The 144,179-nt window shown below is 40.2% G+C and overlaps 1 protein-coding gene, 1 long non-coding RNA gene and 2 pseudogenes across 2 annotated transcripts; 1 reads left to right on the top strand and 3 right to left on the bottom strand.

Annotated features, from left to right (window-relative positions):
- Positions 1 to 38,488: 38,488 nt before the first annotated feature.
- On the bottom strand, positions 38,489 to 86,291 carry LOC108416627 (annotated as a pseudogene).
- Positions 86,292 to 90,735: 4,444 nt separating this feature from the next.
- On the top strand, positions 90,736 to 133,460 carry LOC119261604 (annotated as a pseudogene).
- Positions 96,872 to 105,169, bottom strand: LOC108415763. Its single transcript, XR_001857067.2, has 3 exons — positions 100,062 to 105,169; positions 97,879 to 97,938; positions 96,872 to 97,275 (listed from the first exon to the last, which is right to left on the bottom strand). It is a non-coding gene; the product is annotated as an uncharacterized LOC108415763 (long non-coding RNA).
- Positions 133,461 to 139,636: 6,176 nt separating the features above from the next.
- Positions 139,637 to 143,686, bottom strand: LOC108415328 (polymeric immunoglobulin receptor-like). Its single transcript, XM_037531236.1, has 3 exons — positions 143,662 to 143,686; positions 141,501 to 141,821; positions 139,637 to 139,996 (listed from the first exon to the last, which is right to left on the bottom strand). The coding sequence occupies exons 1-3, from the start codon at positions 143,684 to 143,686 to the stop codon at positions 139,647 to 139,649; spliced, it is 696 nt and encodes a 231-aa protein (XP_037387133.1). The 3' UTR covers positions 139,637 to 139,646.
- Positions 143,687 to 144,179: the final 493 nt, after the last annotated feature.

The following is a 144,179-nucleotide window of genomic DNA, read 5'->3' as shown; positions in this document are numbered from 1 at the left end:
CAGCGATTACGAGCAGGACAAGTACGCACTTTGTGTCCTTTTATCTGTGATATGAACTGATACAAAGCAGCGAGTTCAGCCTTAGAGCCCAACTTAATTAACAACCATGAAAATCACATCGCTTTTTTCATGTAATACACACCATGTAATACACACCAGACAGCCACTGAAATAGCTGTCTGTGTTTACCTCTGTGCTGCACACAGATGCTGCAGTAGTTTGTTAGGAGTGTGCACAGCACAAAAAAGGGGAGCCTATTCTCCCACGTTTGTGCTCATCGGCTTCTGTGTCCAGACAAGGACCCTCCCACACCCACGCCGGCGAGTGTGTTCTAATGCTTGGTGTTTAGTGTGCGTGCACAGAATACGTGTTCAGAAGTTTTGAAACTAAATAAAACGACGGTTTTTGTATTCTATGTGCTTTATATCCATGCATGGACTGTCTTTTCATGGGGGGGCTCTGAATATTTTTTTTGATAACGACTGAAATAAAACATGCATAGTGACTAAGTTTTAACTCATGAATGTAATTTATTTTCCTAATTTACGTTTCAGCTTGTTAAACTGATCAAGAAAAGAGTGGTAAGTTAATATTTAATATTAGAAATGAATGCCCTATAATTTTTCAAAATTTATTATGAGAATATTACTAATTGTGCTTTTTTTTTATAAATGTTGTGTGGTTTAGAAAAGGATAAAGGTATTAGTGTATGGAATGGCGCTGTAAACTCTGCGCATTTGGAACATCAAACAAGGGACTTCTTAAGCATTATCAGCTTAAACATAGACATTTTGGTCATGAACATTTTCTTCTCTGCATTTATTTGAACTGTTCATGTTCTTTTAAAACATGGGGTGGCTTGCGTACACACCTATGCAGAGCTCATAAATCAGAGCAATCTGAAAATAAAGGAGCTGTGACAGTTTTCAAATGTAAAATTTGTAACACATGCTTTCCAAACACAAAAGATTACTTCCAACACATTAATTCTCATCTCAAAAGACTGGAAACCATTGTTTGTGTGTTTGATGGTTGTGATTTCAAGACAAACATATATGCTACTTATGCTACTCACAAAAGTCGAAAGCACCAGTTTTACTCATGTGATGATTTTAAAGCTGATGTGATTGTAAAACATCCTACTGCTACCAGTTTTCAACATATTCAAAGCCATTCTTCATCACTGGAATCAAATGATGATGTTGAGTTTGATACTGTAGATTTGGATTGTGAGGGCAATGTAAGTGCATTTTTGGAAGTAATTGGTTCCCTCTTGTTGAAGTTGGAAAGTATTTATAATGTCACTGGTAAATGTTTAGATGACTTGGTGGAACAGCTCCAGTTTATTTGCACATTATCATCTCAACACATTCCAAATTTGGTGAGAAGTATTTTGACACAGAATAACTGCACTGTTGATGAAAATGTGATCTGTGAGTTAGTTGAAAAATTACAGCATTGCAATCCTTTAAGTAAAGCTTTTGGTCCTGAAAGTCCTTTTCATTCGAAATATAAGAGGGGGAAATACTTCAAAGAAAACTTCAATTTCATTGAGCCAGTTGAATATATATTGGATCCACTGTACAGTAGTTCCTTTCAATATGTACCCATCCTACAGTCCTTAAAGCAACAGTTAAAAGATAAAGACATAGTGAGTACGATACTGACAAGACATGCAAGCAATGCATCACAGCTGTCCTCCTTTCGGGATGGCAAATATTTTAGGTTAAATGAGTTTAACACAGATGGGGATCTCAGAATTTCACTCATATTTTATGTGGATGATTTTGAAATTTGCAATCCACTTGGAACCTCACGGAAAAAACAAAGTGACAGCCGTGTATTGGGTACTTGCAGATGTGCCGTCAGAATTAAGATCCCACTTAACATCAATTAATCTGGCATTTCTTTGCAAAGCAAATGACGTTAAGAAATTTGGATATGAAGCTGTCCTGGAGCCTCTGTTGAAAGACCTTATTGCATTGGAGGAAGAGGGCATTTTTTTCCCTGCCATTGGCAAACCTATCAGAGGTTCAGTCTTTTGTGTTTCAGCAGATAATCTTGGTGCTCATTCTTTGAGTGGCTTGGTGGAAAGTTTTACTGGGCATTATATATGTAGATTTTGTATTGGTAATCATTCTGACTACCAGCAAAAAGAGGTGCATTCTGGGTCTTTTCCATCAAGGACAAAGGAAAATTATGCTTTACATGTTCAGTCTGTAAAGGAAAACCCTGATCTTTTACATTGTTATGGTGTGAAGAAGGTTTGTCCCTTAACAGAAAAATTGAAGCATTTCCATTTTGTGACAGGGTACCCACCAGATGTGCTCCACGACCTCTTGGAAGGAATAATACCATTAGAGTTGGCACTGTGTTTTAACGTGTTTGTGAAAAAGCAATATTTTACTGTTTTACAACTGAATCAGTTAATTACCGAGTTCCCGTATAATTGGACAGATAAAACTAACTGCCCTCAACCCATCCCACTAAATCTTTTTTCTCGAAGATCTATTGGTGGAAACGCACATGAGAATTGGACACTACTGTTGTTATTACCATTTATAATTGGTGCAAAGGTACCAGTCAGTGAGCCCACATGGCAAGTTCTTATGACATTAAAAGACATTCCTGAACTTATGGTTTCCCCTGTTCATTCCAAGGACAGCATTAGTTACCTTGATACATTGATATCTGAACATCGCCACAGACTTTTAGAAGTTTTCCCTGACTTTAAGTTAACACCTAAGCACCATTTGCTGGAACATTATCCAGAACTGATAAAATGCTTTGGACCTTTGGTTTGTGTCTGGACTATGCGCTTTGAGGCAAAGCATAATTTTTTCAAGCGTGCTGTTAGACATGCAAGCAGTTTCAAGAACATTTTACTCTCCCTCACCACAAAGCACCAAATGATGATGGCATATCATTTTCATGCTGATGCTTTGAAACCTGCATTATGTGTAAGTAAAGTGACTAGTATTCCATTGGCATTGCTGCATGAAGAAATACAGGAAACTTTAAAAAAAATATATCCAACACAGACCACAGTGGAGCTTACAAGTGCACTGTCATATCATGGAACCAGATATGTAGTTGGGATGATTTTGCCTCATGGATCTACTGGTGGCCTACCTGATTTTGTTGAGATTTCACAGATTGTTATTGTAGACGGTGATCTTAATTTCATTGTTAAGTTGCTTAACAGCTGGTATTATGTACACTATACGGGGTTTGCTTTGGAGCACTCTGGGAAGGTTACTCTGCTCAACATACAGCAACTTAGTGATACATACCCTTTGACACCGTACTGTGTGGGAGGAAAATGCATGGTCAGTTTAAAACGGCACATTATTGTCCAACATTAGATGGAAAAAACTGAACTCACTAACTGCAGCACTCGTCTCTGATTTTAAGTTGGGATTTGTTTTTATACAGATGGACCCTGTTGTTGTGAAGGTAATTATAGATCATCGTAGTGAGAAGCTCACATTGTCATCAGGGATGCCAGAGACAGTAGAGCAGTTACATAAGACTGTGAAGGACACTTTCCAGATTCATGAGGAATTCATACTTCATTACTTCGACAAAGACTTTGGGGATTTCTTCACAATTCATTCAACTAGTGATGTCAAACACAAAGGGTCAATCAAGGTGGTCATTATTCCATCTGTAGTGCTAACATTAGCAATACCAGAGACTGACAGTGTGACAGATGAAGATAATGTGAGGGACACCCCTAGTGTGACTTCACAAATGTCTTCAGAGCCATCTACTTCTGAAGACTCCTGGCCAGATGGAACATCATCAGCGTCATCACAAGACACCATCTTATTAAGCCCACAAAAGGAATTGTGGCCTAAAGAAATCAAAATCCCACTTTTTACAGTTGCAACAGAAGCTGTGCTGAGAAGTGCGAATGAACAGTTCTTGAAAGATGGAACTATCCTCAACAACACCAGGGTCAGGTCTGAAATAGTGGAAAAGCTGGCAGATTACATATACAGTTACACTGCCTATCCCACTGGCCTTCAGGTTGGTGAGGTTGCAGAAGCCTTAGTTAAAAAACATCCATGTCTAACAGAACCTGGAAGTCGCAACGGATGGATAGGATGGATGTACAGTTTGAAATACAAAATGGGGAATTACAGGTCCAAGCTAAGAAATCTTGGATTTCCTGAAGTTGCATGCAATTCTCTCAACAACAAGCGACCTGGTGAGAGGAAACCAGCCCAAAATGTTAAAAAAAGCAAGAAAAGGGGAAGTGAAGTATCTCCCACATTATCCTTCAGGGGAAAACGGAGAACACCAAGAGCAACAGCGGCTCAAAATTCTGTCTGAAATAAAGAAGAGAGAGAGGACGACCATCAATCAACTGATGTCTAAGACATTTGCTCATAGAAGACAGGATGTTGTCACTCTTCAACTCAGCGTCAAAGAAATCAAGGATAGGTGGCCTGCCTTGCTTGATGTGTCACAGGTGAGGAAAACTATTTTTCTGCAGCACAGCCTAAAGCCAATAACACCACACATGTGAAACTCAAGGCAGTGTGGCCAAATCTAACCTGCCTTTAATTTATACGTGGCTCTCTAGACTCTAGAGGGCCATGTAAATAGAACTTGCAAGATAATAGTTGTGTTCTTAAATATCAAATGAATCAAAGCAGTTTGTATTTGTACACTGTCAAATTACATCAATATGAAAAGATGTTCAATAGCATTTAATTTCAAGAAGTACTCATCAAATGCAGACAGCTATTTATTAATATCAAGTTTGTTAATGTGTAGCAATACACCATTGGCACAAGGGAAACTGCCCCCGCCCCCAGTTTGTAAATTAAACCCTATCCCTTTTTTTTCTTGCTCTTTTTCATCCAGGTCAATGCTGAATTTCATTGGATAACCACTGTAAATCTTGAGTCAAAATTCATGTTCATGCTGTACCACTACACACCTAAACTGCTTGCCATGTTCCAAGAAAAGAAAGCTGCTGTTGGAGAGAGACATCGCACAGAAATGAACATTTTACTCCAGGTATTTCAGCTTTTTTCCCTCTCTTTTTAGATCCTCTCACTTGACTTCTCATCACTCTTATCTAAGCCTATTTACCTTCTCTTATAACTGACTCCTCTGTACTCTTGCATTCACCACAAGATCATATACCTTATACAGCCATTTTTATTCCACCAGTGTTTCTCAATCTTCTTTAATATTTATTTATACTTTAATGTATCATACACTTTCTACATTCCTTCCTTTACCAGTCTTCCCAGCATAATCTTTTCTTTCATTGCTTTTTCCACTGATTCAGTGTTGGGTATATTCTTAGTGGACCTCTAAAAATATGGAATCGCAAATATGACTTCAAGATTGTTGTAATCAATGAAGAAAAGTGCAGAACTATGTAAAGACTTTAAATATAAATAGCATTGTTTTACCGATTCTCAAATTTTGGTTTCTGTATAACCAAAACTATTATATTAATTAAATTTAAAAGGCTAAAATGCACTGAGTGACTGCTATAGCTTGTCAGTTGTTACAAAACCTTTACTTTATTTAACAGAGTGGAACTACTGAAAAAACCAGAGAAGTTGTCATCTGATGTCTCATTGATCACCTGGGTGAAGATGTAGGTGCCTTAATCAAGGAGTTTGAAGTGAGTGCAAAGAAACTTGTATTAATGGTCTACTTTTTGCTCTAAGTCCCACCTAGTGGTCAAACACAAAGCTACAGTATGGTTCAAACACATATAGCTAAGGACAGCTGCAGTGTTCGTGAAAACTTCTGAGCTACACTTGTAGACAAGAATTTTATGCATACAATAAATTTCAGCTGCTTTTGTTATGGTTAGTTTCTAAAGCGGACAGTGATATGCCTGACAGTAATGATGGTGATGATGATTGTGAGAAGTTTGATAAACAGGACTTTGAGACCACCTGTGGGAAATGTATTTGAATGTTGGAGGAGAAGCAGGCTGGTCAGCATGTCAGAAGATTTCAAGTTTTTTGTGAGGCTATATACAGTACGTCGGTAATGCCGACGTGTTTTCACAAACACTGCAGTTGACTTCATTATCATACAATGTCTGTATGGAAATAAGCGTGTACATTGTCCTTAGATGTCAAGTTATTATTACAATTGTCATAGTTAAAACTAAATTTAAAACTAATTTATGGTTAGTTGGATAATTGTCTTTCGATGATACCCTACCTACTAATGTTTTCTTTTACAGAATTTTGAAGATACAAACCATCGAGCCATCAATGTGGAAGAAGAGCTGGCAGCAGAGACAATGGCTGTGTTCCTTGTGCGTGATGAAAGTGGACAAGTCGGGAATGTGGGAATTGTCATTGAGGGCTCCATTTTACTCGACCACCTCGGGGATCTCAGCAGGGGCTGCTGCTACTTGCTTGGACTAACTTATGCATTGGACCTGAAATACCCCAAAACTCTAAAATACATATTTGAGGTATTTCAAAAGATACTTCTTGAAGTGGATCCTGGAAAGCTGTCAACAAAGGTCCTAAGACTGAAAAACAATTTAATGACTAAGTTGACTCTTATCTGCACTTATGTGCACTTATGAGCACTCTCACCCTGTCATCAGTGAGGCTCTTCTGCAAGTAACCACAATCTATGGTTTCATTTTTGCCAGTTCATCCCAAACTGTTTGACTGATTGTGTGACCTCATGTTGTTCTGGCTGCACATTTATATTTTGCATTGCTATGCATTTTGTTCTTTGTTTGATCATTCCAGTGAGGTATGATGCATCCCGTTTTGAAGTTAAACTTTTAAGACAGTTCACACAGTTACTTAACTGTTCAACTTTCCAAGGACAAAGTTTTCATTGTAATATGTCATTGTTAGAAATTCCAATGTTTTGATTGGAGATTGTTCTCTAATAACTACATGTTAAAGATGCAGTAGGCAACTTTTTAAAGAAATCACAATGTCGTGAACGTATAATATTAGACAGATAATCTGTGGAAAAAACTGAGGGTAATTGCCAGTGCTAAGACCTTCCTCCTGGCTGTTATTGGTTGGTGTATTTCTGCAGATGGCAGTAGGACCACAGGGAGAAGACAGGAGCTCATTTTTTTTCACAGATTAACTGTCTCATGTTATACTGTCACAACACAGTGACAGTTTTATTAAATATGTAAAAAACATATTAGTTACCTGTTGCAGCTTTAAGCCATATATGCTGTATTGCTTTTTGCCCTTTAACTACTTCAAATGTGCTGCTGTAACTTAGTGAACGTAGGCTAAGTGTTTTTTTTTTTGGGGGGGGGCACCTTTTGGTTATGTGCAATATGTACCAGAAAGATACTGCTGGTAGTTCAAGATAAGTGACAAAGTATTGTAATTGTAAAATGTAACAAATTTTTAAACAAATGTTTTCATGCTCTGTGAGATATTACTCATTAATTTTTAAAATAATTTTAAATTTAGTAAATTAAGTAATAAATCAGTAGTTACAACACATTTAATTTAAGTAAATTATAGGTACATTAGTGGTTATGTCCTACAGTTGTTTTGAATAATATTTACTTATTTCCTGTAATACCTTCTACTCAGATTTTCAATGTAGTTCACATTGTATTTTTTAGTTACATTTACTCAATTTGTTTAGTTTATTTTTTTATTTAGTTCATTCAGATGTAATTGAAAATATCACTTATATTTACTTATTATTCCTACGTTGTTATGACCAATTTGATAGCATTCAAATAAACTCATTATTTTTAAGTGTAAAAATGTTACATTAAATAAATTAAGTAATATGCTGAATTATTTTTACCAGTGTACTGTTTCCTGACTGAATCAGACTCAAATAGGGGAGTAAGGGTTACTTTTAAAGGAATATATTGGACAAAACACTCTTTTCCAGATTCATTTAAGCCTAAATATAATGGCGTTGGTTCCACATTGTTGATGCTGTTTTTGAACATTGTCTTCTGGCGCTGATCTGTTTGTAAAAGCCTACTTCCAGTCTTAAGAAGATCTTCTTTTTCAAGTTCCTTGATTACATTTTTGATGGTAATGTCATCACTTCCAAGTAATTCAATTTCTCAGTTAATTTTGCAAATACATGAGATTTTCCAAGGTCATGGATTTCTTGAAATCCTTCAATAACTGCCTGAATTACTGACGCAGGTAACAACGACGTTCCTTGAAGTTTCAAATAAAATAGAGTCAAGTTCTTAAGGAAGAGCGCTTCATCCACATTAAGCACACCAGGGAAAACATTTGACTCAAAGTGCTCAGGTTCATCATCACTCAGATATGGATCAAGACTGAGTAGGCCTAATAGTTTCACTTGGGTTTACCAGCACGTTTTCCTGAAGATGTTCAACTGAGCTGTTTTTGTGTGCTCTAGATATATGAGAGGCAAACATGGATTTTACTTTAAATGTTTCCACACATCCTCTGAAAGGACAACCAATTTGTCTGCCCTGTTGTAAATGGCCCTTCAAGTGAGAAATGAAATCTTTCAAATACCCACATTCAAACTGACAACCTTCTGTATAACAAATTCATTTTGAATCTGTTAACCGAAACCGGGAATGTCTACTAAATCTTTGATATTCCTTGTGATCCCTACACAAATGAGATTTAAAAGCAGTGAATTTCCTAAATGAACATGAACAATCTGATATACCACAAGTAAATGTCTGGTTTGGTGCATTTCTATGCAACTTCATGTGCTGGGTGAAGGCTAGAAGAGTACTACACTCACTGTTGCACAACTTGCAAATGTACATTATTTACTTTAAGCTCAAACCTAAAATGAATATTCAAACCTCAACAAATCAAGTTAGCGCATCACAGTGATGCCAGATACGTAAACTGCAGAAAAGAACACAACCTGAGAAATTGCATAAATTGCAAAAATGCAGGAAAAATACGATCTGTGGTGTTAGTTAAAAGCTAGTTATCACCAAATGGATGACTTACGGCAGTGGTTCCAAACGGTATCAAACTAATAACCTGTTTTACTGTCTAAACTAATGCTAGCCTGAAATTGAAAGAGGAATTCTTAGTTGCTAGGTATCTTAGCTATATTTTCTCAATCTCAAACACAACGTTACCCTCAATGGTCGCTTTCTGAGTTTAACAAAAAAAATAAATTGACGAAAAAGATCTTTTGTTTCTCTCATCTGAAAACCTTACAACGTGGAAGCAACGGTTAGGGTCGACACCAGCTAGTAGCTAGTTACCACTTTCGTTAGCTAGCTAGCCATTTAGCTACCTGTAGGGCACACAGTCAAACCAACCAAGGAATAAAAACAGCCAACAGGATATTTTATAACATCGTTTTCAACAATCGTTCCTATTTAGGACTGATCAAAGTCAGATGTTTATATGACATTGATGGTCTCACTAAGACTGAATTTAGCTAACTAGATAGCGAGCTAAGTGGCGAACACAGGCAGTTATACTACAACACCAAGTAGCGTTAGCTAACGCTAGCGTCCTGAACCGATAACAATAACAGACGCTAACAGACGTGACACCATGAGACACACCAACATTTTAAGTGCATTAGAATCCGTTTTTACATCACCATTTTCGTATGAAGGTTTCTGCCACAAGCGCATCCCAGTTTGACGGTCTAAATGAACACAGCCAAGCCAGGGTGGGCAGCTTTATAGAAAGCACTAATGTTAACATGACATGTTTAGCATTTAGTCTCACATTCCATGCATTTCGAAAAGAAAGGTTTTTACTCACAAAGACTGCTTGTTTCGTTTGCTTGAATTCCCAAGATTCTTCTTTTTTTTGCTAATTTTTTACTGCTAAATATACAGTTGACAGTTGTATTCATGTGGCGTCCCACGATGCATGACGTTCTACAGTATTACAACGCAAAATAGTAAAACAGTTGGTTTGCTGTAAGATCTTGTGTAAGATCATATGTGGCTCTTCTTGCACTTTTAATTGGTAGGACCATGTGGGACGGACCCCGTCTAAAGGTGGTGAGAAACTCATCAAAACCTGGAGAGCACAAACCTCTGGACGCCGCTGCTGAACCTGTTCCTCTCTGATTCAGAGTGAAGGTGAAGCTATTGTGGCAGAGCGGAGGGGTAAATTAAGTAGCACGACTACGCCACCTAGGGGAATTTCACCCCTAGGAAATATACCTGGGACATAAGCCCAAGGCAGAAGGACACGCTGGTTCGACACACTTGGACAGAGACGTAATGCCAATGTTCTTTCAAAGTTTATTAAAGATTATTTAAAATCTCCCTCCCAAGACAGGTCAGGACACAAGCCCCCTACTGGACCCTGGCACAATAAAAAGACACAAATACAATTAAATTTAATATCCTATGGATCCATATACAATTTCATAAAATTCTGGTGGCAAACGGAACAGGGCTACGGGGCTCACCACAGCAGAAGAAAGTATGAGAGTAGAGGGGGGGGGGGCACCTACACTACACACCACAGGTGATCACACTACACGCCTCAATGCCACACAAAGTGCTCTATACTACAGGGAAGGTGAAAAAGGGACTCCGCCACCCAAATCAGTCTGCCTCCCGCTTTGGCCCACTGCTCCTGTCCAACCAGAAGAAAAAAAACAAAAAATAGTTACACCAGGGTTTGAGGAGGAAGGCTAACAGCATTGGCTAATAAGTGCCACTGTCCTTACCCCCTCATACAACACCGTCCAATAACCCTCATAAAACACACACACACCAAAATCAACACTACAGCCCAAGAGCCAAATTAGAACAAAGTAAAAATCACAAAAAAAAACAAATAAACAGACAGAGAAACAAATTAGAAAAGGACAATATTACTAAACAAACATAAAATAAACCAAAATTAAAGAAACAAAAAAACAGTCCTAAGCCAACCCATGGCAATACAGCAGGAATCTGAATCCCAAACGTAAATTCCAGACAAAACAGCAGCACCACAGAGAGCTGGAGACACCAGCAAACAGTTCTGGCCAGAAGACCTGCAAAACACACAACAGCAGCTAAAATGGTCAACGCAAAATACTGTCCAGCTTACAAATTAACAGGGCGTATACCTACCAGCATACAGCACAACAGTCTCCCCCGCAGGAAGGATAGGAACACAGGCCCCCCCAGCCACAGCAAGTAGTAGCCACAGCGGCGCAGCACAGCCCTTATTCTTACTTAACTGCAAGTGAAACTGTGCCGGCAAAGCCGCAGAGCACCAACACCGGCAAGAACACTGCAAGCCAACGGCACTATAACAAACCGCGGAAGCGGATTAATGATTAAAACCCGCATTGGAAGCCTTCCATACAAAAACCCAAAAATACGGGTACCTTATACTCGTTGAAGAGTGAGCCAGAAAGGAGAATCAAATGCGTCCACGCCAAACACCGCCACGCCGGATGCCGTAGACCCGGAAGTAAAGTGCCCCGAAAGGGAGAGGGGGGGGAACAACAGGTAGCGCACCTACAGGCAGCGTTCTCCTGCCCAGATATAGTGTGCCAAGGACCCGCCCAACAATTTAAAGTGGGTGTTTGTTAAACAGGAGGTGTAACAATTTAACCGCCTCCTGCTACACTATGCAGTAACTCAGGAGTGAGTTTGTGTGACTGTACAAAACACATTATGACACCAGTGTTTTAATCACTGCTAGTGTGTGAACACAAACACATTCATTTACTGAGAAGATCCTTTTATATTTTAGTAGAAAAAGTCATGGAGCTTTTTTCATTTTATATTTTCAGGAAAAAGAAAACATGCAATCATTTTCATTTCAGCAAAAATGTCATATAATCTATTTTATTTTAAAAACATATAAATAATTTTTGTTTAAAACCTTGTAGCATTTTCCATTTTATAGAGCAGAATGTTTCTACACGCATGTCTGAGGATAATTGACCTTTCACTTACGGTTTGTCATCACTAGATTAAACACTAACAACCAAAATAAAAGAAAAGAAAAGAAAAGAAAAGATGAAATAAAAAAGGAATAAAAACCAAAAAAACCTTTGAAGTCGTCTTCATTTTTATCACTTTCTTTCCTCCACATTTATTTCAGATGAGTGTTTTTTTAACTAATCATCACTTTATATATTTACACCCCAGAAACTTTAACCGTAAAACCTTTCAAACCATGGCCATTTGAGCGGTCATCGTGGCTCAGAGAACACTGGAACAGCTCTTTCATAAACCAACATGAATTCTTATTCAGCTCCTTAAAGTTATTTGGTTTTGGTGATCATTCTCTCTCTGTCAAATGATGATCTATAATGGGATAAATAGCTATATTATTATTAATAAGCACTTCTAACTCATTTAAAGTTAGTCGTGGTCAGTCTTAGACAAGGAGGCCCATTTCATGTTTTCTCTTCATTTTAACTGTCCAGTTACTTTCTATTAATATTCACACACCCTGTATTGAAAGGCGTCTCCTTAATGTGTCCTGCTATGGAAACAATGAGAGTCTGGCTGCTGGACAATGACTAGAAAAATGACCGCATCGTCAGGTCAGCAGATGTGAACTTTACTGCTCCAGAGCTTTAAAGCTGTGTTTAATATTAATATTAAGAATTTAAGAAATTCATTATCTCTACAGGATGCAGAAAAGCAAGTTCATGCATTTATCACTTCAAGGCTAGATTATTGTAATGCCCTGCTGTCTGGATGTCACAGCAAAAGCCTTAACAAGCTTCAGCTAGTCCAGAACGCTGCAGCCAGAGTCCTCACAAGAACTAGGAAGTTTGACCATATTAGTCCAGTTTTATCAGCCCTGCACTGGTTACCAGTTAAATTTCGCATTGATTATAAAATTCTATTACTGACTTATAAAGCTCTAAACGGGCTCGCCCCTCAGTACCTGAGTGAGCTCCTCTCCTACTATGAACCATCACGCCTACTTAGATCACAAGGTGCTGGCCTACTACTGGTACCTAGAATAAATAAAGCTACATCAGGGGGGAGAGCTTTCTCATACAAAGCCCCCCAGCTCTGGAATAATCTTCCTGCCAATGTTCGAGAATCAGACACAGCCCCAATCTTTAAGTCTAGGCTAAAAACTTATTTGTACAGTCAAGCATTTGGTGATTAGTCTTCCCTGTCAGGTCTAGACCTGCTGGAGTCTACACTCTACGCTCTGTTTTACTGTAATCTGTGGTCAGCCACTCTTTACAGTATTAACTCTGTTTTTTTTTTCTTCTCCTTTCTCTGCCGAGCTGATCAGCTGCCCATCCTGTGCGCCTGATGCTGTTGCCTCTACTGCCTTGATTGGTGCCGCTGCTCACCAGCCTTCTGGACCGGTTTTGACCACCACTGAGCTTCTTGCTGTACAGCGCTGTGCAGTCCTCACCCTCAGATCTCTCTCTTTCTTTTCCCACTTTACTATAATACTTCTTACTAATAATGTTTGCTATCCGGTGTCGACTATAAGAGGATGGGTTCCCCTTCTGAGTCTTGGTTCCTCTCAAGGTTTCTTCCTCTTTTAGGGAGTTTTTCCTTGCCACCGTCGCCGCTGGCTTGCTCATGGGGGCTCGGACCCGGAGTTTCTCTCTTCTTTTCTCTTCTCTCTGTAATGCTGATTGTTCTGTAAAGCTGCTTTGTGACAACACCTGTTGTAAAAAGCGCTATATAAATAAATTTTGCTTGCTTGCTTGCTTGCTAATATGTCGTCATACTCAGGGCCGGTCCTTCCATTAGGCGATACAGGCAAATGCTATGGCGCCGTCTGTCCAGGGGGGCGCTCGCGTGCATGTTTTTTTTTTTTTTTTTTTTTTTACAAACGAACAATTAATAAATATGAAAACAAGCCAAGTCCACATAATCATAACTTCATTGTTTAATATTATTAATCAAAGTAATAATTATTATAATAACAACACACAACACCTATTTGCTGTGAAGGGAAATTGAAGATAAAGCTTTATTTACACACAGAAATAACCAGAAATCCGTCGCGTTCACATGTTTACGCGAAGCGCGTGCACGCGAGGGAGAGTCGGACTCTGCCGGGCAGTCGGAATTCGGCACAACACCTGACCATCAATGTTTACTCTGTAACGATCACAATTTTGACGGCATCGATTCAAACCTGTATCTAGATCAGATCGATTGGTTTGATCATTGTGCTCACTCTGATTAAACAGGGGTCTGTGTCTCTCCTTCACCACACAACCGTTACCGCTTGTTTAGGGGGCGTCTGAAAAATGGCTGATCAAATTTCACACTACAACTGCTAAAGCAGCTCGACTCCCACATTTGATGAAGCTGGCTGTGTTTTATTGCCAGTCGTATGATGTCAGTTCACAGCAGTGAGACACATAAACTATGGAGGAAGAGTGCTCGTCTATTCATGGAACAGCTCCAGTAATCCCTCCGTTATTTGAAATGATGCTGTTTACTATAATGGAGTGATGCTTTATCAACATTCTGAATGACTGTTTCATGAAACTTGTTTAATGAAGTTGAGATGATTACAACTGTTTGAAGTGAATTCCAAGACATTTACATTATGCAACTCAAATACAATTTAGTTTCATGCAAGTTTTACTGTGTACAGCATGTATCTGCACTTGTTGCCCAACGTTATCAGGTCCACTTACCATATAGGTGCACTGTGTAGTGCTACAATAAAGGGGTTTTGTTCCAAAATACAGAATCAAAATCTTTCAAGATTTTAAAAAAGATTTACATTGTTAGTGAGCTTTACACGTAAAAGGAACATCAGTGCTGTGTTGTGATTAATACCATCTTTATTAGAGAAATATCAACTTGTATCTTTCATTATATACCATCTTTTATTCTTTTCAAAAAATCATTACATTCAACACTGTTACAAAAGATAGTAATACTATTAGCGTTTTTGTCCTTGTTATGAAGAAAACGACCATAATACATTGAAATGTCATTAAATGTATATAATACAATGGTTATCATAATTTTTAATGGAGAAAATCCATATATTTATGGGTTTCTTTGGTGACTTGTGAAGCCATCTTGCTGGTTTTTCTTATTTTTTCATAACGCTTGGTTTGGAGTGTGCCTCTGAAAAACCCTCCATTTGATACAGAGGGGTAGAACATTTCACCCGTCTATCTCAACAAAAACTGAGACACCCTAACCCTAGACGTGAAACGGAGGCCTAAGGGCTAAGTGGTAGGGGCAAGGGGTAAAATGGGATTGGGCCTAAGTGTGCAAATTTAAAGGAATGGATTGCTCAAAAATCTAATTAACACATTTGTCCACCTCAGATGTCGTCGACAAGAGAGGTTGTTGTCTAAATGTTGCTTCTTTAGTTTAGCTCGGGAGCTACAAGGTTAATATTGCTAACAAACACTAAAAGTCAATAGTCACCCAAATCTTTTCCATAAATACAGCCTTAAAATGTCTCTCAACCCCTTCAAACCACATCTAGGTCTTCAATAAAGTTGTAAAGACTTGACAGTGATGTTTCGGACACAGAATGACTGTAGCTGAATGCTGTAGACCTCCACTTTAAAGGTGTTGTGCTGAATTCTGAGTAACCTACAAAGTCCAGCTCCTCTTTGCATGCATGCACACCACACTGGACGCTACGTTAGTCATTCTGTTTCAATTTTTAAACATAGTCTTCAGGTCAAAAACTCAAGATTGACATCATTTATGAAAATTGACTGTTGACTTCTAGTGTTTGTTAGCAATGTTAGCTACATAGATCCAGTGCTAAACTAAAGAAGCAAAATTTGGGCACCAAACATGTCTTGGCTCATTTAAGTGCATCTGTGGCATCTGATGGAACATTTGCTGTCATAAGTGTTTTGTTGAGATATTTGTGGTGACCTTAGATATTTGGAGTGAATATATGATTAACAACTTCCTTTAAAATCCTCAGTAGCCTATAAAGCATTTAAAAAGCTGGTGTTGTGTGTAAAATGTTTCTTATTGATTAAAATACAGCAGTTTATTTTACATGTAAAAAATAAATATGAAGATTGAGTAATTATAATTTTACTTCATTGTGCAGATTTTTAATCCTAGTCTATAAAGTCTACAAGGCATTTTTTACACTTAATACAATTTCACATTTATTTCTTTGTGTATAGCAGTTTTCTTGTTTACACTGAACATCAGATGTGAATCAAAATGATGTGCAATTTCTAAATGTGGATTAAATGTTAAAATGTTAAATATTTGAAATCCTCAAGAATCTAAATACTTATTTTATTACTCGCTACTACTGTAGATTTTTTATGTTGACTGAGGAAACATTTTTACAGTGTGTGAGCTCAAACGTCACCAGTCCTTCTGTCACTTATACTGAAGTAGCTGATAATCAATGAAAGTTTTTGCATCTCGTGATGCTTTTTGTGGTGAATTCACTTTTCCACCACTAGGGGGTTCTGCATATGCATTATAGTTCTGCATGTAAGTTGTAAATCATGCGCATAAGAAACCGTGTGTATGTAAGTTTTTACATATAAAACTGTGAGCACACACATGAGAAATGAGCCTCCTGAAACTCACGCTAATCGTTATTATAGCTCCACATTAGTGCATCACTTCCATTTTACATACAAAACTTCAGGAACATTTCTGAAGAAATTCTGTCTGATTTTATATAAATACAGTTTGAATGAACTTTACAGTTTTTCAACAAGAATGATGAATAAATGTGAGGATCATAGTTCTGCATTTGGCTTCATGTCACTTAAGAGCAGTGGATATGTGCGTCACTTGAAAGGTGATGCAACACAGTGACAAACAACAACATACAAAATACAGATTGTTGGGTTTATGTGAGACTCTCTTGTCTGGGTTTTGAGTGTGTAGTCTAGGTTGGAGTGTTTTTTTTTTAGTTTATTGGTCACAGAGACCAATAAAAACAGAAACAGTAGTCAAAACAGGAGCTCATGAAGCAAGAAGCACCTGAAAGGCTTATGCAGCAACTGAAAAAATGTCCAGAGGCTTGTTGTTTACAAGGTATATTCCACAGCTTGACCAAGCAACAAAGTTTCCATTGCATTTCTTCATAACTGCTGGTAAACACCTGTGTGGTACCCTTGGTGCTGCCCTATGCTTTTATGGTACCACCATATATGCAACTGTGCTCGCCCCCACCACCCAGTGGACACTGCATTTAATCATGTGTCAGAAAGAAACGTACACTCACTGGCCACTTTATTAGGTACACCTTGCTAGTAAAAGGCTGGATCCCCTTTTGCCTTCAGAGCTGCCTTAATTCTTCATGGCATACTTTCTACAAGGTGTTGGAAACATTCCTCAGAGATTTTGGTTGGTTATTTGAGTTGCTGTTGCCTTTCTATCATCTCAGACCAGTCTGCCTATTCTTCTCTGACCTCTCACATCAACAAGGCATTTTCGTCCACACAACTGCTGCTCACTGGATATTTTCTCTTCTTCGGACCGTTCTCTGTAAACCCTAGAGACAGTTGTGTGTGAAAATTCCAGTAGATCAGCAGTTTCTAAAATACTCAGACCAGCCCGTCTGGCACCAACAACCACGCAACGTTCAAAGTCACTTAAATCACCTTTCTTCCCCATTCTGATGCTCGGGCTGCACTTCAGCAAGTTGTCTTGACCACCTCTATATGCCTAAATGCATTGAGTTGCAGCCATGTGATTGGCTGATTAGCTATTTGTGATAACAAGCACCTAATAAAGTGGCCAGTAAGTGTATAGTAACAATAGCAAAAAAAACCTTGCTAGCCAACATTGCTGTCTGTGACACTTAAATAAAATCAAATGAAGCGTGAAAACTAGCTCAGAGTTATTTTTGCTGCTCCTGTTTGTGGTCACTGTTAACTCTAGATTCACATCAGAAATGATGTAACTGTAGAAGTTTAGAGAACATCGCCTATTTTCACATTTTTATAAAGCAACAGGAAACAGACACAGACCCTCAACCAGGCTACATAGTTCTGAGTTTGGAATAGGAAATCTGCTGGACTGTCTCCAGTTGAATCTGCAGCACCATACAGTGTGGATTTTTCATTAGGGATGTGAAAAAAAGTGTCATCCCTGTTTTTAATCCTAATAATCTGTAAAATGCTGTAATAATCATTATTTTATGCAGCGCTTGTAGAATGTGATTTAGATTAATATGCAGTGTGCAGTTGTGTGTGCAGTGTATGGTCTAAGCAGCGTGCAGTTGGGTGTGCAGTGTGTGGTCTAAGCAGTGTGTAGTTGTGTGTGCAGTGTATGGTCTAAGCAGTGTGCAGTTGTGTGTGCAGTGTATGGTCTAAGCAGTGTGTAGTTGTGTGTGCAGTGTATGGTCTAAGCAGTGTGTAGTTGTGTGTGCAGTGTATGGTCTAAGCAGTGTGCAGTTGTGTGTGCAGTGTATGGTCTAAGCAGTGTGCAGTTGTGTGTGCAGTGTATGGTCTAAGCAGTGTGTAGTTGTGTGTGCAGTGTGTGTTCTGAGCAGTGTGTGGTCTAAGCAGCGTGCAGTTGTGTGTGCAGTGTGTGGTCTAAGCAGTGTGCAGTTGTGTGTGCAGTGTATGGTCTAAGCAGTGTGCAGTTGTGTGTGCAGTGTATGGTCTAAGCAGTGTGTAGTTGTGTGTGCAGTGTATGGTCTAAGCAGTGTGCAGTTGTGTATCATAATTGTGCTTCTACTATAGGATGCAGTCGTAGTTTATTCACAATACACACACATACACACACACACACACACACACACACACACACACACACCTTCTAATCCGCTTCTCATTCTGGGTCATGGGTGTAATGATTTCACAGAACATAGACGCTTGTGGATAAAGGAAAACAAGCAGGCTTTAATGTTGAAGCCGGAATCCAAACCATTGTCAAAAACAGGCAGAAGGTCAAAGCACAAAAAAACTGAGATCCAGGGCAAACAATCCAAAGGACAAATCAAAAACCAGACTCAGGAAACGGGGGGAAAAGTCATACATGGGAATACAATCAAAGGAAAGCTCAGTAGTTCGCAGTAGAAACACCTGATTTTCTTATTTTAAGAAAGTGGTATAACTGATGAAAATGCAACAATGTACTTTATTTTGATGTTAACATATTCACATGTTAAAATTAATTACCTGTGTAAAAGAGGCAGGGGCAGTGGGCGCAGATCACTGACCACAGCAGACCACACCACCTTGGGACAATAATGGGAAAATAATAATATTAATAATAAATAATAATCATTAAAAAAAAGAAAAATGTATGATGTTAATGAATTAATTAAATTAATATCTTGAAAAAAAGGCTGCGGTAAAAGGTTTTTAGCTGCTTTTTAAGATTGAGGATGATTCACACATTTTGTGGGAGGAGGTTTGACAGCTTTAGAGCATAAACACTAAACGTGTCACGATTGGCCCATCGCAGTCTTCCATCTGCTTGTGTTTACCTTTTGGTTTTGTCTATGTGCTTCCTTGTTTTGATTCTTCCCTGTCCTGTCCCCTTGTTTCCAGACTCTGCCCTTGATGGTTCTCACATGTGTCTTATTAACCCTCTTGTTGACCACCTGTGTCTTGTTAACCTGTTCCTGTACTTAAGCCCTGTGTTTTTCCCTAGTTGTTTGTTGGTCTTTGTGTTGTATTGTTTGGTGTTGTATCTTCTAGCCTCCATTATATTTCCTAGTCTCTGTTTTTGTGTTTAGCCTGTATTCCTTTTTGTTATGTCTGTCCCTTGTTCTCTACGTGTTGGCTCTTTGACCCTGGACTATTTAGACCCTTATGGATTTGCCCCTAATAAATTTTGCTTCTCTCAGTGCATGCATGCGCTTCATCATCACTCCTCAGCGTTACAAAAAGGAGCATTAGGTCTTTTTGTATTTTGTTCTTCAGACAGAAAGTAAACATTAGTTTGACAATCATTATTGAAGAGCAGATTTGATCATTTTTAAATTGTATTCTTGTAATGAGGCAGAATAACTTGGACACTCGTACATAAAAAGAGAAAGTGAGTGTTGTTTATTCAAATAGCGATGATGTGAAGGAATCTCCACTGACTCCGTCTTGCTTGCATATAAAAAAGTTTATTACAAAGGAAGAAATGGCTCTGAGTCCAGGCTTTATAGCCCGGTTGTTTACATTAAACTAAGACACACCTGTTGAATTGATTAAATGACCTCATCTGTCTGGAACAGAGAGAGAGGAAGAGAAAGGGACCCATCTCCCATTAATTTAAACATTCCATATGAAATTTCAGACTCACACAGCCGGATACATATGAAGTCCCAAACTCATAACATCGGATTTCATATGAAAGCTCAGATTCCTCATGAGGCTTTAATGTTGGAATCATGATCCAAAAACGTGGTCAGAGAAGGTTGAATCCAGAAAGTTGAGTCCAAGGGGCAAAGGGAAAAAGGGCAAAAGCACAAATACCAAAAACAGAATTAGATTTTTCCAGTCAGAACCGGAAAAATCACAATACACAGATGAATAGTAGATGATGAATAACACACAGATGATTTCTCAATTATTTCTACTCCACCCTCCTTAGGAGAAAAAAATAGATTAACATCAGCTTTTCATTGTGAGAATTTCTAGTGATGAATGAGATAAGAAAACTTCTCCTTTTGCACCAATAGATGACGATGAGATCTCACACTTTTCTTATGGAAATGTTACTCAGCTGAGACTGGGCTCAAGGAATCAAGATGAGATCTCATTTAGAATATTTCTTTCCTATGAGAAAATAAAGAAACAAAAATACAGTCAGTCTTCTCTAACTCCCTGACTATACCAAAATCAGGAGAAAATGATAGATTCAAAAGAAATGGCACCCACTCCTTCAGCCTGGTCGGCACAAGAGTGGAAGATGCAGAGAAGGATCATGAGCTTATTGCTAAACAGAAGTAACTGGGCAGAGAACAATGGGTAGAGCTAAACTAATACATTCAAGGCAAGGACAGAGACAGTACACTAGCCATGAAACAAACATCTAGCTGAGCTGCAGTTCTGATCTTAAAAGCCCCGAGCTGCCATGAAGGACAGCCTTGAGGATGTCAGACATAGCTGTTGAAGAAATATCCCATGTAATTGCAACCAGCCAATCAGATGCACCAGTGGGCAGGTTCCTAATAAGTGAAAGTAAGAGAGAGAGAGAGAGAGAGAGCAAGAGGGAGAGAGAGAGAAAGACAGAGAACCAACCACCTAGGCCTGCAGACTGCTTCTACAAACATTTGTGAAAGAATGTGTTGCTCTCAGTGAATTCCACTGTGGTACCATAATAGGACGCCACCTGTGAAACAAGTCCAGTCGTGAAATTTCCTCACTACTAAATATTCTACAGTAAACTGTCAGTGGTATTATAACAAAGTGGAAGTGATTGGGAACGACAGCAACTCAGCCACGAAGTGCTAGGCAACATGAAATGACAGAGCGGGGTCAGCAGATGCTGAGGGGCATAGTGTGCAGAGGTCACCAACTTTCTGCACAGTCAATCGCTACAGAACTTAATGTTTCAGCAGACCAATAGATTTTGGACAATTTCATGCTCCCAAATTTGTGGGAACAGTTTGGGGACGGCAGCTTCCTGTTCCAACATGACAGTGCACCTGTGCACAAAGCAAGGTCTATAAAGACATGGATGAGCGAGTTTAGTGTGGAAGAATTTGACTGGCCTATACAAAGTCCTACCCTCAACCCAATAGAATGTCTTTAGATGAATTAGAGCGGAGACTGTGGGCCAGGCCTTCTCATCCAACATCAGCGTTTGACTTCACAAACACGCTTCTGGAAGAATGGTCAAACACTCTTGTTGAAAGCCTTCCCAGAACAGTTGAAGATGTTGTAGCTGCAAAGGGTGGGCCAACATCATTTTAAACCCCATGGATTAAGAATGGGATCTCACTCAATTTCCTATGTGTGTGAAGGCAGACGAGCGAATACTTTTGCCAATATATTTAAAATGTGGCAGAGACATCATTTCTGTGCAAAACCAAACAGAAATCAATGGTACTTTTCTAACTGTTGTTCAAATGGCAGCTTTAAGTTGTTTCACAACAGAAATAAAATACAGTTTCTGCAGTTTTCAAGCAAATCATTCAGTTGACCTGTGTAGCGAGTCGTCAGTGTCCTGGTTAATATGACAAAAGAGTTATTTGGAAAAATATTTAGTTGATTATATTAATTACTAATACCAATTTCCATTCCACCAACACAATGGGCACTAACAGGCCTAAAGAGAAAGGCTGAAATTATTCTCTAGCCAGCCATGTCGTCTCTCCCAAATCACAAACAGCACAAGTCTAATGATACCAACACACACTGAAGTGATACTCAGGCCTCTTTTACACACATACTTCTGTGTGATAAGTGTGAAGCAGCACTGTGACGGCCACAGCATACATACATTAACCATATGTACACACAGTGGAGTGGTACAGCAGGCCTGTACTGGAAATTCTCACCACTTATTAACAAGTTCTACAAACTATTCTTGCTTAGTAAAAAGATTCTTTGTTAGAGAGCAGGCTGCATTTGTTTACTCTAGGCGGTTTTCTGATTTGTGATCATACGAAAATTTCAAACCTACAGGTCCTTACAGAAAATGAGTATATAGCATGAAATGTTTATCTAGTACTCTATTTCATAATGGCAAAGCTTTTAAAAATGTTTTTAGTGTTTTTATTGCTTTTCTTAGTTTAGTTACATGTATTTTGTATCATCCTGGATGCTTGCATCCTTAACATGGATGCATTCTTTCCATGCAGAGGTAATAAGTTTTATGCTGGCATTATATGATGAAACTTTTTAATACAAGTAACTGCATGTTGAGTTGCATGCAACATAATTCCAATGCAGCTGTTGCTATTCGCTTGCTAGTTAAGCTGGTTACAGAAAGGTTAACTTTGAGCAACTCATGCTTGATGCCAGAATGAAAATCTAGTAAACTTACAGAAAGTTGATCAGGATCTCATTTCAATCATCCAATAAAGTTTCTTCAGTATCATTTTCTTGTTCATGAAACAAGTATCATCAATGATTTGAAATGATGTTGTTTACTAGAATTGAGTGATGCTTTCTGAATGACTTTTTCATGAAACTTGTTCAGTGAAGTTGGGATGTGTGCAACTGTTGCGCTTACATTATGCAACTCAAATACCATTTAGTTTCTTGTAGGTTTCAGTCAACTGTAGTTGCATTCAAGTATTACTTTGTGAAGCCAGACTTAGAGCTAACTAGTTCACACATAGTTACTTAACACTACTGTAAATGATTGGTTATTAATATGGAAAGAGGCAAAATATAATGACATAATTCATTAATTAGATTATTAATTAAGCATGAGGGTCTAAAGTTCACTGGAAAATCTTTGAGTTTGCTGGGCTCTGCACTTTACTGGTGTTTTTGCTTTACACATTAGACAGAGTGAGAACTAGCAAAGGAGAACCAAAACAAAACAGGAAGAGCTCTGAAGTGGAGCTGCTTCACTCAGAGGAAGGAAGAGTCTTTGTCTCTGGTGTCTCTCATAGAAACATGCACTTTTACTCACTCCTGAGTTCTTTAATTCTCTTTGTGTTACTCCTCTGTGTCTCAGGTAAGATCAATGCTGCATCATTCAGTTGCACTGAGTTTGTGTTCTTGTTGAGTTTCTGACACTGGTGTGAAGTTGTTCTTTGGTTCACCCTTAGCAAGAACGGCTCTATGTAGTGTTTCTGTAGAATTATTTAAAAAATTTTTAATAACTGACCATTAGAAATAATATTGTAAAATGTTTGTTCAAGTTTCTATATGCTCTCACTTGATACCTTGTATCTACACTTGAGGTCCAACAGTATCAGGTCCACCTACAATATAGGTGCACTTTGTAGTTCTACAATTGAAGGGCTTTTGCTCCAAAACACATGATCGACAACTTTCAAGATTTTTTAAATAATTTACACTGACTTGACACATAAAAGAAACATCGGTGCTCTATTATGATTTAATGCTTACTTTGTTAGAGAAGTGTAAATGTGTTTTTCATTATGGAAAATTTTTGCCAACACTTTGTCAACTGTTATTCTTTAGGAAAACTACATCATATCCAACACTGTTACAAATGAATATACAGTATTTTGGAATTAAACCTTTTGCAGTTAGTGATTGTTATCGATTTCTCTGCATAATTTGTTGGCCCCTCTAAACCCTGATCATTATTGATCAGGAACTCATCATGCCACCACAGAAGCATTATTTGGGTGGTGGGTCATTCTCAGCCCAGCAATAACACTGACATACCCTTGCTTCTGTGTGTGATCCACTACACACACCCTGACATATTACTCCTATGTGAGTGCCGCTGCAGTGCTAAAAAGTGATCCACCATCAAAATTATACCTGCTAAGTGGTGCTCCTGAATATTGATGGACATAAGGGGGTTAAAAATTATGCAGATAAACAGATAAATGAGTCTATTTTTTGTGAAATGACCCTATATGGTAAATGGACCTGATAAATAGACATTAAGTACAGATACAAGATAGTTGTACCTAATTAAGTGAAAAGTGTATTTTAATTTCTTATACTAAAGAACCCTTGTAGAACCCTTTCAAGAGTGTAGGACTGAGGCTGTGGTATAATTTGCCTTCTGTTCTGCAGATTCTGAGAGCCTGAAGACACTGAAGAATTTAGCTGTAAAACATGGAGGATCTCTCACTATTCCATGTGTTTATGATGAGAAATACAAATCAAACCGTAAATACTGGTGTAAAGGAGGGGAATGGCTCCTCTGTAATATAGTAGCCTATACAAACACAAGTGGAAGAACATCAGTCACTGATCATCCAACCCAGAATATGTTTACTGTTGAACTGAAGAGCCTCCAAGACTCTGACTCTGGATATTATTGGTGTGCTGTGGAAATTGGTGGGACAGAAATCCTTGATGAGAAGGATTATTTATACCTGACAGTCAGTGCAGGTAAGAAGTCTCTCTGTGTGAGGCTGAATGTTCACTGTAACCAGGGTTGGGATAGCTACTGAAAAATGAGTAGTTAGCTATTTTGTAGCTAGCTACAATTTAGCTACTTTTCCAGAAAGAGTAGTGGCTACTTTTTAGCTACTTTCAAAGTGTAATTGTCAGAACGTTTGTGAATCTCCACCTGACACACCAAAAAATTCCAACTGACAGTGTGAACAAGACACTGCATTTAATCCTGAGCCAGAAAGAAACACACAACTGAAAAGCTGCAAATATACAAGAAGATCACCAAAAACTGTAACCAACAATCAAACTTACACACCCAAAGGTGCGATATCCAACAAAAATTTAGATTAAATGCAAAGTCAATCATTCCAGGTTTTTCCTAACAAAAATCAACAAAAATAACTGAATATAGACCCGAGATTTTTGTGCAAAACACTGTCAACTGTTGAAACTGCTCCAATGTAAACATTTCAGCAAGATGCACCGATCAGACATAAAATTATGACCACCCCCTTGTTTCTACGCTCATTGTCCATTTGTTCAGCTCCACTTACTATATAGGTGCACTTTGTAGTTCTACAGTTACAGACTGTAGTTTATCGGTTTCTCTGCAGACTTTGTTAGCCCTTTTTCCCTGTTCTTCAGTGGTCAGGACCCCCATGGAGAACAGTTACTATTTGGGTGGTGGATCATTCTCAGCACTGCAGTAACACTGTGGTGGTGGTGTGTGAGTGTGTGTCGCACTGGTCTGAATTTACTGTCACTGACACGTTTAATCAGCAGAAACTCGCAAAACTTAAGTCAGCTTCTCTTTTGCTTCTCGTTCGAATGAGAAGCTGGAGCATGAGAAGTGACTTCAACCTCATGAAAAGTCAAACATTGAGAGATATTTTACAAGAAATTTGCAGAGAAGTTGCCCGAGATGCAAGAAAAGCGGCTACAGCTGAACTGAAAATAAAGCAGAGCAAAGTAAGTCTGAGTTTATATTTTCAGCCTGTACTACAACATCAGCACATATTGAGATATCGTTACAGCCAAAACGGACAGATAATGTCGTGCCTCCCAAGGTGGTTTGATTTTTGTTGAAAGGACAAAACGGCTCTTCTTAACATTTAAGTTTCGACCCCTGAGCTAAGCCTACTACTAAGGGGTGATCAGCTTGATCATGCTTGAGCTGTCCGGCTCAGTTAGGATTGCACAGTCGCCACCAGCCCAGTGAACATCCACGTTTCGTTGGTCTTTTTTCCCGGACTATCTGAAGCTAAATTACAGGGAAAAATTTCGCTATAGCTACACAAAAATTTGTAAGCGCTACAGCTACTAGCTACGTTTCATAAAATTGTAGCAGCTACAGCTACTAGCTATTAATATTTGTAGTTAGCTACAAAAAGTAGCACACTACTTAGCTACTCCCCCATCCCTGATTACAACTTAAAGCTTATAAAGTGTCATTTATGATGAAGAATGTATTTACACCACTGATTCTCTGCCTCTTTATTCAGATCCTGCTGTGTCAGTGATAAAGAGCAGAGTGGGTGGTCAGGAAGGGGGCAGTGTCAGTGTCCAGTGTCTCTACAGTGCTGGATATAAGAATAAACAGAAGAAGTGGTGCAGATTTAAAGACTGGACATGCTTCACAGTGGGGAGGACTACCACATCCCAGAATTCAGCAGGGCTGGTCAGTGATGATAGAAAAGGATCTGTCAGTGTGGAGATGAGTGGTCTGCAGAAGAGTGATGCTGGCTGGTACTGGTTCAGTGCAGGAGATGTGGGGGTTACTGTTCACCTCACTGTCACTGAAAGACCTTCAAGTAAGATCACATGTATCAGAAATACTGTTCATACCTGCTGATCATCAAGCTGTAATGTTTTGTCACTTACATCAATTCTTATATCCTTTATAACAGCAACAACAGCTGTGACTACAGTTTCTGCCACTGAGAAAACCAGCATCAGTGAAACCACTTCAGGTCTGATCACAAATAGAGCCACAAATTCATCACATCAAGAAAGAGAAAGAATGAATTTGTTTATTTTTTTTCCTTCTAGGTTCTACAACTGTAACTAAAAATACAGAGACAACAACAGCAGAGCTGTAAGTAGTGATGTTCTACTTTCTGTAAGTGTACATTCACACCTCAATATAACATGGTTTTGCTCTGCTTTTTGATGAACAACTGACCCCCTTGCAGTAACAGCTTCTGATAATGAACATGGCACAAGCAAGAGTAGCAAAAATCAAGATAAGTATGTGAAATTCAGATGAGCAGACACTTAGATATGGTGTCTGTATGTTGCTGCAAGTCCCCCTGTAAAAGCTAAAATAATAATCTGAAAATCAGAGGCGTCAGGCTGGATTTGGCAGGAGTTTTTCTAGCCACAACTTATGTCTTTATTTATTAACGTCACACACAAAGGCTCAAGGAGAAGATCCAGCTCAATGTTTAGGTCTCACAGACAAAATCAACATTATACTGATGAAGATATGATGACAGTAGCAGATAATTCACTTAACTTATCCTCAGAAACATCCTTCACCAAGTTTTGACAGGGGTTTTTTGAATAGGTTTTCAATCATCACATTCATCAGCTCATGGGAAGGGTCTGAAGCACAACTACAACAAAACAGTTTAAATTTCTTCTGTATTGAACTGTTTTAAAGAGGAAGCTTAAACTGTGTTTCACCTCTTTAAAGTTACCGCTTTTCCTCTGAATATGGTCCTGTAAAATGTGAGTGTGCTAGTTTTCTGCCACTTGCTACAAGTGACAAGTCTTAAAAGTTATTACAAAACATTGAATATAATTTTAAAAATTGTGCAGCAAGCCTGGATTAGTATGTACAGCAAAAGTAGCACTGCTAACTCACCCAGTGTTTGTTCTGGAATTAAGTTTATTAGGTAACACTTAACTGTAGTGCACTGTTCATAAGGCTACATGACAACCTGTATTAGCCTTTCATGACACCTGACTTAAACCTATATAAACTGACTTTAAGCAACAGTTGTCATAAATGCTGCTTTTGTCAACTTCACTTTTAACTTCCCATAGCACTTAGGGCAAGTGACAGGTTTTTGCTGATATATAGGTGTCATAACACTTTCTTGGGTGAAATGATTGCACAATATCACAGCTCAGTTTGTATCTCAGTGTAATTTTTGTATGTTAAAGACATAATAGTAATTATGCTACATAATATAACGTTCACATGTGGTGATGTCATAGCGTGGACTTTGTGACAAATACAATTTAAACACCTTCCCTGCTGACCTGGGGCCATGTATCATTCTGCAATATTAGGATGACCCTAACTTGACAAGTGAGGCTGGTTGCAAATATTTAAAATGGAACTCTGAGTTTTATACTTAAATGGTTTAATTACATTAAATTCTTGACATGTAAAGTCCTTCAGTGTGGTTTGATGTAAAATGCTACGGTCTTGAGAAACATTTTACATCAAACCACCCAAGTCAGAATTGTTCACAGTGATGGTGAAAGGAAAGAGATGTCTGAAGAGAGAATTCCTTGTTAAGTAGCATAGGTTTCATTATTTATTTCATTATATAGTAAAAGGAGCAGTTTGTGCTGTTGTTTTTCACTCGAGAGTCTGTCAATCAAAAGACTTGCTTCATGGAGTCACATCTTACCTAACATTTCAGGGCTGACTTGTAGCAATGTGTGGTAGCCTCTATTGCAGTGGTCTCCATCTCAGGTTCTGGAGAGCTACATTCCTACAGTGTCTAGTTCCAACCACAATCAGCCTCAGCTGCTCCAGCTAATTACCTTCTTCAGACATTCCTGATTGGCTGGATCAGGTGCATTAGTGTTGTGTTAGGGGAAAGGCGGTGTGTTACATGCAGGGTGGAATGAAACTCTGCAGGAAAGTAGTTCTTCAGGACCAGGGTGACGACTGCTCTACTGTCTCAACTCAAAATAAATGACAATTAATATCCATGTCAAATTCTTTGAATATTATTCATGGTCTGTCATGGTCTGAAATTTCACCTCCGCATTTTGACCCATCTGTGCAGTGAAACACCACATACGCGCTAGTGAACATACACACTAGGGGTCAGTGAGCACACTTGCCCGGAGTGGTGGGTAGCCCCATCCACGGCACCTGGGGAGCAGGTGGGGGTTAGGTGCCCTGCTCAAGGGTACTTCGGTCATGTACTGTCGGCTCAGGGGATCGAAGCAATGACCTTCCAGTCACAAGGCTCGTTCCCTAACCTTCAGCCCAGAAATAAGAATTTTAGGTATGCTTCCCAAAAGTTCAGTGACAGAGTGTGTGTGAAACGAAATAGCAAGACAGCAGATGATTCATGTCTTTAGTACTACTTAACAAAAATGCTCTCAAACACTTCTCTCTCTTGGTGGTGGTGCTAAAAGGAACTGCTTTCCCGTACACAAGATCCAGTTCACATTGACAAACTACCTATAATAATGTAGAAATGAAGATTTTGCCCCAGAATTTGTTATGATAGCACTTCATGTCATCAAAACCCTACGTGAGTTGACACTTGTCATTTCAGGTGTTACATCAACTTGACATCTTTACGACAACTACTGTTTTTTTTTTTTTTTTGGAATAAGCCTTTATAAATGTTTATGTAATGAAAGCATTATGTAATTGTCATGTAGCCTTATGAATACTGCCCAACTTTAATACTAGTGGGTGTTAATAGGGAGTTTGTCCCCCTTTGCTACTCTTCTGGGATTTCTTGACATTAGATGTTTGAACATTTCTGTGAGAACCTGATTGCATTTAATGAAAAGAGCATTAGTGAGGTCAGGTACTGATGTTGGATGATTAGTGCTGGATCACAAAAACACTCCATGTTATCCCAAAGGTGTTGGATGGAGCTCCATCACTATAGAGAACACAGTTCTACTGCTCCACTGCGCAGTGTTAGGGGGGATTATTGCCCTCTAGTCGAGCTCTGGCATTGGGCATGATGACCTTAAGGTCATGTATGGCTGACCCAGAGCATCAATTCTATTAACAGTGCTTTTCTAAGGACATTATACATTATTTGGAACCGTGTATGCTCTAATAATCATAGACTAAAAACACATTACTGAAAGATAATTCAAACTACATGCCAGGATGTGTCTTTCTTTACTTTAGTGAGTACAGCACATGTTAACCAAGCTAACACATACACTATATGTCCAAACATTTCTTCTGAAATTAAGGGTATTAGTAGTGAGTTTGTCTCCCTTTGCTGCAGTAGCAACCTCTACTCTTCTGGGAAGACTGTACACTAGATGTTGGAACATTGTTCTGAGGATTTGATTGCATTCCACCACATGAGCATTAGTGAGGTCAGGTATTGATGTTGGATAATTTGTTCTGGATCACCACTCCAACTTAATCCCGGGCTATTGGATGGAGCTCCATAACTCCAGGGAACCCAGTCCCACTGCTCCACAGTCCACAGCCCATAGCCCTGTAGTTGATGCTGTACATTTTTCATGGTGACCTTAGGCTCTGCGTGTAGATGTAAAGATGTGTGTGTAGTTGAACACCAGTGTCATCATTAGATGTTTCTTACACTGAACTATGGATTATGAGCTGGATTCATTGGATAGGGTGTCTGCATACTTTTGGACGTAGTTAACCCTTGAAGTTCAAGTTCAAGTTCACATTCAAAGTGTTGAAACAGGTTTCTTTATATACAATGAACAGCTTACTTCACTCCTCGCTAAGAATGCCACATATAACATTAAAAATACAAAAGAGTATATATACAAGCATATATATTAATCAAGAAATAACGTTCTAACTAGGCTACTAATAGAGGTTTTTAAATTTACAACATGGGAAGGCCACAAAATCACATTTTTGGGGGACCATTAAAAGCTCAAAAAAAGCACAGCTGTGCACCGCAATGTTGAGGCACATGCTGGCACATGTGAGGTTATGTTGAAGATTGCTGTATTATGGTATTGCTTTATATAGACCTCTGCCAAACACCATGGGTTGAAAAAACAGTGTTGGGGTCTGCATGTGCCACAGACACTGGCCCTCATGTGTGATTTTTAATACTGTGTATAGTGGTGTGGTTTTTCACGCTTCAGTACAGCATGTTACTATTTTTTTTATTTGTTTTTTTAAGTTGTTTCCTCTTCTGCAGTAACAACGTAAAAGAAAGTTAGTGACTCAAGTGAGAGAAAGCAACACAAGAAATTCACATGAGTGAAATGTTGATGAATTGAACTTTTATTCATTCTGTGCTTTACATAAACATTTTATTTGGCAGCATGTGTATTTTAAAAATGTTAGGTTTAATGTAAGGTTATCTGTGAAAGATATTATTCATTGCAGGAGTCAAAAAACCGGGCTTATCTGGGTTCTACTGCCTGTCGGCCTGGGGCTGCTGCTGCTTCTGACCATCATTATAACCTGCATGTTGAGAAAAAAGTGCAGTAAGTACTCACTATGTCCTGTTTTATTACAGGCCTTTTCAATATGCTTTTAAAATTTTGCTACTAAAAAAGACAGGATTAAAAACTAACAGCAAATATTAATGTTGTGCTATCTTGTACGTTGTGAATGAACTGTTTTTACATAACTACACGTAGAAAACTAATTCATCAACAATGACTAGTGTTTAGAATGATCTAATTCATTCATCTCACTCTAACAGATGGAAATCAAACAGAGACCAGAGGGAGGGTCAGTAACACTGCAGTTCACACAGTCAGTATTGTGGTTATGGTTCTAATTTGCTCTTGTTGGCTAAAGCCACGGTGCAGTAGTTAGTGTTGTGCCTCTCATTCATTAGACTTGTAATGCTGAAAGCTCATTTGTTTTTAGAAAAAAATAATATAATACCTTTTTGGTCATCTGATTTTGAGTTTGTGTAAAATCACATTTGTTTGTGTGTAGCAGGCACCTACAACTGAGAGTGCAGTGATATACAGCACTGTGATTCATAAAAATAAAAAGGTAAGACTTTATTTATTTTTCACACAAAACTGTATATCAGGGGTGTAGAGACAGGTAGAAATATATTGATCACCAGCTTTCCACTTAAATGCTGAAATGATATTTATGAAGTTGTATTTTTAAGGATAATGAAATTGGATTTTTTTTTCTACCCATTTTCAAATTTTGTTTATTATCACAAAAATTGCAATGGCCTTTGTCATCAAAGGTAGGACATAAATAGTCCATAAACATCTTCTTGCCTGTTAACGAAGTATTTAGCATAAGTTGATTAGGTTTAGGTTGTTGTTCCTCCTCTTTGTACATGTCATATGTCAAATTTTACTCCAGTTATATTATCTTCAGCGGGTAAAAATAATCTTTGTGGTGAGTGGATGCATGCCTTATAGTGAAGGTGTTGCAGTGTTGGCTGTGTTCAGGTGAATCAGGCATGATTGTATCTACCAAGTTGGCCGACCCACTTTTTTACTGCTCTACCCAAAAAATTCTCTCTGCCTACACTAAGAGATTAAGTTACTAAATTAATTATATCCACAGCGTTCACCTGCATTGGATCTTGAAAATGATGTGATCTACAACAATTTAACCAAGGAAACTGTAAGTACAAAATACACCCATTATTATCAGTAACAGTTCACTGATTTGACCACTTGATAGTTTGAGTTGAGTGGGCATTAGCTGGTTGGAAGCTATAATAGTTCATGAGAAAAAATATAGATATAGTAATATATCATGTGTTTGGTTTATCTGGTGAAAGTGCTCAGGGTGGTAGGAATGCTCCAATATTTCAGATGCTCCAATATTTCTAAACCTTTCCTACTTTCCAGCTCTTTCAGGCAGTTGGAGATGATGGGGTGATCTACAATTCTGTGGTTTTGAAGTAAGAGGTGAGAGAGTCTCAGAGTGAAGGTCAAAATATAACTGGTGTGATGGCCCATAATCAATTGTTATTCAAATGAATGAAAAATATTACCCCAAATGTTGGTGATTGATCAAGCTATGTTTGATGTCCCAAAATCTATTTGAGCAACAGAGACAAGTTCATTTATATAAACACATTTCATATGCAAAGGCAATTCAGCATGCTTTACATAAATGTGTAAAAATAAAAAAAATAAACTAGCACAATAAATTTGAAGAGAAAACAAAATTCATCTCATTAAGACTAAAGTACCATAAAAATAGACAACATGTTTTAGAGCTAATCATAATCACATGAAAAGAGGCATGTTTTTAATATGGCTATAAAAATCATTACATTTGAGACACATTCAAGATCTTGCAGTTTGTTCTAGTTGTACGCAGCATAATGTAACTTCTGTTAACTCACAGCTCGAGTGCAAAAACCCAGGACATATTTGCCGTTCCAGCACTTTAGGGCCATTTGAAAATTGTGTGAAATTGATTGGTCTGTTTTCCTTCTTCTGATTTCAGGTGTAAGCGAAGGTGTTTCTGGTCAGATCTCTTACAAAGAAGCCACTGCAGTGCAAGTCATTTGACAGTGGAGTTTGTTCTATGGCATTTATGATGAAAATGGTTTCATTCCAAGAATTTAACTTTAAGTTTTTGCTTCCTGCTGATTCACATTGTTTCTACCTACAAATAGTCTTTCAGAAGTACCTGCAGGTGCACTGAATATGAATATACAAACTTAAAGGAAGGGATTGGTGAAAAATCTAATTACGCCAATTTGTCACTTACCTCAGATGTTGTCCATGAACCAAGACAAGTTTTATGCCCAAATGTGGCTTCTTTAATTTAGCGCTGGAGCCACAAGGTTAATATTGCTAACAACCACTAGAAGTCAATAGTCACACAAAACACATAAATACACATAAATACATCCTCTACCTAGGTCTTCATTAAAGTTGTGAATGTCTTACACAGAATGACTTGGGCCCAATCCCATTTCTTATTTTTACCCCTACCCCTTGTTTTCGAATGTAACCTTCCACCTTGAGTTACAAGGGGTAGTGGTTGAAATTCCCCGATGAATTAGGACAACCCTTCAAGTACCTGATACGTCATCAGTTGTCATCAGCGACTTTTATGTGAACAGATGAGACGAGGTTTTCCGGCCATTTCCAATATGTCGCCTCCAGCTGTGGTGATGTCACTTGTGTGGGCTCTAGGCATGTTTTTGTGATTGTCAGATGGTTGTATGCAGTGAAGCAGCTTTAAAACAAATGACTCAGTCCCAAAGTGGTTGCAGTGCAGTGGTTGTGAAGCACAGTCAGTCAATGTAGTTGTTGATATTAAAAAAAGTAAGGGGGGGTTGGGGGGGTGGTTGGGGGCTGGGGGCTGGGGTTTATAAGAGAAATCGGTAAACAGTCTCACAAGAGCATGTTCAGAAAAGTGGTGTGCTCTGCACTCTTCCGTTGTTCACAGAATACCGTGTGATTTATTTGCTTCAGAATGCCTGTGCAGAGAGTAATGGGAGGTGCTGAGCGACCTGTTGTCCCTATTAAAGAGCATTTCTGTCTGTTTTGCAGGTGAGCTGTTGTTTATTTGTGAGCTTTTTACTCAGTTTATGTTGTTTGAAAAGTATAGTGTCGAATTTCAGTGTATATTTGTTATATTGCTGGAGTTTAGAGCTCTTGCTAAGCTGTACTGACTGGGGAAATTCATAGTTAGCTTTGTTGAGTCACCATTTCAGAAGTTTTGAGTGATATTGTGTTACTGGAAGATTGTATCTTTAGTTCCATGTACTTTGTAAACAACCTTTAAACTAAGTGTGTGAGTTAATTGCTTCAGGATCTGCAGAGAGTAATGCGAGGTGCTGAGCGAGCCATTCTCCCTACTGAAGAGCATGTCTGTATGTTTTGCAGATCTCCTCCTGTCTCCTCATTAAAGCGTCAGTATTTGATCATTGGCTGTGTTTACATGCAAAGATTTTTGCCAATCCGATTGAATACAATCAGATTACAGATTCAGACTGAGGGGTTTATATGCACACTTTATTCAAAAATATGATAAATCTTCGTTTACATGTTCGCTACAAGTAATCCGATGCAAAATGACGCGCACGCGTGGAGTAGCGCTTAAAGTGAACGTTACCATGACAGCGAACATCACGTGATGTCCAGTCGGCATGAGATCAGTTTCCAGTTGGCTCGTTTGTGTTTTAATGGCTTTAAACTGATGTCAGGTGTTGTTTATTCTCAGTTGTGTAGGTGTTGAGACAAAAGCTCTGTAGACACTATCTGGATTTAAACATGAACAACTTTATTTCAAATTAATAAGATAGTGTTAAAGCCCTGTGAGAGTCCCGAAGGCCGAATGTGGGATCTCCCTCGTCCAAGCTGCCTCTGCTCTTATATGCTGAATGGACGCACATACATAACATGGTTAGAGACACACACACATCCATACATTCCCATATCTGGAAAAGTTTACTCTAACACAAACAGATACCCATAAGGAACTACTGCTCTCGTCCCATTGGCATGCTGTTCTGTACATTAGCTCCCTCTCTTGAAGGAGGGGGCGAGAGAGACCCTCAACAGAACACACACGCGTTAACAGAGGAAAAGAGAGCTTAACAGTACGTAAATTAATGTTATGTAACAGTACGTAACATTAATATAACAATATAACAAATACAAGATGAGTGTAAAGACAAACACAGGCTCAGAAAAACGCCCTTCACATGTACTTATAAAGGAGGCGGAGAGGAAGACGTTGTGTTCTGAGGCACATAAGCTGGACGTCCATCCCACCGCCGTGTTTTAAAGCTCAGAGTATAAACCTCGTCTCCTCTGCAGACCAGTTTCAGCTCCGCTATAAACCTTTTGCTATGACGCGCCGCACATGCACAGAACCTACTTACACGTTCCATTCGGATTGGAGTGAAATCGGATTCAGCGTTTACATGACTATTATTCTTCTATCTAACAGATTATTTAGAGGTTTACCCACCTCGTTCAATCGGACAGAAATTGACTTCCGAATGGCCTCAATCAGATTAGCCTATTCTGATTTACATTAACGTATTCTATTCTGATTGAGCTATTATATTCCATATTATAATCCATATTATTAATGGATTATCAGGCTGCATGTAAATGTGGCTATTGTAAGGCCGCAACAGTTGCAGCACTTTTTGCAGCAATTTTAGATTTTAGAAAACGCTGCTCATTCTCTGCCCGGAACCGGATGAGCTGTCTGGTTTCCTGTGGAGAACCTTTAAAGACAGAACATAGGTATGTCATTGTAACAGTGTTAAGATCTCAAACAGAGGTGGACAAAGTACACAAATCATGTACTTGAGTTAAAGTAGAGATACCCAAGGTAAAATATTAGAGTAGAAGTCCTTACTCTAGACCTCAACTTGAGTAAAAGTATAAAAGTATTTGGCTTCAAATGTTCTTAAGTACTTAAGTATGTACTGTTATCATTTTTACAACAAGACTCGCTTCATGAACTCATTTTAGGTGAAAATCCTCCAGTGTCTCTCTTGGTAATTCAGTCTTTTAATAGAATGTTATTAATTAGTGACACTGACGTCTATTAAAATTATCATAAGCACAAAACACTGAAGGTAAACAGTTCCAATCAGGGAGAACCGAGTGGCTCTGAAATCACTTTTTAAACACAAGTTTCAGTTTAAGATTTATTTGTAAATTAGTTACAAGTTGAATAAAAACTGTCTTTAAACTCAGGATCACAAATTAGTTTTCCTTTGCTATATTGATCTGTAGGCCTCTGCTCATAAACATGAACTAACCCAAACTAATTTACTATAAAATGAAAGTGTTTGTATTGATTCAGAAAAAAAGAAACATGCCAGTCACGACTGCATATGTGTACATATTTCTGTACTGTGGTCTATTTACAGGTAAGGTTAGTTCCATCATTGGTGCTCTTGCTTTGCACTTCTTTTGTTTTGACATGTTACATTTTTATACACAGAAAAAACAAAAGGAACGACAGATTTCTGTAGTGGAGTAAAAAGTGAGATATTTGACTTTGAAATGTAGTGGAGTGAAAGTAAAAAGTCACCCAAAATGGAAATACTTAAGTAAAGTACAGATACAGAAAAAAAACTACTTAAGTATAGTAACTAATTACATTCACTCCTTTACTGTCCACCACTGATCTCAAATAAACCAAGACGCTTCACCCTGCCCCTCCATCTCAAAACAATCAGGACAACCGTACCCCTAGATGTGAACGTGTAAAAAAATAAATAAAAAGGGGTAGGGATAAGTGTTAGGGGCAAGGGGTGAAATGGGATTGGGCCTTACTGTGAGTTCCAAAAATGCAAAAATCTCCTTCTGTAGCTAAATGCTGTAGGCATGCACTTTACAGGTGTGCTGAATTTTGAATACCCTACAAAATCCAGCTCCTCTTTGCATGCATGCACACCACACACTACATTTGTGATTCTGTTTCAGTTGTTTAACATAATCTTCAGGTCAAAACCTCAAGATTGACACTCGTGAATAAAAACTGACTGTTGACTTTGTGTTTGTTAGCAATGTTAGACTCCAGAAACTAAAGAAGCAAAATTTAGGCACCAAACATGTCTTGACTCATTTACTGGTGTCAGTGGAACATTTGCTGTCACAAATGTTTTGTTGAGATATTTGTTGTGACATTACATGTTTATAGTGTATATATGATTGGGCATTTGTGGGCTGGAGGTTAGGGAACTCGCCCTGTGGCCGGAAGGTTGCCGGTTCATTCCCCAGCGCCAACAGTACATGACTGAGTTTAAGTTATTATTCCTGGGCTGAAGGTTAGGGATCCAGCCTTGTGACTGGAAGGTGGGTTCGATCCCCTGAGCCGACAGTATGTGATCGAAGTGCCGTTGAGCAAGGCACCTGACCCCCAGCTGCTCCTTGGGTGCCGTGGATGGGGCTGCCCAACGCTCAGGGCAAGTGTGCTCACTGACCCCTAGTGTGTGTGTGCTAACTAGTGTGTGTGTGGTGTTTCAATTCCCCTGTTATGGGACTAATAATTATTACTTAACTTTAACTTAACTTCCTCAGTGGCCTAAGAAGCATTGAAAAAGCTATTCTTATTGATTAAAATATAACTTGTAGATTAATTATCCTTATTATAAATTATAACTAATGTAGATTAAAAGTCAAAACAACTGAAAAACGATTTTTCATGTTGACTGAGGAAACATTTTTACAGGGAATGAGCTCAATAGTCACCAGTCCTTCTGTCACTTATACTGAAGTAGTTGATAATCAGTTTGTGCATCTCATGATGGTTTTACTAGGGAATATGCATTTCTAACCACAAGGGGTTTCCACATACACATGGTCAGCTGTAGTTCTACATCTTATCTATAAATTTTACCTATTTAAACACACACACACACACACACACACACACACACACACACACACACAAACATTCTTACACACAAAACTGCACACTTGAGGAATGAGTCCCCTGTAACAGACTAATCTTTATTATAGCTTCACATTAGTAAATCACTTCCATTTTACATACAAACATTTTTTTTTTGAAAACAAGATTTGCTTACAGTTTTATAAATACAGTGCTAATGAAGTTTACAGTTTTCCAAAAAGAATCATGAAAAAGTGTGAGGATCATAGTTCTGCATTTGGCTTCATGGCACTAATGCAGTAGGTCACTGGAAAGGTGATGTAACACAGTGACAAATATGCTCCTGTTCAAACTTCAAATTTGTAAAAATGATATAAACACAAAAAAGCCATGAATTTCACAATGTAAAACATCAAATACTGTGTTTTTGTGTTCTGTTCATTTAATGCAGTACAACAGAATTTACTAATCACTGCTTTATGCTTATACTGGCATTTCACACACCGTCTCAACTTGTTCTGGGATTGGGCTCCAGGATCTCAGCGTTTGTGGAATCATTCAGTTGTGTGAAAGACAGAACTGCTGTGACTCTCTGAAACAAAACAAAGCAGGAATAAATCACCACCTGTATAAATTCACAAACTGAGGTATCAGACTGTCAGTTTATGTCTTGTGGTGATGATGACAGATTCTATAATGTGTTATCACTGCGTCACTGGGGGGCTCAGACAGCAAGAGGGGTTACACTCCTAAGACATGGAGTGAGAAAATGGTGGGAAAAGCCAAAAAAGCAGACGCTAAAATAGCCTGCTGTCTGCTAGTGGCCAGCGACACAGACTGAACCCTCTCAAATAGTTAATATATCAGTGACACTTCAATTACTGTATCATAATGTGTGTAAATGATTATAAGATTCAGTCTACCTGCAGGGAGTAAACAGGGCCCGTCAGCAACAGCAATAAATTAAGGGGTTTGCTCCAAACAGCATAGATCACTTTCAAGAATTTTTTTTTCTCATGGTATGTTGTGCCTCACCTTGTATTTTGTGGTAATCAATGTACCTTTTTCAAAATACAGTATTGTGATAATTTTAGTGAACCATAATAAAGATTAGGTAAATATTGTGATTACATTTTTATGACAGCACAAGTCTGCTTTGTCCGGATGTGCAATTTTCTGGCTCTATGAGCTGACAAGGACGTCCAAATGCACCACAAGTACTCACCAATACTGACCTCTTTCATTCTCTTCAGTATTTTTACTGTGATTTTCTACTCACTTGGGTTTCTCAGTGGCAGAACATGTAATTTCCTCTGTAGAGAAAAGAATCAAGAATTTAAAACTAACAGTTTTAACACAGTCAGAATGTAACTGAACAATCTCTCTATATATATCATTGCTTGATACTTAGTTTAAGGATATTCGTCTCAGTAAACTCATCACATAAAGGATATAACTGTAAATGTTGGGTGTGTTTTTCCTGCTTTATTTAAAGTAACAAATGTTGACATTTTTATTCTGAAAGCTATCAGTCACATAATGTTTATTATTATCATTATTATTATTATTATTACACACACACACACACACACACACACACACACACACACACACACACACACACACACACACACACACACACACAGCTGGCAGGAAACATCCAGGAATAATGAAAATTTCTTTCTGAAGTTGATTGTACCTGAAGCATCATCACTGATGGTTTTCTCTCTGCCAGAAGCTGCAGTCACAGCTGTTACCAACATAACAAACACAAAAACAAATGAAATGTTAGTATATAAACTATATATATATAGTTTTTATAATACAAAAATTGCGTGATAATTAAAAGAAAATAAACTATTCAAAAACTAAACATATTTATCCACCATTTCTGCTCTTACCTCTACATCTCTCCTAAAAATGAAATGTCTGTCAGTGAATTAGGATGTAACATTAAACTCTGCCCCCCAAATATTTAATGTAAGTTGACAGGTGGTATGAGGACAGCGTCCAAGCCCCAATGAGACGCGCGCGAGTGACTGTACCTGGAGTGTTTACACTTTCCTGGGTTTCCTGACTGGTTAAACTTGTAGTCACAACTGTTGGTAACATAAGAGAAGAAGGAACAATTTGGTGTGAGTGGAACAACATTACAGCTTGATGATCAGCAGGTATGAACAATATTTCTGATACATGTGATCTTACTTGAAGGTCTTTCAGTGACAGTGAGGTGAACAGTAACCCCCACATCTCCTGCACTGAACCAGTACCAGCCAGCATCACTCTTCTGCAGACCCCTCATCTCCACACTGACAGATCCTTTTCCATAGTCAGTGACCAGCACTGCTGAATTCTGGGATGTGGTAGTCCTCCCCACTGTGAAGCAGCTCCAGTCTTTAAATCTGCACCACTTCTTCTGTTCATTCTGATATTCAGCACTGATGAGACACTGGACACTGACACTGCCCCCTTCCTGACCACTCACTCTGCTGTTCATCACTGACACAGCAGGATCTGAATAAAGAGGCAGAGAATGAGTCGTATAAATACATCCTCCATCATAAATAACACGTCTAAGTTACAGTGAACAGATTCTACTTCACACAGAGAGACGTCTTACCTGAACTGACTGTCAGGTACACATAATCACCGTCATCTGATCCGTCACTAATTTCCACAGCACACCAATAATATCCAGAGTCAAAGTGTTGGAGGCTGTTTAGTTCCATAGTAAACATATTCTGGGTTGGATGATCAGTGACTGATGTTCTTCCACTTGTGTTTGTAGAGGCTACTATTTTACAGAAGGACCAGTAATACCCCCTACACCAGTATTTACGGTTTGATTTGTATTTCTCATCATAAAAACATGGAATAGTGAGAGATTCTTCATGTTATACAGCTAAATTCTTCAGTGTCTTCAGGCTCTCAGAATCTGCAGAACAGAAGCCAAAATAATTCAACATTACTATAGAACTAATTTAGAGGAAAGAAAAGAGGGAAAAGAAAAAGGTTTATGTGACACAACTACAGATGGGAGGAGCCACACTGCACACTGAATTGGGCTGAGAGTTTTTTCCATTGCATACATGACAAAATGGACTGGATTGGGCTTCTAGCTGATTATATTGCAAAATAATAATAATTATTATAATTTATAGTTTTATTATTTATATAGTTTTATTATAATATTATTTCTTATTATATAATTAAGCATATATTATATTTTTATTGTAATAAAATTACATAATAGTAGTTTATTACTGTATTATTATTATTATTATTATTATTATTATAAGTTATACCAGTAATATATTTTTATATATGAATTGTTATATTTATATATCTGTGTATAATAATAATGATGATAATAATAACAATGATAATAATAATAATCATCATCATCATCAGAAAAGGCTTTTCAAGACCCCAATGATGCTTAATACATGGAATATCAAACAAAAAAGAAAAAAAAAACAAACAAACACTGCACTATGTAGGTTGTGAGGATTTTGGTGAGCTCTCTGGTGGAAATGTGAAACTGTACACAACATGAATAAAACTTGCTTCTTCTAGGCAACAGGCTTATAACAGGCAATTTCCTATAACAATACAAGTGATATGATAATAAATGCTTAAAATTGAACTCTAACAGGTGAGAAGTTTGAGTGACTGAACAATTATTTTTAAAACTAACTTCCTGAATTCAACTGCTGCAGAATTGTATCATCCACAAATTGCACCACACCAGAAAGAGGTTTTAAATCAAATACAATCTTTTTACTGATTTATTTAAACATCTTTCTGTTAATTAAGGTTTTATAATCTTTGTAATTAAATATGCATGTCATTGCAAAAGGACTGAAACAAGTTCATTACACTGAATCAACTTCATGTAATGCAAGGTTAATAAAAGTATATTTACAGCAGTGAAAGTGTGAAGAACAAATAAAGGAATGATGCAGCATTGATCTTACCTGAGATACAGAGGAGTAACACAAAGAGAATTAAAGAACTCAGGAGTGAGTAAAAGTGCATGTTTCTATAAGAGACTCCAGAGACAAATACGCTTCCTGCCTCTGAGTGAAGCAGCTCCACTTCAGAGGTCTTCCTGTTTTGTTTGGTTTTGTTCTTTTCTATTTTTTCCCCTCTGACTCTTACTGTTATTGACTGTGTAATAATGCAGATAGATAGATATCTACATACATACATACATATTGTAGGGTAGGGTTAGGGTTAGCCTATATATATATATATATTTATATATATATACACTGCTCCAAAAAATAAAGGGAACACTTAAACAACACAATATAACTCCAAGTAAAACAAACATCTGTGAAATCAAACTGTCCACTTAGGAAGCAACACTGATAGACAATCAATTTCACTGCTGTTGTGCAAATGGAACAGACAACAGGTGGAAATTATTGGCAATTAACAAGACACACTCAATAAAGGAGTGGTTCTGCAGGTGGGGACCACAGACCACTTCTCAGTACCTTTCTGCTTTCTAGCTGATATTTTGTTCACTTTTGAATGTTGGTGCTGCTTTCACACTTGTGGTAGCATGAGACGGACTTTACAACCCACACAAGTGGCTCAGGTAGTGCAGCTCATCCAGGATGGCACATCAATGTGAGCTGTGGCAAGATGGTTTGCTGTGTCTGTCAGTGTTGCGTCCAGAGGCTGGAGGCGCTACCAGGAGACAGGCCAGTACACCAGGAGACGTGGAGGAGGCCGTAGGAGGGCAACAACCCAGCAGCAGGACTGCTACCTCCGCCTTTGTGCAAGGAGGAACAGGAGGAGCACTGCCAGAGCCCTGCAAAATGACCTCCAGCAGGCCACAAATGTGCATGTGTCTGCACAAACGGTTAGAAACCGACTCCATGAGGATGATATGAGGGCCTGATGTCCACAGATGGGGGTTGTGCTCACAGCCCAACACCGTGCAGGACGCTTGGCACTCGCTCCATCCACCAACACCACGTGGCACCACAGACTGTCCAGGAGTGGGCGGATGCTTTAGTCCAGGTCTGGGAGGAGATCCCTCAGGAGACCATCCACCACCTCATCAGGAGCATGCCCAGGCGTTGTAGAGAGGTCATACAGGCACGTGGAGGCCACACACAATACTGAGCCTCATTTTAACTTGTTTTAAGGACATTACATCAAAGTTGGATCAGTCTGTAGTGTGTTTTTCCACTTTAATTTTGTGTGTGATTCCAAATCCAGGCCTCCATTGGTTAATAAATTTGATTTCCATTGATGATTTTTGTGTGATTTTGTTGTCAGCACATTCAACTTTGTACATAACAAAGTATTCAATTCAGTATTTCATTCATTCAGATCTACGATGTGTTATTTGAGTGTTTCCTTTATTTTTTTGAGCAGTGTATATATAATTGCCCAAAGTATTCATTCATCCGACACTTCACACACATATGAACTTGAGTGAGATCCCATTCTTAATCCATAGGGTTTAATATGATGTCGGTCCACCTTTTGCAGCTAGAACAGCTTCAACTCTTCTGAGAAGGCTTTCCACAAGGTTTAGGAGAGTGCTTATGGGAATTTTTGACCATTCTTCCAGAAGAGCATTTGTGAGGTCAGACGCTGATGTTGGATGAGAAGGCCTGGCTTGCAGTCTCTGCTCTAATTCCTCCCAAAGGTGTTCTATCGGGTTGAGGTCAGGACTCTTAGCAGGCCATTCAAGTTCTTCCACACCAAACTCTGTCACCAACGTCTTCATGGACCTTGAACATCCGTTGACCCTGCTCTGTCATTTTACGTGGCCTACCACTTTGTGGCTGAGTTCCTGTCATTCCCAATTGCTTCCACTTTGTTATAATACCACTGACAGTTGACTGTGGAATATTTAGTAGCAAGGAAATTTCATGACTGGACTTGTTGCACAGGTGGCTTCCAATCATGGTACCATGCTGGAATTCACAGAGCTCCTGAGAGTGACCCATTCTTTCATGAATGTTTGTAGAAGCAGTCTGCATGCCTAGGTGCTTGGATTTATACACCTGTGGCCATGGAAGTGACTGGAACACCTGAATTCAGTGATTTGGATGGGCGAGTGAATACTTTTGACAATACAGTGTAGCCCAGTGCATTGCTAAACATGGTAAACACTTCACAGACAGAGGATACATTAAAGAAGCATTTTGTGCAGTGGGTGATTTGTTTGATGGTTTACCGGACAAGGATAATTTCATAGCTGGGATTAAAGAAATGCCCGTTTAGGCGTGAACTGTTCAGCGCTGTATCACTGGTACATGAGGGAACAGCAAGTGGCTGGACTGAAAGACTGTGCTGTATTTAGTGTCACAATTGATGAAAGTGTGGACATCAACTCTTTGTCCTGTTTGGCAGCTATGGCAAGATATTGTGATTCTTCTGGAGTATGATAGGAACCGTGCTGTTTGAAACCCATCTACGGCACCGCAACAGGTGAACACTAGGCTAAAACCTTTTAAAACATTTTGAAAACAGTCTGATTTAAAAAAAAAGGATTTGTCAAAATAATTTTGGACAAAAATGGACACCAACTGCATAACACACCAGGAAAATCTCTGTGCTGAGATGTCAATTTCTGATCTTAACACTGTGATGGCAATGACTGCTCTGCCTTGACTCACAGGCAAGAGGAAATGGAATGTGCCTAGAGAGACATCCCAGTTCACTCCAGTGTCAACTGGCTGAAAATGTGCTTCAGAGTTTTGTGGACTGCTTTGAAGCAATTCAACTCTGTCTTGTTGAGAAGGACCAGCATTACCCACAGCTTGATGACATCCGGTCGTCTGAACTTGTGGCTTTGACACACATTACATCACACCTGAATGAACTCAGTGTCTACATACAGGGAGCTGGACAAACGGTCATGAGTCTGTTTGAGACGTAGAAAGCATTCACCTGCAAACTTACAGTTTATGCGGAAGATGTAGAAAATCGTTATTTCAAACCCTTAAGATAGAGGCAACTGATTGACTTCCAGAGCTTGTGGACAATAAGGTTTTGTGAGCTATGCAGATCACTTGAAACATCCAAAGAATCTTCACAGCACTCTCTGATCATTCTGACACCAAACTAATAATAGGAGGAGATTTCAACCTGGTGCTTCATCCAAAAATCGACAGGCTCAGTACAGCAGTGAGTCAAAGGAACTGGCAGTCTGCAGACACTCTAAAACAATATATGAACGACTTTGGGCTCTCCGATGCGTGGCGTTCACATCACCCCACTCTCCGGGATTACACCTTCTTCTCAGCAGTACACCATTCACATTCTCGTTTAGACAACTTCTTAGTTAGCAACTCTATTATGATGGATGTCACAGACACTCAGATTCACCCTATCACTATCAGTGACCATGCACCGGTATCTCTCTCTCTGGCACAGAAAAGAACCACACCAACAAATAGGAACTGGAGATTAAATACATCATTACTTAAAGAACAAGATTTCATTAATTATTTCAAAAAGGAATGGACAACATATTTAGAAAATAACGACCTGCCAGGAACATCACCGTGTGTTCTTTGGGAAGCAGGAAAGGCAGTAATGCGGGGGAAGATAATATCCTACTGCACACATAAGAAAAAAAAAGAAAAAATACAGGTATTAGAATTGGAAGAAAAAATAAAATCCTTAGAAGCTGCCCATGCGGCTTCACCACAAGAACACACAATGAGCAAGCTGAGAAAACTCAAACTAGAATTAAATGAAATAATAGACAAAAAGACACAATTTTTACTGCAAAGGTTGCGTTGGCAGAACTTTGAACATAGCAATAAATCCGGAAAATTCCTTGCTAACGAGTTAAAGCTAAATAAAGAAAAAACAACTATCTCTTCTATTAAAGTCTCAACTGGAAACATTACTCATGATCCACAACAAATAAATAAAGCTTTTAAAGAGTTTTACAAAGCCTTATATTCATCACAGATTAATCCTTCTAACGCAGCTGTTGAAGAATTTCTTAATAATATAAATCTCCCCAAGCTGAAAAATGAACAAGTTGTTGCACTGGATTCACCACTTGCTTTATCCGAATTACATGAAGCCCTGCAGCATCTACCAAATAACAAAGCCCCAGGCCCAGATGGATTTCCAGTAGAGTTCTACAAAGAATTCTGGTCTGTGCTAGAACCAACCTTTTTCAGAATGGTAACTCAAATTCAAAATGAGAACGTACTGTCCCCAGACATGAATTCTGCTAACATTAGCCTACTTCTTAAACCAGGCAAAGACCCTACACTGCCTTCTAGCTATCGCCCAATTTCACTCATAAACGTAGATCTTAAAATTATTTGCAAAGTCCTTGCCAGAAGATTAGAGGAAATCACTCCACTTATAGTACATCCTGACCAGACAGGTTTTATCAAGGGTAGACAATCAGCCAATAACACACGCAGACTAGTAAACATAATAGATTACTGCACAATTAACAAATTAGAAACAACCATTGTATCTTTAGACGCAGAAAAGGCATTTGATCGGGTAAACTGGAAATATTTATTAGCAGTCCTACACAAATTTGGATTTGGTTCAACCTTCACAAACTGGATCAAAACCTTACATAGCTCTCCTAGTGCACGTGTTAGGACAAACGATATCACTTCACAAAGCTTCACTCTGCAGAGGGTCACCAGGCAGGGCTGCCCACTATCACCCTCACTTTTCGTTATCTTCATTGAGCCATTAGCAGCAGCAATTCGACAAAATACAAATATTAAAGGAATTAACACAGAAACTACAAACCACAAGATAAGTCTTTATGCAGATGATGTATTACTTTTCCTGGAAAACTCCCAAGCTTCTCTCCCGAATACAATTAGACTAATATATAGCTTCTCTTCTATATCAGATTATTCCATCAACTGGGGAAAATCAACAGTTTTGCCTATAAACTGTAGTTTCCAGAACACAACCGCCATTCCACTACAATCAGGTAATATTAGATATTTAGGCATACATGTCTCTGCTAGGCTATCAGACTTAGTGCAGTTAAATCATATCCCTTTACTGAAAACAATAGAAGATGATCTCAAACGTTGGAACGCCTTACCTATATCACTCATGGGGAGAGTCGCTACCATTAAAATGATGGTTTTACCAAAAATCAACTATTTATTCTCACTAATCCCAAATAAACCCCCTGCTGCTTGGTTTAAGTCCTTAGATTCAAACATCTCACAATTCTTATGGAAAAATAAGCCATCAAGAATAAGTCTGAAAACTCTACAAAAGCCGAAAAACAATGGTGGTTTAGAACTACCAAATTTTTATAATTATTTCTTAGCCAATAGATTACAATACATTTCAAAATGGATCAAACCTGACTTACTAGACAGTCCATGGTTGGACCTAGAACATGCATTCTGTAGAAAAACAAAACTCTCAGACTTACCTTACATTAGCTCTAATATTAAGCGCCACGACGCTTTTAAAAGCCTCAGTATAAATAGCTCACTGACAGCCTGGTGGGAATTTCTAAAACTAACTCAGTCTCCACTTATTCCATGCAAACTAACACCCATTTGGAACAATCCAGACATTTGTCAGAATAAGAAAGTACTAAATTTCACATCGTGGCGTGAAAAGGGAATAAAAAATTTAGAACATGTTATTAAAGAGGGAAACTTTATCACATTCCAGGAACTCATATCAGAATATGGAATAAACAACAGTAAATTTCTTGAATATCAACAATTGAAATCCATCATTCAAGAGAGATTTAATCCCAACCAACTAAATCTGGAAATATCAACATGGGTAACTGAATTTTTAAATTTATGTACCCCTAAATTATTATCAAAACTGTACAAATTATTATTAAAATTTGATGACTCAATCTCCCTCCCGATAGCCAAATGGGAACGTGATCTCTCTATCAATCAAGATCAAAGCTTTTGGATAGAAATATGTTCAAATATCTTCAAAATAAGTAAAAGCCCCAACTTACAACTTATACAATACAAAGTCCTTCATAGAGTACATTATACAGGACAAAGGATGTTCCAAATGGGCCTAGCACAATCAAACATATGCACCCACTGTACAGCCAATGTAACCGATAACTATCTGCATGCTATATGGGATTGTAGGCCTGTTCAGATGTTCTGGCACAGGATATGTACAGACTTGTCCACGTGGCTTAAATGTTGCATCCCAACCTCACCCAGACTGTGCATCTTAGGAGACGTCAGTGAATTGGTTATGGATGCAAATACATCACACATAGTTCTCACTGCCCTATGCATCGCCAAGAAAACCATCCTCATTAACTGGAAGCAAAAAAAAGATCTACATATTACTCTTTACAAAAATTTATTATTTGATCACATTAGTCTGGAAAGAATGTCTGCTTCCTCTAAAAACCAGTTGGAGGAATTTAACTCTCTTTGGCTCCCACTGATCAACTCCACTAGTTAGTCGGGGTGGTTGGCTGTGGTTTCATCTCCCGGGTGGCCTAGTTGGTGGCTGGGAATTGACTCTGGGATGACTGCTTGTGTCGGTAACTTCCTGAGTAAGCTGGGGGGCCTCGGCGGCTGACCTGGGGTGTCTGTGTGCTTGCCCTGGTTGGTGGTGGATGGGTGGGGGCTCGGGGGGCGCCGCCGTTTTGCCTCGGGTGCAGGTCCGGGGATGCGTGGAGGGCGGGTGCACGCCCTGGGTGGGGTAGCTAGCCTCCCCTCCGGGGCTAGTGGCGGGACCCGGGGCCCGATGCCTTAGAGCCGCCCGACCCCATGCTGGGTCCCTGCCCGTGCGGGGATGGCTTGCGCCGCTGCGGGCGCACCACCGGGTGGGGCGGGTTGACCTTGCATCGGGGCGTCGGGTCTATGCCTTGGGGTTCTGGGGTGCCTGAGTGGCGGGGGTGGGGCGGTGTCCAGTGGGGGGGGTGTGGGGTGGATTGGGGGCAATGGGTTCCTGACTCAGGCCAGCTTGTCTTCTGTCTCGTTGATGTCTGTTGTTGTTTGACTGGAATGGTTCGGTACAGGTGTATATAGATGTGGGGGTCTATGTGTAGGTGTATATATGAGAGCAGGTGGATGTGTGGGTGTATATAGAGGATGAATGTGTCTAGGTGTACATATATGTCTAAGTGAATGTGTGGGTACACATGAGGGTAGATGTATATGTGGGACGGGTGTGTGTATGCGGGGGGGGGGGCTGTGTGTGGGTCCGGGGGTGTGTGCGGTGGGGGGGGGGGTGTGGATGTGCGGACGCCCGCGTTCGCATGGGCATGTGGTGCTGTGTGGTTGGTGTTGCTGGGCGGGCTGCTCTCTGCGGTGGGGGAGGTGGGGGCTTGGGCGGGGTGGCGGCATAGGGTGTCTCCGTGACCTCCCCGGGCCGACCTCATCCTGCCTCGAGCGGGGGGACAGTGAAACGCGGAGCCTCATGAGCCAGCTAGTCAGCTGGCTCTCCTCTTCCAGAGGATCATTGCCTCTGGACCTACATACCCCCCTCCATCCACCCCCAGACACACACACACACACACACACACACACACACACATACATACATTATTCCCCCACCCAAGCAAACACACACAAACACACACAGTACTCATACATTTAGGATCCTGGGGGCAGGCATGTTGCCGGGGGTCAAAGAGGTCGACCCGCTGTCATAGCCTCACTCGTCTCCTGACGACTGTCTGTCCCTCAGTTTTTACTGCACTTTAGACATTCAGGGCTTTTGAGGGGATGGTGTAGATGGACACTGCAGACTAGTGGCCCGGTGCTTAGCCCATGTTTGCCTACACACCTGTCCCCCCAATTTTAACTACACCATAGTATCACACCCTACCCCACATTCATATACACCAACTCCTGCACTCAACACTTCACTGGAGGTGGAAGGGTGGGAAGGTCATCCCTCACCCGTTTCCTGCTCCCTACCGGGGCGGGGTGTTGAACGCCGGAACAGGGGCTGGGCCGGGGGCATTCCTGGCGTTCTGGGGTTGCTGCCCGGGCCCCCGCCGCCCCCGCCGCGGAGGGTGGCCGGTATGGCGGTGCCAGCCATGTGGCATTGTATGGTTGGGTGGGTGTGGGCGTCTGTGCGCCCGCGCGCATTCTTCCCTGGCGTGCGCCCTCGGACTCGTGTGCAGTCGTGCATGTTCCTCCCGTGTGTGCGCCCCCCCGCACGTGTGCACGTTCGTCCCATGTATGCATCCATATACAAACTGTTACTGGCTGGCCTTTCCATTCGCCCCCACCTCATCTAGGGGGACGGGGGGGTGTATATATGGGTGGGTGTTTGTACATATTGGGGTGATGTGTATGTATATATGTGGGTGTATGTATGTATGTAGGAATGTATATAGGTGTGGAGGTATGTGTGCGTAGGTGTATATATAGGGGTGGAGGAATATAAGGGAGTGAAGGTATGTAGATGTATATATGAGGTTGAGTGTATGTGAGGACAGCTGGTTCTGGGTCGGGGGATTGTTGTCCCCGGTCCTCTCCCGGCTGCTCCCCTGTGGTTGCTACTTCCCCCCCAGATGGGGGGCGCCTTGGGGCTTCAGGGCCTGGCCTGGTACTCCGGCGTGACGGTTGGCCCGCTCCCCTGGGTGGTTGGGCTCCGGGGCGGCTCAAGGCCCCTCGGCGGGGATGGGGCCCTGCTGGGTGGTGGTTGGCTCTCGGGTGTATGAGGCGCTGGGTCTTTGCTGCTGCCTCGTGATGGGGAGGGGCATCCTGCGGGCGGCTCTGGTTCCTCTGGTTCCCCTGGACCTGCGCTCCATTGCTGGGGGGGGTGCTGTCCGGAGTCCCCCTCTCCCTTCCGCTGGGGTGGGCATGCAGGGGTCACTGGGAGATACGGCCCAGGGTCTCCACTGCTCCTGGGGGGGCCGCGGCGGGCGGGATTCCCTGGTCTTTCTCTGCCTTCCTCTGGCCTCTGGGGGGATGTTGTCGCAGCTTTCTGCCCTCGATATTGAGTGCATCTTGTGACAAATTTATACTGTACTGCACTCACAAACACACACACTCACATACACATACATCACAGTCATTTGTGTAGTATCTCCAAGTGCTGTACGTCTCAGGTACACTTTCTTCTCTTTTCTCAGGAGCAGCAGTTGGTGAACCATCGCCGTGGCATTTGCGCTGTGTTTTTCTTTTTTTTCTGCCCTTATGTTATTTCCCTTTTTTACCCTCCCCCCCCACCCCACCCCCCCCCCCGCTTATCTCTCCTCTCCCTTCTTTACAGATTCCCCTGGCCTGTCAAGTCTGGCATGATGCTAACACATTTTCATTAAAATATCAAATGTATAAACAAAATGAAATCAAATAATTAAAAAATAAATAAAGAAAAAGAAACACTGACAAGATGAGCCTATAATCTATAGTGCTCATTTTGGAAAAGTAAATCTGTTTGGCACAGTAACGCAGTCTGACCATAATTCTGATTGCAAATCTGCCAGACAAGACAGGCAAAAAAAAAAAAAAAAAAAAAAAAAAAAAAAAAAAAAAAAAGAAACATCCAAAGAAAATGCATGATCCCTTTTCATGTATTGGACATTACTTTTGAATTTGTCTGTTTTAGGACGACTGCATTGGCAATGCTGACAGTCTTGGGTCACCATATTTATGTGAGCACATCGTCTCACACATGAAGTCCATCCTCAGTCCTTCATGAAGCAGGCTTACTGCAGACCACTCTGAGGCCTGTGTTCAGGTCAAAGCCATTTCATATGCACCTGTATCAGCTGCGCAGCTAACAGGCACTGACAATGGTTGCGAGAGAGGGCAGAAAGGCGGTGCCTGCAGAATTGGAACATCAGCCGCACGAGAAGGCAAGAGAGCTCGTTGCTCCACAGCCCCAAACTCCACAGCTCAGCCATCAGGATTGAACATAAGGTAAAGTAAAATGGCCTTGCTGCTGGACAGGAGGTGGTGCTCAGGAGGCGGGGCTTGGGACTCATGCATCGTCCACCACTCCTTCATGGTTCTCCTTCTCTTCCCACTATTCTGATTTAACACTATACACTGTCCATCAGTGTAATAAACCATTAAAAGGCCTCTATTCCAGCATATAACGAGGTAAAATGTGGGGTGGGGTGCCATTTTCAGAAATTGCTCCTACTGCACCCTGTGGTAAACAAAGATGGCCCAATATTTTTGTCCTGCATACATTTTTCCTTTCATTGTCATTGGATCAGCTGACAGCATGTTAAGTAGCTGAAATATGAATATTGCTACATTTATGCTACAAGCAATCTATTGCTTGTGCATGCTGAAATGATGTCACATGAAAGTCTAATATTGTACATCATCTCTAAAACCACACCGGCTCCTCGAACTTCAGGCTATAACTGCTAAAGCAGCTTTACTCCCACATTTGACAAACCTTGCTGGTTTTTGTTGCCAGTCTTATGATGTTGGTTCACTGCACAGCAGTGTTAGCTTGCATGTAGCAATAAGCACAAAGAGTAACATAAAATATGGAGGAGATTTTAATGGAATATCTCGAGAAACACTTTAGTAACCTGTTGATCTTCACTAGCACTGAAATATCATCTCTTATCCAACAGAAGAAAAAGTAAGACCTAGAGGCCTTTTGGTCGCTTCCCTCTGCAAACATTGATTTAAAAAGTTAGATGCTATCATTTCCTGGGAGGGACCAAAGAGAGATATTTAAAATGAGACAGTGACATAACTTCAGTACAAAATAAACCACAAACCAAAAGTGATTTCCAACTGTTGTTCAAGTGGCAGCTTTAAGTCCTTTCATAAAAGCCGTAAAGATTTCTGCATGTTTTGGAGCAGATCTCTTAGTATTAATTTCAAACACCAGAGTTGATTTAAAAATCCATTCCACCAGCACATTGGTCACTAAAGGGTTTAAAAAGAAAAAGGCTCCACTCATTTTCAAGTATTCAAGTATTATCAAGTATTGCTGCACAGCTGTGTTATCTGTGCCAAATCACAAACAGAGAAGACCAATGCACACTGAAGTGATAGTTAGGCCTCTTTTACACACAGACTTCTGTGTGACGAGTGTGAAGCAGCAATGTGGCGACTGCAGCTTACACACATTAGCCATTCACACATACAGTGGAGTGGTACAGCAGGCCTGTACTGGAAAGTCTCACCACTTGCAACCTGCACTTGTAAGTTCTACAGATGTTCTTTTTCTGACTTTACTTGAGTAATAAAAATCTTCTTTGTTACAGAGCATGCTGCATTTGTTTACCCTCAGCAGTTTTTTATGTGTGATGACGCAAACATTTCAAGCCTGTAGATCTAGACAGAAAATGAGGATGTGGCAAGAAATGTCTGTCTCTTACAGTGTTTGATAATGACCATGAGTTTTTTTCATGCATTGTGTATTATACTAGAAATTTGCATTGTTCACACCATGCAGAGGCAGTATGTGTGAAATATTAAGCTGGCTTTATATGATGAAACAGTTTCATTCAGTTGCTCTGTTAGTTAGCCAAATAAGCAGCTTGTATTTTTTGGTACAGTGTATCATTCTTGCTATATAAAGTCGTCCAGATGGTGTTATTTACATGTTTCAAGCATTTTGTAACCTTTGTTACAACCAAATTTGAGCCATTTCTAGAATTAGCTGGTATAAAGAGAGGAGAAAATGAGTTATCTAACATAGATAACTGCAGAGTAAGAAAAAAGGAACAGTAGCACAAGCAGCTGAATTTGAAAGGCTGTTTCATGAAACCTCTTCCAAGAACTTGAGAAACTTGCAACTGTTGCGACTGAGTTTCAGTTTCAAATTGCAAGATACTTTATGGAATTTGTGTGCAATTTAGTTTCATTAAGGTTTCAAGTGAATAAAGTTGCAAGGAAGTTTCACTGTAAAGCTGACCTTAGAGCTAAGTGGTTCACATGTCATGACGTGGAGCCGCTTTACTCAGAGGCAGGAAGCGTATTTGTCTCTGGAGTCTCTTGTAGAAACATGCACTTTTACTCACTCCTGAGTTCTTTAATTCTCTTTGTGTTACTCCTCTGTATCTCAGGTAAGATCAATGCTGCATCATTCCTTTGCACTGAATTTGTGTTCTTTACACTTTCACTGCTTTAAATGCTTTTACTCTTCCACGTCAGGGTGGGAACTGACATCTTTGATGTGACCTGATTTTTAATGTTTTGTCTCTAGTTTACTATGTTTCATAAAAAGTGTCTTTACTTAGTAGTGAACATTTTTAAGGACACCAATAGTTGTGAAGTTGGTTCTGGGTTCACGCTTAGCAAGAAAGGTTCTAATCATTTTTAAAACATTTTAATAAGTGACCATCGTTGTGAGAGCAACTGTTTAGTAAGTGGCGTAGACACATTTAAGTATTCACATTGTTCTTTAAATTGTCTTGGTTCTATATCCTTCACTGGCCTCTTTATTAGGTATATATCTACACTCGTTGTTCAACCTTACAGGTCCACTTACCATATAGGTTGCACTTTGTAGTCCTAGAGCTGATGTCCTACAATTGATTCCAACTACTATGCAGTGCAACGAATGATGCACCACCCAAATATTACCTGCTTTGTGAGAGTCCTGACTGTTGAAGAACAGGCTGAAAGCGATTTAACAAATTATACAGAGAAACAGATGGACTACAGTCTATAATTGTGTAAGTGGACCTAAAAAACTGGGAAGCAAGTGTATAACTACTATTACTTTTAAAGAACCCTTGCAGAACCTTTGTTAAGAGTGTAGGACTGAGGCTGTGGTATATTTTGGCTTCTGTTCTGCAGATTCTGAGAGCAAGGAGACACTGAAGAATTTAGCTGTAAAACATGGAGGATCTCTTACTATTCCATGTTTTTATGATGATAAATACAAATCAAACCGTAAATACTGGTGTAAAGGGAGGGACTGGATCAACTGTAAAATAGTAGCCTATACAAACACAAGTGGAAGAACATCAGTCACTGACCATCCAACCCAGAATATGTTTACTGTGGAACTAAACAGCCTCCAAGACTCTGACTCTGGATATTATTGGTGTGCTGTGGAAATTAGTGGCGGATCAGATGACGGTGATTATGTGTACCTGACGGTCAGTTCAGGTAAGACGTCTCTCTGTGTGAAGTAGAATCTGTTCACTGTAACTTAGACGTGTTATTTATGATGGAGGTTGTATTTATACGACTCATTCTCTGCCTCTTTATTCAGATCCTGCTATGTCAGTGATGAACAGCAGAGATAGTGGTCAGGAAGGGGGCAGCGTCAGTGTCCAGTGTCTCATCAGTGCTGAATATCAGAATGAACAGAAGAAGTGGTGCAGATTTAAAGACAAGAGGTGTTTCATAGGGGGGAGGACTAACACATCCCAGAATTCAGCAGTGCTGGTTAGTGATGATGAAAAAGGATCTGTCAGTGTGGGTCTGCAGAAGAGTGATGCTGGCTGGTACTGGTTCAGTGCAGGAGATGTGGGGTTTACTGTTCACCTCACTGTCACTGAAAGACCTTCAAGTAAGATCACATGTATCAGAAATACTGTTCATACCTGCTGATCATCAAGCTGTAATGTTGTTCCACTCACACCACTTTATATCTTATTTTCAACAGCAACAACAGCTGTGACTACAGTTTGTGCCACTGAGAAAACCAGCATCAATGAAACCACTTCAGGTCTGATCACAAACAGAGCCTTACAATTAATCAAATCAAGAAACAAGAAGAATAAATATGTTTATTTTGTCCTGCTAGGTTCTGAAACTATGACCAAAAATCCAGAGACAACAACAGCAGAGTTGTAAGTAGTGACGCTTTACTTTGTGTATGTGTTAAATATGTGTTAGATCTGGTGTCCGATCACTGCTGCAAGTCACCCTGTAAAACAATAATTCAAAAGTCAGAGGAGTCCGGCTGAATTTGCCATGAGTTTTTCAAACCACAACTCTATTTGTTAAAGTCACACACAGAGGATCCAGCTTGATGTTTAGGTCTCACATGCAAAATCAATATTATATTAATGAGAATAGTAAAGTAAGTAAAATTTATTTATACAGCACTTTTCATAAAAACAAGCCACAAAGTGCTTTACAAAACATAACACAATATAAAATATACAACATGACAGTACAAAAGATTTAAAACAAAAACAGGACTGGCAGTACCTTAGCTGCCTTGACCATTATCCAAATGCTTGCTTAAAAATGTCGGTCTTTAGTTGCTTTTTGAAAGACTCCACACAATCAATTGATCTTAAAAAAGGGGGCAGTGTATTCCACAATTTAGGAGCGACAAACTGAAATGCTCAATCTCGACGTGTCTTTAATCGAGACCGAGGGAACAGACTTTAAAATTACTTTAAATTACTCGACCTAAGAGAATGTGCTGATACGTAAGGATGAAGCAGATCAAGCACATACATAGGACCATGCAATACTCTGACCATGCAATACTCTGACCATGCAATACTCTGTAAATAAGTGTAAGGATTTTAAACTGAATCCTATACTCAACAGGAAGCCAGTGTAATGAAACTAACAGAGGGGTAATGTGAGACCATCTATTTGACTTGGTCAGTAAACTTGCTGCAGCATTCAGAATCACCTGCAATCGGTCACAAGCAGACATACTAAGTGAAGAAAAAAGAACATTAGTAATCAATACGAGATGAGATAAATGCCAGTGTAAGTGTAGAGGGTTGAGAAATTGCCTCTTAAAGTTAAATAAGAACAGACACCCCCCCACACACACACACATACGTACACACACACACACATGTTTTTTTTATTTTAATTTACTGTATTTTCATTTTATTTTCATAGTTACGGTAACAGCTTTTTCTGTATTTGAAATATGGTAAAGTTCCACTATTCAGCCAGTGGGTGGCGCTTTTGGCGTCAGTGGGGATCGATCGGAGAAACTAACTTTCAGCTCTGAGCATGCGCAGTTCAGAAATAAACTGGCGCTGGCTGGAAGAGACACTAATCACTGTCTCCTTTCTTCATTGATTCACAGGTACTTTAAAAACTCCCTTTTCACTGTGTTCTGATGTATGAGCGCTGGAATGAATGTCAAAGAGCATATTATATGAAGAGTTTCTGTGGTTTTGTTGTGTTTACAAGCAGTATAAAGCGTTTCATGGCCACATTCAAAATAATCGGTTTATAAGCTGAATATGTTAAGTGTTCACAGTAAGGCGTTCTAAAACTGTTATGTATGTGAATGAGCAAGTTTAAAGCTGTTAACACTACGTGTTAATGCCTGAAAAATACAGTGAAGTCGGGTTGCATTGTACCGCTATAGCGTATTGTGAAACAGACGCCATTTTGGCTCTGCTCATATTCATCATGGAGACCGTTGCGGTGTGAATGGACACCATTTTGGCTCTATTGTATGTTCTCCCCTGAATATGTCGGCCATGTTACGTGAATCGTTAACGCTGTGTATCAGAAAGTGTTGATTATGGGTACATATGCACTTTATTTTTTTTAAATACAATTGGTTCACTTTTTTTATTTTATTATGTTTGTTAGAAACTTAATGTTGTCAATGAGATTTAATATTAGTATTATTGTCTCTGTAGAAGTAGCATCTTATGCACTGATGTATTTTTGTACTGGAAGTAAAGTGTGAATTTATTCAAAGTGACTAAAAGAGATAAATAAGTATTTTGATACTAAGTTCAGAAATAAACTGGCGCTGGCTGTAAGAGACACTAATCACTGTCTCCTTTCTTCATTGATTCACAGTGGTTCACGGTGCTGTCCGGCCTGTGTACCACACGCTGTCGGCCCAGATAACCCCTAGGTCTGGCGCCGGCAACAATTGGGGGCTCGTCCGGGATCTAGCGCCACCTAGTGGTTTAGATGTGACCTGCGTTGACTCTTACTAGTGCTGGAAGCTTCAAGGAAGGCTGCTGTGCTGTGCGTCATCCTGAGGGTAAAGGCTACTGGTGTCCAGTCATAATGGCCACTTCCACACCACGACGTATGTTAATTTTCCAGATTCAGAAATGACTTTCAGCGTTGAATGTTGAACAGCTGCAGACTGTTGTACATGCAATTGATGACGGTGAAGAGAGACTCAGCTCTGCCGATTTGTCTGAACCAGAACTTTATGAACTGATTGTTGCTTACATTAGAAGTGAGAGACTAAGAGCCATGGAAGATGAGGGCATGTCTCACCTTCTGTCCCTCGAAAAAATGCTCAATGACTTGTCAACCAGTGATGTTAATTTAGCCAGAACTGATGCTGTTCCACCCCAGAGAGATCAGACACCTACTCACCGGCCCGGGCAGGCTACTCCACCTCCCCACGCTGACATAGACATTCCAGTTTTACCCAGGGATAGCACCCCTCTGCCACTACTCAGACCTGTGACTAACAGCGTGGGTGGTGTTTCTGTGGGTAGGTCCAGTCCATCTTCCTGCATTCCTGACCAAGTGGTGCGGTTCACAGATGTAGCTGCTCTGTTTCCACGGCGAGAATTTAAGCTACATGGTGGTCAAATCTCTGATACAGGGTCTGAAATCTCTTATAGTAGTCTGTGTAAACAACTAGATGAAGGGTTACAAGAGGGGTTTAGTGAGTCGGAGGTGATTCGTACAGTACTCAGGATAACTAAGCCTGGTACCTTCAGGGATATGCTCACTAATAAAGATGACTTGACAGTAGATGGATTGAAACGGTTGCTTCGTTCCCACATTCGAGATAAAAGCAGCACTGAGCTCTTTTTAGAGTTAAGCAATGCTCGACAGCAAGAAAAAGAGAGCCCACAGCAATTTCTGTACAGATTAATGGGTTTAAAACAGCGTGTTCGTTTTGAGTCACGACAGCCTAGTGCAGATTTTTGTTATGACAGTAAGCTGGTGCAGGGTACCTTCCTTCACACACTCTACCAAGGGTTAAATGAGAAAAGTAGCTATGTCAGACATGATCTTAAACCTTATCTTTCAGACTTACAGGTTAGTGATGACTGTCTTTTAGAACAGATCACCAAGTCCACAAGTGAGGAAGCAGAAAGGGTAAAACGCCTTGGAATGGCAGCAAAAACTCGAGCCGTTACTGTTAGCGTAGCCCAGCATAACAATGCTGAGCAGACTGAACCATCCAAACTGACCAAAGTTGACTCTGAGCTACAAGCTAACCGTGAAGCTATTAGGGAGTTGACAGTACAGGTGTCGTCACTGACTCAAAGCCTAGCTCAGCTGACTAAGCCTCCTGAGCCTTTATCCCCTGGGGTTGGGGCCTCATTTTCAGCTCGTGATCCAGCACCAATAGGTGAAGTAAGGGGCAGATGTCAGAACTGTGTGCAGCGGAGTAGTGCAAGCTGTCCTCACTGTTTCATTTGTGGTCAAGAAGGACATAGGGCCATTGGCTGTCTGCAGAGGAAGCCGTCGGGAAACGGGGTCGGGTCACTGGAAGAGGGGCTCCCAGTGACCGTCGTCAGTAAAAAGCGCCCCATAAAGAAAATAGAAATTGACACTGTTCCCTCCGTGCAACAAAATATGCAGAATGTAACACCCACAAAACGTGTAGCACAACTCATAGGCAAATGATGTATGGTGTCATGTGCTATCAATGATGTCCCTCTTCAAATGCTGCTTGATACAGGAGCTCAAGTGACCATTGTGGGGAAGGCATGGGTAGAGAAAACATTGCCGAAACTCAGAATACAGCCTCTCAAAACACTGTTTAATGATCGCTTGTTTGAAGTATTTGCGGTTAATGGTACAGAAGTGCCCTTTGAAGGTTGGGCTGAAGTTGACCTTCACATATGTAGTGAGAGTCAGGGACGTATAGCCATTCAGGTACCAATATTAATTGGTCAGAGCTCTTTTACTTGTCCCATTCTAGGTAGCAATGTGATTGCTGAGGTTATCAAAGAAAGTAAAGAACAGTTAAACAAAGTTGATATTACTGCTCTACTGAAAGAGGCTCTGAGTGTGAGTGAGAGTGTCGCAGAGTCACTGGTTTTGGCCCTCCAGACGCAGGAGCCTGATGACATAGTCTCCTCCTTTAGGGTGAGAGCTGGAAAAAAAGGGGTATCTGTTCCTGCTGGACAAATTTTTGAAATCAAGTGCCGACTCAGAACCAAGCAGAAGGGAGGAACAATGCTCTTCCAGCCTAGTCCTGAGAATGATTGTCCAGAGGGGTTGGAGCTGTTTTCCGCTTTAGTAAATGTCCCTTGTGGGTTCTCAAAACTGGTTGGAATTCCAGTTCACAACCTAACCAAGCACAACATCTACCTTCCTAAAAGAACTGTCCTAGGTACTCTTGAAGATTTTAGAGAGGTACAGCCAGTTCACTTTCCAGCTGCCCAGATCGGTGCCACACAGCTGAAGGAAAGTGAGCAGAGTAAAGTATGCAAGGGAGCAGACCAACTTTCTCATAAAGCCACAGTTAGGGGGAAGTGGAACCCTCCTGTCGACTTGTCACCTTGGAAAGGATGAACAACAGATAGTGAGAGAGATGTTGTATGACGAATCAGATGTATTTGCCAGAGATGATGCAGACATCGGATGCATCCCAAGTTTGCAACTGAAAATTCGTCTTCAAGATGAAACGCCTGTACAGAAGTGTTATAACTCCATTCCAAAGCCTTTGTATAAAGAAGTAAAAGATTATGTACAGAATTTGCTTGATCATGGTTGGATAAGGAGGTCTATCTCACCATATTCGTCTCCGGTTGTATGTGTCCGGAAAAAGGACAAGAGCTTACGTTTGTGTGTCGACTTCCGAGAGTTGAACCGCAAGACGATTCCAGACCGCCACCCACTTCCACGGATTCAGGATCTGCTTGACAACCTTGGGGGTTACTCATGGTTCTCAATACTCGATCAGGGCAGCGCTTATCATCAGGGCTTTTTTGATGAGGCTTCCAGACACCTGACCGCTTTTAGTACACCGTGGGGATTATATGAGTGGAATCGTCTGCCATTTGGACTCACGAATGCGCCTGCGGCGTTCCAAAGATGCATGGAACGTGTCCTCGATGATTTGCGTGACGATTGCTGTACCCCTTACTTGGACGACGTGCTCTGTTTTCCAAAGACGTTTCAAGATCACGTCCAAGACCTCAGACGAGTACTGTGTCGCTTGCGAGAGTATGGTGTGAAGTTACGTCCAACGAAATGTGAACTATTCAAGCACCAAGTGAAATATGTAGGGCGTTTAGTGTCAAGTGAAGGTGTCCAAATTGACCCTCAAGACCTTGAAGCAGTGTTACAGCTTAGAGAGAGGGAGCCAAAGACTGTTGGTGAGGTCAGGGCTTTGTTGGGTTTTTTAGGTTACTATCGGTCCTTCATTCAAGATTTTTCGAGAATCGCACGACCACTGTTCAAGCTTCAGGAGTGTCCTAGTGAGCCCAGTCAGAAACTTGTCCGGGGCAAGAACAAAGTCAGGAGCCACAGCCATGGTCAGCTTCCATCCAGGACACCAGTGCAGTGGACTTCCGAGCACCGTGCCGTCGTGTCTCGCCTTGTAGACGTGTTGACCAACCCACCCATATTGGCATATCCAAATTTTGAACTACCATTTGTCCTACACACCTATGCATCCAATGAAGGCTTGGGGGCTGTGCTTTATCAGCAGCAAGGGGGCAAGCTACGTGTTGTTGCATACGGATCAAGGACACTGACACCTGCTGAGAAGAATTATCATCTTCATTCAGGGAAGCTTGAATTTCTCGCTCTCAAGTGGGCAATCTGCGATAAGTTTCGGGATTACCTGTATTATGCGCCCATGTTTACAGTGTATACTGATAACAACCCCCTTACTTATGTCTTAAGCACAGCCAAATTGAATGCCATTGGACATCGATGGGTGGGTGAGTTAGCTGACTTTCACTTTAACATCAAATACAGGCCAGGCAAGACGAACACTGATGCGGATACCTTGTCACGATACCCAGTGAAACTCCAAGATCACCTGAAAGAGTACACTGAAACAATGCCCTCTGAGATGGTGTCTGCTATATGGCGGGGAGATAAAGCTCAGCAAAACAATGATGTGCCATGGGTGGCTGCACTGCAGCTAAGATCAGGAGACACCGATGAACCTTCTGTGAGTGGGCCTGTCATTACCCCTGAGGATGTCAAAGCTGCCCAGATGGAGGATGATGCTATACGTGAAGTGGTAGGATTAAAGGAGAGAGGTTGGAATCCAAATGACAAAGACAAGCGACATATGGGACGAGAGACGCACAGACTAGTACATGAATGGAACAGACTGAGACTGGACAATGGAATTCTTTACAGGCAGGTGGGTTTACGAAAGTAACTGGTACTCCCACGTAAGCTAAAGCCGGTAGTGTTGAAGCATCTGCACGATGACATGGGGCATGTCGGGGCCGATAAAGTGATCCATTTGGTAAGAGAAAAATTTTACTGGCCATTTATGCAACGTGAAATTGAAGACTATGTCATACGTCAGTGTTCATGTATTAAACAGAAACGACCAAACATTCCAGACAGAGCAGCAATGGGTTCTATTACAACCAGTTCTCCGTTCGAACTTGTCTCTGTAGACTATCTTCACTTAGAGCCGAGTAAGGGAGGCTACGAATATATCTTAGTCCTAGTAGATCATTTCACCCGCTTCGCACAAGCCTATCCGACCAAGAACAAATCAGGCAAAACTGCGGCAGAGAAGATATTCTCTGATTTTATCCCTCGCTTTGGGTATCCCGAAAAGCTCCATCACGACCAGGGCAGGGATTTTGAGAATAGCCTCTTCCAGCGACTTCAGCAGCTAACAGGAATTTCCCATTCTCGCACTACCCCTTACCACCCACAGGGTAACCCTGTGGAAAGACTGAATCGAACCCTTTTGCAGATGCTCCGTACTTTACAGGAAGAGAAAAAGACTGAGTGGAAGGATCATTTACCCCATATCGTGCATGCGTACAACTGTACAAGACATGATGCAACAGGATATTCCCCGTTTTTTCTCCTTTACGGGAGATCTGCACGATTGCCTATTGATTTAATGTTCAATCTGAAGCCTGTGGAAGAAGCACGAAGCAAGCAGGAGTATGTGCAAAAATGGGCATCAAGGATGCGGGAAGCGTACGAGATCGCAGCTGGCAACAGCAAAAAGAGTTCGGAAAAGGGAAAGAGGTATTATGACCAGGGGATTAAAGGTGCCATGCTACAACCTGGAGATCGGGTACTTGTGCGAAACATGTCCGAAAGAGGTGGCCCAGGCAAACTGCGTGCATACTGGGAGAAAAAGGTGCACCGTGTCATTGAAAGGGTTGGAGATAGTCCTGTGTATAGGGTTCACGAAGAATCGGGAGAACGAACTGTACGTGTGTTACACCGTAACCTCTTGATGTTGGTAAATGACTTGCCATTTGAACAAGATGAGCGGACTGACAGGATACAAAAGAGGTCCCCGAAACAAAAGCACCCTCAAAGCAACCACCGAGTTGAGGAACAGTGCGCTGATGATTCAACTGGGGACGAAGAGTTCTTGTATAATCCACGACCTTTACCTTTGTATGAAAGAAGAATGGACCATGACCAGACCGTTCAACCAAAACTCCACAGTGGGTTAAGAGCAGGAGCACCAGAATTTCAGCATGTGACACAGGTAACGGGAACAGAAGGTATACAGCAAGACTCCGTACCAGTAGCCGAGGCGAGTCGGGCTCCAAGACAAGATGATACAGTGGTTTCAGAGGAAGTTCAGGAACCTTCAGGAAGGGACCATACTCCAGATAACATAACTTCAGAGCAGTCTTTGGAAGAGGATGACTCTGACAAGTGTCTGGAACAACCAGTGAGAAGGTCCACCCGAAATGTAAAACCCAGAGAAGTATTCACTTATGAGCAGTTGGGACTACCTTCATACCAGCCTTGGGGAACAGGAGTGAACGCAGTGTTTCCGTGTGTCCCTTACCCGGTGATGACTTACCCACCATTCCATGACCGTTCTTTTTTTCCAAGACCCATACTGTGGACTTACTAACTATGACATGGACTTTGTGTAAGAGATGACAGAATGACAGGATAGCATGCATACTGGATAGTTGACTTTCTTGAATGGTTGGCTAGAAATACAACATTTGCTAGTAAGTTCTAGATGTCAGGAGCCATCGTGTAAAGCAGGGGAGAGTGTAGAGGGTTGAGAAATTGCCTCTTAAAGTTAAATAAGAACAGACACCCCCCCACACACACACACATACGTACACACACACACACCTGTTTTTTTTATTTTAATTTACTGTATTTTCATTTTATTTTCATAGTTACGGTAACAGCTTTTTCTGTATTTGAAATATGGTAAAGTTCCACTATTCAGCCAGTGGGTGGCGCTTTTGGCGTCAGTGGGGATCGATCGGAGAAACTAACTTTCAGCTCTGAGCATGCGCAGTTCAGAAATAAACTGGCGCTGGCTGGAAGAGACACTAATCACTGTCTCCTTTCTTCATTGATTCACAGGTACTTTAAAAACTCCCTTTTCACTGTGTTCTGATGTATGAGCGCTGGAATGAATGTCAAAGAGCATATTATATGAAGAGTTTCTGTGGTTTTGTTGTGTTTACAAGCAGTATAAAGCGTTTCATGGCCACATTCAAAATAATCGGTTTATAAGCTGAATATGTTAAGTGTTCACAGTAAGGCGTTCTAAAACTGTTATGTATGTGAATGAGCAAGTTTAAAGCTGTTAACACTACGTGTTAATGCCTGAAAAATACAGTGAAGTCGGGTTGCATTGTACCGCTATAGCGTATTGTGAAACAGACGCCATTTTGGCTCTGCTCATATTCATCATGGAGACCGTTGCGGTGTGAATGGACACCATTTTGGCTCTATTGTATGTTCTCCCCTGAATATGTTGGCCATGTTACGTGAATCGTTAACGCTGTGTATCAGAAAATGTTGATTATGGGTACATATGCACTTTATTTTTTTAAATACAATTGGTTCACTTTTTTTATTACATGTTTGTTAGAAACTTAATGTTGTCAATGAGATTTAATATTAGTATTATTGTCTCTGTAGAAGTAGCATCTTATGCACTGATGTATTTTTGTACTGGAAGTAAAGTGTGAATTTATTCAAAGTGACTAAAAGAGATAAATAAGTATTTTGATACTAAGTTCAGAAATAAACTGGCGCTGGCTGGAAGAGACACTAATCACTGTCTCCTTTCTTCATTGATTCACAGTGGTTCACGGTGCTGTCCGGCCTGTGTACCACACGCTGTCGGCCCAGATAACCCCTAGGTCTGGCGCCGGCAACATAAGCATCTTTAGCTCCGCCCTTGAAACTACAGACCTCAGTTTACTAATATTCCTTAAGCAGAAAAAACAAGATCTTGTCAGTTGTTTAACATGTGTGTCAAACAACAACGACTGATGAAAAATGGCACCAAGATTACACAGGCTGGAGTGGACAACAGGGGAAAGAAAACCAAGATTTTGTTTAATCATTGTGGCAGGAGCAACAATCAAGACTTCAGTCTTATCAGCATTCAGCTATAGAAAGTTATTTGATGTCCATTCTCTGATAGCTTTAAGACAGTCCATGTGCTTACATAAACTATGCACCTCACTAGGTTTAAATGAGAAATAAAGCTGAATATCATCAGCAAATAAATTATAAACTATTAATAATCTGCTCCAAAGCCAACATATACAAAGAAAACAATAGCCCCAAGACCGAACCCTGCGGAACCCCACAGAATAATGGAGTTGACTCAAAATCTGCAGTAGTCACAGTGAAGCTTCTCTCAGTGAGATATGATTTAAACCAATCTAGTGCTGGGCCAGATATGCCCACCCAGTCGCGTAACCTGTTTATCAGAATTTGATGGTCAACAGTCTCAAACGCAGAGCTAAGGTCAGGTAAGACTACCACTGAGCAATTACCTGCATCAGTCAACATTAACAAATCATTAGAGACCCTCAGGTGAGCGGTCATTGATGTTGTATTTCTCTAAAGCAGCAGTGAGTTGATTGGCCACCACCTTCTCTAAAATTTTAGCCATAAAAGGAAGTTTGGATATAGGCCTGTAATTCTTTAGAACAACTGGGTCTAAATTTGTTTTCTTTATTAAAGGCTGAACAGTAGCATGTTTAAAATGAGATGGAACATAGCCATTAGTCAATGAAGAATTAATAATAGCTAGAACTGCAGGGCCAATACTTGGTAAAACTTTTAAAAATAAAAATGAAGGTATCACATCCAGAGCACTAGTGGATGGCTTTAATTTCTTAATCACATCCAGCATATCCACTAAGTTGATAGGCTGGAAGGAATCCAAACAGGCAAAAGCGGGTGGGAGACTAATGTTAAATGCACATCTCAGGCTTAATAGTGGTTCTAATGGCCATGACCTTATCCACAAAAAATTAAAGAAACTTATTACAATCGTTGAGAGTAAAGCATGGCAATATTGCAGGTGGTGGAGAAACAATATTACTAATAGTATTAAATAAAATCTTAGAATTTCTTTTAGAAGATCAAATTAAGTTGGCAAAGTAAGCAGTTCTAGCTTCCTTTACTAAAGCAATAAAAGAAAAAGAGAGATCTTTAAGATACAGGCAATGAACATCTAACCCAGTAGCTTTGCATAATCTCTGACCTACGACACTTCTGTCTTAGAGAATGAACGTCATCAGTCATCCACAGAGCTTTATTGTTGATAGCCCTAGACCTGACCTTTAACGGTGCCACTTTATCCAGGAACAGAACAATTCTCATTAAAAGACTGCGTTAAAACTCAGCATCATTACAATTTAAATGAACATTACAACAGAATTTTGCAGAAAACTGGTCAAACCAATTTCTGAGTGATAAAACGAGTAAGTGATGTTCTTTTAGGACAGAGCGGGTCAGTATTACCAAAAAGATGAAAGAACATACATTTATGATCACTTATCAGAAGATCTTCACAGCAGATGTGATCAATATCTAACCCCAGAGAAAAAAGGTAGGTCCAAAGTATGTCCACCTGCATAAGTAGCACCTGTAACAAACTGCTTAAAATGAAAAGATTCAACAATATTAAGAAATTCAGTAGCTACACAATCTGTGTCATCATCAATATGCAAATTAAAGTCCCCAAGCAATAACACTTTGTCCAGCTTAATAATGGAGGTCAGAAAGTCAGTAAACTCAAATAAAAACTGACCTGCTGGACCTCGACACGTGGTAGCTGGAATACAATACTGGGGATTTAAGGCGCACACTTGTTTCCAGAAACGTCGGGATCTCACTTGAAGACCAGGACTCATACCTCGTTTTCTCCTTCAGTGCTTCTTCATAGTAGTAGATAGTATATAATTAACTCACTTTCTTGGAAGAAATGTTCTTTATCAAGTTTTGATTGAGTTCTTTTTAACTACTCTTTCAATGCACTCTCAATCATCTCATTCTTCAGCTTGTGGAAAGGGTCTGAAGCACAACCAACATTACAAAATGTTCTTCCATGTGTTGTGTGCAATTACACAAAATCTCTAAATCTTACTGAAAGTTGCTTTAAGTTAAACATACGTTGCCATGCAAAAAAAAAGACTAAGCCCAAATGACTAATGGTTTTTACTCATGGTTCTGGCCTGATCATGGTCCTAATATTTGGTCTCACAGCAAACACAAACTAGTTAGAGGGCAGGATACACCCTGGACAGGCCACCAGTCTATCACAGGGCATCATGTTAACTCTTAAAATACACAGACACTTTAAAAGGCCACTTATCCTTTGGGGTTGCGGGGGTTTTTGGAGCCTATACCAGCCTTCATTGGAAACATTCTGGTCAGGCCGCCAGTCCATCTCAGGGCATCATGTAAACTCGTGAAATACAGGGAGATTCACTTGAAAGAGGCCCCAAATATTCTGTTGTAACTCCCATTAGAATGAAGCAATCTGAACCAAAAAATGTTATATACCTTTAATTATGTGCAATCGATTGCATTACATGCGATGCAGGTAGTGATCTTCGTTTTCTGGCAGACACATGATGAGGTACGTCGCTCTGCACCTGGAAGTCGCAAAAGAAGGTTAAACAACGCAATGGTTGTCCAGCACCTGCCTCACTGCATCACCACAGGGGCATCCTGGCTTGTTCAAAGCTCCATACTGAGGAGAACATTGCATGTTGTTTCTTTCAGACTACTTCATCCTAGCAAGTTCTTACACAATATTTGGGGCCTCTCACAAGTGAATCTCCTTGTAGATACTGAAAATGTAAAGTGATAAACATCTAAAAATGTATTACATAAGGTATTAAATGTGTGAATGTCCAAAGTATCATAAGCTTGATTCAGTTTAGATCCTCTTCTGTTCTTCATGCTCTTTTTACTCCTTTGTCAGACAGATATTATTCACAACCTGCAGCATTTAGAAGTGTTACCAGAAGATAACAGAGCAGTTTAAATGTCTGCAGTGTTGGAGTGACCTTAAACTGTGCAATATCTACAGCTCCTGTGTTTCCTCACCACCTTTTGTCTAAACTTGGCCCTGGTAAATTTGAGCCCACTAGAGACTGTTTTCTACCACTTGTTGCAAGTGACGATGTATTGAGGTCTTAAAAAAGTTTTGAAATGCATTGACTATAATTTTTTAAATTGTGCAGCAACCCTGGATTAGTGTGTACAGCACTAGTACATCACAAGTTTTTTGGTATCAAAATCCAAATAGTAATGCCAAAACACTGAAATGGGTTATGTATACTGCTTTTTATTTGGCTCTTGAGTAAAAGGAGCAGTTTGTGCAGTTGGTATTCGCTTAGCGCTCAATCAAAAGGTCTGCTTCATGGAGTCACATCTTACCTAACACTTCAGTAGCATATTGTGGTACCCTCCATTGCAGTGGTCTCTGACTTGGGTCCTGGAGAGCTACATTCCTGCAGCGTCTAGTTCCAACCACAATCAACCACAGCGGCTCCAGCTAATTAACTTCTTCAGACATTCCTGATTGGCTGGATCAGGTGCATTAGTGTTGTGTTAGGGGAAGGGCAGTGTGTTACATGCAGGGTGGAATGAAACTCTGCAGGAAAGTAGTTCTTCAGGACCAGGGCTACATTCCTGCAGCTTCTAGTTCCAACCACAATCAACCACAGCGGCTCCAGCTAATTAACTTCTTCAGACATTCTTGATATCCTGGATTAGTGTAAAATTCTTTGAATAATATGTATGTATGTATGTATGTATGTATGTATGTATATGTAGCCTTTTGAACCTCTGACATTGGGCATGATGACCTTATGTGTCGTGCCGCAGATCCACAGCATCAAATCTATTAGCAGTACTCTAAGGAGATCATACAAGCTATGTGTGTACAGTTTAACTCTGTGTCAGTAAAGGTTCAACTTTAAAGTAGCTGAGTTCACTAATTACAATGGCTGTCTGACATTTCTGTGCATATGTGTTTCCTTTCTGCAAGACATTTAAATACTGCAGTCTGGTAAATGGTGTTGATCGGTAAAAATAGCTGAACTTTCACACTTCAGTGTGGCATGTTTTTGTATTTTGCTTTATGAAGTAGAAGGACTGCCCCTCCTGCAGTAACAGCTTCAGAGTAGGTAGACGACACAAGCAACAGTGGGAAGATTAGTAGGTGAAAAGCAGATGAATTGAACTTAGATTATAAATGCATTACTGAAAGATAATTCAAAATACATGAACCAAGATGTGTCTCTCTTTAGTTTAGTTAGTACAGCAAATATAAGCAATGCTGACTAACACATTCACCATATGTCCAAAAGTTTGTAGACACCTGCTCATCCAGCATTTCTTCTGAAATTGGGGGTATTATAGAGTTTGTCCCATTTATTACAGTCTACTCTTCTGCAAAAGCTTTACAGTAGATGTTGGAACATTATTGTGAGAATTTGTGACTCAAGTGAAGGAAAGCAACAGAAGTAATTCACACATGATCTGAAATGCTGAAGAACTAAACTATTTGAATTGTGTACATTAGATAATAAAATGTATCTTATTTGACAGCATGTGTACATGTACATGTACTTTAGGTTAAACGTACAGTTTTCAGTGAAATTATTCATTGCAGAATTGTAAATACCAGGCTCATCTGGATTGTACTGGCTGTAGACCTGGGGCTTCTGCTGATTTTGACCATCATTATAACCTGTATGTTGGCAAAAAAGTGCAGTAAGTAATTATCTTACATTTTCTCACAGACTTTTTTAGCATGCTTTTAAAATGTTGCTATTGTAAAGGACAGGATTTAAAACAAATAACAGAATGTTACTGTTGTGCTATCTTGTGCATTATGAATATTGTGTTATTACATAAGTATAAGTAGGCCACTAAAGGCCACTTCTTTAATATCTCCCTCTAACAGATGGAAATCAAACAGAGAGCAGAGGGAGGGTCAGTAACTCTGCATTTCACACAGTCAGTATTGAGGTTCTGGTGCATTTTTGCTGTTGGTGCAGTAGTTAGTGTTGTGCCTCTTTTGCATCAGACTTGTTTGTTTTTAGAAAATTAATATAATACTTTTATGTGCCCTTTTTGGTCATCTAGTTTTGACTTTGTGTAAAATCACATTTGTGTGTGTGAAACAGACACTTACGACTGAAAGCCCAGTGATGTACAGTGCTGTGAATCATAGTAAGAAAAAAGTTAAGGCTTTATTTTTACACACATCTGTATACCAGGGGTGTAGACATGGGTAGGCCTATATTGATCACAAGTCTCCCAATCAAATGCTGAAACAATATTTATGATGTTGCATTTCTTGGGGTAATTATTTATTTATATTTATCCATATTCAAAGTTGCATTTATTGTTTCACAAATACTACAATGGGCTTTGGCATCAAAGATAAAACATAAATGGTCCATATTTTCACGCCTGCTATGGCAGTAATTAGCCTATTATGATTAGGTTTAGGTGTTGTTCCTCTTCTTTGTACATATCAGCTGTCAGATTATACCCCACTTATGTCGTCTTCATTGGGCAGAAATAGTCTCTGTGGTGAGTGGACACATGCTTTTATTAAATGTGTTGCACTGCCTAAACTACTGCTGCATGCAAACGGAATTTGATTACTTTTACATTTGATTTTTGATTAAATTGATTACATTAAGAGATTAAGTTACTGAGTATATTGTGTCCACAGTCTTCATCTGCATTGGATCATGAAAATGACGTCATCTACAGCAGCGTAACCACAACAACCAAAAAGAAAACTGTAAGTAAAAATACAGCCTTTTTCACCAGTTCACTGTTTTGACCACTTCACAGTAAGTTGAGTGGACATTACCTCGTTGAAAGCTACACTATATTTCCAAAAGTATTCGGTCGTCTGCCTTCACACGCATATGAAATTGAGTGAGATCCCATTCTTAATCCATAGGGTTTAATATGATGTTGGCCGACCCTTTGCAGCTATAACAGCTTCAACTCTTCTGGGAAGGTTTTCCACAGGGTTAAGGAGTGTGTTTATAGGAATTTTTGACCATTCTACCAGAAGCCCATTTGTGGGGTCAGACACTGCTGTTGGATGAGAAGGCCTGGCTCGCAATCTCCATTCTAATTCATCCCAAAGGTGTTCTATCAGGTTGAGGTCAGGACTCTGTGTAGGCCAGTCAAGGTCTTCCACACCAAATTCGCTCATCCACATCTTTATGGACCTTGCTTTTTGCACTGGTGCACAGTCATGACAAAAGAGGAAAGGACTATCTTCAAACTGTTCCCACAAAGTTGGGAGCATGAAATTGTCCAAAATCTCTTGGTCTGCTGAAGCATTAAGAGTTCCTTTAACTGGATCTAAGGGGCCGAGCCCAGCTCCTGAAAAACAACCCCACACTATAAATCCCCCTCCACTGAACCTTACACTTGGCACAATGCAGTCAGACAAGAACTATTCTCCCGGCAAGCAGTAAACCCAGACTCGTCCATCGGATTGCCAGATGGAGAAGCGTGATTCATCACTCCAGAGAACACGTCTCCACTGCTCTAGAGTCCAGTGGCGACGCTTTACTCTACTGCTTTCAGCGCTTTTGCTGCTTTTGCAGCGTTTGGTGATGTAAGGCTTGGATGCAGCTGTTCAACCTTGGAAACTCATTCCATGAAGTGTTTATGCTGTTCTTGAGCTAATCTGAAGTCCACATGAAGTATGGAGGTCTCTAGCGATTGACTCTGTAGAAAGTTGGTGACCTCTGCGCACTATGCGCCTCAGCATCTGCTGACCCAGCTCTGTCATTTTATGTGGCCTACCATTTCATGGCTGAGTTGCTGTCGTTCCCAAACGCTTCCACTTTGTTATAATACCACTGACAGTTAACTTGGAATATTTAGTTGAGAGGAAATTTCACGACTGGACTGCACAGGTGGGATCCTATCATGGTACCATGCTGGAACTCACTGAACTCCTGAGAACGACCCATTCTTTCAAAAATGTTTGTAGAAGCAGTCTGCATGCCTAGGTGCTTGGTTTTATACACCTGTGGCCATGGAAGTGATTGGAACACCTGAATTCAATGATTTGGATGGGTGAATGAATACTTTTGAAAATATAGCGTATAAGTATTTATATAGTTTACAATATAACTTTGACCTCAACCTTATTAAGCATTTAGTTTAGCTGATGGAAGATCACTCAAGGTGGTAGGAGCGAGAGATCCTCCTTTATTTCTAACCCTGTCCTATTTTCCAGCTCTCTCAGGCAGTCAGAGATGATGAGGTGATCTACAGCTCTGTGGTTTTGGAATAAGAGGTGAGAGAGTCTCAGAGTGAGGGTCAACAGCTGTGAAATGGTTCGCAATGGACTATTATTCAATTGAATACTTCACTGAAAAATCAATGATACCCCAAAATGCTGTTGATTGGCCAATCAGTGTTTGGTGTCCCAAAAACTACTTGGGTGACATGAGCAAGGCAAGACAAGACAAGCTTATTTATATAAACACATTTCATACACAAAGGCAGTTCAATATACTTATTGCTTAGTGCTTAAGTGCTTAAGAGTGGAAATCAATAAAAATACAAAGTTGCTTAAAATCATTAAATGGGGAATTAAAAGGAAGTACAAAGTACATAAAAATAAGAATATAACTTTTAACAAAGTTAATATGAAAAGGCTTAAATGTTTTTGAAATGATCTTATTAAGGCTAATGTGCAGTAAAAATAGATGTTTAGAGCTCAATCATGAGCAGATGAAAAGAGGAATATTTTAAATATGCAGTTAAAAATCATTAAACTTGAAAATTAAGAAGCAAACCTCAGACACCAAACACATTTTTGCCTTTAAGCACTTTTGTGGTCAGGTGAAAATTGTGTACATTTCATTTGTTTTTTTTTCTTTTGTGTGTTTTGATTTCAGGTGTAAGCGAGTGTGTTTCTGGCCAGGTCTCTTACAATGAAGATACTGCAATACAAGACATCTTACAACCCCAATTCCAATGAAGTTGGGACGTTGTGTAAAACATTAAAAACAGAATACGATGATTTGCAAATCCTTTTCAACCTATATTCAATTGAGTACACTAAAAAGACAAGATATTTAATGTTCAAACAGATACACTTTGTTTTTTGCAAATACTCACTCCTTTTGAATTTGATGCCTGCAACATGTTCCAAAGAAGTTGGGACAGGTGCATGTTTACCACTGTTACCACAACAACACTCAATATGCGTTTGGGAACTAATTGTTGAAGCTTTGTAGATGGAATTCTTTCCCATTCTTGCTTGATGTACAACTTCTGTTCTTCAACAGTCCGGGGTCTCCGTCGTCATATTTTGAGCTTCATAATGTGCCACACATTTTCAATGGGAGACAGGTCTGGACTGCAGGCAGGCCAGTCTAGTACCTGCACTCTTTTACTACGAAGCCACACTGTTGTAACACGTGCAGAATGTGGCTTGGCATTGTCTTGCTGAAATAAGCAGGGATGTCCCTGAAAAAGACGTTGCTTGGATGGAAGCATATGTTGCTCCAAAACCTGTATGTACATTTCAGCATTAATGGTGCATTCACAGATGTGCAAGTTACCCATGCCATGGGCACTAACACACCCCCACACCATCAGAGATGCTGGCTTTTAAACTTTGCGCTGATAAGAATCCGGACAGTCATTTTCCTCTTTGGCCCGGAGGACACGATGTCCATGATTTCCAAAAACAATTTGAAATGTGGACTCGTCAGACCACAGGACACTTTTCCACTTTGCGTCAGTCCATCTCAGATGAGCTCGGGCCCAGAGAAGCCGGCGGCGTTTCTGGGTGTTGTTGATGTATGGCTTTCGCTTTGCATGGCAGAGTTTTAACTTGCACTTGTAGATGGAGTGACGAACTGTGTTCACTGACAATGTGACAAAGTGTTCCTGAGCCCATGTGGTAATATCCGTTACAGAATGATGTGGGTTTTTAATGCAGTGCCGCCTGAGGGATCGAAGGTCACAGGCATTCAATGTTGGTTTTCTGCCTTGCCGCTTACTTGCAGAGATTTCTCCAGATTCTCAGAATCTTTTGATGATATTATGGACTGTAGATGATGAAATCCCTAAATTCATTACAATTGCACGTTGACAAATATTGTTCATAAACTGTTGGGCTATTTGCTCACGCAGTTGTTCACAAAGTGGTGAACCTCACCCCTTCCTTGCTTGTGTACAACTGAGCCTTTCAGGGATGCTCCCTTTATACCCAGTCATGAGATATTCATGGATAGTTATTCATGTAGGGGCCAACGATATCCGTCTGCGGCAGTCAGAGATAACTAAGGCTAATATTAGAGAGGTGGTTAAACAGGCCCAGATGATGTCCGATGCCGTAATCTGCTCTGGCCCCATCCCAATGCGGCGCGGCGCTGAGGCCTACAGCAGGCTTACGGCGTTAAACTGCTGGATGTCCAAGTGGTGTTCCGAAAATCAAGTGGGCTTTATAGATAATTGGTTACGTTTTGAGGGCAAGCCTGGTCTCATAGGTAGGGATGGTGTCCACCCCACGCGGGAGGGTGCTGCCTTACTTTCGTGCAGCATAGCACATAGTCTTTTAGTTAGTCGGCAGAGTAGTGTAAACCGCTGCTGACAGTCCAGAGCCGGGACCAGGCCGCAGACAGACAGGCTAAACCGACCGTCTGCGATCCGCCTTGAGGCGTCACCCAAGATTAATCGTATTGAGACTGTGTCTTTGCCCCGAATTAAAACTAAATTTAATCACAGAAAAACTCAATCAGTCCGCTTAAATAACCTTATCAACATATATCCATGTTCTGATGATAGCACTAGCACCTTAAATCTAAAACTTGGACTACTTAATATAAGATCACTAAACTCTAAAGCAGTCGTCGTAAATGAAATTATAAGCGATCATAAATTTGACTTTTTTTGTCTTACTGAAACGTGGGTTAGACCAGACGAATATTTAGCTTTAAATGAAGCCACGCCTGTAGGCTATAATTATGCACATAGGCCAAGACTATCAGGCAAGGGAGGTGGAGTCTGTATAATATACCAAAATACTCTAGATATTAGTCAGAAACAATGTGACACTTTCTCTTCCTTTGAGGTCCTCTCTATTCACGTCACAAATCCGGTCACAAAAAAGAAGGCGTTCTCATTATTTAACATTTACAGACCACCAGGGCCATACTCTGAATTTATAAAAGAATTTAGTGACTTCGCTGCAAACCTGGCTGTGTGCAACGATAAAGTAATAATTGTAGGAGATTTTAATATTCACTTTGAGAAGGTAGACGACCCATTAAAAAGGGCATTTACCTCAATCCTAGACTCTGTTGGTCTTACCCAAAATGTAATAGGGCCGACACACGACTGTAGTCATACGTTAGATTTAGTTTTGATACTAGGTCTTAACATAGACAAGCTGAATATCCTACCGCAAACCACAGCGATCTCCGACCATTACTTAATTTCGTATGAGCTACGATTTAGCCATAATATATATACGTCCCCTCGTTATTCAACAAAGCGCACAATAAAACCTTTTACCGCCCTACAATTTATAGAAAATCTCCCAGAGTTATCAACCCCAGTCTCCACTCCATCAGATCCAATGGAACTAGATTCACTAACCGATTATTTAGAAAATACATTACGATCCACTTTAGAAAATGTGGCCCCACTTAAAATAAAAAGAATAAGGCAGAAAAAGCTCGCCCCATGGTACAACGATAAAACCCGGACCTTAAAACAAACAGCTCGGAAATTAGAGCGGAAATGGCGTCATACCAAACTAGAAGTGTTCCACACTGCCTGGAAGGACAGCCTTATAGAGTATAGAAATGCTCTCACTGAAGCTCGCTCAGCATATCTGGCCTCGCTGATCGAGAATAATAAGTATAATCCTAGAGTTCTGTTTAATGTGATTTCCCAAATCACACAAAATCAGGCAGGTAATGAACCAGAAATCCCAGCAACTCTCACCAGTGAAGTTTTTATGGACTTCTTTAATAATAAAATTGATAATATTAGACAACAAATTCAACCCACAGTATCAAATTCAAATCCAGCTTGGCTGTCATCTGACTTGGCTGATATAGAACAAAACACAGTTGTAGAAAAGAATCTGGAAACCTTTTACCCCCTCCCACAGCTGGAGCTAGAGAAGATTATCTCCTCTGCAAATTGCACAACCTGCACACTCGATGCAATTCCATCAAAATTACTTAAAGAAGTACTGCCAGCCATTATAAACCCTATTTTAACTATAGTAAACTCGTCCCTTAGTCTGGGCCATGTACCCAAAGCTTTTAAACTAGCAGTTATCAAACCTCTGATCAAGAAACCAAATCTTGATGTCACCGTTTTGTCTAATTACAGGCCTGTCTCTAACTTACCGTTTATATCTAAGATCTTAGAAAAAGCTGTGGCCCAACAACTTAGTTCATATCTACATAAGAACCATATATATGAAAAATTCCAGTCTGGATTCAGGCCAAACCACAGCACTGAGACGGCTCTAGTTAAGATAACTAATGATCTTTTTCTTGCCTCTGATCAAGGCTGCGTATCCCTTTTAGTGCTACTTGACCTCAGCGTGGCTTTTGATACAATAGACCACAATATTCTCTTAGAAAGGTTAGAAAACATGGTTGGAGTCACAGGGACGGCCCTATCATGGTTCAGATCTTACCAATCAGAACGTTATCAGTTCGTTAGGGTAAACAATTTATCTTCCACTTATTCAAAAGTGAGATTTGGAGTTCCGCAGGGCTCTATATTAGGACCTTTATTATTTACCCTATACATGTTACCGTTAGGCACAGTTATAAGTAACCATGGCGTAAACTTTCATTGTTATGCAGACGATACTCAACTGTACATATCAGCCAAGCCTGATGACCAGTACAGGTTAAAGAAAATGGAGGACTGTGTAAAAGACGTCAAAGGCTGGATGTCACAGAACTTCCTCCTACTAAACAGTAACAAAACAGAGGTTCTCCTTCTGGGTCCAAAAATAGCAAGAAGTAAATCACCAGATTTAATCTTAAATCTCGCCGACTTTCCAGCCACACCTGGATCAGCAGCAAAAAATCTCGGCGTTATAATAGATTCAGATTTATCATTCGATCAACACATAGGCAGCATCACTAGGACAGCTTTTCTACATCTTCGCAACATTGCCAAGATCAGAAATGCCCTGTCCCTGCGTGATGCAGAAACACTAGTACACGCCTTTATTACTTCTAGGCTAGACTACTGTAACGCACTACTGTCAGGATGCACGAGCAGGAATTTAAACAAACTCCAATTAGTCCAAAACGCCGCAGCCAGGGTCCTCACTAAAACTAGAAAATTTGAACATATCAGTCCAGTGCTATCATCACTTCATTGGCTACCTATTAAATTCCGTATTGATTATAAAATCCTTTTATTGACGTATAAAGCCCTACATGGTCTCGCTCCCGAGTACCTGCAAGACCTTATTTCTCATTATGAGCCATCACGACCACTCAGATCCCAGAGCGCTGGATTATTAATAGTCCCCAAAATTCAGAAGGTTTCAGCTGGGGGAAGAGCTTTTTCTTATAAAGCCCCCAAACTCTGGAATGACCTTCCAGAAACTGTTCGGGACTCAGACACAGTCTCAATCTTTAAGACTAGGCTGAAAACTCACTTGTTCAGTATAGCTTTTGGTAGCTAATGTCCCCCCTTAGATAAAGGTAGCAGATCCAGGGGTCCATGGACACAGGGAATTATAGTAAACTGAGACGCTGGTGCTGTCGTCCCGCTGCTCGCACGCGGTCACTCAAGTTTGTGGACGGTGGAGTGGAGGGATGCCGAATTGTTTCAAAGTGCTGCCGTGTCTGTGTGTCCTTCTGGTTCTCTCCTTTCAGTTAAGCTGTCATAGTCAGATCTGCCGGAGTCGTTAGCCACACTCTGTAAATGTTTACATTCCCTGTTTATGTACAAATGGATAGAACAAAACTAATTCCATTTACCTACTTTCTTTCCGAGTACACAATCACCCATATGACCGGCTGGACACTGAAGGACGACCGACTGCCGAGCCCTCCTGCTACCTACTTCAGACCAGCTGCCCATGCCCCAACCACCTACCTCGGATGAGCTGCCCACCCCACGCTGATGTTTTCATAGTCTCCTAGTTATTCATAATACCAATATTACTGCTATTAATATTAGTAGTATAATCACTTGTAGGTAGTTTGACCAGAGGAGGATGGGTCCCCCCTGGTGAGCCTGGTTCCTCCCAAGGTTTCTTCCTCAGTTCTGAGGGAGTTTTTCCTTGCCACTGTTGCCTCTGGCTTGCCCACCAGGGGGTTTCTGTACATTCTTAGAGTTCTCTTGAAACTTTTTCTTTTCTGAAACTCTGTAAAGCTGCTTTGTGACAACATCCGTTGTAAAAAAGCGCTATACAAATAAATTTGATTTGATTTGATTTGATTCATGACACTCACCTCTTTCCAATTAACCTGGTTACCTGTGGAATGTTCCAAACAGATGTTTTTTGAGCTTTCCTCAACTTTTCCAGTCTTTTGTTGCCCCTGCCCCAACTTCTTTGGAACATGTTGCAGGCATCAAATTCAAAATGAGTGAATATCTGCAAAAAAACAATAAAGTTTATCCGTTTGAACATTAAATATCTTGTCTTTGTAGTGTATTCAATTGAATATAGGTTGAAAAGGATTTGAGAATCATCGTATTCTGTTTTTATTTATGTTTTACACAATGTCCCAACTTCGCTGGAATTGAGGTTGTACAATGAATTTGTACTATATATCATACAATTATGATGAAAATGGTTTCATTCTAAGACTTTAGCTTAAGGTTTTTACTTCCTGTTGATTCACACTTTCTATCTGTAAAAAGCCTTTCAGAATAACCTGCAGCTACACTGCTTATACAAATGTAAAGTTAAAGGAATGGATTGCTGAAAAATCAACGTAACACTTTTTTTCACCTCAGATGTCGTCGACGAAACAAGTTTTGTGTCCAAATACTGCTTCTTTACTTTAGCTCAGGAGCTATGAGGTTAATATTGCTAACAAACACAAAGTCAATAGTCACCCAAATCTTTTCCATAAATACATCCTTAACATGTCTCTCAACCCATTCAAATGACATCTAGGTCTTCATTAAAGTTGTAAAGACTTGATGATGTGGTTTAGGACACAGAATGACTGTAGCTGAATGCTGTAGACCTCCACTTTAAAGGTGTTGTGCTGAATTACGAATAACCTACAAAGTTCAGCTCCTCTTTGTACACCGGACGCTACGTTAGTCATTCTGTTTCAATTGTTAAACTTAATCTTCAGGTCAAAAACTCAAGATTGACACTCATTTATATAAAATATATATAAAGTGAAATAAAATATAAAGTGTTTGTTAGCAATGTTAGCTGCATAGATCCAGTGCTAAATGAAAGAAGCAAAATTTGGGCAACAAATATGTCTTGGCTCATTGCTCTTTTTTCTGTCATAAGTGTTTTGTTGAGATATTTGTTATGACATTACATGTTTGGAGTGAATATATGATTAACAAATTTCTCAGTAGCCTATAAAGCATTTAAAAAGCTGATGTGTTATATGTAAAATTTGTTCTGATTGATTAAATTCCAGCTGTTTATTTTACCTTAGAAATTAAATATGAAGTTTAAATAATTACAATTTCACTTCATTGCACATATTTTCAATCCTAGGTTATAAAGTCTACAAAGATTAAAATAAAAAAAATTATTTAGAAATATGGATTAAATGTTAAAACAACTGAAATGTTTGAAATCCTCAAGCATCACCAGACTTATTACACACTTACTCACTCACTTCTACAATCAGTAAGTATTTTCATGCTGACTGAAGAAACATTTTTACAGTGTGTGAGCTCAAAAGTCACCAGTCCTTCTGTCACTTATACTGAAGTAGCTGATAATCAATGAGAGTTTGTGCATCTCATGATGGTTTTACTAGGGAATTCACTTTTCTACCACTGGGGGTTTCTACATATGCATTATAGTTCTGCATGAAAGTTGTAAATCATGCGCATAAGAAACCGTGAGTATGTGAGGTTTACATACAAAACTGAGCGCACACACACACACACACATGAGAAATGAGCCTCCTGAAACGTACACTAATCTTTATTATAGCTCCACATTAGTACATCTCTTCCATTTTACATACAAAACTTGAACATTTCGGAAGAAATTATTTCTGTCTGATTGAAGTTTACAGTTTCCCAACATGAATGACAAACAAAAGTGAGGATCATAGTTCTGCGTATGTCACTTAAAGAGCAGTGGGTCACTTCAAAGGTGATGCAAATATGCTCCTGTTCCAATTTCATATTTGGAAAGATTACATACACAAAAAACAATGAAGTTCACAATGTAAAACATCAGATATTGTGTTTTGGTACTGTTTGTAATTTAATACACTTCAACAGAATTTGCTAATCACAGCTCTGTTTTATTGCCATTTCACATACGGTCCCAACAAGTTCTAGAATTAGGTTTATATATTAAATTTGGGATGAGAGGAACCGTTGCAGTTAATAGAGAATAGTGGTGACGTGAACTGATTGCTGGGTTTAAGTGAGACTCTACTGGCTGAGATTTTAGTGTGTAGTCTGGGTTGGAGTTTGTTCAATTCAAATGACCAATAAAAGCAGAAACAGCAGTCAAAACAGGAGCTCATGAAGCAAGAAGTTGAAGAAATACGTTCTAAACTGACAGTGCTGATGAACCTGTTGCCCACAACAGAAGTTCAGATGCAAAAGCTGCAGTGTTGTAGCTTCTTAATTATCGACACCTCCAGGATCTCAGCGTTTGTGGAATCATTCAGTTGTGTGAAAGAACTGCTGTGACTCTCTGAAACAAAACAAAGCAGGAATAAATCACCACCTGTATAAATTCACAAACTAAGGAATCAGACTGTCAGTTTATATCTTGTGGTGATGATGACAGATTCTATAATGTGTTATCACTGCGTCACTGGGGGGTTCAGACAGCAAGAGGAGTTACACTCATAAGACTGGGAGTGAGAAAATAGCAGAAAAGGCCGAAGCAGAAGCTACAATAGTGTGCTCTTTGCTGGCAGGTGGTGGCGACAGACTGATCCCTTACAAATGCATCATAGACCACTTAAGAATTTGAATTCTTGTTATATCATGTTGTATCTTAACTTATGATGTGGTAGCATTTTTTTCTAAATGCACTATTGTGATAATTTTAGAATCTTTGATAAAAGTTAGAGAAGTATTGTGATGTATTTTAACAGTACGAGTCTGCTTAGTATTGATGTGGCAATTAATATGTAAAAAATGCACCATAAGTACTGACCAATAGTGACTCATTCTCTTCAGTATTTTTAATATGGTTTTCTACTCACTTGGGTTTCTCAGTGCCAGAACATGTAGTTTCCTCTGTAGAGAAAGGAATAAAGAAATGAAAAGTTAATAGATTCTGAAAGCTGTCAGTCACGCCATATGAAATAGTAATAATAAATGTAATATATAAATGTAATGCTCTTCTGTCTGTGTATACATACATACAAAATCGTTGTTGGAATTAAACCTCGTATCTCCTTTTGTCATTTTTCAGTTTGACATGATTTCAAAGTAGAACATTGAACTAACAGAAATGACCTTAAATTACTTGGAAAAACATCTGGTTCCATTGTCTTACATTAAAAGTACAGTATGTTTTTTCCTTCTCCTGTAAACCTACCATTTTGGAGATAGATCGATAGATCACTGCCTGAATTCTAAACTGCTCATGACAGGCATCGTGAGGACAGTGCTCGAGCCCCGTGTACCAACGAGAGGCACAAAAGTGACCGCACCTGGAGTGGTCATACTTTCCTGAGTTTCCTGACTGTTTCTTCTCTTGTAGTCACAGCTGTTGCTAACAACTTTAAGCAAAGTGGTGCAAGTTAAACAACATTACAGCTGGATGATCAGCAGATATGAACAGTATTTCTGATACATGTGATCTTACTTGAAGGTCTTTCAGTGACAGTGAGGTGAACAGTAAACCCCACATCTCCTGCACTGAACCAGTACCAGCCAGCATCACTCTTCTGCAGACCCCTCATCTCCACACTGACTGATCCTTTTCCATAGTCAACTACCAGCACTGCTGAATTCTGGGATGTGGTAGTCCTCCCCCCTAAGAAACACTTATCTTTAAATCTGTACCACTTCCTCTTTTCTTTCTTATATTCAGCACTGTAGAAACACTGGACACTGATTCTGCCCCCTTCCTGACCACTCACTCTGCTGTTCATCACCGACACAGCAGGATCTGAATAAAGAGGCAGAGAATGAGTCGTATAAATACATCCTCCATCATAAATAACACGTCTAAGTTATAGTGAACAGATTCTACTTCCCACAGAGAGACGTCTTATCTGAACTGACCATCAGGTACACATAATCACCATCATCTGATCCAGTACCAGTAATTTCCACAGCACACCAATAATATCCAGAGTCAGAGTCTTGGAGTCTCTTCAGTTCCACAGTAAACATATTCTGGGTTGGATGATCAGTAAGTGATGTTCTTCCACTTGTGTTTGTATAGGCTACTATTTTACAGTTGATCCAGTCCTGCCCTTTACACCAGTATTTACGGTTTGATTTGTATTTCTCATCATAAAAACATGGAATAGTGAGAGATCCTCCACATCTTACAGTTAAATTTCTCAGTGTCTTCAGGCTCTCAGAATCTGCAGAACAGAAGCCAATTAATTCAGCATTACTGTAGAACTACTTCAGAGGAAAGATAGGAGGAAGGAGAAGATTATTATGTGATACAACTACAGATGGGAGTTGTCACACTGTACAATGAAATGGGCTGATAGGTAGTTTGACCAGAGGAGGATGGGTCCCTCCTGGTTAGCCTGGTTCTTCCCAAGGTTTCTTCCTCAGTTCTGAGGGAGTTTTTCCTTGCCACTGTTGCCCCTGGCTTGCCCACTGGGGGGTTTTGTACATTCTTATACTCCTGTTAAAACTTTGTCTTTTCCGAAATTCTGTAAAGCTGCTTTGTGACAATATACGTTGAAAAAGCGCTATACAAATAAATTTGAAATTTTAATTCTTGCATAGTGTAGCTTTAAATTCTAAATCAGCAAGAAAATCATTGAATTGTAGCGGGGAGTGAGGAGGTGGACACACATGCTGAGATTAGCGACCAATGGGCAAATCCATGGTCACTGTCAACACGGTCCAGGGAAAACGAGCCAACATGGATACATCGGGGACCAGACATGACAAACCAGAACCAAACACCAGTACAAACAACAACAGAGAGATTCAAACAGCAAAGACCAGCAAGGACAAGGGGCAAACAGGGCTTAAATACAAATGAAAAACAAGGGACAGGTGGAGACAATCAAGGGCGGAGTCATGAAACGAGGGGGCTAAACCAAAACACGAACACATGGACAGGACTGGGAGGGGCCAATCATGACAGTACCCACACCCTCCCAAAGGCACGCATACCAAGGCGCACCAAACAAACAGAACAAAACAAACAGACACAAAACAAGGACAGAGCCAAACTAGACAAGGACAGGAGCCAGGACAGGGCATGGGATAGGCACAGAAGAACGTGGAACAGGAACCATGGGTACAGAAGCAGAGGCAGAAACACTAGTGGAAGCCAAAGGCACAGAAACAGGAGACAACACCAGACAGGAACAGACAAAACACGAACAGATCGAGGACGAAAAATGGAGGGAGAATGAGGAGGCACAACACAAAGACTGCGAACAAGAGACGAATGGAGGTACAACAGGATGAGGGAAACAAGCACGCAAGACAGACCATGCAAAAGACAGGGGAACAGGAACCAAAGCAGACAGTGGCACAGAAATGGAGCTGGAGACAGAAACAAAAAGAGATACAGGTACAGGAACCACAACAGGAACGGGAACAGAAACAACAGACGGGAACAAAACCACACCAGGGACTGAGTAGGGCAAAAACAAAGTAACAGCAGACACGAGAGGAACGGGAGGCCCACGGGCTACAGCAGACACGGGAGGAATGGGAGGCCCGCAGGGAACAGCAGACACGGGAGGAACAGGAGGCCCATGGGGAACAGCAGACACAGCAGGAACGGGAGGCCCACGGGGAACAGCAGACACAAACAAGGGCGGGAACAAAGGAGCTGTAATGTTTGCAGGGGCAGGCCCGCTACGACGTCCGGGGGGCAGGCGGGCACCCTACGACGTCCTGGCGGCGGGTCCGGAGGCACGGCGACTGGCGGCGGGTGCGTCCATGGTATCAGGCTTGCCACTGGGTGCGGCCACAGGATCAGGAACTCCGGCTGGGGACAGCTGCTCCAACCTAGAGGAACAAACTGAAACGGGACCCACTCGGCCATTTCCAAGGCTCACTCGAACGATAGGCAGCTCGCAGTGGCGCTTGCGAACGAGCGAAGTACCACAGTATGGGTTATCTGAATGTTCCATCCGTCTCACCTCGTCTTGTGCTGCAGGTCGCTCCTCCCTGCAGCGTTGCTCAAGATGGGTGGACCCAAGGCGCTTACCTGAGCACTCGTCATCCAACTCGAGGACGGGAAGGTCTTTCATCTTCCTATGGGACCGACGAGACGCTCGTGTTCCCTCAGCGCCAGGAGATTTGCTGTCTCTGGCTTGGTGGTGTTGGGACATGTCGAACTTGGGCTGCATAGAAACAGCCAGAGTTTAGTCCCAATGAAACAACCACATACTGGAGTCTCGCTTACTCGCTACGTCCTTTGGTGGCTGGTCTTTCTGTAACAGGGAGTGAGGAGGCAGACGCACATGCTGAGATAAGTGACTTTTATCATGGGCAAATCCAGGGCTACGGTCAGAACGGTCCAGGGTCAATGAGCCAACACGGATAGATTGGGGACTTGATATAAACCAGACTCAAACATCAGTACAACCAACAACATAGAGATTCAAACAACAGCAAACAAAGACCAGCAAGGACAAGGGGCATAAACAGGGCTTAAATACACATGGAATACGAAGGACAGGTGGAAAACAGGTGGGGACAATCAGGGTCGGAGTCAAGAAACGAGGGGGCTAAACCACAACATGAACACATGGACAGGACTGGGAGGGGCCAATCGCGACATGAATCCCTAAATCAATAAACATTTACACTTTTAAATACAAAAATAAATGATAACTGCAGTGTCTTAAGAAGGTACAGAAGTTTAAGTTTAAGTGATACTTTTTTAATCCCACAAACAGGGAAATTCCACCTCTGCATTTAACCCATCCGTGAAGTGAAACATCACATACACACACTAGTGAAGATACACGCACACTAGAGGGCAGTGAGCACTTGCCCGGAGCGGTGGGCAGCCCTATCCACAGCGCCAATAATAAGTGTTTTTCAATTGGCTTTGTCTGTTATTCTAGGCAACACATTTATAACAGGCAATTTCCTGTAACATTTAAAGTGATATGATACTAAAAAAGAACTCCAACAGGTGAGAATCATCATCTGCGTGAATGAAAATTTATTTTTCAAAATTACTTCATGAATTCAATTCTCTGCTACAGAATCGTGGCTCCCTCAAACTGCACCCCACCAGAAAGAGGTGTAAAAAATGCCCAGCAGGAGGTGATTTGATCAAATACAAGCTTTTAAGCAATTTACTCAAACTCCTCCGTCCATTATTAACCTGTTATTTTCATTAAAAATGCATCGCAAGTGAAGAAAATGGGTCCATTACATTGGGATAATGATAGAAACAGGAAAAATACAACTCTGATCTTACCTGAGATACAGAGGAGCAACACAAAGAGAATTAAAGAACTCATGACTGAGTAAAAGTACGTGTTTCTGTAAGAGGCTCCAGTGAAAAATACTCTTCCTGCCTCTGAGTGAAGCAGCTTGACTGCAGTGCAGTTCCTGTTTTTTTTTTAAATTTACTCTACCCACACTCCCGCCCCCCACTCTCTACCTCTACCGTCTCTTGCTGTTATTGACTGTGTAATAAGGAGAGTCCCACTTTAATGGATGAATAGATCGATGGATGGATACTTGGTTGGTTGGATGCTTGGTTGGTTGGTTGGATGGATGGATGGATGGATGGATGGATGGATGGATGGATGGATGGATGGATGGATGGATGCTTAATTGGATGGATGGATGGATGGATGGATGGATGGATGGATGGATGGATGGATGGTTGGATAATACTTTGAGCTGCCACTGGTATGAAAAGTGCTCTATAAAAAAAGAGATTATTAATAAATTAAAGTATATTTTTGCTTTTGGGATATGCTACATTACATTAGAACAGAAATAGATGCAGGCTCAATATCAATCAAATTTAACAAGAATTCCAAGGGATGCCAATAATTGTGACATATTTGTCATTAAGAAAAATGTTTAGTCTTTCTCTCTGTCTCTCTCTCTCTCTCTCTCTCTCTCTCTGTCTCTCTTATAGATGTTTTGCTCACCCTTCTTTATCAGGATGCCAGTAATTCTGTAGACTGTAAAGAAACAAGCTTGGGAACACTTTAAATAGTCACTATGGGTGTGCTCTGCCTCCTGCTGGACTGATTGTGAACTGCATTAGTCCTGATCACTTAACCCCTCAGTTCAGTACAGAGAAGACGAATTCTGTTGCTGTTAAAATGTCACAGGTTACTCACGTACACTTTGATTTACCGGCATCTTTACTGAAACTGCTGGTCTACAGAATTTATCTTCATTACCTCTCTAGTGAATCGTGAACAGTGTTAGGAGAGCTCATCTATTACAGATCACTCATCACATCTCTCAAACTGGAAAAAGTAATCACGCTATTTATTGCTTTATTTATTAATTACACTATAACTGTATGATATGTTTAAGTATGGTATTAACTTAGAAATGTGGCTCCAAGACTGAACATTAGCTTTCGTTAGGATAATTAAAGTAGCTCATAAGTTTGCAAACAAGCAAGGATAGCTAGCTAGATAGCAACCACATAGCTGGCAGTGGAAAAGAGGCCTACCGCCCCGCGCTACTGTGGATGAGTTAGGCTAATGTAGCTAGTACAGGCTAAGTGAGCTAGTGTTAGCTAGCTAGCTACATTACTTAGCTAGCTATTGAAGCCGTAATTTGCCCGTTTGTGTCGTGTAAGTTAATATGCATGCAGAAACCACTCGTCTTAACCCAGGTCAAAAAGGACATTTCATAGATGCTTTATGTCAAAAAATAACAGAATCCACTTGAGTCTGTTTGAAACCATCATTAAGTCAGGGGGTTGACAACGTCGAATTCTCTGTGCCACCTTAAAAAGAACTGCTGAACTATTTATTCCTCCTGTCCTCTTCACCTCCTGCCCCTTACTTTGGTGTTCCCGGTCAAAATTGATCGGTCTGTTTTAACTGGGAACACGACGGGTGTAACAATTGATTAATTAAACACTCAAAATTCAATGAAATAGGTGATCATCTCTTTTATATGTGCAAGTGCAGTGTGGAGGATATCATAAGGCCTTGAGGCAATCAGATGAAAAACACAATATTTATGAGTGATTTAAGTTGTAAATCGGTCAGATTTGACCCAACGACAACAGGAAGGTTAACCTTTTTTTGTGCTAATTTAAGAGCAGTTAAAACAGGCCAGTCAATTTTGACCAGGAACACTAAAGTAAGGGGCGGGAGGTGAAGAGGACAGGATCTATAAAATGTCCTTTTTGACCTGGGTTAAGACGAGTGGTTTCTGCATGCATATTAACTTACACGACACAAACGGGCGAATTACGGCTTCAATAGCTAGCTAAGTAATGTAGCTAGCTAGCTAACACTAGCTCACTTAGCCTGCACTAGCTACATTAGCCTAACGCGTCCACGCCGGGGCAGGACGGTAGCGCGCACCGCACTGTACAGCGCTGGTGTGGGTGCGTTAGGCTAATGAGGCTAACTGTTAGATTGCCTAACGCATCCACAGCGGCGTGGGGCGGTAGGCCTCTTTTCCACTGCCGGTTATATTGTTGCTATCTAACTAGCTAGCTAGCTATGGTCTTAACTGTGTGGACTCGTTAGGCCGGCTGTGGTTTATTTTTCCACTTGCTTTGTTGCTACATCAGAATCAGGACGTTTACGACGTTTCGTAATAATTCTTTGACAGTTCTGTCCTTTACTCATACACTACAAGACTAATATAAGAAACTTCTGCATATATTTAGCACTATGCTAACACTGCTATACCTTATTAGCTACATTGGCCTTTAGTGGAAATGAGACCATTAACACACATTAAAACTTTGTTGAAAGGGACTTATTTGAAAATAACATTTTATGTGGCCTGTTTATACAAGATGTCATATTTTGTCGAGAGCTGGGTGTATAGTCAAATATAAGTGTTATTCTGCTTATAATATTGAAACATTTGATTTTAACCTCAAGCATTACTTCGACCCTTTAAGTATACAATGTTGAGAAATGTCGTGAAAATAAATGAATTTATCTGCAACATGACTGACTACTAAAAATTTACTCCATACCTTAGGCAGGTGTACCTAAACAACTAGCAAAACCCCTTAGCAAACGCTACTAACTTGAAGTGCGCATGCGTTAATTAAACTAGTTAGTACAGTAGACAAGAAACGTAAAATTTTAAGTTACATCAACAAAGGAAAAAAAGTTAGGAATACATTGGAGCTGAATTTATTGAAATTACTTAAGATGATATGTGAACAACCCCGACTTTTTTTTTTTAGTTCAAATTACATTCTTACTTTAGTTTCGAGAACTAAAGACAAGTTGGATCTTTTACAGTGTACCTTCACCACAAATGAGACCTCTAGATCCAAACCATTACATTGTTGTTGACCAGCAAATTTAGCAGCATCAACAAAAATATAATTGATTTGAACAATTTCAAATAATTGCAACACCATCATGGTGAACAAAACAAAAATGTGGTAAATGTAGGCAAACCTGCACTTTAACGTGGAGACACCATTCAACCATGCAACCTTTCCTGTGAAATGAACTCATGAAAATGAGGGGTATTTAAGAGAAAACGTTAAACTTATCCTTGCTTGTTTGCTAACTTATTAGCTACTTTAATTATCCTAACGAAAGCTAATGTTCAGTCCTGAAGCCACATTTCTAAGTTAATACTATACTTAAATATATCATACAGTTATAATATAATTAATAAATAAACTAATAAATATTGTGATTACTTTTTCCAGGTTGTAGTAAGTAAAGTAATCCTATTTGAGTTTGAGAGATGTGATGAGTGATCTGTAATAGATGAGCTCTCCTAACTCTGTTCACGATTCACTAGAGAGGTAATGAAGATAAATTCTGTAGACCAGCTGTTTCAGTAAAGATGCTGGTAAATCAAAGTGTACCTGAGTAACCTGTGACATTTTAACAGCAACAGAATTCGTCTTCTCTGTACTGAACTGAGGGGTTAAGTGATCAGGACTGATGCAGTTCGGAATCAGTCCAGCAGGAGGCAGAGCACACCCATTGTGACTATTTAAAGTGTTCACAAGCTTGTTTCTTTACAGTCTACAGAATTACTGGCATCCTGATAAAGAAGGGTGAGCAAAACATCTATATGAGAGACAGAGAGAGAGAGAGAGAGAGAGAGAGAGAGAGAGAGAGAGAGACTAAATATTTTTCTTAATGAGAAATAATTCCCTTGGAATTCTTGTTAAATTTGAATAAAATTGAGTCTACATCTATTTCTGTTCTAATGTAATGTAGCATATCCCAAAAGCAAAAATATACTATAATTTATTAATAATCTCTTTTTTTATAGAGCACTTTTCATACCAGTGGCAGCTCAAAGTGTTATCCAACCATCTATCCATCCATTCATCCACCATCCATCCATCCATCCATCCATCCATCCAAGCATCCAACCAATCAATTAAGCATCCATCCATCCATCCATCCATCCATCCATCCAACCAACCAAGCATCCATCTATCCATTCATACATCCATCTGTCCATCCATCCATCCATCCATCCATCCATCCAACTAAGCATCCAACCAACCAAGTGTCCATCCATCCATCCATCCATCCATCCATCCATCCATCCATCCATCCAGCCATCCAACTAAGCATCCAACCAGCCAAGTATCCATCCACCCAGCTATCCATCCATTCATGCACCATCCATTAAAGTGGGATTCTGCCTTATAACACAGTCAATAACAGCAAGAGACGGTAGAGGTAGAGAGTAGGGGGCGGGAGTGGGGGTGAGGGGGTGGGGGTAGAGTAGATTAAAAAAAAACAGGAACTGCACTGCAGTCAAGCTGCTTCACTCAGAGGCAGGAAGATTATTTTTCACTGGCGCCTCTTACAGAAACCCGTACTTTTACTCAGTCATGAGTTCTTTAATTCTCTTTGTGTTGCTCCTCTGTATCTCAGGTAAGATCAGAGCTGTATTTTTCCTGTTTCTATCATTAGCCCAACGTAATGGACCCATTTTCTTCACTTTGCGATGAATAATGCATTTTTAATGAAAATAACAGGTTAATAATGGAGGGAGGAATTTGAATAAATTGCTTAAAAGCTTGTATTTGATCAAATCACCTCCTGCTGGGCATTTTTACACCTCTTTCTGGTGGGGTGCAGTTTGAGGGAGCCACGATTCTGTAGCAGAGAATTGAATTCAGGAAGTAATTTTGAAAAATAAATTTTCATTCACGCAGATGATGATTCTCACCTGTTGGAGTTCTTTTTTAGTATCGTATCACTTTAAATGTTACAGGAAATTGCCTGTTATAAATGTGTTGCCTAGAATAACAGACAAAACCAATAGAAAAACACTTGTTATTGGCACTGTAGATAGGGCTGCCCACCACTCCGGGCAAGTGCTCACTGCCCCCTAGTGTGTGTGTATCTTCACTAGTGTGTGTATGTGATGTATCAGTTCACGGATGGGTTAAATGCAGAGGTGGAATTTCCCCGTTTGTGGGATTAAAAAAGTATCACTTAAACTTAAACTTCTGTACCTTCTTAAAACACTGCAGTTATCATTTATTCTTCATCTTGAGATATTTTATATTTAAAAATGTAAGTGTTTATTGATTTAGTGATTCATGTCACGATTGGCCCCCCCTATAAGTCCTGTCCATGTGTTCGTGTTTTGGTTTAGTCCCCTCGTGTCGTGACTCCGCCCCTGATTGTCTTCTGACTGTTTTCCACCTGTCCCCCATTTTCCATGTGTATTTAAGCCCAGTGTTTGCCCCTTGTCCTTGCTGGTCTTTGTTTGTTGTTTGAATCTCTGTCTGTGTTGTTGGTTGTACTGGTGTTTGTTTGATTCTGGTTTGTCTGGTCCCCGATCTATCCATGTTGGCTCATTGATCCTGGACCGTTTTGAGTGTGACCCTGGATTTGCCCATGATAAGTCGCTTATCTCAACATGTGTGTCCGCCTCCTCACTCCCCGTTACAATTCAATGATTTTCTTGCTGATTTAGAATTTAAAGCTACACTATGTAAGAATTTTGTTACATTTGAGAGATGTAGCCTTACTGAGTAAAGAGATAAAAACATGCTAATACAAAGTCTGTGTGCTGCTGTGATTTGCCCAGTAAAGCCTGAAATAATACTTTACAAGTCAGAGGTTGGTTTGGGTTTAGCAGAGGTTTTTTAGACCACACATCCTCATGTATTAACAACATGTGCAGACTGAAAAAAGACGTTCCAGCTCAATGTTTAGATATCAGATGCATATACTGATGAAGATATGATGATCATAGTAGATCATTTACTCACATATTATTATTATTATTATTTATTATTATTATTATGCAACAAAAGCAGCTAGAAGCCCATTTTTCATGTATGCAATGGAAATACTTCAAGCAAGCACAACCCCATCAGCCCATTTCAGTGTACAGTGTTGCGACTCCCATCTGTAGTTGTATCACATAAAAATCTTCTCCTTCCTCCTATCTTTCCTCTGAAGTAGTTCTACAGTAATGCTGAATTAATTGGCTTCTGTTCTGCAGATTCTGAGAGCCTGAAGACACTGAAGAATTTAACTGTAAAACGTGGAGGATCTCTCACTATTCCATGTTTTTATGATGAGAAATGCAAATCAAACCGTAAATACTGGTGTAAAGGGCAGGACTGGCTCCTCTGTAAAATAGTAGCCTATACAAACACAAGTGGAAGAACATCAGTCACTGATCATCCAACCCAGAATATGTTTACTGTGGAACTAAACAGCCTCCAAGACTCTGACTCTGGATATTATTGGTGTGCTGTGGAAATTAGTGGTGGATCAGATGACGGTGATTATGTGTACCTGACGGTCAGTTCAGGTAAGACGTCTCTCTGTGTGAAGTAGAATCTGTTCACTGTAACTTAGACGTGTTATTTATGATGGAGGATGTATTTATACGACTCATTCTCTGCCTCTTTATTTAGATCCTGCTGTGTTAGTGATGAACAGCAGAGTGAGTGATCAGGAAGGGGGCAGTGTCAGTGTCCAGTGTCTCATCAGTGCTGAATATAAGAATAAACAGAAGAAGTGGTGCAGATTTAAAGACTGGAGCTGCTTCACAGTGGGGAGGACTACCACATCCCAGAATTCAGCAGTGCTGGTCAGTGATGATAGAAAAGGATCTGTCAGTGTGGAGATGAGGGGAGTGCAGAAGAGTGATGCTGGCTGGTACTGGTTCAGTGCAGGAGATGTGGGAGTTACTGTTCACCTCACTGTCACTGAAAGACCTTCAAGTAAGATCACATGTATCAGAAATACTGTTCATACCTGCTGATCATCAAGCTGTAATGTTGTTCCACTCACACCACTTTGTTTCTTCTCTCTTCTTCTCTTATGTTAGAAACAGCTGTGGCTACAACTTTAAGCAGTCAGGAAACTCAGGAAAGTATGACCACTCCAGGTGCGGTCACTCTTGTGCCTCTAGTTGTTGCACAGGGCTCGAGCGCTGTTGGCAGCAGCCAATTTCTCTCTCTCTCTCTCCCTCTCATATATATATATATATATATATATACAGTGTCTGTCTCTTTCTCTCTCTCTCTCTCTCCCCCCCCCCCTCTCTCTCTCTCTCTCTCTCTCTCTCTCTCTCTCTCTCTCTCTCTCTCTCTCTCTCTCTCTCTCTCTCTCTCTCTCTCTCTATATATATATATATATATATATATATATATATATATATATATATATATTTATATGAGTGTGAGAGAGAGAGAGAGAGAGAGAGAGGGAGAGAGACTTGTTGTCAGATCAAATCCTCATATCTCCAAAATGGTAGGTTTACAGGAGAAGGAAAAAACATACTGTACTTTTAATGTAAGACAATGGAACCAGATGTATTTCCAAGTAATTTTAGGTCATTTCTGTTGGTTCAATCTTCATGAAATTTACACACAATAAATAGGACCACAAGTACTTTGAAATCATGTCAAATATGAAAAATGACAAAAATGGAGATACAAGGTGTATATTTTATATATATATATATATATATATATATATATATATATATATATATATATATATATATATACACAAAACAAAGCAGGAATAAATATATAAATATATATATATATATATATATAATTGTGTGTGTATATATGTATATATATATATATATACAGACAGATATGATAAGAACATTATATTTATATATATATATATATTACATGTATTATTATTATTATTATTATTATTATTACTATTTAATATGGCGTGAATGACAGCTTTCAGAATCTATTAAATTTTCATTTCTTTATTCCTTTCTCTACAGAGGAAACTACATGTTCTGGCACTGAGAAACCCAAGTGAGTAGAAAACCATATTAAAAATACTGAAGAGAATGAGTCACTATTGGTCAGTACTTATGGTGCGTTTTTTACATATTAATTGCCACATCAATACTAAGCAGACTCGTACTGTTAAAATACATCACAATACTTCTCTAACTTTTATCAAAGATTCTAAAATTATCACAATATTGCATTTAGGAAAAAATCCTACCACATCATAAAAGTTAAGATACAACATGATATAACAAGAATTCTAATTCTTAACAGTGAGCTATGACGCGTTTGCAAAACCCTTCATTTATTGCTGACTGTTACTGACTGACAGGCCCTGCTTACTCTCTGCAGCTAGACTGAATGTTATAATAATTTACATGCAGAAATGAAAGCATCACAGACTATAAGGGATGCATTTGTAAGGAATCAGTCTGTCGCCACCACCTGCCAGCAAAGAGCACACTATTGTAGCTTCTGCTTCGGCCTTTTCTGCTATTTTCTCACTCCCAGTCTTATGAGTGTAACTCCTCTTGCTGTCTGAACCCCCCAGTGACGCAATTATAACACATTACAGAATCTGTCATCATCATCATCACAAGATATAAACTGACAGTCTGATTCCTCAGTTTGTGAATTTATACAGGTGGTGATTTATTCCTGCTTTGTTTTGTTTCAGAGAGTCACAGCAGTTCTGTCTTTCACACAACTGAATGATTCCACAAACGCTGAGATCCTGGAGGTGTCGATAATTAAGAAGCTACAACACTGCAGCTTTTGCATCTGAGCTTCTGTTGTGGGCAACAGGTTCATCAGCAATGTCAGTTTAGAACGTATTTCTTCATCTTCTTGCTTCATGAGCTCCTGTTTTGACTGCTGTTTCTGCTTTTATTGGTCTCTGTGAACAAACTCCAACCCAGACTACACACTAAAATCTCAGCCAGTAGAGTCTCACTTAAACCCAGCAATCAGTTCACGTCACCACTATTCTCTATTAACTGCAACGGTTCCTCTCATCCCAAATTTAATATATAAACCTAATTCCAGAACTTGTTGGGACCGTATGTGAAATGGCAATAAAACAGAGCAGTGATTAGCAAATTCTGTTGAAGTGTATTAAATTACAAACAGTACCAAAACACAATATCTGATGTTTTACATTGTGAACTTCATTGTTTTTTTGTGTATGTAATCTTTCCAAATATGAAATTGGAACAGGAGCATATTTGCATCACCTCTGAAGTGACCCACTGCTCTTTAAGTGACATACGCAGAACTATGATCCTCACTTTTGTTTGTCATTCTTGTTGGGAAACTGTAAACTTCAATCAGACAGAAATAATTTCTTCAGAAATGTTCAAGTTTTGTACGTAAAATGGAAGTGATTTACTAATGTGGAGCTATAATAAAGATTAGTGTACGTTTCAGGAGGCTCATTTCTCATGTGTGTGTGTGCGCTCAGTTTTGTATGTAAACCTCACATACTCAAGGTTTCTCATGGTTACTCATGGTTACTCATGGTATGCGCATGATTTACAACTTACATGCAGAACTATAATGCATATGCAGAAACCCCCAGTGGTAGAAAAGTGAATTCACTAGTAAAACCATCATGAGATGCACAAACTCTCATTGATTATCAGCTACTTCAGTATAAGTGACAGAAGGACTGGTGACTTTTGAGCTCACACATTGTAAAAATGTTCCTTCAGTCAACATGAAAATACTTACTGATTGTAGAAGTGAGTGAGTAAGTGTGTAATAAGTCTGGTGATGCTTAAGGATTTCAAACATTTCAGTTGTTTTAACTTTTAATACGTATTTCTAAATTTTATTTTTTTATTTTAATTCACATCTGATGTTCAATGTAAACTTGAAAAATGTTTTAAACCTAGAAGTAAATGTGAAACATCCTTGTAGACTTTATAACCTAAGATTGAAAATCTGCGCAATGAAGTGAAATTGTAATTATTTAAACTTCATATTTAATTACTAAGGTAAAATAAACAGATGGATTTTAATCAATCAGAACAAATTTTACATATAACACATCAGCTTTTTAAATGCTTTATAGGCTACTGAGAAATGTGTTAATCATATATTCACTCCAAACATGTAATGTCATAACAAATATCTCAACAAAACACTTATGACAGAAAAAAGAGCAATGAGCCAAGACATATTTGTTGCCCAAATTTTGCTTCTTTCATTTAGCACTGGATCTATGCGGCTAACATTGCTAACAAACACTAAAAGACAGTAGTGATTTTATATAAATGAGTGTCAATCTTGAGTTTTTGACCTGAAGATTTAAGTTTAACAATTGAAACAGAATGACTAACGTAGCGTCCGGTGTACAAAGAGGAGCTGGACTTTGTAGGTTATTCGGAATTCAGCACAACACCTGTAAAGTGGAGGTCTACAGCATTCAGCTACAGTCATTCTGTGTCCTAAACCACATCATCAAGTCTGAACTTTAATGAAGACCTAGATGTGGTTTGAAGGGTTTGAGAGACATGTTAAGGATGTATTTATGGAAAAGATTTGGGTGATCTATTGATTTTTAGTGTTTGGTTGGGATAGTGTAGCGGTTAACACCTCTGCCTTCTACACTGTAGACTGGGGTTCAATCCCCACCTGGGCAAACACCCTACACTATACCAATAAGAGTTCTTGGGCAAGACTCCTAACACCGCCTTGGCCTATCTGTGTAAAATGATCAAATTGTAAGTCGCCCTGCATAAGAGCATCAGCCAAATGCCATAAATGTAAATGATTGTTAGCAATATTAACCTTGTAGCTCCTGAGCTAAACTAAAGAAACAGTATTTGGACACAAAACCTGTCTTGTCGACGACATTTTTCAGCAATCCATTCCTTTAACTTTACATTTGTATAAGCAGTGTAGCTGCAGGTAATTCTAAAGGGCATTTTACAGATAGAAAGTGTGAATCAAGAGGAAGTAAAAACCTTAAGCTAAAGTCTTAGAACAAAACCATTTTCATCATAATTATATGAGATATAGTACAAATTCATTGTAAGATGTCTTGCATTGCAGTATCTTCATTGTAAGAGACCTGGCCAGAAACCCCCTCCTTACACCTGAAATCAGAACACACAAAAGAAAAAAAACAAATCAAATGTACACAATTTTCACCTGACCCCAAAAGTGCTTAAAGGCAAAAATGTGTTTGGTGTCTGAGGTTTGCTTCTTAATTTTCAAGTTTAATGATTTTTAACTGCACATTTAAAACATTCCTCTTTTCATCTGCTCATGATTGAGCTCTAAACATCTATTTTACTGCACATTAGCCTTAATAAGATCATTTCAAAAACATTTAAGCCTTTTCATATTAACTTTGTTAAAAGTTATATTCTTATTTTTATGTACTTTGTACTTCCTTTTAATTCCCCATTTAATGATTTTAAGCAACTTTGTATTTTTATTGATTTCCACTCTTAAGCACTTAAGCACTAAGCAATAAGTATATTGAATTACCTTTGTGTATGAAATGTGCTTATATAAATAAGCTTGTCTTGTCTTGCCTTGCTCATGTCACCCAAGTAGTTTTTGGGACACCAAACACTGATTGGCCAATCAACAACATTTGGGTATCATTGATTTTTCACTGAACTATTCAATTGAATAATAGTCCATTACGGACCATTTCACAGCTGTTGACCCTCACTCTGAGACTCTCTCACCTCTTATTCCAAAACCTTAGAGCTGTAGATCACCTCATCATCTCTGATTGCCTGAGAGAGCTGGAAAATAGGACAGGGTTAGAAATAAAAAAGGATCTCTCGCTCCTACCTCCTTGAGTGATCTTTCATCAGTTAAACTAAATGCTTAATAAGGTTGAGATCAAAGTTATATTGTTTCTCATAAACACTTATACACTATATTTCCAAAAGTATTCATTAAAATCATTGATTTCAGGTGTTCCAATCACAGGTGTATAAAACCAAGCACCTAGGCATGCAGACTGCTTCTACAAACATTTGTGAAAGAATGGGTCGCTCTCTGGAGTTCAGTGAGTTCCAGCGTGGTACCATGATAGGATCCCAGCTGTGCTGTCCAGTCGTGAAATTTCCTCTCAACTAAATATTCCAAGTTAACTGTCAGTGGTATTATAACAAAGTGGAAGCAACTGGGAATGACAGCAACTCAGCCACGAAGTGGTAGGCCACATAAAATGACTGGGTCAGCAGATGCTGAGGTGCATAGTGCGCAGAGGTCACCAACTTTCTACAGAGTCAATCGCTAGAGACCTCCATACTTCATTTGGCCTTCAGATTAGCTCAAGATCAGGATAAACAGCTTCATGGAATTAGTTTCCATGGTCGAGCAGATGCATCCAAGCCTTACATCACCAAGCGCAATGCAAAGCGCTGAAAGCAGTGGAGTAAAGCGCCGCCACTGGACTCTAGAGCAGTGGAGACGTGTTCTCTGGAGTGATGAATCACGCTTCTCAATCTGGCAATCCGATGGACGAGTCTGGGTTTACTGGTTGCCGGGAGAATAGTTCATGTCTGACTGCATTGTGCCAAGTGTAAGGTTCAGTGAAGGGGGATTTATAGTGTGGGGTTGTTTTTCAGGAGCTGGGCTCGGCCCCTTAGTTCCAGTTAAAGGAACTCTTAATACTTCAGCAGACCAAGAGATTTTGGACAATTTCATGCTCCCAACTTTGTGGGAACAGTTTGAAGATAGTCCTTTCCTCTTTTGTCATGACTGTGCACCAGTGCACAAAGCAAGGTCCATTAAGACGTGGATGAGCGAGTTTGGTGTGGAAGACCTTGACGGGCCTACACAGAGTCCTGACCTCAACCTGACAGAACACCTTTGGGATGAATTAGAATGGAGATTGCAAGCCAGGTCTTCTCATCCAACAGCAGTGTCTGACCTCACAAATGGGCTTCTGGTAGAATGGTCAAAAATTCCTATAAACACATTCCTTAACCCTGTGGAAAACCTTCCCAGAAGAGTTGAACCTGTTATAGCTGCAAAGGGTCGGCCGACATAATATTAAACCCTATGGATTAAGAATGGGATCTCACTCAATTTCATATGCGTGTGAAGGCAGACGACCGAATACTTTTGGAAATATAGTGTAGCTTTCAACCAGCTAATGTCCACTCATGATCCAATGCAGATGAAGACTGTGGACAAAATATACTCAGTAACTTAATCTCTTAATGTTTCAGTAATCAAATACCATTTGCATGCAGCAGTAGTTTAGGCAGTGCAATGCGTTTAATAAAAGCATGTGTCCACTCACCACAGAGACTATTTGTGCCCAATGAAGACGACATAAGTGGGGTATAATCTGACAGCTGAGATGTACAAAGAAGAGGAACAACACCTAAACCTAATCATCATAGGCTAATTACTGCCATAGCAGGCGTGAAAATGTTTATGGACCATTTGTGTTTTACCTTTGATGCCAAAGCCCATTGTAGTATTTGTGAAACAAAAAATGCAACTTTGAAAATGGATAAAAATAAATAAATAATTACCCCAAAAAATGCAACATCATAAATATCGTTTCAGCATTTGATTGGACTTAATCAATATAGTGATCAATGTAGGCCTACCCATGTCTACACCCCTGGTATACAGATGTGTGTGAAAAATAAAGCCTTAACATTTTTCTTACTATGATTCACAGCACTGTACATCACTGGGCTTCAGTCATAAGTGTCTGTTTCACACACACAAATGTGATTTTAAACAAAGTCAAAACTAGATGATCAAAAAGGGCACATAAAAGTATTATATTCATTTTCTAAAAACAAACAAGCTTTCAAAATGACAAGTCTGATGCAAAAGAGGCACAACACTAACTACTGCACCAACAGCAAAAATGCACCAGAACCTCAATACTGACTATGTGAACTGCAGAGTTACTGACCCTCCCTCTGCTCTCTGTTTGATTTCCATCTGTTAGAGGGAGATATTAAAGAATTAGTGGCCTACGTATACTTATGTAATAACACAATATTCATAATACACAAGATAGCACAACAGTAACATTGTTATTCGTTTTTAATCCTGTCCTTTACAATAGCAACATTTTAAAAGCATGCTAAAAAACAATCTGTGAGAAAATGTAAGATAATCATTACTTACTGCATTTTTTTGCCAACATACAGGTTATAATGATGGTCAAAATCAGCAGAAGCCCCAGGCCTACAGCCAGTAGAATCCAGATGAGCCTGGTATTTACATTGCTGCAATTTCACTGAAAACTTTATGTTTAACCTAAAGTACATGTACATGTACACATGCTGTCAAATAAGATACATTTTATTATCTAATGTACACAATTCAAATAGTTTAGTTCATCAGCATTTCAGATCATGTGTGAATTACTTCTGTTGCTTTCCTTCACTTGAGTCACTAACCTTCTCAGAAGCTGTTACTACTGAAATGGCATGCAAAACACAACATCAGTACCTGACCTTCACTAATGCTCTTGTGGCTGAATGCAGTCAAATTCTCACATCAATGTTCCAACATCTACTGTAAAGCATTTGAAGAAGAGTAGACTGTAATAAATGGGACAAACTCTCTACTAATACCCCCAATTTCAGAAGAAATGCTGGATGAGCAGGTGTCTACAAACTTTTGGACATATGGTGTATGTGTAAGTCAGCATTGCTTATATTTGCTGTACTAACTAAACTAAAGAGAGACACATCTTGTTTCATGTATTTTGAATTATCTTTCAGTAATGCATTTATAATCTAAGTTCAGTTCATCTGCTTTTCACCTACTAATCTTCCCACTGTTGCTTGTGTCATCTACCTACTCTGAAGCTGTTACTGCAGGAGGGGCAGTCCTTCTACTTCATAAAGCAAAATGCAAAAACATGCCACACTGAGGTGTGAAAGTTCAGCTATTTTTACTGACCAAGACCATTTACCAGACTGCAGTATTTAAATGTCTTGCAGAAAGGAAACACATATGTCCAGAAATGTCAGACAGCCATTGTAATTAGTGAACTCAGCTACTTTAAAGTTGAACCCTTTACTGACACAGAGTTAAACTGTACACACATAGCTTGTATGATCTCCTTAGAGTACTGCTAATAGAACTGATGCTCTGGATCTGCCGCACGACACATAAGGTCATCATGCCCAATGTCTGAGGTTCATAAAGCTACATATACATACATACATACATACATACATACATACATACATATTATTCAAAGAATATTACACTAATCCAGCCTATCAGGAACGTCTGAAGAAGTTAATTAGCTGTGGTTGATTGTGGTTGGAACTAGACGCTGCAGGAATGTAGCTCTCCAGGACCCAAGTTGGAGACCACTGCAATGGAGGGTACCACACAATGCTACTGAAGTGTTAGGTAAGATGTGACTCCATGAAGCAGACCTTTTGATTGAGCGCTAAGCGAAAAAAACTGCACAAATTATTAATAATTGTAATTGCATTACTATTTGGATTTTGATACCAAATAACTCTAGTGGGCTCACATTTAACAGGGCCAAGTTTAGACAAAAGGTGGTGAGGAAACACAGGAGCTGTAGATATTGCACAGTTTAAGGTCACTCCAACACTGCAGACATTTAAACTGCTCTGTTATCTTCTGGTAACACTTCTAAATGCTGCAGGTTGTGAATAATATATGTCTGACAAAGGAGTAAAAAGAGCATGAAGAACAGAAAAGGATCTAAACTGAATCAAGCTTATGATACTTTGGACATTCACACATTTAATACCTTATGTAATACATTTTTAGATATTTATCACTTTACATTTTCAGTATCTACAAGGAGATTCACTTGTGAGAGGCCCCAAATATGGTGTAAGAACTTGCTAGGATGAAGTAGTCTGAAAGAAACAACATGCAATGTTCTCCTCAGTATGGAGCTTTGAACAAGCCAGGATGTCCCTGTGGTGATGCAGTGAGGCAGGTGCTGGACAACCATTGCGTTGTTTAACCTTCTTTTGCGACTTCCAGGTGCAGACCGACGTACCTCATCATGTGTCTGCCAGAAAACAAAGATCACTACCAGCATCACATGTAATGCAATCGATTGCACATAATTAAAGGTATATAACATTTTTTGGTTCAGATTGCTTCACTCTAATGGGAGTTACAACAGAATATTTGGGGCCTCTTTCAAGTGAATCTCCCTGTATTTCACGAGTTTACATGATGCCCTGAGATGGACTGGCGGCCTGACCAGAATGTTTTCATCGAAGGCTGGTATAGGCTCCAGCAACCCCCCCAACCCCAAAGGATAAGTGGCCTTTTAAAGTGTCTGTGTATTTTAAGAGTTAACATGATGCCCTGTGATAGACTGGTGGCCTGTCCAGGGTGTATCCTGCCCTCTAACTAGTTTGTGTTTGCTGTGAGACCAAATATTGGGACTATGATCAGGCCAAAACCATGAGTAAAAACCATTAGTGATTAGTCTTTTTTTTGCATGGCAACGTATGTTTAACTTAAAGCAACTTTCAGTAAGATTTAGAGATTTTGTGTAATTGCACACAACACATGGAAGAACATTATGTAATGTTGGTTGTGCTTCAGACCCTTTCCACAAGTTGAAGAATGAGATGATTGAGAGTGCATTGAAAGAGTAGTTAAAAAGAACTCAATCAAAACTTGATAAAGGACATTTCTTCCAAGAAAGTGAGTGAATTATATACTATCTACTACTATGAAGAAGCACTGTAGGAGAAAGCGAGGTATGAGGGCTGGTCTTCAAGTGAGATCCCAACGTTTCTGGAAACAAGTGTGCGCCTTAAATCCCCAGTATTGTATTCCAGCTACCACGTGTCGAACGTTGAGCTGTCCCGGCATGGAGGTGGGTGAGTTCAGCGCTGTGTGGCGCCAGTGCTGCCCCGTCAGATCTTCCTACCTGCGGCTAATCTGGCCCAGTACTCACGGTGTTGTGGTGGGTCTGCATCGGCCTCGCACGTGCCTCAGGTGTGGTTTTGATCGCGGTGGGCAGTGGGTGCTTTGCGCTCTGTGACTAATAAGGCTCACCTTCTAAATGATGTTTTCATTAGGAGGAACATGGATTTTTTATGCTTAACTGAATCTTGGCAGTGGAATATGGAATTTATCCACTTAAACCAACAACGCCCCTCAGACCGTTCTTTTATTGGGACTCCATGTCTGTCTGGGCGTGGTGGAGGTTTTGCAGTGATCTGGAAGAACCACTATTCTGCTCAGTTAGGGAGCACAGAACATGTATCTACTTTTGAACTCATTTGACTAAAGTTGTTGGGCTAAAGCCATTGTATTGTGTTTTAATTTATCATCTTCCAGGTCCAGCAGGTCAGTTTTTATTTGAGTTTACTGACTTTCTGACCTCCATTATTAAGCTGGACAAAGTGTTATTGCTTGGGGACTTTAATTTGCATATTGATGATGACACAGATTGTGTAGCTACTGAATTTCTTAATATTGTTGAATCTTTTCATTTTAAGCAGTTTGTTACAGGTGCTACTTATGCAGGTGGACATACTTTGGACCTACCTTTTTTCTCTGGGGTTAGATATTGATCACATCTGCTGTGAAGATCTTCTGACAAGTGATCATAGATGTATTTTCTTTCATCTTTTTGGTAATACTGACCCTCTCTGTCCTAAAAGAACATCACTTACTCATTTTATCACTCAGAAATTGGACTACAAAGTGCAACCTATATGGTAAGTGGACCTGTAAGGTTGGACAACGAGTGTAGATATATACCTAATAAAGTGGCCAGTGAAGGATATAGAACCAAGACAATTTAAAGAACAATGTGAATACTTAAATGTGTCTACGCCACTTACTAAACAGTTGCTCTCACAATGATGGTCAGTTATTAAAATGTTTTAAAAATGATTCCACAATAATGTTTCTACTGTTATAAGTTACAGGACTTTTGTGTTATTACACAGAAACTTTCTTGCTAAGCGTGAACCCAGAACCAACTTCACAACTATTGGTGACCTTAAAAATGTTCACTACAGGAACAGGAAGAGGAAGAGAACAGGAAGACGCTATGCTGTAGTAACGCAGACCTCAACGCGAACCTCGGCAATATTGAGCAAGGCAGCAAGTCAGTAATCTATAAACTACATGGATTAGTTTTCTTAGCCAACACAGTTATAAAACAACTTTAAAAGCCATAAAATTTATATTAATAAGTTACTCACTACCAGAAGTACACTGGAGGACGGTGAAGAAGATCTGGACAGTTTGCAAGCTTACATCGACGAGTGTTTCGACCGAGTCGTAATGGGAAAACCAACCAACACTCCGTCCAGCAGCAAAGGAGCTCCATCCACCAAGAGGAGTCGCCCAGAAGATTCACCAGGGGCTTCTTCTCAGTCCAGCGAAATGGCGGACATTTTGGAGTCCATTGATAAGAAGCTGTCCAGTTTCGACGCTCGCCTCTCTATTTTGGAAATTCTTCACAAGGAGTTTCAGGCTCTCCGGGAGTCGGTAGAGTTCAGCCAACAGCAGGTGGAAGCACTGGCTGTGGAGAACGCCGCTCTCAGAGAGTCGGTGAATTCCCTCACCAAGGGAATGACCCAGCTCTCGGAGGAGAATAAAAAAATCTGGGAAACCGTCACCGAGCTCCAGGCCCGCAGCATGAGGGACAACCTCGTGTTTTCGGGTCTACCGGAGAAATCGGAAGAAAACCCGGAAACGAGGAGTTTTTGCAATCCTACTTGAAGCTCCCGGAGGACACCGTAAAAACCATCAATTTCGATCGTGTTCACCGTATAGGAGCTAAGCGACCCGGGGCACACAGACCCAGACCAATCGTAGCCAAATTCGAACGTTTCAAGCAGAAAGAGCTGGTGAAGAGCCGCGGACGGGAGCTGAGAGGAACGGATTTCAGCGTCAACGATCAGTTTCCTAAAGAGATCCTGGAGCGACGCAAAATCCTGTTCCCTCTCCGGAAAAAACATATTCAAGAAGGTTCACGAGCTATCATCGCGGTGGACAAACTCTATATAAACGGACAGCTCTATCGCGACCAGGAAACCACACCATGGCTATACTGATCAGGTGACCTGTGTATACAAACGCCTTTTTTCTCTATCTTCTTTGTTTTTTTTTTCTTTTTTTACATGTCTGTATATAACAATTAATGCCGGTTCAGTCAGCATAGTGGACTTTATGTTAAGTAATTATTATTATTTTTATTTTATTTTTATTATTATTATAATTTTTTTTTCTCTCTCATTCTTTTGTTATATTTGTCACTTTGGAGCACCCTTTCCTTTTCTTTCTGCGTCCAACATGTTTGCTACACAACACACACAATGCTATACAGGACACACAACATGCAGTGTACACTCACATACACATCCACACACACACACACACATCTTCAGTGAGCACGCGACACTTTCTCGATTAATTTCAATATGAGCACACTGAGGTTTGTTTCATGGAATGTGCGTGGAGTTGGTTCAAGGGAGAAGAAGGTGAAAATTACTTAAAGAACAAGATTTCATTAATTATTTTAAACGAGAGTAGGCTATATACTTAGAACAAAATAATCTGCCGGAAATATCGCCATGTGTTCTATGGGAAGCAGGAAAGGCAGTAATGCGGGGTAAAATAATTTCTTACTGCGCACATAAGAAAAATAAAGAAAAAACACTTATATTAGAATTGGAACAGAAAATTAAATCTTTAGAAAATGCCTATGCTGTATCACCACAAGATAATATAATTAACAGCCTGAGGAAACTTAAATTGGAATTAAATGAAATACTTGATAAGAAGACACAATTTATGTTGCAGCGGTTGCGTCTGGAAAACTTTGAACATGGAAATAAATCTGGAAAATTCCTGGCCAATCAGTTAAAACTGAATAAAGAAAAAACAGCTATTCACTCTATTAAAGACTCGGTCGGTAATATTACTCATGACCCACAACAAATAAATAACTCCTTTAAAGACTTTTATGAAGCCTTATACTCATCACAGATTAATCCATCTGATGCTGAAATTGAAGAATTTCTTAATGACATAAATCTTCCTAAATGAAATGAGGATCAGATTACAACTCTTGATTCACTGTTTTCATCATCTGAATTCTATAAGGCAATACAGCACCGTCCAAATAATAAAGCCCCAGGCCCAGACGGTTTCCCAGCAGAATTCTATAAAGAATTTTGGCCTGTGTTAGAACCTACTTTTTTCAGGATGGTGACTCAAATCAAGAATAACCAAAAAATCTCTCCAAACATGAACTCGGCCAACATTAGCCTGCTTCTTAAACCAGGCAAAGACCCAACACTTCCATCTAGCTATCGCCCAATCTCTCTTATTAATGTAGACCTTAAAATTATTTGCAAAGTTCTCGCAAGAAGATTAGAAAAAAATCACTCCATATATTATACATTCGGACCAAACAGGTTTTATCAAGGGCCGGCACTCGGCCGATAACACACACCGACTAATAAATATAATAGATTACTGTTCCATTAACAAATTAGAAAAAATAGTAGTCTCTTTAGATGCAGAGAAAGCATTCGACAGGGTAAATTGGAAATTTCTGTTAGCAGTTCTACATAAATTTGGATTTGGCCCATCCTTTATAAACTGGATCGAAACATTATACAGCTCTCCAAATGCACGGGTTAGGACAAATTATCTTATTTCACAAAGCTTCAGTCTGCAGAGGGGAACTAGACAAGGTTGCACACTCTCTCCCTCAATGTTTATCATCTTCATTGAGCCACTAGCAGCAAAAATCCGACAGAATGTAAATATCAAAGGAATCCAAACAGAAAATACAGACCATAAAATAAGCCTTTATGATGATGATGTATTACTTTTCCTCGGGAACTCACAAACCACTCTTCTAAAGACAATCACACTTATAGATAAGTTCTCATCTGTATCAGATTACTCCATTAATTGGAGTAAATCAACAGTTTTGCCTCTGAATTGTAAATTTCAGAACATCATAACTACATCACTACAGTCGGGCAACATTAGATATCTAGGTATACATTTTTCTCCCAGGCTGTTAGATCTGGTACGACTGAACCATATTCCTCTACTAAAAACAATAGAGGACGATCTCAAACGTAATAACGTAATAAACCTTCTATTGCTTGGTTTAAGTCGCTAGACTCATATATTTCAAAATTTTTATGGAAAAGTAAAACCTCTAGAATAAGCTTGAAGACTTTACAAAAGCTAAAATGCAGCGGTGGTCTAGAACTACCAAATTTTATCACTATTTTTTAGCCAATAGACTACAGTATGTTTCAAGGTGGATGAAATCAAACCGTTCAGACAGTCCATGGCTGGATCTGGAACAAACACTTTGTGGGAAATTGAAAATATCTGACTTACCTCTCATTAGCTCCAGCATTAAACATTACAATTGCTTTAAAAGCCTTACAATAAGCACCACCCTGATAGCCTGGTGGGAATTCTTAAAGATGGCTAAGACTTCACTAATCCCTTGTAAATTAACACCTATTTGGAACAATAACGATATATGTTGGAAAAAGACAGTACTGAATTTTTCAGAATGGCAAGAAAAAGGAATAAATAATTTAGAACATGTTATTCATGATGGGACCTTTATTTCATTTGAAGATCTTATTTTAAAATATGAAATTAGCAGTAGCAAATTTCTGGAATATCACCAATTGAGGTCCATCATACAGGCAAGATTTAATCTAAATAATCTAAATCTAGAAATCCCTGTGTGGATAACAGACTTTCTAAACCTCTATACCCCTAAACTGTTATCAAAAATATACAAGTTTTTATTAAAAATTAATGATTCAATATCCCTTCCAATTACAAAATGGGAGAGAGATCTTTCCATCATCCCGGATGAAAACTGTCTAAACACTTTTAAAATGACTAAAAATCCAAATTTACAACTTATACAATACAAAACTCTCCATAGAATACATTATACAGGGCACCGAATGTTTCAAATGGGCCTCAGAGAAACAAATATATGCACTAACTGCACAGGTAATTATACTGAAAATTATATGCATGCTATATGGTCTTGCATGCCTGTTCAGAGATTTTGGCAGATGATATGTGAAGACTTATCCACATGGTTCCATTGTGATATCCAAGTCTCACCAAAACTGTGCAGACTTGGGTGTCTGATGGCTCTTGGACTGGAGATGGGGGCTGCCGCTCTGCGGTTTCTGTGTGCAGGCCCTGTTGTTGATGGTGGGGGGCCTGGATGTGTGCGCTCACGGTCTTGGGGTGGGGATCTGGGGGCCCGTGGGGGTGGGTGCTGTCCCCGTCCGGGGGGCTGGCCTCCTCTGTGTGGGCCGGGGTGCGGGGTCTAGGGCCTTGGCGCCTGGGGTCGCCCGTCTCCCGTTTGGGTTCCTCCCTGCGCTGAAAGGGTCTGTGCCCCCCTGGGCGCACCGCCGGGTGGTGGGGGGTCTGGGGCGCGCCGGGGTGTCTGTCTGGCATTCCGGGATTCTGGAGGCCTCCCGGGAGGAGGGGTGGGGCACTCAAGTAGGGGGACAACCACATAGGGCCGGTTGGTTCTGGACCCAGGACCACTGTGTCTGCGTGTATATGGGTGGGTGTGAAGTTTGTTGCGGGTGAGTGTGTTTGTGTTGGTATGTATGTGCGTGTGTTTGTATGTGTTTGTATTGTAATTGTGAGTATGTGTATTGTAATCGTGAGTATGTGTATGTGTGATAATTGTTGTCTCGTGTGCGTGTGGGGGTGTATGTTTTGTGCTGTGTCAGCTGTGTGGGCGGGCGCCGGCCTGGAGCGCGGTGGTGTCCTGGGGGCTTGGCCGCTTCGGGCCCTGGGCCGGCCTTCCCTGCGCCGCGGCCGGGTGTAGGAAACCGGGGTGCCTAGTGAACTAGCGCCAGCTGGCTCTCTTCCTCTGAGGGGTAGTTCTCTGCCTCTCGGTCTTTCTTATCCTGACCCTTCCCCTCCTCCCACTCAGTCAAACATCACACTACACATGGGGGTTCTGGGGGAGGGGGGCCCATGCTGCAGTGAGTAGGGCCACCTACCTGGCTCTGCTCGCGGTGATGCGTGATGTCCCACTCCTCCCCTCTCACACCCCGGTTTGGTGCACCCTGCCTGGTGGGGGGACTGGCCGGTCGTTCGGGGCCGGGGTGGCTGCCTCCCTGGGTTGCCGCTGGCCCGTGCTGGTGTCCGCCCGCCGACACTGTGAGCCCATGTATGTTCCGTGTGTGTGCATGAGTGGGTGACTGGCGTGTGTGAGTGCGGGTGTGGGTGTGTGTGGGTGCATGTGAGCATGTGTGTGTGGACAGCTGGGCCTGGGTCTATGACTTGCTGAGCCTGGACATCTGTGGTACATGGTGGTGGGCAGGAGTTACACCTCCCCACCACTCCCCGCTGCTTGCCGACTCCGCCCCCCCCCCGGGGTATGGATGTCCTGTGGGTCCCTGGGTGCATGGCTGGACATCTTGGCGTGGTCCCTACCCTGCTCCCTTGGCAGTTGTGTCCTGGGGGTGGTTTGGGCCTCTTTGGCATGGGGGGGTCCTGCCGGGGGTCGGCCGGTCTCGGGCGCCTGGGGCCTCGGGGGCCACATGCTCGGCTCATGCTGGGTATGTTGGCCTGCCGGGGGGGTGGGCTGCTCATTGTCTCTGGCTCTCCGGTCACTTGCCCTTTGTCTGTGGGCGCTCTGTCTGGGGCCTCCATTCTTCGTCCTCTGGGGCGTGCACGCGGTGGCCGTCGGGGCGTGTGGCCTCAGGTCTCCTGAGTTCCTAATGGGCTGTGGATGGTCCGGGTCCCCCGGGTCCTTCCCTATCTGTCTCTGGACCACGGGGGCATGGTTGCGGCTTCTTGCACTCATTGCTGAGCACATTCCATGACACATAACATGTGGACACACATATACACATTGCTGCAAACAGTAGAATTGTGTGTGGTGGTTGGGTGTATATGTATATATGCATATGTATAGATATGTAAACATGTGTATGTATGTAGCAGCAAATAGTAGAATTATGTCTGGGTGTATATATGTATAGATATGTGAATATGTATATGTATGTATATCTGTATAATTGTTTTTCTTCCCTTCTCTTTTTTTTTTATTTACTTATTTATTTATTTATTTATTTTTATTTAGTTGTCTGTTTATTTACTTATTTTATTAGTTTTTTCTCTTTCTTTTTTTATTTATTTATTATATATATATATATATATATATATATATATATATATATATATATATATATATATATATATATATATATTTCTATTTATTTATTTATTTACTCATTTAATTATCATTATTACGATTTATTATTATTATTATTATTATCTTTTTCTTTTTTTTTTGTCTTTCCTCCCTTCTTCTCTTTCTTTCCTGTCCTCTTTTATTGCCTGTCAGGCCTGGCCAAACAAATAAAATACAAACTTTAACAAGAATAGGCTTTAGTAACCTATAGAGCTTTTTCTTGTGAAAACAAATATGTTTGGTACATCAGTACATTTGGATTACCATTCCGATTGCAAAAATGGCCAGACATGACAGGTTAAAAAAAAGAAAAAAAATGTTCACTACTAAGTAAAGACACTTTTTATGAAACATAGTAAACTAGAGACAAAACATTAAAAAGCAGGTCACATCAAACATGTCAGTTCCCACCCTGACGTGGAAGAGTAAAAGCATTTAAAGCAGTGAAAGTGTAAAGAACACAAATTCAGTGCAAAGGAATGATGCAGCATTGATCTTACCTGAGATACAGAGGAGTAACACAAAGAGAATTAAAGAACTCAGGAGTGAGTAAAAGTGCATGTTTCTACAAGAGACTCCAGAGACAAATACGCTTCCTGCCTCTGAGTGAAGCGGCTCCACGTCATGACATGTGAACCACTTAGCTCTAAGGTCAGCTTTACAGTGAAACTTCCTTGCAACTTTATTCACTTGAAACCTTAATGAAACTAAATTGCACACAAATTCCATAAAGTATCTTGCAATTTGAACCTGAAACTCAGTCGTAACAGTTGCAAGTGTCTCAAGTTCTTGGAAGAGGTTTCATGAAACAGCCTTTCAGATTCAGCTGCTTGTGCTACTGTTCCTTTTTTCTTACTCTGCAGTTATCTATGTTAGATAACTCATTTTCTCCTCTCTTTATACCAGCTAATTCTAGAAACGGCTCAAATTTGGTTGGCATCCACATGAGCGATATACAAAGGTTACAAAATGCTTGAAACATGTAAATAACACCATCTGGACGACTTTATATAGCAAGAATGATACACTGTACCAAAAAATACAAGCTGCTAATTTGGCTAACTAACAGAGCAACTGAACGTGTTACATGCAACTTCTATTGTTCTGAGTTGCTTTATGTAACTGTCAAGTTGCATGGGAATTATGATGCATGCAACTAGTTTCATCATATAAAGCCAGCTTAACATTTCACACATACTGCCTCTGCATGGTGTGAACAATGCAAACTTCTAGTATAATACAAAATGCATGAAAAAAACTCATGGTCATTATCAAACACTGTAAGAGACAGACATTTCTTGCCACATACTCATTTTCTGTCTAGATCTACAGGCTTGAAATGTTTGCGTAATCACACATAAAAAAACTGCTGAGGGTAAACAAATGCAGCATGCTCTGTAACAAAGAAGATTTTTATTACTCAAGTAAAGTCAGAAAAAGAACATCTGTAGAACTTACAAGTGCAGGTTGCAAGTGGTGAGACTTTCCAGTACAGGCCTGCTGTACCACTCCACTGTATGTATGAATGGCTAATGTGTGTAAGCTGCAGTCGCCACAGTGCTGCTTCACACTTGTCACACTTATCACTTCAGTGTGCATTGGTCTTCTCTGTTTGTGATTTGGCACAGATAACATAGCTGTGCAGCAATATTTGATAATACTTGAAAAAGCCTTTTTCTTTTTAGGCACTTTAGTGACCAATGTGCTGGTGGAATGGATTTTTAAATCAACTCTAGTATTTGAAATTAATACTAAGAGATCTGCTTTTGTTTTGTGGTTTCTTTTTTACTGAAAGGATGTCACTGTCTCATTTTAAATATCTCTCTTTGGTCCCTCCCAGGAAATGATAGCATCTAACTGTTTAAATTAAGCTTTGCAGAGAGAGGCGACCTAAAGGCCTCTAGGTCTTACTTTTTGTTCTGTTGGATAAGAGATGATATTTCAGTGCTAGTGAAGATCAACAGGTTACTAAAGTGTTTCTCGAGATATTCCATTAAAATCTCCTCCATATTTTATGTTACTCTTTGTGCTTATTGCTACATGCAAGCTAACGCTGCTGTGCAGTGAACCAACATCATAAGACTGGCAACAAAAACCAGCAAGGTTTGTCAAATGTGGGAGTAAAGCTGCTTTAGCAGTTATAGCCTGAAGTTCGAGGAGCCGGTGTTGTTTTAGAGATGATGTACAATATTAGACTTTCATGTGACATCATTTCAGCATGCACAAGCGATAGATTGCTTGTAGCATAAACGTAGCAATATTCATATTTCAGCTACTTAACATGCTGTCAGCTGATCCAATGACAATGAAAGGAAAAATGTATGCAGGACAAAAATATTGGGCCATCTTTGTTCACCACAGCGTGCAGTAGGAGCAATTTCTGAAAATGGCACCCCTGCCCCAACGCCCCCCGCCCCCCACATTTTACCTCGTTATATGCTGGAATAGAGGCCTTTTAATGGTTTATTACACTGATGGACAGTGTATAGTGTTAAATCAGAATAGTGGGAAGAGAAGGAGAACCATGAGGGAGTGGTGGATGATGCATGAGTCCCAAGCCCTGCTTCCTGAGCACCACCTCCTGTCCAGCAGCAAGGCCATTTTACTTTACCTTACGTTCAATCCTGATGGCTGAGCTGTGGAGTTTGGGGCTGTGGAGCAACAAGCTCTCTTGCCTTCTCGTGCGGCTGATGTTCCAATTCTGTAGGCACCGCCTTTCTGCCCTCTCCCGCAACCATCGTCAGGGCCTGTTAGCTGCGCAGCCGATACAGGTGCATATGAAATGGCTTTGACCTGAACACAGGCCTCAGAGTGGTCTGCAGTAAGCCTGCTTCATGAAGGACTGAGGATGGACTTCGTGTGAGACGATGTGCTCACATAAATATGGCGACCCAAGACTGTCAGCATTGCCAATGCAGTCGTCCTAAAACAGACAAATTCCTCTGAAAGTGATGTCCAATACATGAAAAGGGATCATGCATTTTCTTTGGATGTTTCAAGTGATATGCATAGCTCACAAAACTTTATTGTCCACAGAGACAGGCTCTGGAAGTCAATCAGTTGCCTCTATCTTAAGGGTTTGAAATAGCGATTTTCTATATCTTCCGCATAAACTGTAAGTTTGCAGGTGAATGCTTTCTACGTCTCAGACAGACTCATGACCGTTTGTCCAGCTCCCTGTATGTAGACACTGAGTTCATTCAGGTGTGATTTAATGTGTGTCAAAGCCACAAGTTCAGACGACCGGATGTCCTCAAGCTGTGGGTAATGCTGGTCCTTCTCAACAAGACAGAGTTGAATTGCTTCAAAGCAGTCCACAAAACTCTGAAGCACATTTTCACTTCTCAGCCAGTTGACACTGGAGTGAACTGGGATGTCTCTTTAGGCACATTCCGTTTCCTCTTGCCTGTGAGTCAAGGCAGAGCAGCCATTGCCATCACAGTGTTAAGATCAGAAATTGACATCTCAGCACAGAGATTTTCCTGGTGTGTTATGCAGTTGGTGTCCATTTTTGTCCAAAATTATTTTGACAAATCCTTTTTTTCAAAATCAAAGACTTTCAAAATGTTTTAAAAGGTTTTAGCCTAGTGTTCACCTGTTGCGGTGCCGTAGATGGGTTTCAAACAGCACGGTTCCTATCATACTCCAGAAGAATCACAATATCTTGCCATAGCTGCCAAACAGGACAAAGAGTTGATGTCCACACTTTCATCAATTGTGACACTAAATACAGCACAGTCTTTCAGTCCAGTCACTTGCTGTTCCCTCATGTACAAGTGATACAGCGCTGAACAGTTCACGCCTAAACAGGCATTTCTTTAATCCCAGCTATGAAATTATCCTAAACCATCAAGCAAATCACCCACTGCACAAAATGCTTCTTTAATGTATCCTCTGTCTGTGAAGTGTTTACCATGTTTAGTAATGCACTGGGCTACACTGTATTGTCAAAAGTATTCACTCCCCCATCCAAATCACTGAATTCAGGTGTTCCAGTCACTTCCATGGCCACAGGTGTATAAATCCAAGCACCTAGGCCTGCAGACTGCTTCTACAAACATTCATGAAAGAATGGGTCACTCTCAGGAGCTCCGTGAATTCCAGCATGGTACCATGATTGGAAGCCACCTGTGCAACAAGTCCAGTCATGAAATTTCCTTGCTACTAAATATTCCACAGTCAACTGTCAGTGGAAGCAATTGGGAATGACAGGAACTCAGCCACAAAGTGGTAGGCCACGTAAAATGACAGAGCAGGGTCAGCAGATGTTCAAGGTCCATGAAGACGTTGGTGACAGAGTTTGGTGTGGAAGAACTTGACTGGCCTGCAAAGAGTCCTGACCTCAACCCAAAGGAACACCTTTGGGAGGAATTAGAGCAGAGACTGCAAGCCAGGCCTTCTCATCCAACATCAGCGTCTTCTGGAAGAATGGTCAAAAATTCCCATAAGCACACTCCTAAACCTTGTGGAAAGCCTTCTCAGAAGAGTTGAAGCTGTTGTAGCTGCAAAAGGTGGACCGACATCATATTAAACCCTATGGATTAAGAATGGGATCTCACTCAAGTTCATATGTGTGTGAAGTGGCAGATGAATGAATACTTTTGGCAATTATATATATATATATATATATATATATATATATATATATATATATATATATATATATATATAGTAGGGCCGCAACAAACGACTAATTCGATAGTCAAATAATCTGTCAATTACTAAAATGAATAATTGATTATTCGGATTATGAATCACTACATTACCAAAATAATTTGCTATTAACTTTTAAATTTGGCTGGAGGTTGTTTTATGCATTTGTTAACTCTCTCTCTCTTGAAATAATTTGAGATGGCAGTAGGTGGCTGAAAAAGTAGTAGATGAATGGAAAATGGAAAAAAAAATCAATAACCTAGGCTTACATGCCATGTCCCAGATTTTGTATATTGATGCTCAAACTGAGACTCACCTCTTACTTGTGAACCACAGAGCTGTAGATCACCCCTTCACCTCTGACTGCTGGAGAGAGCTGGACAATAGGAGAGCTTTAGAAATGATTGAGGATCTCTTATTCCTGCCACCCTGAGTGCTCTTGCGCCAGCTAAATGCTTAATAAAGCTGAGGTTCCTGCATCAAAGAGAGACATTTCCCTTCATACTTACAGCAAACAGCTAATAAAGCCTCCTCAACCTGAACTGTGATGTGGTCAAAGCAGTGAAGTGTTACTGGTGCTAATAGCCGTATTTTTAGGAGCTCACTTACCATTTTGTTTTCAGTAGTTGTGGTTAGATTGCAGTAGATCACATCATTTGCATGAGCTGGCACAGATGAAGGCTGTGGACATCATTTACTCAGGTTCACATAGTCTCTTAATGTGTCATCAAATGCTGTTAATATGCAGATGAAGGTGAAGACTAAAGTCCTACCTCCTCCTTTTTATTCCTCACAGTACTGTATGTCACTTCAGAGTCTTCAGCAGTTGAGAACTTTTCACATACATACACAAATACACACAAAGCTAGAATAGCAAAGTGTTGTTTATACACCCACAAAAGTCTTATATTCACTTTTCTGAAAGCAAATGAGATTTTCATTTTTTTAACATTAGTTTGGTACAATTTGTGTATTTTTGTGCAGCGCAAAGTAAAAGCAGTAGATAAAAACTTATGGACATTAATAAATTAGTAAGTAAATCATGAGTTGTTCATTTGCTTGGTCTCTTCCCTAAACACTGCCACCCTAACGCACGTATTGATGAAGTCTGGCACACTAATAGTTTCTGTGCAGCACCCAAAAAATCTAAATGTATTTATCTATTGTCTTTAATGAACTGATGTGTGCTGACACTTGGTGACTCTAAGCACTGTTCAGTTTCTCAGTTGTGGACGAAACCAGTCCTGCGTGTTCGTTGATGCAAAACAAATGAGACGAGTAGATCAGACTGAAGTGAAACAAACGGTTTTATTACAGAATTCTGGAGAGGTTACAAACAGAGAACATGCATCATGTATCTCCCAAGTAAGCTCTGACCCCTTCTCATCTGACTCCCTTTTTTATAGTCGCATGACAGCTCCTCCCTTACCCAAGATATCAGTAGATTCCATCAAGCCTCCAATGTGTGCGTTAGCCCAGCTCACCAATCTATACCATAAAAGTTTAAGTATGTGCTCAGACATGAGTGCGTCTGCAAGGTCAGCTTAAGGTATCTCCTGTGTTTATCAACTCCCCCCGTTTTCCAGACAATGGCTCTGCTTATCTGACAAGATGAAACACGTGTAGTGTGCTAATCCCAGCGTCTACTACTATTAGCTTCGAGGTATTTCCTGTTATCTGACGTCCTTGTGCATTCCTTATGTGGAATTATGCCTTATGTGCTGACTCTTAGCTCTTAGAATTGGACACTATGACCATTAAGCTTTCAATGCTAAACATAAGCTTTCTTTAATAAATCTTAAAAGAGTAATATGAACAATAATAAGGCTAATAATTCCGCAATTCCCCCTTTTGACCTTTCACCCGAAAGGTCAACATTCAGACATAACATCTAAGCATAAATTGTACCCAGATTCAGTTCCACGTTATCCTCCAGATCACTATCCTGGTCACCAGAGCGACCATCGCTGTCCAGGAGAGGAAGCATAAAGACCCCCTTAGGCTCCTGTTTATAGAACATTGAGGTGATAAACCTCTCAGCTAATGTCCTAATACAAGAAACGCAACAACAGCCGCATGTGATAATGATGGCAAGAAATACTGCGGCTGAAGTGCACAACAAAATAAACACGGCCTTCCATTTACCAAACACCTTATCTAACCACCCCGTGATGACGTTGTCCAACCTCGAGTTGTCATGCATTCCTTTGGAGAGAGCCTTGAGGCCCTCTAGGGCTTTAGTGATTGATCCATCTGGGGCAGTGTTGTTGGGGATGAATGTACAACACATATGGCCAAACATGTGACAGACACCCCCTCGAAAAACAAAAGATGAACATGAGTGCGACTACACATATAACACATTACATTTTCTTAACAACTGCACATTGTCTGGAGTGTGAGAGCGAAAAAACCTGTCAGCCAACTTTCCTGAAATATCCATCAAACAATTTGGACAGGAAAAATTCTCTCACGGTTCTCCTTCCACAAGCAACCTCCTTTATGGAACTCCAGTCCAATGTTAAAAGAAAAAATTCAATATGTATGAAGTTGACTTAAGCAAATACATATGGAACCCCAAAAATACACAAATTAAAATAATGTTCGTTAGCGGGCTAGTAGACCTATCAGACCCGATAACAAACCTAAAACCCATTTCCCTAACTCGTGAAAAGAAAAGACATCTGAGGTCCCAACGTATTCAAGCAAAGACATATAAACACATCAATGTATCAGACTGAAACTCTTCCACATGTCGACTCCCCAAGTGGTGTTGATGGTGTTGGGTGTAGACCTTCTTGTTCAGAGTCTCTCAGTCCATTTTTATCGTCCATCCGTGAAGGTGTGCACCCCTTCAACGCATCCTGATCTCCAAACACTAAACCTCCCCCGCTTTCTTTCTAAAAGGGAAAGAAAAAAACAGCGAGTCTTTGGCAAAAACAACAGACACATCATATGCGAATCACAACTCCATAAGTGAATGCCAGATCCACTAAGAATGAATATAAAATGATTAAATATTCAAAAAGAATATTCCTCCACCAGTTCACCTTCTTCCACCTCATCCTCGTCTTCGTCATTAATGTTAATGGGAGTGCTGCTACCCAATTTAAACCTGTCTGCTGACAGATTTTGGCAATGCGATTTTTCAAACTAGCATTCATTTTTTCACAAATCCCTTGACTTTATGGATGGTAAACTGCTGCAGTCTTACTCTCTTATCCACAAACTCTTTCCCATTATCTGAGGAGATCCAATCTGGAAGTCCCCATCTACCTATGATTTCTTTACACAAAAATGTAGGTACCGATAAAGCGTCTTTTCTACTACCACTAATAAATATCTTTTCCCTTCAACTGGTTTTATCATGCTAACAAAAATCCACAACAACTCATGCATAGGACCCCTTGGAGTCGGAATGTGACCAGGAGGAACTATCATACCCTTCCGAACATTATTTCCCCAACAGATTGTGCACCTGCCTATGACATAATCAATCTGCTCAAGTAAGTATGGTGCCCAAAACCCATACGCCTTTGTGGTTTTACTTCTAACTTCCCCTCTTGCAACATAAGCTAACCCATGTGCTTCATCAGAGCATGCAACAGCTGGAGGTATCAATGATAGCTGCGATAGTTAGAGCTGAACCTGACTCAGCTATTGTTGTGATGATAGCTGATTTAGCAGAGACTGACTCTATTTAACCAAAGCCTGCTTCTTCTCCTTCTTCTTGTCATCCCCACCTGGTGGGCTATATGATCTGTATACACACCTTTTGCCATACTTCCAAGGCCAACCACCTCTGCCAGTTTGCTCCTCACTGGTAGGGGCAACCTCTTCTGTATTTTGGCTCGCAAAATGGATTGTTCCATTTGATTCAAATCCGGATCATTTCCTGTAACATTTCCCCACACTTGAAGGGCTCTTGACACATAAGCTCTCGGGTTTTCTTCCAGTCCCAGTGGCTCAATCAGAATATTATCAGGATGCACATTTGTCAGAAATGTATCACTCAATGCTCTCTACATTCGACCTCAAACTGCAGAAAACAGCTCTGGATCATTCACAGCAGTCCCCACATATCAATTTAGTCCAGCTTTCTGTAGAATCTCATCCATAGCTGGAACCCCTAGGAGATTCGCTAAAAGTCTCCTGATACCTCCTATGGCAGGGTGTGTTCCCACCATAAACTCTTCTGCACAACATCAACCGGAGTAATTACATTACATACAGTTCCCTTATTAACCCTTATTGTTAATTACAAATTTGTTTATTCATCAATAAATGAACACACACTGAAGATTTATAAACAGTGCCAGCTAGAATTAAATGCACTTACATCTAAATACTAATTTCTAAGTTTGTGAAAGAGTTTGTGGATAAAACAGTAGCCTCTTAGTCACCCACTAATGCACTGATTTTCTGCCCACAGTCATCTGGCTCTCTCCTGCTCATTCAAACAAAAGTGAATATGACACAACAAAGAGTTAATCCCAATCCATTCTTTTAACAATGCACAAATTTATACACTTATCTGTCAGGACACTGGTTATTTACTTCCCCAACTATTCTGTCCTTTCTTGGGAGCTCATCTCATATATATATATATATATATATATATATATTTTTTTTTTTTTTTTTTTTAATCGACGTCTCTGAAAAGAGGTTCATAGATTTTACTTAACTCTTAGATGTCCACGATATAATCAAAAGTCCTCTTCTGTCTCCCAAAGAAGACTCATTGTTGTTTATAACCATATAAAGGTAAAACAAAACATAGGACTCCTTATCCATACGACTTTTCCTCCTCACATTAATAATATTCAAATTTTAATAGACATTACTCACTTTAACTAGTGATTTTAAGTTTAATTGTCCTCCATATAAGAGGCTCATATATTTATTTTTTTTTTTTTTCAGCAAAGTCCCCCTACAAAGGCTCCTTAAATTTTAACTAAATAAAGCAAATATCATTCCTTGTCAATCCTCCACTCTCATAAAGTTACTCTATAGACACACAGCAGGTCAGAGAACATAAACGCTTCACCCACAGAAAGAGAAGAGGGAGGGGTGGCGCTCAGACACACACACAGACCCATATCTGCACACACACACGTCTTACTCTGAAAAGGAGGGGCTGACACACAGACGAAGTCCAGCTTCGTGTACACACACACACACACACAATGAGCTGAGACACACACAACACACAGAGAGGGAGAGAGAGAGAGAGAGAGAGAGAGAGAGAGAGAGAGAGAGAGAGAGAGAGAGAGAGAGAGAGAGAGAGACCAACCCCCCTTTCTCTTTTTTTTGTCTAAGAACGAAAAACTATACAACACACACAGAACAAGCTTTTCCTTAAAGTCGACTCATTCATACATTACTATAGCATGCTTTTGCCACCATTCACTTTTCTTTATTAACTTTATCTACCAAATTCCCTGGGCCCGGGGTGTTCCCCAGATTTTATCAAGCCAAATCCGACTATTTCTCAAAACCAACTTTCACGCAGTAACTAATCTACACATGTCTTACCATTAAGAAGCTATAGGCCTAGTACTTGTTCTACCCATGCCAAGGCGTTACTTGTGAAGTGAGTACCATTATCTGAGTGAATTCTTTTGGGAAACTCGTGTTGGGGAATCCAGTGATTGATCAACATTTTACAGACTGATTTGCTATCTTCCCTATATAGTGGGTAACGCTTCCACCCAGCCCAAAAATACGTCCATGAGCATTAACAGATACCTGTACTTCCTGACCGTCTGAATCATATCTGTGTAATCTATCTGAATGTGTTCCCCTGGGCCATTGGGCTTAGGGAATCTTCCTACCCCTGGTTTGCAAGTTTTACCCACATTATTTACATTACATACTTCACATTCTTTTACATGTGTGGCTATCATAGCGGTTAGAAATGGATGTCACCATCCTTTCAAGTTTTCCCTCATCTGTACCTTTCCTACATGTGCCAACCCGTGAGCTTCTCCCAGCACTGCTTTTGCCAAGAGGCTGGAAGTATTGGGAGTCCATTGGGACCTTCCCAGACTAATTCACTCTTTCTACCACCTTTATCCAGCCAAATAGTCTTTTCTTCTGGGCTAGCCTGGTCCTGCACTTGCCTGAGCTTTTCTCCTGTCGGAATTGGTTCCCATGGTTCACCTTCCTTCAATACCATCTGCAAACTTGGTTCTTTATAACCTGCTGCTTCCTTTGCTGCCTTGTCTGCTGCCTCATTACCTCTTTCTACCAATGAGTCCCCTTTCTGATGTTTCTTGCACTTTATGATGGCAACCTGTTTTGGTAGTTGTATCGCTTTCTCTAGTGCTAAGAACTCTTCCTTGTGTTTTACGGGTTTGCCCGCACTGGTGAGATAACCTGTCTCCTTTCAGTGGGGTAATTCGATGTGGGCTGCTCCCACTGCATAGGCTGAATCTGTGATGTTAACTTCCCTGTCTTCTGCTAATTCGAGTGCCGCAATGACTGCTAATAGTTCCGCTTTCTGAGCTGAGGGACCGTTCTTGACTTCTTTTGAGATCACTGTCCAAAAATCATCTACTTCCCCATTCATTTCTTGTACTACCGCAAACCCTGCTTTTATTTCTCCACCTTCTCCCCTATAACCGCACCCATCTGTCCACAGATTTAGTGCCCCTTCTATTGGCGTGCCCTTGAGGTCTGGTCTTAATTTCCCTTCTATTTTTACCTTTCTTGCACACTCTGCGGGGGTCCTTCTAACATGTTATCTGCCATGTTAATCCCGTCGTGAGTGTAAGCGATGTTGGGGGCCGTCAGTACTTTATGTATGCGTCTTTGCCTGAGGGGAGTGAGTGTGAACATCTGAGAATTTATATATGCTACCACTCCATGTGTGGTCAGCACATGTAATGGATATCCTGCAACTATGTGTGCTGTTTTTTGTACTAGTTTGGCTAATCCTGCAACATGTCTGGTGCAACTTGGTTGTCTTTTCTCTACTAAATCTAGAGGAATGCTCAGGTACATTAACACCTGTCTACCTCCCCCTTTTTTCTGAAACAACACTCCATTAACCAATGAGGGTGTATCAGAAACATCCAGGTAGAATGGAATGGTGTAGTCTGGTCTAGCAAGGTCAGCCGCATGTGCTAGTTCCTGTTTTAGTTCAATGAACGCCTGCTCTAGCTCAGGTGTCCATGTCAAAATGCCTGGCGTTAGGTTATCATAGGAGGGTGGGGATACTTGGGGATACTTACCATTCTATCCAGGTTGCCATTATATGTGCACTTCAAACTTCTGACCTTAGCTATTTCCTGTTCTGCATCTGATAACCTCTTCCTGGCTTTTCCCTTCTTAAACATTCCTGCCTTTTCGTGTTCTGCCTTAGCCTCGTCTAATTCCTTTATTGCTCTAGCTGTAAAATCATTTAACGCCTGTCCCAAAGAAATCTGGTCTTGGGGAGACAGTTCTTTATCCAACATCCATTTTCTCAACAGTTTCTCCGTTTCTGCCTTCACTTTTTTGGGTCTGTCTCTAAGTCATAAATCGCTTTAGCCAAAATGATTATCTGTTCCTCCAGTGTTTTCCATTGCCAATTCCCCACCCCAACTGTATTATCCAATTCCTTTTCTAAATCTCTTTTACCGTATTCAGCCATGTTGATCAAAAACTGGTACTCACCAAGACGTCTTCTAAGTTTTACTTGCTTTTACTTAATAATAAGGCTAATAATTCCGCACAGTGTGTAACACACCACTCAGCATTTGGCTGTTATGGCATTAAATTAAAGCCGTATTAAGACACAGTAGATCATGTCTTTTAGATAAACAGACAAATGCTAAAGCTACACTATATTTCCAAAAGTATTCGCTCGTCTGCCTTCACATGCATATATAATTGAGTGAGATCCCATTCTTAATCCACAGCATTTCATATGATGTCGGCCCACCCTGTGCAGCTATAACAGCTTCAACTGTTCTGGGAAGGCTTTCCACAAGGATTAGGAGTGTGTTAAGGGTCGCAGTCTGATTGAAGCTCTGATTCATCCCAAAAGTGTTCTGATGTTCAGCTTGGTCATTGGACGCATGTTCCGGTTCCGGTTGAGTGTACTGTGCCCGTTTGGCTGCCGCTACTCGCCGGTGTTTAGTTTGTTTTGTTTTTCTTTCCTTTTTGCTGGACTTTTGGCGCAGAGACTCTCCAGTATTGATGGACTCTCTCTCTGTTTTCTACTAGCAAGCTGAATCTTGCTTTGTGATAATGCCTATGACAGACCTGCTCGAGCCCTCTTCCTCTTCCTCTTCCTCTTCTCGTGCACCGTGACCGCACCTGTGGTGAGTGTGTTTGTGCCCTCTTGCTTCGTTGCTGTTGCCAGTTTGTTCTGTGGTCAGCTGCCGCATTTCTGCTTGTGCTTCTCACAGTCTTGGCTGGTGGTGTAGTGGGTGTGGTTGGCTAACGTGCGCGGTCTGAGCTCTGGCATGTTCACTCTTCTCCGTCATGTCCACGGCCGGTGTCCAGAGTTTTTGTTTTTGGCCTCGAGTCGTGCTGTTCATTCTTATTTTTTACGCTCTGGCAATGTTTAAATACTCACGAACTGAACTTACACACCTCGCCTGCCATGCGCGCTTGGATTCCGCGTCATATAATCTCTGCCGGACACTTGGGATTGCTCGACGTCCACGTTACATCCACCGCTCAAAAAGAGGACCTTCGTTTAGTTTTGGCCGTGATGGCTCTAATGCGCGGATCCCGACTATATGGACATATAATCGTGCTCGCCAGCGTGATACTAAAGCCATCCGTGGAGTAAATCATGGCCATCTCCGTTCACTTTCACATCTGGTTGAACCTTCTCTTCCCCAGCCGTCGCTGCTTTAACCTCGTCCATCTTAACACACGATCCATAACCAATAAAGCCTCATTAATCAACGACCTCATGACCCAGAAAAACGTGGATATGTTTTTTTCTTTCGGAAACCTGGCAACAACCTGGTGACTCCTTACATTTAAACATGGTGACGCCCCCAGGCTACAGTTATCTCTCAAACCCCGACTGAAAGGAAGAGGAGGTGGTCTGGCTGTGGTTCATCATTCCAGTTTAACGGTCAGAGAACTTTCCCTATTCAGTACTACAACCTTTGAATATATTGCCTTGAAGGTTGTTTCCTCCTCACCTTTACTGTTCCTGTTAGTTTATCGCCCTCCCAAACCTGCTGCTAACTTCTTGTCTGAATTTAATGAACTCCTCACAATCATCTCATCTCTTTGCTCTGCCATAATTGTGCTTGGTGACTTCAATATCCATGTTGATACTGAATGCTCTTTCACATCTGAGTTCCTTTCAGCTTTAGAGTGTTTTAACTTGATGCAGCATGTTGATTTTCCAACTCACACTCATGGTCATACTCTTGATTTACTCTGCTCTCCTGGTTTGAATGATATCTCTGTCTCACTCATTTTGATCTGCACATCAAATTCCTCACCAAGACTGCATTCTTTCATTTACGTAATGAAAGACGTTCCTGTCTGATAAAGATGCCAAAACTCTGGTTCATGCCTTCATTATGTCCTGCATTGACTATTGTAACTCCCACCTTTGTTGGTCTCTCTGTAAAGTTTATCCAAAAGTTACAGTACATTCAGAACTCTGCAGCTAGAGTGCTCACCCACACTAAGCGTTCAGCTCATATCACCCCCATTCTCTCCCATCTACACTGGCTACCGGTCCCGCCCCGTATAAAGTTTAAAATCTTACTTCTCACTTTCAAAGCTTTACATAACCTTGCTCCCCCCTACCTCAGAGAACTGCTGACCTCTTACACTCCCACTCGCTTTCTCAGATCTTCTAGCAATAACTTACTTGCTGTTCCACACACCAGACTTTCCACCTTGGGAGGGAGGTCCTTTAGTGCCATGGCCCCCAAACTCTGGAATTCTCTTCCTCAATCCCTCAAGGACTGCTCTTATCTGACTTAAAAACTTTTCTGTTTAATGCACATTTTTCTTCCTCCTCCTCTGTATAGTGTTTTTTTTTTTTTTTGCTATGTGAAGTGACCTTGTATTTGTGAAAGGCGCTATATAAATGTAATTTATTATTTATTATTATTCTATTGGGTTGAGGTCAGGACTCTGTGCAGGCCAGTCAAGTTCTTCAAGACCAAACTTGCTCATCCACGTCTTTATGGACCTTGCTTTGTGCACTGGTGTGCAGTCTTGTTGAAACAGGAAAGGGGCATCCTCAAACTGTTCTCACAAATTTCTGAGTATGAAATTGTCCAAAATCTCTTGGTCTGCTGAAGCATTAAGAGTTCCTTTCACTGGAACTAAGGGGCTAAGCCCAACTCCTGAAGAACAACCCCACACCTTAATCCCCTCTCCACCAACCTTTACACTTGGCACAATGCAGTCACACAAATTACACATCTCCACTGCTGTAGAGTCCAGTGGTTTTCAACACTTTGCATTGCGCTTGGTGATGTAAGGGTTGGATGCAGCTGCACAGCCTTGGAAACTCATTCCACAAAGCTCTCTCGCACGGTTCTTGATCTAATCTGAAGGCCACATGAGTTCCTGTTGTTCCCAATCGCTTCCACTTTGTTATAATACCACTGACAGTTGACTGTGGAATTTTTAGTAGTGAGGAAATTTCATGACTGGACTTCTATTACGGTACCATGCTGAAATTCACTGAAATTCAGCTCCTGAGAGCGACCCATTCTTTCACTAATGTTTGTAGAAGTAGTCTGCAGGCCTAGGTGCTTGGTTTTATACCTGTGGCCATGGAAGTGATTGAAACACCTGAATTCAGTGATTTGGATGGGTGAGTGAATACTTCTGGAAATATTGTGTGTCACCTCAGCTAAAGGTACTAGCATGTGTAAGATAAATTTGAACTTGATGTCTATCAGCAGTCACACGGCAACACATTCTGCAGCAGCACTTAACTTCATGATGCTACAGGATGCTGCACTGCACAGCACAACACTGCCACTGTGTGGTGACCTTCAAACCTACAGCTCATCACGTGCATGTGCAAAGCCTTCTGCGCACCCATCAATGCCTCAGCTGAGCCATTTTGTTTGGTAAATCTGGCCCATAGTGTGTGGTGCAATACAACTGCAAGTATATTTCATGGTCAGCTGGTTTGTATTCATACAAAATAAAGGCTCAGTATATTTTTTTGTATTTATTTTGTCTAGGTGGCAAACCAGCCATTAGGAGTGTACTTTGTGTACTTCTGGCGCCGGTCCCAAGCCCGGATAAATGGTGAGGGTTGCGTCAGGAAGGGCATCCAGTGTAAAACTTGTGCCAAAACTATCATGCAGATCACAAATATAATTGCCATACCGGATCGGATGAGGCCCAGGTTAACAACGACCGCCTCTGGTGCTGTTGACCAGCAGGGTGCTGGTGGAAATTGGACTACTGTAGGTCGAAGACCATGTGGAATTATTAGCCTTAGTATTGTTCATATTACTCTTATAAGAGGTATTAAAGAAACCTTATGTCTAGCATTGAAAGCTTAATGGTTATATTGTACAATTCTAAGAGCTAAGAGTCAGCATATAAGGCTGTGTGCTGACTAATGGTGGAATACACAAGGATCTCAGATAACAGGTAATACCTCGAAGCTGATAGTAGTAGACACTGGGATTAGCACACCACACATGTGGTTCATCTGGTCAGATAAGCAGAGCCATTGTCTGGAAAACAGGGGGAGTTGATAAACACAGGGAATACCTTAAGCTGACCTTGCAGACGCACTCACGTCTTGAGCGCATCCTTAAACTTTTATGATGTGGATTGGTGAGATGGCCTAACGCACACATTGGAGGCTGGGGTAAGAAATGAGCGGTCATGCGACTATAAAAAGGGAGTCAGATGAGAAGGGGTCAGAGCTTACTTGGGAGATACATGATGCATGTTCTCTGTTTGTAACCTCTCCAGAATTCTGTAATAAAACCGTTTCACTTTAGTCTGATCTACTCATCTCATTTATTTTGCATCAACGAACACGCAGGACTGGTTTCGTCCACAACCATCAAAGAGGAGAGGAGGAAGGCAGGTTAGAAGGCAGCAAGAGAGAAGGAAAGACAGGAGTGTGGAGGTTAGAGTAGGGACTCTGAACATAGGGACAATGACTGGTAAAGGCAGAGAGCTTGCAGACATGATGGAGAGAAGGAAGGTAGATATTCTTTGTGTCCAGGAGACCAGATAGAAAGTAAGCAAGGCCTGGAACATTGGAGGTGGATTCAAACTGTTCCATCACGGTGTAGAGAGGAAGAGAAATGGAGTAGGGATAATCCTAAAGGAACAGCTTATGAAAAGTGTTCTGGATGTAAAGAGAGTGTCAGACAGTTGACACTGTTGATGGTGTAATTTTGAATGTGGTCAGTTCATAGGCACCACAGGTTGGTTGTCAGTTAGAGCAGAAAGAGGAATTTTGGAGTAAGATGGATGAAGTGGTAGATGGTGTCCCTAGAGAGGAGAGATTACTGATTGGTGCAGACTTAAATGGACATGTTTGTGAAGGGAACAGAGGAGATGAAGAGGTGCTGGGTATGTATGGTGTGAAAGACAGAAATGCAGAAGGTAAGATGGTTGTAGATTTTGCAAAGAGAATGGAAATGGCTGTGGTGAACACATATTTTCAGAAGAGGGAAGAACACAGGGTGACATACAAGAGTGGAGGGAGGTGCACACAGGTGGATTATATCCTTAGCAGGAGATGCCACCTAAAGGAGATTGGAGATTGTAAAGTGGTACCAGGGGAAAGTGTAGCAAGGCAGCATAGGGTGGTTGTCTGTAGAATGAGGTTAGAAACAAAGAAGAGGAAGAGAGTAAAGACAGAGCCAAAGATTAGATGATGGAAGCTGAAGGAGGAGGATGGTTGCAGGCAGTTCAGGGAAAAATTGCAATAGGCCCTTGGGGGCAGTGAGGAGCTACCTGAGGACTGGGAAACTACAGCTAAGGTGGCGAGAGAAACTGGCAAAAATGTGTTGGGTGTTTCGTCTGGTCAGAGGAAAGAAGACAAGGAAAGTTGGTGGTGGAATGAGGAAGTCCAGGAGAGTATTCAGAAGAAGAAGGCAGCTAAGAAAAAGTGGGATACGTTGCTATAAGGCTAGTCGCATAGTGAAAAGAATGGTGGCAAAGGCAAAGTCTCAGGCCTATGATGAGCTGTATGAGAGGCTGGACAGTAAAGAAGGAGTAAAGGACTTGTATCGTTTGGCTAAACAGAGAGATAGAGCTGGAAAGGATGTACAGCAGGTTAGGCTGATAAAGGATAGAGAGGGAAATGTACTAGTGAGTGAACAGAGAGTGTAGAGTAGAAGGAAGAAGTACTTTGAAGAACTAATGAATGAGGAAAACAAGAGAGAGAGGAGGACAACAGGGGGATAGATATTGGATCAGGAAGTGCAGAGAATTTGTAAGGTGGAAGTGAGGACAGCTTTAAAAAGGATGAAGAATGGAAAGGCAGTGGGTCCAGATGACATACCTGTGGAGGTATGGAGATGTTTAGGAGAGAAGGCAGTGGACTTTTTAACCAGGTTGTTTAACAAAATCCTGGAGAGTGAGAGGATGCCTGATGAGTGGAGAAGCAGTGTATTGGTCCCCATTTTTAAGAACAAGGGTGATGTGCAGAGCTGTAGTAACTACAGAGGTATAAAGTTGATGAGCCACCCAATGAAGGTATGGGAAAGAGTTGTTGAAGCAAGGCTAAGGCGAGAGGTCCAGATCATTGGTGGTTTGAGAGGTGGAGGTTTGCACTGGAGAAGAGAGGAATGAAGGTCAGTAGATACAAGACGGAATACATGTGTGTGAATGAGAGGGAGGCAGGTGGAAAGGTGAAGATGCAAGGAGTAGAGGTCATAAAGGTGGATGACTTCAAATATCTTGGGTCAACCATTCAGAGCAATGGACAGTGCAAAAAAGAGGTGAGGAAGAAGTTGCAGGCAGGATGGAGTGGGTGGAGACGGATGTCAGGGCTGATGTGTGACAGAAGGATAGCAGCAAGAGTGAAAGGGAAGGTTTACAAGACAGTAGTGCGTCCTGCTATGATGTATGTTTTGAAGATTGTTACTCTTGTCTAAAAGACAGGAGGCTGAGCTGGAGGTGGCGGAGATGAAGATGCTGAGATTTTCGTTGGGAGTGACAAGGATGGACAAGATTAGAAATGAGCAGATCAGAGGGACAGTGAAGGTGGAGCAGTTTGGAGATAAAGCCAGAGAGGCCAGGTTGAGATGGTTTGGACATGTGTTGAGGAGGAATAGTGGATATATTGGGCAAAGAATGTTGGAGATGGAGCTGTCGGGTAGAAGGAGAAGAGGTAGACCTCAGAGAAGGTTTATGGATATAGTGAAGGTGGACATGGAGATGGTTGGTGTGAAAGTAGAGGAGGCAATCGATAGGGCAAGATGGAGGCAGATGATCCGCTGTGGCGACCCCTAAAGGGAGCGGCCGAAAGAAGAAGAAGAACAAGAAGAAGACTTGTTATTGGCACTATGGATAGGGCTCCCCACCACTCCAGGCAAGTGTGCTCACTGCCCCCTAGTGTGTGTGTATCGTGTGTTCGTGTTTTGGTTTAGCCCCCTTGTCTCGTGACTCCGCCCCTGATTGTCTTCGGACTGTTTTCTATCCATGTTGGCTCATTGACCCTGGACCGTTTTGAGCGTGACCCTGGATTTGCCCATGATAAGTCGCTTATCTCAACATGTGTGTCCACCTCCTCACTTCCTGTTACAAGTCAATGATTTTCTTGCTGATTTAGAATTTAAAGCTACACTATGTAAGAATTTTGTTAAATTTGAGAGATGTAGCCTTACTGAGTAAAGAGATAAAAACATGCTAATAGAAAGTCGGTGTGCTGCTGTGATTTGCCCAGTAAAGCCTGAAATAATATTTTACAAGTCAGAGGTTGGTTTGGGTTTAGCAGAGGTTTTTTAGACCACACATCCTCATGTATTAACAATATGCGCAGACTGAAAAAAGGTGGTCCGGCTCAATGTTTAGATATCAGGTGCATATACTGATGAAGATATGATGATCATAGTAGATCATTTACTCACATATTTCTTCTTCTTCTTCTTCTTCTTCTTCTTCTTCTTCTTCTTCTTCTTCTTCTTCTTCTTCTTCTTCTTCTTCTTCTTCTTCTTCTTCTTCTTCTTCTTCTTCTTCTTCTTCTTCTTCTTCTTCTTCTTCTTCTTCTTCTTCTTCTTCTTCAGCAGCTCGAAGCCCATTTTTCATGTATGCAATGGAAATACTTCAAGCAACAAGCTCAGCCCATTTCAGTGTACAGTGTTGCGACTCCCATCTGTAGTTGTATCACATATTAATCTTCTCTTTCCTCTGAAGTAGTTCTACAGTAATGCTGAATTAATTGGCTTCTGTTCTGCAGATTCTGAGAGGCTGAAGACACTGAAGAATTTAGCTGTAAGACGTGGAGGATCTTTCACTATTCCATGTTTTTATGATGAGAAATGCAAATCAAAGCGTAAATACTGGTGTAAAGGGCAGGGCTGGCTCTTCTGTAAAATAGTAGCCTATACAAACACAAGTGGAAGAACATCAGTCACTGATCATCCAACCCAGAATATGTTTACTGTGGAACTGAAGAGCCTCCAAGACTCTGACTCTGGATATTATTGGTGTGCTGTGGAAATTAGTGACTGATCAGATGACGGTGATTATGTGTACCTGACGGTCAGTTCAGGTAAGACGTCTCACTGTGTGAAGTAGAATCTGTTCACTGTAACTTAGACGTGTTATTTATGATGGAGGATGTATTTATACGACTCATTCTCTGCCTCTTTATTCAGATCCTGCTGTGTTGGTGATGAACAGCAGAGTGAGTGGTCAGGAAGGGGGCAGCGTCAGTGTCCAGTGTCTCTACAGTGCTGAATATAAGAATAAACTGAAGAAGTGGTGCAGATTTAAAGACGAGGTGTTTTTCATGGGGGAAGACTAACACATCCCAGAATTCAGCAGTGCTGGTCACTGACTTTGGAAAAGGGTCTGTCAGTGTGGAGATGAGTGGTCTGCAGAAGAGTGATGCTGGCTGGTACTGGTTCAGTGCAGGAGATGTGGGGGTTACTGTTCACCTCACTGTCACTGAAAGACCTTCAAGTAAGATCACATGTATCAGAAATACTGTCCATACCTGCTGATCATCAAGCTGTAATGTTGTTCCACTCACACCACTTTGTTTCTTCTCTCTTCTTCTCTTATGTTAGAAACAGCTGTGGCTACAACTTTAAGCAGTCAGGAAACTCAGGAAAGTATGACCACTCCAGGTACGGTCACTCTTGTGCCTCCTGTTGTTACACAGGGCTCGAGCGCTGTTGGCAGCAGCCAATTTCTCTCTCTCTCTCTATGTATGTATGTATGTATGTATGTATGTATGTATATATGTATGTACGTGTGTGTGTGTGTGTGTGTCTCTATCTATATATATGAGAGAGAGAGAGACTTGTCAGATCAAAACCTCATATCTCCAAAATGGTAGGTTTACAGGAGAAGGAAAAAACATACTGTACCTTTAATGTAAGACAATGGAACCAGATGTGTTTTCATGTCATTTCTGTTGGTTCAATCTTCATGAAATTTACACACAATATATAGGACCACAAGTACTTTGAAATCATGTCAAAAACTGAAAAATGGAGATACAACGTGTATATTATATACACGTGTATGTAATATATATATATATATATATATATATATATATATATATATATATATATATATATATATATATATATATATATATATATATATACATACACAGACAGATATGATATTCATATATATTACATTTTATTTTATTATTATTATTATTACTATTTCATATGGCATAACTGATTGCTTTCAGGATCTATTAACTTTTCATTTCTTTATTCCTTTCTCTACAGAGGAAACTACATGTTCTGGCACTGAGAAACCCAAGTGAGTAGAAAACCATATTAAAAATACTGAAGAGAATGAGTCACTATTGGTCAGTACTTATGGTGCGTTTTTTACATATTAATTGCCACATCAATACTAAGCAGACTCCTGCTGTTAAAATACATCACAATACTTCTTTAACTTTTATCAAAGATTCTAAAATTATCACAATATTGCATTTAGAAAAAATGCTACCACATCATAAAAGTTAAGATACAACATGATATAACAAGAATTCTAATTTTTAACAGTGAGCTATGACGCGTTTGAAAAACCCTTCATTTATTGCTGACTGTTACTGACTGACAGGCCCTGCTTATTCTCTGCAGATAGACTGAATGTTATAATAATTTACATGCAGAAATGAAAGCATCACAGACTATAAGGGATGCATTTGTAAGGGATCAGTCTGTCGCCACCACCTGCCAGCAAAGAGCACACTATTGTAGCTTCTGCTTCGGCCTTTTCTGCTATTTTCTCACTCCCAGTCTTATGAGTGTAACTCCTCTTGCTGTCTGAACCCCCCAGTGACGCAGTGATAACACATTATAGAATCTGTCATCATCACCACAAGATATAAACTGACAGTCTGATACCTCAGTTTGTGAATTTATACAGGTGGTGATTTATTCCTGCTTTGTTTTGTGTTTCAGAGAGTCACAGCAGTTCTGTCTTTCACACAACTGAATGATTCCACAAACGCTGAGATCCTGGAGGTGTCGATAATTAAGAAGCTACAACACTGCAGCTTTTGCATCTGAGCTTCTGTTGTGGGCAACAGGTTCATCAGCAATGTCAGTTTAGAATGTATTTCTTCATCTTCTTGCTTCATGAGCTCCTGTTTTGACTGCTGTTTCTGCTTTTATTGGTCTCTGTGAACAAACTCCAACCCAGATTATACAATAAAATCTCAGCCAGTATTGTGCAGTATGCTAAGTGCAATACAGATTTCTATGTGAATTTCCCCGCTGTGGGACTGATAAAGGATTATCTTATCTTATCTTATCTTATCTTATCTTATCTTAAACCGAGCAATCAGTTCACGTCACCACTATTCTCTATTAACTGCAACGGTTCCTCTCATCCCAAATTTAATATATAAACCTAATTCCAGAACTTGTTGGGACTGTATGTGAAATGGCAATAAAACAGAGCAGTGATTAGCAAATTCTGTTGAAGTGTATTAAATTACAAACAGTACCAAAACACAATATCTGATGTTTTACATTGTGAACTTCATTGTTTTTTGTGTATGTAATCTTTCCAAATATGAAATTGGAACAGGAGCATATTTGTCATTGTTGTATCACCTTTGAAGTGACCCACTGCTCTTTAAGTGACATACGCAGAACTATGATCCTCACTTTTGTTTGTCATTCCTGTTGGGAAACTGTAAACTTCTATCAGACAGAAATAATTTCTTCAGAAATGTTCAAGTTTTGTATGTAAAATGGAAGTGATTTACTAATGTGGAGCTATAATAAAGATTAGTGAACGTTTCAGGAGGCTCATTTCTCATGTGTGTGTGTGTGTGTGTGCGCTCAGTTTTGTATGTAAACCTCACATACTCACGGTTTCTCATGGTTACTCATGGTATGCGCATGATTTACAACTTACATGCAGAACTATAATGCATATGCAGAAACCCCCAGTGGTAGAAAAGTGAATTCACTAGTAAAACCATCATGAGATTCACAAACTCTCATTGATTATCAGCTACTTCAGTATAAGTGACAGAAGGACTGGTGACTTTTTAGCTCACACACTGTAAAAATGTTTCCTCAGTCAACATGAAAATACTTACTGATTGTAGAAGTGAGTGTAAGTGTGTAATAAGTCTGGTGATGCTTGAGGATTTCAAACATTTCAGTTGTTTTAACATTTAATACATATTTCTAAATATTTATTTTTTTATTTTAAATCACATCTGATGTTCAATGTGAACTAGAAGTAAATGTGAAACATCCTTGTAGACTTTATATCCTAAGATTGAAAATCTGCACAATGAAGTGAAATTGTAATTATTTAAACTTCATATTTAATTTCTAAGGTAAAATAAACAGCTGGATTTCAGTTAATCAGAACAAATTTTACATACAACACATCAGCTTTTTAAATGCTTTATAGGCTAATGAGAAATGTGTTAATCATATATTCACTCCAAACATGTAATGTCATAACAAATATCTCAACAAAACACTTATGACAGAAAAAAGAGCAATGAGCCAAGACATATTTGTTGCCCAAAAAAATTTTGCTTCTTTCATTTAGCACTGGATCTATGCGGCTAACATTGCTAACAAGCACTAAAAGACAGTAGTGATTTTATATAAATTAGTGTCAATCTTGAGTTTTTGACCTGAAGATTAAGTTTAACAATTGAAACAGAATGACTAACGTAGCGTCCGGTGTACAAAGAGGAGCTGGTCTTTGTAGGTTATTCAGAATTCAGCACAACACCTTTAAAGTGGAGGTCTACAGCATTCAGCTACAGTCATTCTGTGTCCTAAACCACATCATCAAGTCTGAACTTTAATGAAGACCTAGATGTGGTTTGAAGGGTTTGAGAGACATGTTAAGGATGTATTTATGGAAAAGATTTGGGTGACTATTGAATTTTAGTGTTTGGTTGGGATAGTGTAGCGGTTAAAACCTCTGCCTTCTACACTGTAGACTGGGGTTCAATCTCCACCTGGCCAAACATCCTACACTATACCACTAGACTCCTAACACTGCCTTGGCCTATCTGTGTAAAATGATCAAATTGTAAGTCACTCTGCATAAGAGCGTCAGCCAAATGCCATAAATGTAAATGTTTGTTAGCAATATTAACCTTGTAGCTCCTGAGCTAAACTAAAGAAACAGTATTTGGACACAAAACTTGTCGACGACATTTTTCAGCAATCCATTCCTTTAACTTTACATTTGTATAAGCAGTGTAGCTGCAGGTAATTCTAAAGGGCATTTTACAGATAGAAAGTGTGAATCAAGAGGAAGTAAAAACCTTAAGCTAAAGTCTTAGAACGAAACCATTTTCATCATAATTATATGAGATATAGTACAAATTCATTGTAAGATGTCTTGCATTGCAGTATCTTCATTGTAAGAGACCTGGCCAGCAACACACTCGCTTACACCTGAAATCAGAACACACAAAAGAAAAAAAACAAATGAAATGTACACAATTTTCACCTGACCCCAAAAGTGCTTAAAGGCAAAAATGTGTTTGGTGTCTGAGGTTTGCTTCTTAATTTTCAAGTTTAATGATTTTTAACTGCACATTTAAAATATTCCTCTTTTCATCTGCTCATGATTGAGCTCTAAACATCTATTTTTACTGCACATTAGCCTTAATAAGATCATTTCAAAAACATTTAAGCCTTTTCATATTAACTTTGTTAAAAGTTATATTCTTATTTTTATGTACTTTGTACTTCCTTTTAATTCTCCATTTAATGATTTTAAGCAACTTTGTATTTTTATTGATTATCCACTCTTAAGCACTTAAGCACTAAGCAATAAGTATATTGAATTGCCTTTGTGTATGAAATGTGCTTATATAAATAAGCTTGTCTTGTCTTGCCTTGCTCATGTCACCCAAGCAGTTTTTGGGACACCAAACACTGATTAGCCAATCAACAACATTTGGGGTATCATTGATTTTTCAGTGAACTATTCATTTGAATAACAGTCCATTATAGACCATTTCACAGATGTTGTATTTTGCTCCTCACTTTGACTCTCTCACCTCTCACTCCGAAACCACAGAGCTGTAGATCACTTCATCATCTCTGACTGCCTGAGAGAGCTGGAAAATAGGACAGGGTTAGAAATAATGGAGGATCTCTCACTCCTACCACCCTGAGTGCTCTTTCACCAGCTAAACTAAATGCTTAATAAGGTTGAGGTCAAAGCTACATTTTTCTCATAAACACTTACAGCTTTCAACCAGCTAATGTCCACTCAATTTACTGTGAAGTGGTCAAAACAGTGAACTGCTACTGGTGAAAAAGGCTGTATTTTTACTTACAATTTTCTTTTTGGTTGTTGTGGTTACGCTGCTGTAGATGACGTCATTTTCACGATCCAATGCAGATGAAGACTGTGGACACAATATACTCAGTAACTTAATCTCTTAATGTTTCAGTAATCAAATACCGTTTGCATGCAGCTGTAGTTTAGGCAGTGCAATGTGTTTAATAAAAGCATGTGTCCACTCACCACAGAGACTATTTCTGCCAATGAAGACGACATAAGTGGGGTATAATCTGACAGCTGAGATGTACAAAGAAGAGGAACAACACCTAAACCTAATCATCATAGGCTAATTACTGCCATAGCAGGCGAGAAAATGTTTATGGACCATTTATGTTTTACCTTTGATGCCAAAGGCCATTGTAGTATTTGTGCTAAAAAAAATGTGGCTATGAAAATGAGTCGAAGAAGAGGAAAACAAATCAATTTAATAAATATCAATTCAGCATTTGATTGAGAGGCTTGTGATCAATGTAGGCCTACCCATGTCTACACCTCTGATATTGACTTGTGTGTGAAAAATAAAGCCTTACCTTTTTATTTTTAAAAGTCACAGCACTGTATATCACTGGGCTTTCAGTCGTAGATGCCTGCTTTACACAAACAAATGTGATTTTACACAAAACTAGTTCATCAAAAAGGAACCATAAAAGTATTATATTCATTTTCTACTGCAGCACAAGCAAAACTGCGCCAGGACCACAATACTGACTGTGTGTACTGCAGTGTTACTGACCGTCCGTGTTTGATTTCCATCTGTGACAGTGAGATATTAATGAATTAATAAATATTAATGAATTAGTTGTCTTATTGTACTTATGTAGTAAGACAACATTCATGATCCACAGCATAGCACAATAGCAACAGTTGTTATTAGTTGTTAATACTGTCCTTTATAATAGCAAACATTTTAAAAGCATGCTAATAAAAAGACCTGTATGAAAATAGGAGATGGTGAATTCTTACTACACTTTTTTGTCAAGGTCCAGGTTATAATGGTGGCCAATATCAGCAGCAGCCCTAGGCCTACAGCCAGTAGAACCCAGATGAGCATGGTATTTCTATTGCTGCAATGAATGATGATATTTTTCCTTGAAAACCTTACATTTAACCTAAGACTTTTAAAGTACACATGCTGTCAAATAAAATATGTTTTAGTATCTAAAGTACAGAATGAATAAAAGTTCAGCCCATCAGTATTTCACCATCATTCATCATGTGTGAATTACTTCTATTGCTTTCTTTCACTCGAGTCACTAACATTCTCATAAGTTGTTGCTGCAGACGAGTCAGCTGTTCTGCAGACATAAAAACTAATAATAATAATAACATACAACAAGAGCAGGTGTCTACAAACTTTGGGACATACTGTGTAGCATATATGTCAATTAGGATTACTTACATTTGCTGTGTTCACTAAAGAGAGACACATCCGGGTCCATGTACTTTGAATTTTCTTTCAATCTTCTTCTCCTTCTTCTTCTTTTGGCTGCTCCCTTTAGGGGTCGCCACAGCGGATCATCTGCCTCCATCTCGCCCTATCCACTGCCTCCTCTACTTTTACACCAACCATCTCCATGTCCACCTTCACTACATCCATAAACCTTCTCTGAGGTCTACCTCTTCTCCTTCTGCCCGACAGCTCCATCTCCAACATTCTTTGACCAATATATCCACTATTCCTCCTCAACACATGTCCAAACCATCTCAACCTGGCCTCTCTGGCTTTATCTCCAAACTGCTCCACCTTCACTGTCTCTCTGATCTGCTCATTTCTAATCTTGTCCAGCCTTGTCACTCCCAAAGAAAATCTCAGCATCTTCATCTCCGCCACCTCCAGCTCAGCCTCCTGTCTTTTAGACAGAGCCACAGTCTCCAAGCCATACATCATAGCAGGACGCACTACTGTCTTCTAAACCTTCCCTTTCACTCTTGCTGCTATCCTTCTGTCACACATCAGCCCTGACATCCGTCTCCAACCACTCCATCCTGCCTGCACCCTCGTCTTCACCTCTTTTCTACACTGTCCATTGCTCTGGATGGTTGACCCAAGATATTTGAAGTCATTAATGTGTTTTATTAGTATTTATTAGAGCACACCTGTTTTTTTCAGTGTGCAATAAAAAAGGGTCAGTTCATTTGATTTTTACTTACTTATCTTGGTTCTTCTCACTGTTGCTTGTGTCATGGACCTTCTTAGAAGCTGCAGGATGGCCAGTTCTGCTGCAAAAAGCAAAGAGCAAAAACATGCTATGCTGAGGTGTGAAAGTACAGCTATTTTAACAGAGTAACACCACTTACTGGACTGTGCAAATGAAATGTCTTGCAGAATGGAGACACTGTAAAAGTGTCAGACAGCAGTTCTAATTAGTGAATTCAGCTACTTTAAAGTTCAACCCATTACTGACACAACACTTCTAAGATGAACTTTTACTTAAGAGCCAAATAAAATGCAATACACACAACCATTTCAGAGTTTTGGCATTACTATTTGGACTTTGAGTAGGCAGAGTTAACAATCTGTCCTGTACACACTAAATTTCAATTCCTTTTTAAGACCTCAGCAGCATGTCATTTGTAACAAGTCTCCAGCATGCTCACATTTTACATGGCCACGCTTACATGGAGGATGGAGAGTTTAAAAGTGGAAACACCGGTGCTGCAGATATTACACCGTTTAAGGTTACTATTTAAAACAGTTCAACACTGCAGACATTTAAGCCACTGTGTTTAACTTCTGGAAATATTTCTAACTGATGCAGGTTGTGAATAATTTCTGTCTATGACAAAGGAATAAAAGAGCACAAAGAACAGAAAAGGATGCAAACTGAATCAAGCTTACTGTACTGGACATCCACACATTAAATACCTTATTTAATACATTTTTAGACATTGATCGCCTGAAATTTTTAACATCTATTTTAAGAGTTTACATGACGCCCTGTGATGGACTGGCAGCTTTACAGGGTGTTTCCTGCCTTCTGCTCAATGATCGCTGGGATATGCAGCTTAGGAAGTGTGTGTGAGTTTACATGACTTTTTAGGAATCTGCTGGAGCCCTAAAATCCCCATCATTAATTCACTATTCTCGTTAATGTAATGTTGATTTTGCATGTGAGACCTAATCATCAAGCTGGAACTTCTTGTTGAGTATCTGTATGAGACGTTAATGAATAAAGACGTATGTCTTGGTTAAAAAACTCAATAAACACCAAATCCAACCTGATGCCTCTGACTATTATTATTTCAGAGGTTTACAGGGTGCTTGTGTCATGTTCTTTCTCAGAAGCTGTTACTGTGAGGGGGTCAGTTGTTCTTCAAAAAAGCAAAGAGCAAAAACATGTTATATCGAGGTGTGAAAGCACAGCAGTATTTTAACACTTACACAAAGTAGATCATCACTACTTACAGCTCTGCTGTTTTTCTTTCTGTATTTTTGTTCACAGTTGTAGAACCTAGAAGGAAAAAATAAACATATTCATTCTTTCTATTCTGTGGTTTCATGAATTTTAAGGTTCTTTTTGTGATCAGACCTGAAGTGGTTTCACTGATGCTGGTTTCCTCAGTTGCACAAACTGTAGTGACAGCTGTTGTTGCTGTGGAAAATGAGATATAAAGTGGTGTGAGTGGAACAACATTACAGCTTGATGATCAGCAGGTATGAACAGTATTTCTGATACATGTGATCTTACTTGAAGGTCTTTCAGTGACAGTGAGGTGAACAGTAACCCCCACATCTCCTGCACTGAACCAGTACCAGCCAGCATCACTCTTCTGCAGACCCCTCATCTCCACCCTGACGGATCCTTTTCTATCATCACTAACCAGCACTGCTGAATTCTGGGATGTGGTAGTCTTCCACACTGTGAAGCATGTCCAGTCTTTAAATCTGCACCACTTCTTCTGTTTATTCTGATATTCAGCACTGATGAGACACTGGACATTGACACTACACCCTTCCTGACCACTCACTCTGCTGTTTATCACTGACACAGCAGGATCTGAATAAAGAGGCAGAGAATGAGTGGTGTAAATACATTCTTCATCATAAATGACACTTTATAAGCTTTAAGTTGTAATCAGGGATGGGGGAGTAGCTACATTGTGTGCTACTTTTTGTAGCTAACTACAAATATTAATAGCTAGTAGCTGTAGCTGCTACAATTTTATGAAACGTAGCTAGTAGCTGTAGCGCCTACAAATTTTTGTGTAGCTATAGCGAAATTTTTCCCTATAATTTAGCTTCAGACAGTCCGGGAAAAAAGACCAACGAAACGTGGTTGTTCACTGGGCTGGTGGCGACTGTGCAATCCTAACTGAGCCGGACAGCTCAAGCATGATCAAGCTGATCACCCATTAGTAGTAGGCTTAGCTCAGGGGTCGAAACTGAAATGTTAAGAAGAGCCGTTTTGTCCTTTCAACAAAAATCAAACCACCTTGGGAGGCACGACATTTTCTGTCCGTTTTGGCTGTAACGATATCTCAATATGTGCTGATGTTGTAGTACAGGCTGAAAATATAAACTCAGACTTACTTTGCTCTGCTTTATTTTCAGTTCAGCTGTAGCCGCTTTTCTTGCATCTCGGGAAACTTCTCTGCGAATTTCTTGTAAAATATCTCTCAATGTTTGACTTTTCATGAGGTTGAAGTCGCTTCTCATGCTCCAGCTTCTCATTCGAACGAGAAGCAAAAGAGAAGCTAACTTAAGTTTTGCGAGTTTCTGCTGATTAAACGTGTCAGTGACAGTAAATTCAGACCAGTGCGACACACACTCACACACCACCACCACAGTGTTACTGCAGTGCTGAGAATGATCCACCACCCAGATAGTAACTGTTCTCCATGGGTATCCTGACCACTGAAGAACAGGGTAAAAGGGCTAACAAAGTATGCAGAGAAACCGATAAACTACAGTCTGTAACGGTAGAACTACAAAGTGCACCTATATAGTAAGTGGAGCTGAAAAAATGGACAATGAGCGTAGAAACAAGGGGGTGGTCATAATGTTGTGTCTGATCGGTGCATCTTGCTGAAATGTTTACATTGGAAAAGTTTAATTTCAACAGTTTTGCACAACAATTTCTGGTCTGTATTCAGTTATTTTTGTTGATTTTTGTTAGGAAAAACCTGGAATGATTGACTTTGCAATTAATCTAAATTTTTGTTGGATATCGCACCTTTGGGTGTGTAAGTTTGATTGTTGGTTACAGTTTTTGGTGATCTTCTTGTATATTTGCAGCTTTTCAGTTGTGTGTTTCTTTCTGGCACAGGATTAAATGTAGTGTCTTGTTCACACTGTCAGTTGGGATTTGTTGGTGTGTCAGGTGGAGATTCACAAACGTTCTGACAATTACACTTTGAAAGTAACTAAAAAGTAGCCACTACTCTTTCTGGAAAAGTAGCTAAATTGTAGCTAGCTACAAAGTAGCTAACTACTCATTTTTCAGTAGCTATCCCAACCCTGGTTACAGTGAACATTCAGCCTCACACAGAGAGACTTCTTACCTGCACTGACTGTCAGGTATAAATAATCCTTGTCATCAGGGGTCCCTGTCCCACCAATTTCCACAGCACACCAATAATATCCAGAGTCAGAGTCTTGGAGGCTCTTCAGTTCCACAGTAAACATATTCTGGGTGGGATGATCAGTGACTGATGTTCCTCCACTTGTGTTTGTATAGGCTACTATTTTACAGGTGGACCAGTAATACCCCCTACACCAGTATTTACGGTTTGATTTGTATTTCTCATCATAAAAACATGGAATAGTGAGAGATTCTCCATGTTTTACAGCTAAATTCTTCAGTGTCTTCAGGCTCTCAGAATCTGCAGAACAGAAGGCAAATTATACCACAGCCTCAGTCCTACACAGTTGAAAGGGTTCTACACAAGGGTTCTTTAGTATAAGAAATTAAAATACACTTTTCACTTTATTAGGTACAACTATCTTGTATCTGTACTTAATGTCTATTTATCAGGTCCATTTACCATCATTTCACAAAAAATAGACTGTCATTTATCTGTTTCTCTGCGTAATTTTTAACCCCCTTATGTCCATCAATATTCAGGACCACCACTTAGCAGGTATAATTTTGATGGTGGATCACTTTTTAGCACTGCAGCAGCACTCACATAGTAGTAATATGTCAGAGTGTGTGTAGTGGATCACACACAGAAGCAAGGGTATGCAGTGTTATTGCTGGGCTGAGAATGACCCACCACCCAAATAATACTTCTGTGGTGGCCTTGTAGAGTTCCTGATCAATAATGATCAGGGTTTAGAAGGGCCAACAAATTATGCAGAGAAAACGATAACAATCACTAACTGCAAAAGGTTTAATTCCAAAATACTGTATATTCATTTGTAACAGTGTTGGATATGATGTAGTTTTCATAAAGAATAACAGTTGACAAAGTGTTGGCAAAAATTTTCCATAATGAAAAACACATTTACACTTCTCTAACAAAGTAAGCATTAAATCATAATAGAGCACCGATGTTTCTTTTATGTGTCAAGTCAGTGTAAATCATTAAAAAAAATCTTGAAAGTTGTCGATCATGTGTTTTGGAGCAAAAGCCCTTCAATTGTAGAACTACAAAGTGCACCTATATTGTAGGTGGACCTGATACTGTTGGACCTCAAGTGTAGACACAAGGTATGAAGTGAGAGCATATAGAAACTTGAACAAACATTTTACAATATTATTTCTAATGGTCAGTTTTTAAAACATTTTTAAAATAATTCTACAGAAACACTACATAGAGCCGTTCTTGCTAAGGGTGAACCAAAGAACAACTTCACACCAGTGTCAGAAACTCAACAAGAACACAAACTCAGTGCAACTGAATGATGCAGCATTGATCTTACCTGAGACACAGAGGAGTAACACAAAGAGAATTAAAGAACTCAGGAGTGACAAAGAGACAAAGACTCTTCCTTCCTCTGAGTGAAGCAGCTCCACTTCAGAGCTCTTCCTGTTTTGTTTTGGTTCTCCTTTGCTAGTCCTCACTCTGTCTAATGTGTAAAGCAAAAGCACCAGTAAAGTGCAGAGCCCAGCAAACTCAAAGATTTTCCAGTGACCTTTAGACCCTCATGCTTAATTAAGTATCTAATTAATGAATTATGTCATTGTATTTTGCCTCTTTCCATATTAATAACCAATCATTTACAGTAGTGTTAAGTAACTACATGTGAACTAGTTAGCTCTAAGTCTGGCTTTACAAAGTAATACTTGAATGCAACTACAGTTGACTGAAACCTACATGAAACTAAATGGTATTTGAGTTGCACAATGTAAGCGCAACAGTTGCACGCATCCCAACTTCATTGAACAAGTTTCATGAAAAAGTCATTCAGAAAGCATCACTCAATTCTAGTAAACAACATCATTTCAAATCATTGATGATACTTGTTTCATGAACAAGAAAATGATACTGAAGAAACTTTATTGGATGATTGAAATGAGATCCTGATCAACTTTCTGTAAGTTTACTAGTTTTTCATTCTGGCATCAAGCATGAGTTGCTCAAAGTTAACCTTTCTGTAACCAGCTTAACTAGCAAGCGAATAGCAACAGCTGCATTGGAATTATGTTGCATGCAACTCAACATGCAGTTACTTGTATTAAAAAGTTTCATCATATAATGCCAGCATAAAACTTACTACCTCTGCATGGAAGGAATGCATCCATGTTAAGGATGCAAGCATCCAGGATGATACAAAATACATGTAACTAAACTAAGAAAAGCAATAAAAACACTAAAAACATTTTTAAAAGCTTTGCCATTATGAAATAGAGTACTAGATAAACATTTCATGCTACATACTCATTTTCTGTAAGGACCTGTAGGTTTGAAATTTTCGCATGATCACAAATCAGAAAACCGCCTAGAGTAAACAAATGCAGCCTGCTCTCTAACAAAGAATCTTTTTACTAAGCAAGAATAGTTTGTAGAACTTGTTAATAAGTGGTGAGAATTTCCAGTATAGGCCTGCTGTACCACTCCACTGTGTGTATATATGGTTAATGTATGAAAGCTGCGGCTGTTACAGTGCTGCTTCACACTTATCACACAGAAGTATGTGTGTAAAAGAGGCCTGAGTATCTTTTCAGTGTGTTTTGGTATCATTAGACTTGTGCTGTTTGTGATTTGGGAGAGACGACATGGCTGGCTAGAGAATTA

This window comes from Pygocentrus nattereri, chromosome 19, assembly GCF_015220715.1.
Source record: "Pygocentrus nattereri isolate fPygNat1 chromosome 19, fPygNat1.pri, whole genome shotgun sequence".
NCBI lineage: Eukaryota > Metazoa > Chordata > Actinopteri > Characiformes > Serrasalmidae > Pygocentrus > Pygocentrus nattereri.
Note: the sequence above shows the minus strand (reverse complement) of the source record. Positions and strands in the feature narration are given on the sequence as shown.

What these genes read in the sequence shown, in the direction of transcription:
- LOC108415328 (XM_037531236.1), bottom strand. Translation starts at nt 143,686, where the DNA reads ATGGATGCATTCCTTCCATGCAGAG. An exon ending in TGCATTCCTTCCATGCAGAG is followed by an intron (nt 141,822 to 143,661) that starts GTAGTAAGTTTT and finishes TCTGTTCTGCAG; the next exon opens with ATTCTGAGAGCCTGAAGACA. An exon ending in ATACCTGACAGTCAGTGCAG is followed by an intron (nt 139,997 to 141,500) that starts GTAAGAAGTCTC and finishes CTCTTTATTCAG; the next exon opens with ATCCTGCTGTGTCAGTGATA.